A 144,179-nucleotide genomic window follows, 5' to 3' on the forward strand; every position below is an offset into this window, starting at 1 on the left:
GCAGCTATCCCACTGCCCTGCCATCTCGCAGCATTCCTCCGACCAAACACACAGAGGCCTATTGTGTGTGCTGGAAGAAGGCAGAGGAGGGTATACAGTCAGAGCACCAGAGAAAACTGATGTGTGAGGATGAAATGGACTCAGTATTCAGGCTGGATGCTGACACAGACCTATAGTGAGGTTGTGTTCAGATATATTGGACGTATTGCACAGCCGAGGTATTTTGGTTGGGGGTTTGCACTCAATGGCTAAGATAATCTTGATTGGCTAAAACACCAGTGTTAAAGTAGATATTTGCAAACATTGACCCTCATTTAGTGATCAATGCATCAAAAAGACCAGCACTGATTTAAATGGAACTCAAACATATATGCAGAAATGTGCTACCTTTTTCTTTAGTAGCAACTGTTTCACCTGCTTTATGATAATCTAACTTTGTTGCTCTTTAGTCCAGCATAACCCAAGATTTATGGAGCCTCTTCTTCTAACAAAGATCCCCTTTCATTTGGACTTATCTTCTGTAGAGTTTCTTATTAAAGATCATTTGTGTGTTTCATCTAACCTGTGGCTCAGCTTCATGATTGAGATTTTTGGTCTCTTGGTGCAATCTTGTCGAAACCCAGTATGGTCACAGAGTAATAGAAGTCTAACATTTGCTGCAGATCATCTAATAAATGTCTGATTTCCACACAGGCTGGACCTTCCTCAGTGTAGTGAGAATAAAACAAAATAGCTGACTGGTGTTCTTTAATAATTCTCTCAACTTGCATATGTTTAAGTTGCATGCAGCTTAATTAAACTTTCTCCTGCTTGTGGCTCATTGTATTTTTAATGGGAAAGTGAAGGTGCACCTCCAGCCCAGGCCCAGTGGGTCAAGTCATGAAGGAGGGCTTTGGTTAAAAAAAATTACCCTGAGTGTGTGGCCGCCAACAGATTAAGAGGGGAGGGAAAGGAGGTTCAGGTTACGGCCTGACAGGGGGTCCTGGGGGAAGGACCGGCGTTTTGGAATATACGAAGATCCATACAAGGCACAGTGGACATAAAACCGCGGTGCTTGCCCTGACGAGCTGGGTGCAGAGTGCCAGCTCGGGCCCCGCGTTGGATTCCACTTAGATTTTGGAAGGTTTCACTGCATGGTGCTGTAAGTCTCTGGGAACTTGTACTTAACACACCACCTGACTGTAAAGCCTGGTCTCCGGCGTCTCTTTCATTTCTCATCCAAGCTCCTGCATGTCTAATATTTAGACATGTTGCGCTTTGTGGACTCAAGGACTGTTCTGCTACTTGTAGCATCCCAAGTTGTTTTACTATCCGTGGTCAGATGTCAGGAAGAGGAAGATCGTAAGTTCCATTGAAAAAAAGAGATGTTTTACTGGTTTGAAAATTTAAAAAAAATTTTTCCAAGTGCTGCATTGGTTTTGTCAACTGAATCTGTTAAATAACTTTGCTGTGCTTTGCTTTCTTGAATGTCATTTACTAAACAAGATTCAAATGTCTCTCTCAGACAGCTTGTTCATCAATCTAGGTGAGAGTATGATGGTTAAGGTGTTAGATGGAGAAGCAGGTCTGTTCTCACCTGTCCAGCCTTTCTGCTATGTGTGATCCCTCTAAGACACTTTAAAAGTATTTCAAAGTTTTTTGTAAGATTGCATTTATAGTCTGACAACAGCAAACATGAAGTCAGACACACTCTGACCTTATACTTTAGGGTTTAATGTGCAAAAAGGAAATTAGGGTATGGATAAAGAGGAGTCTGCACAGCAGGTGATCAACAGGTTTAGATGTAGGGGTGTTTTTACCAAGTTGGAGGAATGCTGTACTTCCTTGCAACTATTTGAAGGTTTTTTGTGTGCATGAAGCTAAGCTGTGTGTTCAGTAATTTGATGGAGATAAGTAACCAATTCTTGCAAAGTTCATACAAAACAAGTCCCCTATTCTTACTTTATGTGTGTGAGTTTACACTAGTGCTTAACACAACAACGTTACCCAGACGGAGAACTTTAGAAGGAGCCTATGTTTATTCACAGCACCAGTCTGTCAATTGGGCCCAGTATCCCCATAATAGAGGTTCATTCATACAAGCAGTGCAGCAGGTTAAATACACTCTGTGAAATACCTCAGCTTAGTCTCTAGCAGGGACCGTTTGAGCTGACATTCAGGAAGATGTAGCCAATGAGTTTCTCTTAAGCTGAAGAGTAGCACTTTTTTTTTTTTTTGTCATTCATGTATATAATAGTTTATTCATTCCTACTGTAAAACACAAATAAGCGTTATTTGTGGTTTATAGTGTATTTATGGCTGGATATTCATCATCATAAACAAAGACAAAATATTTGTAATCTATATATGCAGATGAAAGAGTCATTTTTGCTATTACTTAATGTAGGATTTTTTACCATGTATTTTTTGATAAATGGTGATTTTTTTATGCCCCTCCTGTGAAACCATTAACTCCTCCCACTTCCTCACTTTCCTCCTTTGACCCCTTTTTCTCACTTTCGACTCCTAATCCAACATGATCTCCTCTTTCAACTCATCACACTGAACTCATCTCTCTATCTTTCTGTTTAACCAACCACTGCTGTCCCTCTCCTGACATCCGCCTCCTGCTGGCCACCACAGAGGAGGCAGGTGGCTGTGTCCAGGAAGCCCAGCAGTATAATGATAAGGAGGTGTGGAAGCCAGAGCCGTGCCGCATCTGTGTGTGTGACAGTGGAGCGGTTCTGTGCGATGAGATACTCTGCGAGGAGGTCAAAGAGTCATGCACCAACCCTATCATCCCACCTGGAGAATGCTGCCCCATCTGCCCTGCTGATGCCACTGCCCCTTTTGGTTGTAATTTATTTATTCACACACATATAAATAAATTACATTTCTCGCTTGCATTTAAATCCATAACAAGCTGAGACTTTTGAATCTGGAAGACACTTTGGAGCCTATTGCTCATTGCTGATGAGGTCAGAGGAACTCACTGATTACGGTGCATACGTGCATATGTTGCTTCGACTGAATCATGTTTTAGTCGGTCATGCTCCAGTTTTCCCTATTCTAAAGTCTCTGTCTGCTTCTGATTTATAGAGACAAGATGAGCAAGAGCAACATTACTGTGATTTAATCACTCCCTTTCAAAGTGTGTGATTTTAATCTTAGAATATGATGCCTTTTGTCTTCATCTAAATCTTATCTTCTCAATTTGTCATAAAGCAAAACCTGTCATTGAACTCAGTATCAAAAACCTGATTCACTTTCTTCCCTAAAAATCTTTCCAAAGCACTGATTTTAACTATACTGTGCAAGGAGTTTAAGTAAAAACAATAGATTTTTTATATTAATATTGCATCTTTGACAATTTATCGACAAATAACTGCTAAAAATTGGTGTTTATGTAACAAAGCATGGTTTAAAATTAGCAAATTATGCATAATTTTACCCCATCATGTTTTAGTGAAAGTATAGCAATTAGTTTTCTAAACCATTCAAATAAGAAAATTGTTTGCTTGTCAAAATTTATTTTGAAATAAAATAAAGTCAGCTTCACGTTCGTAGATGCAAAACATGTAACGCTTTATATTAAAAATTAAATGTGCCTTCCATTTAAGGTTTTGCATTAATGGATAACGCTTGCCATATTCTCTTAGCTCACACCTGCTTCTGCTGCTTTATTTGCATCTCTAATATATGTGTTTAATCTCTTTAGTATAATTATAGAAATTATAGGTTAGATAAATCATGTGTTTGGACATTTTTGCTTGAAGTTATCGTCTTTAATGAGCTTCTTCCTTTTCTGTCATTGATCCATCTGCAGAGGCGTTTGGTGCTAAGGTGAGACAGCGACCATCATCTAAAACATCATCATATGTTTAAAAAAAGACCAATTATGTATGGACTCTGCTTTTTTTGGTTTTTAACTTCACCTGATAAAATGTGTCTTTTGTGTTTTAGGGTCAGAAGGGAGAACCAGGAGAGATTGCAGATGTAAGTATGGTTCCTCACAATAAGTCTCTACCCACTGTAATGGTTGAAATATCCTATGATTATTCTGCTACTTTAACTTGAACTTTTATACTGATTATTCATAAACAAACAACTTTTTTACAGAATTTATTTCTAGACCTTCCTTTCTGTAAGGATAAAAAAAATTTTACATCATAAAACTAGCTGTAATGACCCAAAAGGTATTAGTGAAGAAAAACCCTGCATTCCAGGAGCATAATGAAGCCTGGAAAATCCTTTTAGATCTTCCAGTAGCTCCCCTGGAAGTTCACCTCTAAAGAAAAACAGGTCAGCCAAATTAGAGGTCAAAGGAGGTGATTGGATTGGATTAAAAGAAAAAATCACATCTTGTCAAATGAAATCACCGTTGAATTTTGCTAAACTTTTGGTTTATCGACCTCCTACGAACTTTTGGTTTATTGACCTCCTACTAAGATAAAGGTACCGGAGACATGTCTGTTTAAATGATGGATGAAAGTCGTCAACAAAATACTTTTATTTTCCTGTCCAGGTTGTAGGACCTAGAGGACCACCTGGCCCTATGGTAAATATTTATGCTTCCTCTACATAAGTTTGGGGTTCTAAATAAGTGATCCGTGCAATACTAAATAACACCTTTTGTTTTTAATAGGGGATTTAGTCTTAATATGCTTGTTCTTGCAGGGCCCTTCTGGTGAACAGGGACCACGTGGAGAAGCTGGCGCAAAGGGCGACAAGGTAACAAAGTACTTCCTACTTTTGCAGACAGAAAGCTTTAAGAGTTTTTGATGCAGGTCATATTAGGCTTCCAAATACCTTACCATAAAATGCTGAAAACTTTAAGAATATATAATGCTAAACTAACTGAACTTTCATATGTGGCTTATAACCGAAAATACAGTGTGATTATAGAAATGTGGTATTAAAAATGGTTCCTTATAAATTACATAGCAGCTTACAATTGATTACCTGAAAGTTGTAAAGGGAATTTGATAAAAAAAAATCCCTTTGACTTTTACATAGGGAAGTCCCGGACCAAGAGGAAGAGATGGCGAACCTGGCGTACCTGGCAACCCTGGACCCCCTGGACCACCTGGACCACCAGGTCTCGGAGGAGTAAGTAGGAAGAAACAGACTTCACATCAGATTTCTACTCAGATGACACAGTATTACCTCCTTGATGCACATTATTCAGCAGACAGCTGACAAACACTAAGAGACATCACAGAAGAAACAGAGTAAATGAATAATAACTGGCCTATTTTATTATTTGTCCAAAAGCACAAGAAAAGCAAAACATGGAAACTTAAGAAGCAACACAAACCATGCTCTAATTCTAAAGTAGCAGTTATGAAAAAAACAGCACATGAACTAAAATATAATATTTCAAACAGCGCATTTTTGTTTTATCAGGTAGATGGAATGTCTTTAGAATAAAATAACACTCTTATACAGCAAAGGCTGATAAAGTTGATGAATTTCTTAAACTTTTTCTGTTTTATTGTTTTCTTTTGTTTTTGTAGAACTTTGCTGCTCAGATGGCCGGAGGTTTTGATGAAAAGGCCGGAGGTGCTCAGATGGGTGTGATGCAAGGGCCAATGGTAAGCAGGGCCTTTCATTTTTACTTTTATTGGATCTAAATATGAAAGATGGAAGCAGCACTTCTATCTTCATTGATAGAGGTGTTTTTGCAACCTTTTAGGTCATTGATTTTTCTCCACGTCAGAGAGTTCCTTTTTTAAATCCCTAATTATCGGCTTGATTTAGAATAATAATTTCACCAATATATTTTTTTATATTTTATGTATACATATCAAATAATAACCTTATAAAACAATATAATAAATTAAATTATTAGATTCTGGGTTAAAAATACGTGTATGTCATGTGTCATCACAGGGTCCCATGGGTCCACGTGGTCCCCCTGGACCTACCGGAGCTCCTGTAAGTTCAATCATTTCAAATAATCACTCACTGTATGATTTTATTCTGGGTTACATGCTAAATGTCATCTGTTTTGTATTCTTTTGTTTTTAACCAACAGGGGCCACAGGGTTTCCAAGGTGCACCAGGAGAGACTGGAGAACCAGGCCCTGCTGTAAGTTCTATAAATGGATCCCAGGATGTACTGTACCTGGATACCTAAAGAACTGATTTCAGTGATTTGGTAGCAACAACACCGACTTTCATAAACACATTCTGGTTATATCCTGTATCTTTTTGTTCTCAGTCTACTGCAATACTCTTTTTAAGTTTATTTTTTTTAAGCCAAAGTTACATTTGGCTTAAAATGCTTTCTTAAATCGTCATTGTGTGACATACAAACATAGATCATGACTGTAAGTGATGTCTTATTTTGCTTTCTGACAGGGACCAATTGGACCTCGTGGACCGCCTGGACCATCTGGAAAACCAGGAAGTGATGTAAGTCTGGACATTTCCTCTCTACCTGGAATCTTTAGTTCACTAAACTAAAACCTCTAAATCAACTTAAAGTTTTGCAGCTAAACTATATTATTTAAATAAAAAAAAAACACTTTTTTAATAAGCATATGTAAAATAAAAACTGAGCAGTTCTATCCAAATCTTAAGTTAAATAAGAAAACCAGCAGAACCTAGTTATCAAGTAGTATTTCAGTACAGCCTGTTAGGCTGCTGGTAGAGACAACCTGTTTACCAGCAGAGGGCAGTGTTTGTCTCCTAACGCTGAGAACTTTATCCAGTGGTTCCTCTCATTTCAGGAAAGCATGGGACTTCATGTTTACCTGTATATCTTAAATAATAATAAACCCATTTCTCTTTTTTAGGGGGACCCCGGCAAACCTGGTAAAGCTGGTGAACGTGGACCTGCAGGGCCTCAGGTGGGTTATTATTAATCATTTTTAATTCAATGTTTAATTTGTCCCAACCCTAACTTCATCACTTCAGAATTATTAAAGGTCCTGCCTAGAAATTTGGGGATAAAAATGTTATTCTGTTTTTTTTTTTTTAGGGAGCTCGTGGATTTCCTGGAACACCCGGACTTCCTGGAATAAAAGGACACAGAGTAAGTATTGCAGCCTTTGGTGACTGACAGGAAGGGGTGAATAAGTAACTGATTACTTTTGTGAGGTTCATATCAGGTTTATCTTCTGATGCCATCATGTCATGCTCCCTGTAGGGTCACCCTGGTCTGGATGGAGCTAAAGGAGAGACTGGTGCTGCAGGAGCCAAGGTACAGTTAACTAAAATGAATCATCAGTTTTCCAAAAGCTTAGTTTTAGTTGCTTTTGGCTTGCATCTTTTCATTTTCTCCACCCTTCTTTACAGGGTGAAGCTGGTGCAGCTGGAGAAAATGGTTCCCCTGGACCAATGGTGAACTTTCTCAACCTGCTTCCCCAAACAATCAACATTACATGTGTATATGCGAGAGGTAAAAGCTTTAAATAATATAAGCTGATCATTTATCTCCTCTATCATAGGGCCCACGGGGTCTGCCTGGTGAGAGGGGACGCCCTGGTGCTTCCGGAGCTGCAGTGAGTAACTTTTTTTAACACACCGAGTTTACTTTAATTTTGCTGATTTTATTCAACAAGTAAAAAGCCTTTATTTTGATGCTGAAAGATAATTGTCCTTTCTCTGCTCTCTCCAGGGTGCCCGTGGAAATGATGGCTTGCCTGGTCCTGCTGGTCCCCCTGTAGGTATCACTATTTTCTAGCCGGCTCATCTATTTTATCACCTTCATTATAACAGAAAGAAAGCTCTTGCTTTAATCAAGACAATTGTTTTTTTTTTTTTTTCAATTTTGTAGGGCCCAGTTGGTCCTGCTGGAGCTCCCGGTTTCCCAGGATCCCCAGGAGCAAAGGTTTGTCCTGATAACAAATATATTCACAAATATGTAAAATTTGCTTTAGATTTACTAAAAAAAAAAAACTTGAAAAGTGTGGGACTGCAATTTCAATTCACCTGTTTTAATTCTTTTTAATGCAAATACATCCCGAAAATAATTTTCTGGTTTTTGTTAGTAGGTTTAACACATAGCAATGCCGTGTTTAACGGACTTCTCTGCAAAGCTACTGTCATACTTAGCTTTTTACTTTAAAAATAAAGTATATAATTTATTCTGCCGAAAATTCAACTGTGAGAACATTGTGGTGAAAAATTTTATTTAGATTAAATAAGTGCAGAGTACATTAGTAATTTAAGGGAAATGAAAAACACCTGTTGTTTCCTGTCAGGGTGAAGCTGGTCCTACTGGTGCCCGGGGAGCTGAAGGACAACAGGGACCACGTGGAGAGGCTGGTACTCCAGGATCTCCAGGACCAGCTGGGGCATCGGTTTGTTTCTTATGATTCTTTATCAATAACCGGTTCAATGTTTTAACATACTACTAGTTTATGTAGATGTAGAGTAATTTAATGCTTCTGTGTCTCTGCAGGGTAACCCTGGCACTGATGGTATTCCTGGAGCTAAAGGTTCTGCTGTAAGTCCACTTGTTCTCCACTATGGTTTAGCAATTTCTTATTCTTTACCATTAAATAATTCGAAATACATTCTTGTGGATAAAACACGATCCTCTACTTTAAATTGCACTGTATCTTTCTCTATGAAGGGTGCTCCTGGTATTGCTGGTGCCCCTGGATTCCCCGGTCCCAGGGGTCCACCAGGACCACAGGGAGCAACTGGACCTCTTGGGCCCAAAGGACAATCTGTAAGCCATCTAGGATTGATGATAAACCATAGAAATACGGTTAATGAGGTAACTCTCACCTGATTCTCTCTTTATTACTTTGATGTTTAGGGAGACCCTGGTCTTCCAGGGTTGAAGGGTGAAACTGGACCAAAGGGAGAGCTTGTAAGTTGCTTTGTTTTGACCGTATAAAACATAAAGATACAACAAGAGACTCTAGGTGATATTAGAAGATCAGATATCAAAATATCTTCATATCTTTAGGGCCCTGCTGGTCCTCAAGGGGCTCCTGGCCCTGCTGGAGAAGAAGGGAAGAGGGGTGCAAGGGGTGAGCCAGGAGGTGCTGGACCAATCGGACCTCCTGGAGAAAGAGTAAGAAACCAATATCTTCATGTTACCATGAACAGGTTGATGGATGTTTTAATACTGATGTAATTGATTTAGACCCACACACACACCCTGATCTAATATCTGCCTATTTTGTGCTCTTTCCAGGGAGCTCCTGGTAACCGTGGTTTCCCAGGTCAGGATGGTCTTGCTGGTGCTAAGGTTGGTGCTGCCTAAACAGATAACTGTTCATTTTGAATATGTTTCACCCATTTGACGTAAACTTAGCGATTTTATTTGCAGCTTTAAAAATGCAGGACAGATTTGCCAAAGCTGATTGGTGTGACACATAATTCACTTTCTTCAGGGTGCCCCCGGTGACCGTGGTGTCCCTGGTGCCGCTGGGCCTAAAGGAGCGACTGGAGATCCTGGTCGTACAGGCGAGCCCGGCCTTCCAGGAGCCAGAGTAAGTTTTGCATCCCAAAGATTATAAAGGCAGATCAAATCCAATTGGTTTCCCTTAATGTAAAATGAATTTGATTCAGTGTCTAAATTTAGCTGCCTTCTTTAACATTCATTGACTTTTCCCAGGGTCTTACTGGTCGTCCTGGAGATGCTGGTCCCCAAGGCAAAGTCGGAGCTTCTGTGAGTAAAATGTTGATAAATTTTTTTAGTATATTACCTTGGACATAACTAATGTTTTTCTGCACACAAAAAAGCTTCAAGCCTAAAATGAATTTTAGGCCTTTTTGAGTTTAGGTTTCACACCTACAATAATTGCCATAAAATATTTTCTTTGAAACAAGCTCATTGCGACTTTGAGCAATTTTAAAATCAAACCCTCATTCCATTAACCTACACTAAACAATAAACATCATTAATGTGATAATAAATTGGTTTACAATTGGTATATAGTGAAGTGTTACCATTAGAAGTCTTAGAAATTGTTCCTGATCTGCCTTCTGTTTCTTGTTGCCTTTAACAGGGTGCTCCTGGTGAGGACGGTCGTCCTGGTCCTCCTGGCCCTCAGGGAGCCCGTGGACAGCCTGGAGTGATGGGATTCCCTGGACCAAAAGGAGCTAATGTACGTACCTAAACGTGTTAAATACAAAACCTCCTTTACAAATGCAAGAGTTGAATACAACAAAAAATCATAGATGCAGATAATGAAACCATTTTAAGTGTTTGACAGGGGTAATTATAATAATTGTCTCTTCAATAGGGTGAACCTGGAAAGGCGGGAGAGAAGGGACTTGTTGGTCGACCTGGTCTAAGAGTGAGTAGACCTTCACCATAAATACTCATTTACTAAAAAACTAAGAGGAACAAAATTAACCACTATATAATGCTTTCTTAACTTAAATATTCCTCTTTGAACAGGGTCTACCTGGAAAAGATGGTGAAACTGGTCCATCTGGACCTCCTGGACCTGCTGTGAGTAGTATAGTATCATATTAGTATAAATTTTATATTGAACTGTCATCTAGAATGATGTCCACATTTATCAACTCAGGGACCTGCTGGGGAGAGAGGAGAGCAAGGACAGCCTGGACCTCCTGGCTTCCAGGTGAGCATCTATTCACATCAAACTGCTAAAACAACCATACATGAATCTGCTTTAAAAATTCACCAACTGCCTTATTGCTTTTGGACAGGGTCTGCCTGGACCAGCTGGTTCCCCAGGAGAGTCTGGAAAACCTGGAGATCAGGTAAGAGAAAAGAGCAAATATCAACATAACAGATTAGTTGCGTCTGTTGGTTTCTCTGTTGTCAACATGCTTCTCCAATCTCTGTGAAAAAAAACACAAACATTTGGTAGCAGCCTGAAACACTGGAGAAAAAAGCTTAGACTACAGTAAAAACTAACCTCTACTCTACCTAATAATAATAGCTTACTTCCTTTTTATCCATAAAGGAAGGAATCAAGTGGTATAGTGTCTCTGGTAAATGTCAATGTGATCATTGTAAAGATATTGGAGATTTTCCAGTACTGACCATAAATGCTAATCATCTTTTCCTATCAGTTCTGTATTTTAAAGACTTTGAATTTTGTTTTTCATTTAAAACCTCTATCATTTCTGTAATAATGCAAATACCCATCAGGTGCATTTGTTGGTGAATAATAATGCAGCACTGTGATAAGCTTATGCTTGTACTTCACAGGGTGTTCCTGGAGAAGGTGGAGCTCCAGGTGCTGTTGGACCCAGAGTGAGTCAACATGTTTCTTATTGTCAGAGTCATCATTGCAAAGCAGACTTGGTTTCACACCTAAAGATCTTTATTCTAATTTAATGTTAGCATTTTTTATGTTCTACTAGTTAATTGTCTTTGTATTCTTTTTTTTTTTTTTTTTTTACAGGGTGAGCGTGGTTTCCCTGGTGAGAGGGGTGGTGCTGGGCCTCAGGGTCTTCAAGGACCCCGTGGACTTCCTGGAACACCTGGAAGTGATGGACCCAAGGTCAGTGGCTGATTTCTACACAAACTTAAATTGTTGCTAAGCTCAGTATCTTAGGGACTGATAGACATTCACTAAGCGTGACCTTGAAAAAGGGATTCAGTGGACGTGGTTTTACATATTCATGTCAGTTCAAGTAATCTAAAGCTTTGAGGTGCATTAACATCTCAGTGAAGATGTGTTACTGAATCCAAGGTCATTATGCAACTATGATTATGAAACAAACAAATGCCAGTTTGATTGTGTTAAACCTGTTGGGTCTGGAAACTATAACTGTTTCAGAACTTTCATCTGGGCAGAAGGCAATCACCACCCTGACTGGGTCCAAAAAAGCTTTCTAAAGACAGATGAGTTTACCTATGAAAACTTATTGTAACCTATTTTGATTTGAAATATCTTTTGGGGAAATGTAATTAAAATTTGTCCAAATTGAACTAGCTTAGCTCTACAACAAACATTTGAGATAATCTATGATAATTACTGGAAAAATAACTTTCCTATACAGTCTATACAGATTTGATCTTTTGCCTCACACCAATACTACTCAAACTAATTTTATAGTCAAAGAAAGAATGGAACAAATGATTAAATGCAATTCATAACAGATAAATTAACCTTTTGAGGAAAAGAGCTTTGCAAATCTGCCTGGATCGATCTGGTAAATACTATAGCCGGTCACATCCTAAACTGTCTTGTTTCAAAATTACTTCAAGTTGACTCAACCAGGAGCTTACAGAAGAAAATAAGTTCAACGTCCAAAGCATAGCAGACATAATTTGTGTTAGTTAGGGTATGAGTTTATGAATAAGGAGGAAAGAGGCTGAGTAACAGGAGAATTGCTTTTCATGGGTGAAAGACACTTCTAGTCAAAAGGAAACACAGATCACACAACTTCTTAGAGGATGTATGTCCATGTTGGTGAAGAACTCAAAAAGAAGGTTTTACCAACATCTTTAATGGCGCTGCTGTGATGGACTGCAGCTTCTTTGCTGCTTTCCATAATAGATTAACCCCAGAATAAAGCTCTTCAAAAAGGCCAGTTTGTGACCTTAAGGTGAAGAATACTTTATGTGTGAGGAAAATTATCCAAATTACACCAACAACACCTCTTAATGGCTCAAAATGGGTCATATTGGTTTTTATATCTGGACTTGATTCAATTCAGATCCTGTTACATGGCCTCAAAGAGGCTGTTGTGGAGTTGAATCAAGTAGATTCTGCCAAAAAGAGTGAGCCTTTGTTTCTTTAGGAGCAAGTAACACACTGACTGCCCGCCGACTCAATTCCAAAAAGCAACTTTCTTTTAGTTTATTCAAATAATGATATTTTGTATTTAAGTGTTATTGATAAAAAAAAAATGTATTTGATGATCTGAAACATTTACCTTTCCCCCAACACTGCTTTACTCAGGTTGCAGTGAGTCTTTAAAGATTCATCTTTAAAGGAGCTGGGTTCATAATATAAGGCCTTTTCTAACATGGCACTACAGCTTTTTTCAACTTCTCTAGCCAATATATTTTTGAAGAGGATGTTTTTTATTTAAAACATAATTTTTCTCTTGATATTAAATCTTCTGAACTAATAGAAATTCTTAGTTTTTTCTAATCTAGAGAGGAGCAGGAAAACCTTTGCTTAAGATCAACTGCTTCAAATACAACATGACTAATTACATACCTTCCTTGTCTTTGTCAGGGTGCTATTGGACCAGCCGGTGCCCCTGGAGCTCAGGGACCCCCAGGTCTGCAGGGTATGCCTGGAGAGCGAGGAGCCGGTGGTATCCCAGGAGCCAAGGGAGATAGAGTAAGAAACATATAGTTGGTGTTTGAAAAACCTTAGCTTTGTAGATTATGAAACAGTGTAGTTCTAATTCATTGGAATGAGAAGGAAAGGATTACCTTCATTTTTCATGGGTTTTTTTTTGTCTGACAGGGTGACAACGGACAGAAGGGGCCTGAAGGTGCTCCAGGAAAAGATGGTGCTAGGGTGAGTTCAAAAGAAATCTTTAAACTCTTATGACTGGCTTTATAACTCTCTTTTCTTTAACATATTACGTCTTAATTCTTTATCGTGTTCCTCTCTGGTGCAGGGTTTGACTGGTCCCATAGGTCCTCCTGGCCCATCTGGACCAAACGGTGCCAAGGTAAGAATCCCAATGTTGCTCAATTGATTGGTAACAAGTTTTAAGATTGGATTTAAATGGAATTCATAATCAGTTTTTTAACCAGTATTTCTTTCAACTTCCAGGGTGAAACTGGACCTACTGGTCCTACTGGTGCTCCTGGGGTCCGTGGTGCTCCTGTAAGTACTTCCTGTTAAACAGGAACATAACATGATAGTCAGGTTGTGTGATATATTCATGGGTGTGAGATTTCAGAGTTCTGATATTTAAAAATCAGCTTCTTGTTGATGGTCTTTTGGCCTATTTCCGCCTACAGCCCACAATCTTACTCCTGGCATAATTTCACAGAGCTTAAGGTTTTCTTGTGCTTTCCCAGGAGAGTTCTAACATAGTCAACTGATAATGTCATCACAGGATCAAGTACTTATTTCCTCAACTCGATAAAAAAAAAGGATGTGTGAAACAGAACAGTAATAAATATTATGTCATATTTTTTTCTTCTCTGTCCATATTTATTAGCATATTTTTGGTTTGGTTAATATGACTGACCTGTGCCAGTCTCTATATTTCTCTTAATGAGCTTCTACTGACAACCTCTGTACTTTGTTCTTGCAGGGTGACCGTGGTGAGGTTGGTCCTCCTGGACCTGCTGGCTTTGCTGGACCTCCTGTGAGTAAATAAGCCATTGTTGTTTGTGTTCATTTCAAGGCACTTTCCAACAATTCAACCAGATCATACAGTCAGATTAGTTCAAAGTGTTTTATCTAAGGAAAACCAACTGGTTGCATCAACTCATTGACTCTTCAGCAATACCTCACACTAGGCATGCATGCAGTCACAGTGAAGAACAAATCTTTCTTTTAACAGGAAGAAACCTGATAAAAACAGTAACAATCCTGTTAACAAGGAGTTTAAATAAAACTTGTGCATTGACATTCCATTCATTGTACTGTTCAGGGTGCAGATGGTCAGCCAGGTGCCAAGGGAGAGCTCGGAGAGTCTGGGCAGAAGGGAGAAGCTGGTGCTCCTGGGCCTCAGGGACCATCTGGAGCTCCAGGACCAGTAGTGAGTATTTGGGACAAAAGCTTAGTCCTAGAACTGAATGCTTTGTGTCTTGTAGCCATTTTAAACCATGAATGGAAACATGCAATAGAAAGTAGAAAGTATATTTTTTTCTACTTTTGAGTCACCATGACCAATTGCTTTTTCTGCTCTTTTTAGGGCCCTACTGGTGTAGCGGGACCTAAGGGAGCACGTGGTGCTCAAGGAGCTCCTGTGAGTAACATGTACTCAAAAAACCTAAAGAAAATCCCAAAAATCTAAATCACAAGCATTTAAACATGTCTGATACTGTATGAATACTGATAGGTCACCTGACACCCACTTTGTTTGATAAAAAATCATTCATTTCTGATCAGAAGTTTAATATTTATAAGTGGCCCCAGCGCCTAACAGGAGTCAGCATCACATTGTAGGGAAGGCATTCAGGAAGCTTTACTGCGGTCAGACTAAGAAATAAAGATGGTTATATTCAGCATCTTTTCTAAAATGTATTTTAAGGCTAAAATTGACATCCATGTTTATACAGATGCATTAATGTCACAAAGTTAAATATGTTCAAACTCTCAATTCAGAATTTGTTAATGCTAGCAAATACACTATAAAACCACAATACTCTGTCTAAACTGAATAAACAACTATAACAATACCTACAACCATTTTACATTATTTTCTAATGAGCTTCAAACAATAGTGAGCTCTATATATCTATCTAATACTTTAGCTGTATAGCATCAGGCAAATGTTCAGGATCTGAGAAGGTGAATAAAGGAAGGTGATGAGTTCAACAATACACCACATATTATGCCTCACATAGCTTTTCAGACTAACATCAGGCGCAGTCATCTAAAGATGGCCTTATGTCTATAAATGGAATCCAGCCAGCATTAATTATAGAACAAGAACTAGGATCAGGCCTGCACTGCTTGTAGCATAAAAAAAACTTTTTTTTTTGAGTAGGAACATTTTACATTCAGGGAAGAAATGGCATTGATGTAAGCCTCTATAATACTCCAGCAAAAACTGGATTATTACGAAACTACGGTACAGATCAGTGTAATCCCAGCCAGCCATTATCCAGCTCTCATTTGATTTAGGAAGCTTTTGAACAGCTAAAGAAAAAACAAACAGTTGTTTCTCAAAAGCAAAAAGGGATTTTTTTATAATAAGTTGTTATAATATAGAGATGTGAAAGGCTCTACAGTCATGAGGTGAATGATAATTTTACTGCTGCGCAGCTTTCAGTCACTGACACACTGCTTTAGTAGGGTAAACCAAACAAGAACACCACTATGCATTGAATGGTTGAATAGAATAGAATAGAATAGAATATCCCTTTATTGTCCCATACAGGAATATTAATGGAAAGTTGAGTTGAAACAAAATGGGGAACAACCAACAGGTATAACAGCAATCTTATAAGAATCATAAAGCCAATCCCAGGTTCACAGGGTATGGACTCTTGATGAGGTCAGTGCTAGAGGTCGTTTTTGAAGTTCCCACAGTTAGAAAATCAGTTTATCTGCTGTTGACGACCCACTATTTTATTCGGCCTCAAGTCAATTAATCTGCTAAGCACAAAAGCTGAAGAAGCTTCATCTTTCATTTTGCTATGTTTTATAAGGGTGCTTTTTTATTTTGAAGCAGGAGATAGCACCTTCCCTATCTGCCAAAATAACTGACACCTGGTTTGATATCAACAGCATACATGTGTGTGTTTGGTCAACAAATTTATCCAACCTATTGTCAAAAAGAAGAGGAAGAATCCAGACCTAACAGTGCAGATAAACTGAAGGATGCTTTTAAAGTAAACTGGGCTTCATCAGCACCTCAGCAGAACCACAGGCTATACATTTATAAATATATGAATATGTATTGTGTACATGGACATACTTTTCAGCAGGCTGAGATTGTTTCATTTACTGAGAAAAATGTTGTTTTTAACTGTAAGACATAATAATCAAAATCAGCAGAAATAAACACAAAATATATCAGTGTGTGATTTAAAAAAATGCAGATAGACAAAACATTAAAGAAAAAATGTGAAAGCTCTTTCTGCACTTCAAGAAACATTTCAATGCCCACATTATTGCAAAACCTGCCACTCTGTCACACAGACATTAATCAGATATATTTATTGATTGAATTATTAAAATAAAATAACTCTTTGAGGATTGATAGTTAAGGATTTATGGAGACACAGCTATGGATCTCGCTCATAAGCTTGTTTAAATTCTAAAACTAATTTGCTTCTTTATGCATATCTCATTTTTCTCTAAAAAAAGGTGTGTTTTTAATTAAAAGCTGCAACAATGAAACAAACAATATATTAAAGTTTTCTTTTTTTGACAGGGTGCTACAGGTTTCCCTGGTGCTGCTGGCAGAGTTGGACCTCCCGGTGCTAATGTGAGTGTCTCACATAAAAACAAAATTAAAATCTTATTTAGGTACTGAATTTTTCCTTTCTCACCTTTTGCAATTCTTTGCCTTTCCATCGCAGGGTAACCCTGGCCCTCCTGGTCCTGCTGGTCCTTCTGGTAAAGATGGTCCAAAAGGTGTCCGTGGTGATGCCGGCCCTCCAGGAAGACCAGGAGATGCTGGGCTCCGTGGACCCGCAGGGCCTCCAGGAGAGAAAGGAGAGCCTGGAGAGGATGGACCTCCTGTGAGTTACCTAGTTTTGGCTCGTAGTAAAATCTGTGACTTATCCTGAGAGTGTTAACCCTGGTGTCAATCATCAGTTATTTTAGTTATATTTTCTTAGATGGCAAATTTCTAATTGATTAATCCAGATACAGCTTTACATGAACATCTGTGATCTCTGTCTTTCCTCTACAGGGTGCTGATGGTCCTTCAGGTCCTCAGGGTTTGGCTGGATCCCGTGGTATTGTTGGTTTGCCTGGTCAGCGTGGTGAGAGAGGCTTCCCTGGTCTCCCTGGACCTTCTGTAAGCAATTTTATCTATGAACTGTTGTCTGCTAGATATCACCAGTGTAAAACCTGATTATATAAACTCAGCTTAGCTGAGTTAGAGTTTGTCTCTATTAGTCATATTGTTCAATAGATTAGAGTTTTTTTTCTGAATTTAGAATGATTATAGTCCTTTCTCAAAGGTGCTGACAACATTTTGTCTATGTTTAGGGAGAACCTGGTAAACAGGGATCCCCTGGTGGTGCTGGTGACCGTGGACCACCTGGACCTGTCGGGCCTCCTGGACTCACTGGGCCTGCTGGAGAGCCTGGCAGAGAGGTAAAAGAGGAGCAACAATAACAACCAAACAGCTGCATTTATAACAATGAAAATATATATAGCAATATATCATAACAGGGAATACCATAGCATGAAAGATATGCTATTGTTTTTTAGGGAACCCCTGGATCAGATGGACCTCCTGGAAGAGATGGAGCTGCTGGAGTTAAGGTGAGGAGTTTTGGCTTCATAGACAGAAGGGAAAGTAAGCATTGAGCATCTGAACATGACTTGAATTCACCTCATATTGTTAAAAAACCCATATAATCCACCAAACAAACACAAAAAACAGCACAGCTTTAGCAATTTCATTGCATGGTTCTACATGCTGTTATGGACTAGTGACCTGTGCAGGGTGTATGCCATCTCTGACCCGGTGACCTTTAGAGATAGGCACCAGCATGTTAGGTTAGGAATCTCTCAAAGTGGGGTTCACTTCCTGATAATCTGAGCTCCTAAAGTGGAATGTCTGACTTGCCCATTATCTATCATCTTAGAAACCAGCTGTGTGTTTGGCACTATTGTCCAGCAGAAAGTGATCAAGAATATCCCCATCCAAACTATGTTCAATGAAATGAACTCTGCCAGTATCACATACTGAAAGACAATCTCACATCATAGTGTTCTGCCTCCAGACTTCACTGTATGGTGTTCTTCCAGCTCTGCTTCGGCTTTTTCTGTTACTCTGCAGCAAACTCTAAGCAAGTGTAACATGCTTTCTCAGGGGTAGACTCCTTTGCTGTGAGCATGCTCGGGGACCATATCCGTTAATTAGGTTTTTACTAAAACTGGACCTACTAATCCCAGGTTTATCCTCTGTGAGAAATCTTGTGAGGAGCTTCTGATTGGATCTGGTTAAAAAAGTCTGACTTTCAGCTGACATTCCTGATGGCGTTCACTGGAACATTCAGAACAGTTCAGCAACATAGGCCATTGATTAAGACAATATTAGCTGATATTAATTTGCCTGAATAGGTTTCAGTGATTCTTGTAGCATTTTTGTTTGTTGTTATTTTTTTTGTTTGTTTGTTATGGCTGCTTATATTGTTGTTTTAACTTTTATTTCCTTTACCATTCTATTTTATTACCTTTTCCTATTGTATAGATTAATCTGTACTTTATCCTAATCTGTGAATTATTTGGGTTGTTACTAATAATTTGCTGCGAATTTTACATCAGTGAGGCCATTATTAATTTGTTCTTCTTCTTCTTTGCTGTAAAAAACGTAAATCATCCAGATCTGGAATTTATTGCAAAGACATATATAATCCTGCATTAAAACATTGTATCCTCCTGTAGGGAGAGCGAGGTAACACAGGTCCTGCAGGCGCCCCCGGAGCTCCTGGAGCCCCTGGTTCTCCTGGGCCAGTTGGACCCCTCGGCAAGCAGGGAGACAGAGGAGAGCCTGTATGTAACACCATACTCTGTTAATGCCACAGAAATACCTTTTAACATCTTACGATATTTTATATGAATATGAGGATCTATCTTGAATTATTTTAGGGTTCTCAAGGACCTGCAGGTCCACCAGGATCAGCTGGTGCTAGAGGAATTGCTGTAAGTATCATAAACCGTAAGATATAAAATATGATTTTAACTCTGAACTAGATTAACAGGCTATAGATACATGAGCTTAAATCTCACAAGTTGGCGAAACTCTTTTAAAGGGACCCCAAGGACCACGTGGAGATAAGGGAGAGGCGGGCGAGCCTGGAGAGAGAGGACAGAAGGGTCATCGTGGCTTCACCGGTCTGCAGGGTCTTCCTGGACCTCCAGTGAGTGTTTTAAAAGCTCCTGTCCTCAGTCTTATTATTTGTCTGTAATTTCATTTGATAATCTGCTGTTTTTGATCCAATAGGGTCCTGCTGGTGATGCCGGAGCCGCCGGACCTGCTGGACCAAGCGGAGCTAAGGTGAGGAAACACAGAGATGAAGGGGAGAAATAAATCAAAGCAGTTCTCCTGCAGAACCCTATGTAATAGTAACATATTGCACAAATCAGTCTTTTTATAAGTTTCCAGTGAAAAGGTGAAGACGAGAGGATATAGCTGCATGTTTTAAATACCCGTCACTGTGATAAGACTCTAGCGGAGGCATTTTATAATTACTGTATGTCAGAAATGTGGTGAACAAGCAGCCAGGTTTCTGCTTCATGATACATCCAAGATTGGAAATGGATTTTGGTGTCCAATAAAGATAAGCTCAGAACTGTGCATGATAAGAAAAACACTGCACAGCTTATCATCATACATATTAGTGAAAGCTTTGAAAGTTAAAAGTTATCCTCTAAACTTCTGTTTGAGATTTAGACTGACAGGCAGAAACTTAATGGAGTTTAACTCCTGAGCCAAATTATAGATAACTTTCTCTGACTGTCACTTTGACACTTGGTTCTATAGGGACCCCCTGGTCCAGTTGGACCTGCTGGTAAAGACGGATCTAATGGACAGCCTGGCCCCATTGGACCTCCTGGACCTCGAGGACGTTCTGGAGAAACGGGCCCTGCTGTACGTGAACGTTTCATACAATCCTCATCTCTTTGTATTCTGTTCATTTTCATTCAGATAACATTTTTCCTGTTTTCTTTCAGGGTCCTCCTGGTAACCCTGGGCCCCCTGGTCCTCCTGGTCCTCCAGGCCCAGGTATTGATATCTCTGCCTTTGCTGGTTTGGGTCAGACTGAGAAAGGCCCTGATCCTCTCAGGTACATGAGGGCTGATGAGGCCTCCAGCTCCCTGAGGCAGCATGATATTGAAGTCGATTCAACTCTCAAGTCCCTCAACAACCAGATTGAGAATTTGCGCAGCCCCGACGGCACCAAGAAGAACCCTGCTCGCTCTTGCAGAGACCTCAAGCTGTGCCACCCTGGCTGGAAGAGCGGTAGGTGGATCTAACATCAAGATATGACCTGTTGCAACATACTAAATAAGCTTTATTTAAAGACTCTTGAGAAAGTGCCAATAAAGTCTACTGACTAACAGTAAAAACAGAAAGGTTGAATGAAATGGCTGCATTTGGTTATTTTCAAAGCCTTTCTTAAGGTTTTGTCACAATACAACCATAAATGTCTATCCCATTGAACTGATACACGGTTTTCAAAAATAGCAAAGCAACAACTGCAACAACCATTTGTTTTCAGCCTCTTTAACTCTGATACCGCTGAATAAAATGTTGCTTAGCCAAATACCTTCAGAAGACACCCTCAGTATAATGTCGGCTGTTCTGTGCAGGCCTAAGCAGTTTATTTAATAATTAGCTGAAGATTTCCCACACAAGTTTTCACTGATAACCTGTTCTTATTCTGAGTAGATTTGAGCTGGTTTGAGAGAAAAGGTGTCAGTCTCTATGTGCAGAACTGAAAGTACACACTCTAAGTATTGGTAGCAGTAATTGCTCTAAGATCCTTTAACTCAGGGAAATGCACTCGATTTTATGCACACTTATATGCTCTACCTACTATGTGCTGGTTTTCAATAAACTGTGAAAATGACCGTGTGAACTTGTAGCTTAAACAAAGGTGACGAAGTTCAAATTTAATCTTGCCCCTACCCTACCTGACCTAGGCTGGAGAAAAGGCTTCATGAAAGATTCCCATAAATTAAATGCAGGGCTTAGTGAATTAAATACCAAACACTTCCTCCTGTTAACAGCATCATTATTATCTCTTCAGGTGATTATTGGGTTGATCCTAACCTGGGCTCCACAGCCGACTCAATCAAGGTCTTCTGTAACATGGAGACTGGAGAGACCTGTGTCTACCCAACCATTCCTAATGTACCAAAGAAGAATTGGTGGACCAGCAAGAGCAAGGAACGCAAACATGTCTGGTTCGGGGAGACAATGAATGGTGGCTTCCATGTAAATATAAAAAAGAAACAAAACAAAGTTATTTTTCGGATCATGTGATCATATTCAGTGAAGAATGCTAACCTGCTACTTGTTTTTTGTTTACAGTTCAGCTATGGCCAGGATGGTCCTGCTGCCAACATACAGCTAACCTTCTTGAGGCTTTTGTCCACTGAGGCATCCCAGAACATCACTTATCACTGCAAAAACAGCATTGCATACATGGATCAGGCCTCAGGAAACCTTAAGAAGGCAGTGCTACTGCAGGGCTTCAATGATGTGGAGATCCGCGCAGAGGGCAACAGTCGATTCACATACAGTGTGCTGGAGGATGGTTGCAAGGTGGGTGCAGAACAACGTTTGAGGCAGTAGTGTCTGTGTGTATTTTGATACTAAAGTCTCTCCTGTCATCTAACAGAGTCACTCAGGCCGGTGGAGCAAGACTGTCTTCGAGTACAAAACACAGAAAACCTCCCGTCTGCCAATCGTAGACATTGCTCCAATGGACATCGGAGGAGCAAATCAAGAATTTGGAGTGGATGTAGGCGCCGTCTGCTTCTTGTAAAGTGGAGTACCCCAATGGCCACCCCCCAAAACACAGGAAATGACAACCATTAAGAAACTGAAAACATTCCACACATTTTCACAATAAAGGAGACTGGAAATTAACAAAAAAAAAAAAAAAAGAAATGTTATAATTTTTTTTCACAACAAAGTGCTCTCCAGGTTGTACTTCCTGGATGTGAGCACTGAAGGGCACCGGCAATATCTGTACACCAAACCAGCATTCTCTGTCAACCCACTTCCTGAGATACAGTCATGTTTCCGTGGCCCAACCGTTGATGGAAATTAGTCTGAGCCAGGAAGGAGGAAAGAGTGGGACCAAGAAACCAAGTTATGGAGAAGAGAAACATGACTTGATGTCACTTATTTATTGTCTAATCTAAGTGGGCAGAGTTGGGATAGGACGGGACGGGCTCACTTTTGTACGTAACAGATGCCTCCCCAGTTTCCACTACAGAACAGCTGCACAACTTCTGCCCCAGTCCTACGCCACCTCCCTCATTGTTTTCCTCATAAATACGGCATTTTGAATCAGTATAGACCTAACAAAAATGTACGTCTTTTTTATTTAATTCCCAGCAAGCTAAATTTATTCTTCTATGGACCAGACAATTATGAGCATAAAATAAAAAATTTTTTTACTGTGTATAATAAATATTTGGTTCTAATGTTGTAAAAGTATGTGTTTATAAACAACCAGTTGGTTTTATATATACATATATAGATATATCTCCACATAATATGTTCCTATATGCACACCACTTTTTGTGGAAAGTGAGGTGTCATGTGGGTTGTATGATTTCATGCCCCGCACCTCTTAGCTACCCGTCAGAAGAAGCTCCAGCTTTCCTCCAAAATGAAGATTGGCTCTGTAGAACTGCTAGTGAAATAAGTTCTGCCTGTTTCTCATGTAGTCACCCAAATTCTTTGAAGCTACCTCACAGTCCAAGACAAAAAAAAATGTGGAGCAGAAATCTTAGATGCCAACAACTTTTAGCTTTCAGGTGCTGAACAGCCGTCTTTGTTTTGGGTGGCTCTTTTTTCAGAAGGTGCTACGAGTCTCCCCTCTCCAACCCTCCCGTCCACTCAACTTTTTATTGATTCCCACTAGCCTCACAGCACACACTCACACTCCACCCTGAACAGAGTTGAGAAAGGATGGACTCCCTGTGGACTCCAAAGCCTAACGGGACGCTGAGGACAGTAGCTTGCAAACAACAAACAACCAGGGTGGGCTGTCTCTATGTGTGTGAGAGCATGTACATTTTTTTTCTTTTGAATAAATTTTATTGTCTTTTGTTTGTTACGCTAATTAATGTAAATTGGAAAATAAAAGGAAAACCAAATTCTGAATAAAGCTGATTTTTTTTTCATTTTACTTGAGTTTTGAATAAAAGAGAAATGGTGAGTTGATGTTACTTCTAACAGCAGCAGTCATGGGTCCTTTTTTTTGTCCTTGGTGAACTTGTATCTCTTGACATCAGATGGGATGTGTGTGTGTGTGTGTGTGTGTGTGTGTGTGTGTGTGTGCAAGTTTTTGTGTAAGCTGTACAGTGTGTGATATCTTAAAGAATCTCATAAAAAGAAATAAAAGTACTGTATTGATATTTGGGATTCTCCTCTTTGAGCTGATATGTAAATGACTTATTTTACAATCTAATGTTTTATAAAACAGCTCTGCAGCAAAAAACATTATTACGTAATTTAAAATAGCGTAAGGCATACAATTAATAATAATGTTAGCCCCAAGACATAAGAGGAGCATTGAAGTTATCCAAATTATTCTATAATTAGTTATGCTGATTCCTAATGACTTAACCACCTAAAAAATCTACATGCCATCCAAATAAGTACCAAATGGAACACTTCATTTCTATTCAGGTTTTCCATTCATCCATCATCACCTGTTTGTCTGAGATCAAGTTGACAACAGGTCCAGACATCCCATCCCTCTCCTCACTGACATCCTCCAGCTCCCTCTTGAGGACCTGATGGTTCCTCATCCCAATGGATCAGGACTGGAGATCCTCCTAATGAAGTCACAAAGAGGGCCTCCTAGTCAGATGTCCAAACCTCCTTAACCGACTCCCCATGGGTGACGCTCATCACCTTCTCTCTAAGGCTAATTCCAGCCACCCTCTTTAGAAGCCAAAATTGAGCTCTTTGGTTTAGATGCAAAACTTAATGTTTTGCATGTAAACATTTCAAATAAGCATGAGCCTCACAATAAATCTGCTGATGATGATATTTTGTGGGGAACCTGTCCAAAGTTAGAATACAGTTTGGAGATAAATGCATGGCAGCAGTGGAAAAAAGGCCAGAAAGTCAGTAAAGACAGACAAATGTTCATCTTCCAACAAGACACCAATCCTAAAAATACAGCCAGAGCTACAGTAGAGTGTTTAGATCAAACTTATTGATGTGTTAGATTGAATGACTCTGATCACTTTTAATGTCATTTACAGAGTATACAAAATGAAATTTCATTTTGTTCAGCTTTCAGACAGTAAATAAGCAGCTTAGCAGTGAAATGAACATTTTCATCCCATAAAGTGCAGCTGTGATCAAATGTATCAGATCTGAATCCAAGGACTGTTTTATAGAGGGACCAGAATGGGAGAAGGAGACTCTCTAGATCAGGCATGCCCAACTTCGGTCCTCAAGGCCCGCTGTCCTGCAGGTTTTAGAGGTTTCCCTGCTTTAGCACAGCTGATTATAATGATTGCAGAAGACCAAAAGCCTGTTAATCAGCTTTCAATTAAAATCAGCTGTGCTGGAGCAAGGAAACCTCTTAAACCTGCAGGACAGTAGATTTGGAGGACCAGCATTGGAGACCCCTCAAGCTGGAAAAGACATTATCCAAAATAATGATGCAGATGAAATGTTCAAGTATTTGATGCGAATGAATACTAGGCCTCCAGGCTTCGTTAAAAATGTGTTAATAAATTTACCAATATATAATTCTTTATATATATATACTTGATTTTAACTTACCTAATCCTAACCCAAAGTTATTAGAAAATGGCAACTAAAAAGTAATTTCATAAATGGCTTGCTGATTTGTTTCAACAGGTTGACTGTTACTCATTTAAAACGCATTTTTGAAAAAAGTTGTAGAAATTTCTTAATCTATATTAAAAACATTTTTCTAAAACATGCTACCTCAGAATACCTACAAACTGATGCCATGGATGTAAAAAAAAAAACGAATTAGCCCCTATTCAAATACGTTATATGAACTGTATTAAAGTTACTGCTAGACAGAAGTGTTGGTAAAAGGATAAAGCAAAATTATCTTTGCTGATCCAACAACCAATCCCTATTTGGAAATTTTATGCATATTTCTAGCAAAGCTCGTTTTGTGTTTATGTCATAAAATAAACTTGCTAACATCCTAGTGCAGGGGTCTTCAACGTTTTCAAAGCCATGGACCCCCAAACTGATTATGAGATGGAGCGGGGACCCCCTAATTATATATATTGTATGAAATTGTGTTATATCAAACTGGTCCTACAGTCAATCTATTACATATGGAGTCATGTAACGAAAGTAATTTCTCCCTGGGATTATTAAAGTATTTCTGAATCTGATTCCTGGTTGATGGCACAGGTGTTGTGAATGAAACGGTGCCCAGGTTTGAAAGAGCTCCTGTGTCGCTGAATGTGTGCATTGATGACTGAAAGACATCTTCTGCTTTCATTTATCTGTTTACTACAGTGTGTTGAATTTATGTTAATGTGTATTTAAAGACATTTTAATTAGTGCAAAAAATTGCAGGAGGGAATATTTAAAAAAGTAATCAACCAAGACTTTCGCGACCCCCATGCAGTACCTCCGCGGTCCCCCTAGGGGTCGCGGACCCCCTGTTGAAGACCTCTGTCCTAGTGTATATATATATATCTTAAAACTGCTTAATATAGAAAACATGTTTCCATAAGCAGATTTATTGAGTGTGTAATGTTCTAAAAAAAACTGAAATACTTAAAAATGTCTAAGTGGCTCTGAAAGTTTTAAAAAGAATGAAGCCAAATATGTGGAAATAGATTTTTGCACAATTTTATTAACAATCCAAAGACAAAGATTAGCTTGTTGGCAGATGTGTCAGGAGAGCAGCTCTGTGAAGAGGGACTGGTTAGCAAAGTCAGCAGGCCTTTCCTGTGGCTGAGGCTTTGGTGGACTCCCGCTGAGGCCGACGTGGGAAACGCCAGAGCTCAGGAAGTAGAAAGGGATGTGAGTAATTTTTCCACTGGACCAACACTGAGAACAAAGACAGAAGCCACACTCTGTATCAGGTAGGAAAACTTATCCATTGTTCAGGGATTCTGCAGACTAACAAATACATTGCTGTAAAATGAACTGATAAATTAGTGAATAAATTAATTTACTAATGAAAGAAAAACTGATTTATGATGATTGGATTGTAGAAAAATGGGAGGATGACTGAACAGTTTTAATGGTTTAAACTTGAAATGTGTAAATCAAATATTTCTGTTTTCCTCCGTCTATACCTATCCAGACTTTAAAAAATAGAAATTTCATTGAAGGACTTTTTCCCATCTCTAGTGCTTACCTTTAGCTAAAAACAAAATAAAATAAAAAAGATAACACAATTAACTGACACTTAACCAAAACAAAAAAAAAGGAAGTGAATTATTAGGTAGCACTAACCACAGTGAGCAGAGCCCCATGCTGGAAATGTGGGTGAAACTGCATCAGTCTTGGTTCTGCTCCTGGTTCACCTTGAACAAATCCACTAAATGAAAACAAAGAGTACAATTAATGACGTTTTTTTTTTTTTTATAAGCAACGTCAACACATAAAATAATTATAAACAGGTTTATAAACCAACCAAGGCAGCAGCTCAAAGATGGGGTTGGCTCTTGTTTTGAAGACAGCAATGATTGCTGGACGGTTTGCTGATTGAGGATCACCTAACCAGGAAGATGAGACTCAGTCATTAAATGTAAAAACTTAGGCTGCGTGAGGACAAACAATATGTGGGACCTTTTAGAAGCACAGCGAGTCGCTCTCCTCTTGGATCCCAGGACAAAGACTGAATCTCTCCACCAACACTGGTAAACAGAAAGGTCAGAGGATCATCCATGCTTGGTGACTTTAATGTCTATAAAATACAGTGCCATGCAGACGTCTCCATATTGCTCAAATTCTTTACATTCATAATTTGTCGCATGTTGTGAAATAGAAAGAAAAAGATATTCATTTTGCCCAAATTAAAATCTAAAATGTGAATTTAAATGTTCTGTGTCCAGTCTTTAACTTTCCCTTCAGTTTCCAGGGTAACCGCGTATCTCTATACATATTTTCCCTACATCTCTGATCAACTCCTCTGTTCCTACCTTACAAAAGCATCCCCACAGCATGCCACTGCCACCCTCATGTTTTACTGTGGGGATGCCATCTTCATTTTTGCTTTACCACTAAACTCTAAGACTTGCCTGTAGGCCAGAAGGAGCTGTTTGTGTCTCATCTGATCATAATCCCACCCTCTACAACTTAACCCTGACATTTTCTCTTGTGATGCCGTTTGTTTACTATTAAACAAACAGTAAGGCATTATTAAAACATGTTGCAATATAAAAAAGGTTGGCCTTAGTAAAGCTCTCTTACATGATGTCTCCATCCGGACTGTTGAAAGTCGTCTCTGATAGGTCAGCCACAACAACTGCAGTCTGTGGCCCTTTGACCATGCTTGTAGGAACACCTGTCAAAAAAAGGACGTCATGTTTTTTTGCCACATACCCTTTATTTCAACAGATTAACAACATTTATAAAAAAGATACCAAATGATGTAAATATAGTAGGTTAACATTGTTAAACTTCCATCTATTGTGTAGATTATTTTGTGAAGACAGGGAGGGCTGACCTGGTGATCCAGAGAAGGTCAGAGCGTAGATGACCATTTCTCCTTGAACTGCGAACAGAAGCCGACTTCCATCTGGACTCCAACAACCAGACTAACAAGCAAAGAGTTCAACATATATTAAGATTACCTTGTGTCCTGAATCAACTGCTGTGCTTTAAGTAGAGGAATGGCTTTTTACCTGGCAGCGACCTTTGACACAAGGCCAACGCTCACAGGTCCACATCCTGGTCTCCCACACCCTGAAGAAAGAGGTTTATTATGTTATCCATAGTGGATCAAGGGTTTGGATTAAATGGTCTAAGAAAACTAGTAATAATTGAGACCATCTTGGAAAAAACTTCATTTAAAGGTTTTTGCTGCTGCTACATAAAGTCATGATGCTGCCACCACCATGCTTCACAGTGGCTTTATTTGCTGTAAGCATGCTGTTCATGTTATGTCTTGGGTTATTTTTGTGTCAAACACACCATTTTAAGGTTGATTTTATCAGGCCATGAGTTACTTCAGCTTTGGGAAATTTTAGAAAGGCTTTGGTGTTTTCTTTAGAAGAAAAGGCTTATGGCATTTTTCAGCTAGACCTATGACAACCCAGGAGGCTTCTGTCACACATAAAACCCAAGCCAGCAAGTTATGCGGCTCTTTTTAGGGTAACTGTTAGCTTCTTAGCAAACCTGGACATTTTATCTCCAAATAGAAATATGTAAACTCTGTGATCAGATTTGCATGGAAAAGTTTTTAAATGGGACCAATTACTTTTTTAAAAGCAGCTAACTGCTGAACTGAAATTAAAAGCATTCATGAAATATGCAACTAGCACAAAATATACAAAAAAAACATTAAAGGTCAACGGAAGATGCAAAATTATAACTAAAGTTTAGATTTTAAACTTTACTTATATTAATATTATATATAATTAGGAAAGTCTGGGTATATTTAAAGCTTGCAAAGACTTAAAATTAAGGTTATCACTATTGTATGACTTCAAAAGATATTACAGAAAGCTTTTTTTCCAGTTTAAGAAAACTAAAGGCTGAAACAAAGAAAAATTTAAGTTTAAGGTTGTGGACATTTTTGCAACCAAGTATTTATACAGGCCCCCTTAAATATGTGTTTATCCAGTGGGGCTGGTTGAAATAATACCTGAATAATACCTCTTTCCACTGGCTAAAAAACCTGTTTAAACCTCGGAAAAATCGGCTTTAGTGGTGGGGGAACGGCTCACTAGCCCATGTCGATCCAGTTCCTACGACTCGCTAAGCGATTCGATCGGCATACAGTGGGAACATAGAGTCTAAACAGGTTTTTCAGCCAGTGGAAAAGAGGTATAAAACTGAACTGCCTTCCAACAGCTCACTCATTTGTTCATATGCTGGAGGATAATTTCTTTGACCACATAGACTGATCTCTACACAGATTTTAAATTAAAGCATGTCTCAGCTAATTTAAAATACTGGAAACTGACATTCTGCCCAACCTGAACAAGGCTGATGGAGTGGAGGCCAAGATGTGACTGCCAGCAGGGGACCAGGACAGGAAGGTGACCCCCCCTCCTCCAACCCGCTGAAGGGGAACACAGCTCTCTACAGCGACATCCCAAACCTGATATAATCATTCATATCAAAGGAACAGCTATAAAAACAGGAAACGACAGATTCTAATTAAGGTTTAAAGGAGAAAAAGCAGCCTTTAACCATCATGGCCGTGTCCAGGGGGGAGGCAGACACCAGGAGGGACCCACTGGGAGACCAGGCAATGGATGTGACCGGAGAATGACCAGGGTGGGACAAAACTTGAGCACAGCCGGAAGAAGGCCTACGGAGGAGATCAAAAGGGAGAGATGGTTATATAAAAACCTCAGCCTGAGAAAACATTTGAAAGTCCTGGCAGCGTTAAAGAAATTTACAAAAAGATCCTCTCTCTATTATTCCAGTCCATAAAAAGGTTTAGATCAACATGGACAACAGAACAAAGATCCCAGACAGACTTCCAACCTCACACAACTGCTGCCACAAAATATTCAAGATTGTGCAAATAGTATATTAGTTTCCTGTTTTTTTTTTCCCCCCACAATACCTCTCAGCCTGAAGGATGTCCTTTTTCATGACATACCTTGTTGAGAGTGAGCAGGGATCAACGTTCCAAACCAGCAAACAGTTCTGACACGCCACCGCCAGCCCCGATGCACACAGAGGCTTCCACTGTACGGCCGCTACGTTCCTTTGCAGACGGTGCTTCAGTGTGGGAGATATGGCACTGAGGAAGAGTTGTTCTTTGTTTAATGACATATCTAACAGAAACATGTTCTAGAATGAATAAATAGAGGGATGAGCTCCAGATTTGACTCTACGACTGTTGCAGGTAAATATTACACACATAGGTCAGAGTCCTGGTGGAATTTATACATATTTCTTGGAAAACAATACTCTTTTGGAGTTATTGATTTAATTAAAAAGTTTACATTTGGATGTAGCTCTGATTATAGATTTAGAGCCAAACTGGTATCTGTTGGTTGAAAGGAATGAAAACCTGGAAGTTTTCCCTTCAAAACTTCTATCTGGAGGAAAAATAAAAAATAAAAGGCTTTTGCTGAACTGCAATCATCAGAATCAGCTGTGCTAAAGCAGAGAAACGGGGATGCCTGCCTTATAGGAAGGTTCCCAAGTTACCTTTGAGGGTTGTAGATCTTGATGGAGTCGTCCAACAAGGCGACAGCATATTTATCAGCGTGGGGATGCCAAGCGAAGGCTCGCACCACACAATCAGGCCTGGTAACACAGAAAGGGAATCAATCGTTTCAAAATAGCATTGAAACATATTTACTGTTTTTATAGGCAACATGTTATACCACATAACTCCAGATAAAACATCAAATCTTACCAGTTAAGCACCTGTGAAAACTCAGCAATCAGGTCCTCGCTGCTTAGCTTTACATGAAAAATTAGCACAAAAAAGCTTCAGCTTTACTTAACATTCTTGTTATATTTAATATGACATAATTTATCAGAGATGGCTTACTGTGACATGAGGATACAAGGAGCCGTGAAATGAGGAGACCCATCGGAGCAGAGCCAGAATACATCCAGACGTCACTGACAACCACTTTGGCACTGTGAGGAGGGAGAGTTAGCAGCTCACATGCTGCACAGCAACGGGACTTAATGGCTCTATAAAACATGAGATCTTGGAGCCTTACGTACCCTCTGCATGTGAGGTGGTGATTTCATTGAGCAGCCCTGTGAAGCCACCATCCCGCCTGGAAAAAAACAAAACAGAAGCTTAATTAACCATCTTTTAGAGCAGCAAGTTAAATTCAGAAATGCCTGAAAGGGTAGGAAATATTCTAAAAGCTGCCTGGCTGGGCTGATTTGCATGACTATGAGGTGCAGCTGTATTCTTTCAATTCACTGTGGAGATTTCCAGTTTAATGGAATCTGAAGTCCTCTTTACATGCCAGCTTTTAGACTGATCATCTGGCATGGGGGTATTTGGGGGATTTTAAATAAAAACTGTCGACTAAAACATTAGATAATGCTAAAAATATATGAAGCTGGGGATTTTGTGCATTAGAAATTCCCCAAAAGGTTAAAAAAAGAAAGAAAAAAAAATCCACTACTTTTTTTTTTTACTTCTTTGGAATGACTATGGCCTGGATGACTGAGAATCTTCACCAGTATATGTATTAAAAATGTATTTTTATATATATTTTTTTATTATATTTTATAATATATATATATTTATGGATGATGCAAGGATAGTTACAGATAATCTGAATAAATATAAAGAAACCACTTCTTAATAATGATTCCATTCAATAAGAGAAAGATTTCTCCAAAGCAAACTTTCAGAACCCGCACAAGAGAGAAAGTTATCCACTTCCTTCCTAAATGATGAATTAAATAAGATTAGGCTACCTCTATTCTAGAAACTAGGGCCATATTCACAAGCCAAACATAGGCTTGGTTATTATCTGATCTACAAATGCAATAATACTTTATTTAGATTAGGGCTGCAACTAACAATAGTTTGCTAATAGATTAATTTGGCAATTATTTTTTTGATTAATCGAATAATAACCAGAAAGCAAAAGTTTCATTAAAGGAGACTTTTTACGAAATTAAACAGGGTGAAATAAAAACCTTTCCACATGATGAGTTCTGGATAGAACATATTGACTGACGAAAACGTTTTTTTTTGTTTTTTTTTATCTTAAATGCAAAATGTTTACATATTTATTTACAATTTTGGTATAATTGCTGCTCAAAGTGGGTTGCTCTGGCAGCTAAAGGCATTTTTTAGAGTCTCTATACTCCAGTTAATGATCAAACGATCACTAAATTAGTTGACGATTATTTCAATTATCGATTAATCACAATAATCTGATTAATTGTTTCAGACCAAATTTATAAGTAATTGCTGTGATGACCGAAATATCTAAAAATGCAAAACATTATCTAAAACAAATTCTGTAACAAATAACTTACGTCAATAAGTCTGAAAAGGTTATCAAAACCACTTAATTAATAGAAACTCCATCCAGTCTAAAACCAGCACAGCATTTTTGTCATACAAAGGTCTGTTTATATAAGGACTGCTTTGCTTACTGAACACCTGAACAACTTCTCTACTCTGATAGGATTATGAATATAGCTCTGCAACAGAAAATCACACAGGCTAAAGTCCAGCCACCATCAGTGCAGGAAGTTTATACAGAGCAGAATAAACAAAGAACACAGAAGAACAAAATACTACTAAAAATAAAAACCTCTTGATGCCAGTTGATGCTGCTAAGATTAGTAAAACTAAAAATATGACATTTAAGGGCAATTACCAGGATTCATTATATTAGAGGCAACAGTAAGAGACTGTAGTGTACTCTACCAGCAGAAAAGTAAAAAGCAAAAGGAGGCATGCAGGCACATATAAGGATTAAAAAATAGCACATTTCCTAATGATGATTCTTTAAAAAAGAAATTAGGATAGTTCTGACCTAGTGGTTAGAGCAGTGTGTTTGTGTTTAGAGACGGTTGCAAGTATCTGGTTCGATCCCCACAGCCTGCACTTTGGGTCTCTGAGCAAGACCCTTAACCCCACACTTCCTTCCGGCTGCCGCACAATAGTAGCCCACTGCTCCCCAAGGGCATGGGTTAAATGCATAGATAAATTTCTCCAGTGTGAGATCAATTAAATTAAATTATTATTTATTATTAAATCCAAAGGAAAAAAAAAAAACATTTAAAAAAACTTCAACTATAAGAATCAGCGGCAAAAAGATAATCTTTTTTTATCTTGTGGTTTTTATTGCCGATTGGAAAAACAAATTTTAATGTGCGTTATCGCCACCTTCCAAAATGGAGTGTGGGACGGGAAGACCCCAGCACCTCTATCTCTAAATTCTACCAAATAATCCTGTAGATCTTTAAAGCTACAGTGTGTAATTTTCAGCGACATCTAACGTCCAGACTGCAGACCGCAGCAACATGAACGTCTCCCCCCCACCGCTTCTCCCCCCCCAACAGTACGGCGAGCGTTACGGGACAAGATGTCTTCCACAACGTCCGCATCACCTACCTTCTCAAGTGATGAGGTTTGTTTACATAGATAATTTTACAGATAGTATTTCATTAGTCTGTTTGTTCAGTACCGTCTCAGTTCATCTCTCTCAACTTGCCGTAGTTACTTTCGAGCGTAATGGGCGATCTCGCAATCGCTAATTTGTTGGCTCTACGCTGCCGTAGCGCAAAGATGTCTCCATGGCTGCGAGACCCGCTCCTATGTAATTATAAATAACGAATTCTAAGGCAACGCAAATATTAAGGTTAAAGCTGCTGTCTGTAACATTGAGAAGAGAGCAGACTTCGACTGAAAATTTGAAGAAAAACAGGTTTCACGCCACTCCCCCACCCTCTGTGCTTCACTCATGCCCCACCTCCAAGCTCCACCCCTCTCACAGCATCTGCACGGCTACCGCATGCGACCAGAAGCGTCCAAGCAGCGTACGCGGCATGGAGTGTGAACCGGTAAGAGCGATAACAGTCACCTCCAAGCAGCTAGATATAAGATGCTGGTTATACCGAAGTTTGCCGTGTAAGCAGTTGTCGGCAGGGGCAGTAAGGGCAGTTTCTCTTTCGCTGGTGGCTGTTGCTCCGCCATAACTTCCACGCGCATCCTCCTGACTGCGGCAGCCGGGCGGCAGCGGCAGGTTAAGCGGTGAGAGGGGGGGGCGGGATTCAGCGTGTATGAGCTGTGATTGACACTCAATCAGACGCTCCTCTGGCTGTGATTGGTTGTTTTGACTCGTCCCGAATTATTCTTTCCAGATTGAAATACAGGCAGTAGGCGGGACCAATTGAAGCAGTTTTTTTCACAGGTTACATATCACATGTACTGCTGTCTGGGCATAGGGACAGTTTTAGCCAATATGACAAAAAAGTGATTTTTAAAAACTTACAGACCTCAGCTTTAAGAGGCTGAGCTCGTAGATGATGATAAATAACATAGTTATGTATAATATATTACATTTCTGACTGTATATCCCTGTAATTATTACACACTGTAGCTTTAAAATACAAATAAAGTCTGAACAACAAAGTCTGACCCTTTGTCTGCTAATATTTCCATGTTTAAGAAATAAATGTTTTGTTCTGGGAGTTCAGCTTTAAATAATCTCCTCCAGTTTCTATATTTAGGACAATAAATAATGACATGATCTACAGTGTCTTTAATGGCATCTAGCTTTTACTCTGCCCTTTGCACTCTACATAAACTATCGGAAACTGAATTTCATTGATGGAGTAATCCCAAAGGATAAATAAAGTTGAGTCTAGGTCTAAGTTTCTAATTCTCCACAATCTCCCCACCAATAATTTCTGCTGTTTTCCACCCTTTCCGCTGATTTACTGCGTACAGAGTAGCTACATGGTTGGAGGAGAGACACACAGCAGCATTTAGTGAATTTTAACTGGCAGCTACTTCGATATATATTTAAGTAAAATTTAGGGGACGGATTGGTTAAAAGAATTAGAGATGCACCGAAAAATCTGTTTGTTACACAAACTGAGCTTTTTCATCTAAAAATGACAACAGGCTGTACATTTATACAAGTTTTAAAAAGCTGGGCTTCTCAGAGGACCATTACTCAGAGTTACCTATTAAAATTAACACATATCTGTTATTTTCTTATTGAACAGAGAATCAGATTGCAGAGCTTCTATATATCTTGAAAATGTGTTTCTCTGGTATCATTATATTAGTAGACAGGTGCATCAATCTGTATTTAAGCAGAGCAGAGACATAATTGGGGACAGCTGCTAATTTAAAGGTGAAACAGATTTACTGGGATATGCAACATTCAATAAAATATATCCCCATGTTTACAAGAAAACATACGCTATGCTATAATAAAATTCAACAGCAAGACTCAGAAATAGCTGTGCCAGCCAAGGCAGAGAGAGCCAGACACACAGGAAACAGACTGAAAATTAAAATATAAGAAACCTGCAAGAATTAAAACACAAATAATAAAAATCAGTGTATAAATAATTTTTGAAATATAAGGTTCAATACATTGACTTTGGGACACATTTCTAAATTTGATTTTGCTGCTTGTGAAGGAGGATAATCACTGATGCAGCTTAAAGGGAAGCCATGCATGGATGGATGGATGGAACTAAAGTTGTGTCTATTTCAGGGATGCATAATATATCGATGTTGGCATCGGTAACAGCTGCTATTCGTCATTTTTTATACATTAATGTTTATGAGCCCTTTATAAGTAATGCACTAAAGGCAGACATCTGTCTGTAGCTATACACATCCAGAGGTGTCAAGTAATGAAGTACATATACTTTGTTACTGTACTTAAGTACACTTTTTAGGTATCTATACTTTACTCCATTACTTATATTTCTTCCTACTTCTGACTTCTACTCATTACATTTTCAAACAAGTATCTGTACTTTCTATTCCTTACACTTTTAAAAGAAACGTTAGTCTTTACTCTTGGCTTTGGTTTAATGTTTATAAATATTTATTTCACGTCATGTGCGCCATCCGATGCAGATCATTGGCACAATCATCTAGTGAAAACTAGTGTAATTGGATGGGTCATATAACGCAAACACTCATTGGTTAGCTGAAGGAAATAATCAGAAGCAAGCAGGTGTTCTTCAAACTGCAAACATGAATTGTCTATGCCTCAATGTCACTCAATGTCAGATTCAGAAAAAGATGTTGAAATGTCTAAAAGTTCGGACACAGGCGAGAGCGTATCGGGAGATGGAGACGGAGACTAACAAGACCTCCTTCATCCTTGGCCCTATATCAAAGAATTAATCATATAGTGGCATCTGGCTTTTTTTTTAAGGTTACTTTATACTTTTATACTTCAAGTAGTTTAGAGAAGATTCGCTTTTTCACTTTTATTTGAGTAAAGAGGTCAAGTTGATACTTAATTAATTAATTAATTAATTAATCAATTAATCTATACTTCCACCTAAGTAACAAATGTGTGTACTTTTGACACCACTGTATATATCAGTGTACTGTGGTTCTCTGTGTTCTCAACAATAGGAAAGTATTCAATAAATATATGTTTGAGCTCATTTTTAGAAAGTATAAACCCTATTGAAAGCGTTGTGGTTGGGGTACACATATCCTTTATTCTTCCCAGGGTAAAAAGCTGCCTACCAGGCCGCAGCGCTCCTCATCCATAGAGTTTCCGAGTGGTCCAGGAAGGCAGCTTTGCTGCTGCTCTCTGTGCGGCTGTGCAGCTTCAGGGACTCTCTGGGGAAATGCAGACTCAAAAGACTTGAGTCCTGCGCGGAAAACACACAACATGAGTCATTTAGACGGGGAAAGGTTAAAAACCGATCAAAACCAGCTAAATGTCTCAGACCTGTCTGTCATCGGAGCTGTTGGCTCCAGAAAGCAGCTCGTTGTTAGATTCGCATAAGGTGGACTGTCCAGCTGGCAGCGGAGGAGGAAACAGAGCCAGCGAGCACATCTCCACTGCGGTTAAAACCTCCTTCCAGACCGCCAAGATAAACTGTCAACCATTAGGGGAGGCAAACACACATTGTTTAAGCTTACGCGTCTGGTAACAGTATAATAAACATGCTAACGCGAGCTAGCTAAATAAGTTCGCTAAATGACAATTTCAAATATAATCTAAAACATAACCATTCAGCACATAGTTAGCTATGTGCTCTAAAACTACCCTTGCTGTCAGTGTCACTTACCGTTTAATTGTTATTAATGTAGTGGATTTTATAAACAGACTTACAGCACATGCTAAATAGTTATACTTTTAGTTAATCCCGCCGTGCTTAGCTACGGCAAGCCTAAAGGGAAAAAGCGCTTCGGTTTTCCAAAGCGCTGTGAGGAAAGAAAACCGGGTATACCGCCCTCCTCGGGATGTGGTGGGGTACTGCAGAAAAACTTCAGTAGGGGGAAAAGTTGTTTAGAGGGTTTGTAGCGACTCCATAGCAAACCTCGTCGCCGTCTGGATCAGAAATGCACCCGAAAGCAATAAAAAATAAAAAGCTACACAAACCAGAATAAAAATCAAAGATAATTAGGAAAAGATGTTTGGTTATATTATTTGCCAGAAAGATCCACAGCTGGTGTGTTCTGGATTTCAAGGTGGCGTTTGGAATATTAAGTGCTGGCTAAATTACTATTATTACCGAAAATTACAAATTACTACAAATTACTAAATTACTTAAGGTTCCAGGATGTCAAATTTTTTGACATCCTGGAACCTTAATTTTACAAACATTTCTGCATATGTCCCCAAATTCTTCTTTATTACATAAGTCTGTGGCACTAAATGATGTTTCCAGCATTTATTAACTTTACCTATACATATAAAGCTGTGATGTAATCCTTTAATGGAAAGGAAAATGTATTCTGGTCTTATCCTATTTGTATTTTGTGGCTGTAATGGTGAAGGCATACTTAAACATACTTTTGAGCTAAAAATAAAAACAATAATCTAAGAATTTGAAACCTTTGCTTCATCTTCTGAAACCAAATGTGTATGTAGTTTTATGTTATTATCTTACACTGCACTATGGTCACCTTTTGCATTAAAATAATAACAATAAAAATGTTGTTGATGTTTTCTGTTTAACATCCAGCTGTGTTATTTTGTACTTTACAATCGATTTTGCTTTATATTCTTTCTTATACTTTATGGAATGTTTGTTGGAAAAGTATTATTATATTAGTATATAGTATATATAAATATGGTATAATTATTCCTTCCTTTTTAGCTTTTTTTCCCTTCAATTTTTTATGATAAGGTTTTTAGGGCTGACTCTATTCACTTTCTTTTCATAGTTTGTCATAGATTTCTACTTTTGATATAATGTAGTATTTTTCCTCCTCATCGATGGAGGCAAAAATGACTGTGGGTGCAACACCGTGTATTGCTGAAGGGAACGTCAGCAGATAGAGAGGATGAGGCATTAATGCGCACTATGCTGATCTAAAACAATAAACAGAAGCTTAAACATAAAATAAATAAAAAAAAAAATCATTGAATATGCTACCTTTCTGATACATTCCTCAAAAAGTAGCGCCCCCTTGTGGCGCAGCTCTCACTTCCGTGACGTCAATTCAGCACTGGGAAGGAGACAGCTCCCTCTCCTCCTCCTCCTCCCCCCCTCCCCCCAAAAAACCCAGCGCGCCTCACGTTGCATGGGTCCCCGGTTATTGATAACACCGTTTACCGCTGGGATCTGTCCTAGTAACGTGAGAAAAATAAAAATAAAAATAAAAACTCGTGGGAATAACTCGCTGGGAACCCAAAAGGCTGCGTGGAACGGAGGAAAACAACAAGCAGCTCAGTGAGGCGGACAAATACAAAGCCGAGCCCACCCTCTCACTTGACAACGCGACATCAACCGAGGCAGAAAGGTATGGGAATGTCATGCGTTCTGGTTAAATGCTGATTTCATGAGTTATCGGTTCATGCGGGTTTAAATGGTGCTGTGGCTTCAAGCCGCTCACACTGCACCACGGTGCCTCAGAGAAACCAATGATGCTCGATGAGAGCTTCAAAGATTATACTTGTGCACTCAGGAAAAAAGGCACATTGTGAGATACACTAATAGTGTTATAGTGCCAACGCTGGGTCCGCGTACAGCCTACAGCCGCTGCGGCAGTTTCACTTGGCATGGATCATAGTAGGCTTGCAATTCATGCGCGTCGGCTATGATGCTGCTGAGTGTCATCATCACATCCTCGGTTATTTAAAGATTGATCTTCCTGCGTGAGTGCGTGCGTGTGCGTGCGTGTGTATCCCAGCCTTGCACAGGCCCGTTGGATGTTTTTTACCCGTTAGATTGGTTTTCGCGCCCTCGTTTCCCTCTCACGAAGCGGCTCTACCTGTGCAGTGGTGCAGTACAGGGCTGTTGGACGGTATGTGCTTTCTGCTACATGTGCTCTCGTTTCTTCTCACACATGCCCCTCTTGCACTGCTGTACGTGCATGCATACGCAATGTGGCGGTTATGCAATTCTTCAGCACACACAATGGGTCTTCACTGGGGTGCATTGCTCTTGGTGGTGTCTCACGCACTGATGCTGCTCAAAGGGGCAGGTGACTAGCAGGTGTGTTGAAGAGAGAAAGAAACTGACCGTCCACGGGTGGCTTCATTCATAAAGCCCATTTCCTCTGGTGATGACTCCTCTGGGTCGTTCTGGGTTCCCATTCACAGAGACAGACATGTGGATATACTACACCTCCTTGAAAAAGTGCTTATACCAATAAAAAAAATAATAAAGCCACACATTTGAATATATTTGATTGGGATTTGTTGTAATAAACCAGCACAAATAGAAAGAACAATAATATTCTGTAGGTGTTTTGGGGATATGTTTCTAGGTTGACATATCTAGAGACTTCTTTATTTGTTTTTTTTCTTCACTGCAAATGTGCAGTGAGATTAAAGGTGAACATCTGGGAAACTTGAATTTCAAGTGTCGCATCAGATTCCCAGTTAGATTTAGGCTGGACCTTTTTAACAGATGCACATTTTGATATCATCCACTTGATTTGTCTCTTAAACACCATGTCTATGCAAAAAAAAAAAAAAAAGAAATATGTGGCACATTGTAGCCCCAGCTGCTCTGGGATTCACTGACATAAGCAAGGCTGCAGTACTTAGGTGCCTTAAGACCATTTGCAGGCAATGGGGGAGAAGTGTCTTGCTCAAAGACACAACAGCAGAGATTGACGGAGCTGGGGTTTAAACAGCGACCTAACATACTTTTCAGTACATCATTTTTGATGCATTTTGTCACCTATAGAGCATTATGTTGTTTGCAGCTTTTGTTACTGTTTGGCTACATTTAAAATTGTTTCTTTGATTAAAACAGTTGTATTATTTCTTGCTGTTTACCATGAAAACAACTGTCAATAATGTTCAGAGGGGTTTCTGCTTTATAGTCCTTCTCTGGTAGTGGTTCCACTGGGCCATTTATTTTTTCGGATGAGACCGAATTTGGTTGTGTAGGTACTCAGATCAAGAATTCAGCACTTTCAAGAAGAAAACAGAAAATGCGATAATGGCACTCATTTCAGCACTGGACAGCTCCAAAATGTAAATATTAAAGATACTGGCCAGTAGCTCACTTTAGACATAGTTTGTCATTTAACTGACATTATTAGTTAGTGATGGTTGTCTTTGAAATTTTAGTTTATTTTATTTTTTCATTTTTTGTGTTGTTAACCATAAAATCCATCCTTTATGAACACTGTATGGATTTCAATAACATGTCCATGCAGTAAAGTGTGTGGGAGTGATTTATAAAGAGGATCAGGCCTAACTAGTATTGATATCTTTGTCAGCAGATCATGAGAAATCGTTTCACAACAAGTTGCTATAAGAAGTCTATTATATGGCTACATTCAATTAATAATTTTTATTAAGAAAACAAGTTGTTAAGCTTAAATGGTGGAAAAGATACTGTGAAATAACATACTAAAGGAGAAATTTGAAAAATGTCCAATGCATTCAGTTTATGAGTGGTTAAACAGAAACAGAATTGTACCACTAATTTTGAAGAATAAAATAAACTAAACAATAAATGAATAAAATAAACTAAACAATCTTCCTTTCTTATCCAAAATTCTTGAGAAAGTAGTTGCCAAACAAGTTTGCGATCACTTCCACCATAATGAACTTTTTGAAGAGTTTCAGTCTGGCTTTAGAGCTCATCATAGCACTGAAACAGCTCTGGTGAAAGTCACTAATGATATTCTCATGGCCTCAGATAATGGACTTGTATCTGTGCTCGTCCTGTTGGATCTTAGTGCTGCATTTGATACAGTTGACCATAATATTCTTTTAGAAAGACTTGAATATTTTGTTGGAATTAAAGGAACAGCACTAGACTGGTTTAAATCTTATCTATCTGATCGAATTCAGTTTGTTCATGTTAATGATAGATCTTCAACACGCTCAAAGGTTACCTGTGGAGTACCACAGGGATCAGTGCTAGGACCAATTCTCTTTACTTTATACATGCTCCCAATTGGTAGAATTATTAGACAGCATGGGATTAATTTCCACTGTTATGCTGATGATACCCAGCTATATCTGTCTATAAATCCAGATGAAGCTAACCCATTACATAGATTACAGGCATGTCTTGAAGACATAAAAACCTGAATGACTCTTAATTTTCTGCTTCTGAATGCAGACAAAACAGAAGTTATAGTCTTTGGACCAGAGTCTCTGAAAAAGAAACTGATTAGCCAGTCACTTCATTTGGATGGGATTAAACTGATTTCAGATAATAAAGTAAAAAATATTGGTGTTATTTTTGATCAGGACCTGTCATTTAAATCCCATATCAAAGAGGTTTCTAGAATTTCCTTCTTTCATCTGAGGAACATTGCAAAAATTAGAAATATCCTGTCCAGGGGTGATGCTGAGAAACTAGTCCATGCATTTGTTACTTCAAGGCTGGACTATTGTAATTCTTTACTATCAGGAAGTCCACAAACTGTAGTTAAAAGCCTTCAGCTGATCCAAAATGCTGCAGCCAGAGTTCTAATGAAAATGAAAAAGAGAGATCATATCTCTCCTATCCTGGCTTCTCTTCATTGGCTTCCTGTTAAATCAAGAATAGAATTTAAAATCCTCCTTCTCACATATAAAGCCTTAAATGGCCAAGCTCCATCTTATATCAGAGATCTGATTGTTCCTTATGTTCCTAACAGAGCACTTCACTCTCAATCTGCAGGTTTACTAGTGGTTCCTAGAATTTCTAAAAGTAGAATGGGAGGCAGATCTTTTAGTTATCAGGCTCCTCTCCTGTGGAACCAACTACCAGTTTTAGTCCGTGAGGCAGACACCCTGTCTACTTTTAAGGCTAGGCTTAAAACTTTCATTTTTGATAAAGCTTATAGTTAGGGTGGCTCAGGTTATCCTGAGCTATCTCTATAGTTATGCTGCTATAGGCTTAGACTTTTGGAGGACATAGGGACCCCCATTTCATCATTCTGCTTCATTCTCTCTCTGTTCTCCTATTCTGCAGAATCTGTTAGTTCAATCTCTAACCTTCTGCTCTCTCTGCTTTTCCTCAGAGTAGCTTTGCCTCGTCTGTTCCTGTTTGGCTGTGACGTCATCCTGGAAAAAAACATCAGCTGTGCTGCTTCTATCAACACCCTTGTTAATAGATGTTGGAGATCGGCCTGTTTTCCAGTGTGGTCCTGTTTCTCTGACCGTGACTGAGTGGATGTGCTCTCTTCGTCCTCTGGCATGGGAGCTGCCTTGGAGCTCGTCTGCCTGGCTGTGTGTTTCCTGGACGGGGCCGCCTTTTACAGCTGCTTTTTGTATCTCTGCTTCTGTCTCCTTGAACCCCAGTCGGCCTCGGCAGATGGCCGCTCACACTGAGCCTGGTTCTGCTGGAGGTTTCTTCCTGTTAAAAGGGAGTTTTTCCTCTCCACTGTCGCTACAAGCATGCTTAGTGTGGGGGATTGTATTTGAGTCAATGAGTCAATGCAATCAACTGGTTTTCCTTAGATAGAAAACTTTGTATCAATTTGACTGTATGATCTGGTTGAACTGTAAAGTGCCTTGAGATGACATGTGTTGTGAATTTGGCGCTATATAAATAAACTGAATTGAATTGAATTGAATTGAAGATGATTCTTTTAATCTTGACTCCATAAAATCTGTTCTAAAAAGTTTGTCTAGCAGAATGCTTACCATAGCAGCTGAAAAACTCAGTTTCTGTTCTAGTTTCGGTTTCAGCAGCCAAAATATACACTAAACCGTGTTTTTTCAGTGCAAAATATATTCCATTGTGGAATTCACTGAATAACCATACTTCAGTATCCAGCAGCGTAGTGTTGTTGTTTTTTTCTGGCAGTTTGTTTACTAATTTTCTTTTTGTCAGTTGAAAGTATGTAACTGGACAGGTTTCTTTACTTTTTTTGGTAGATTAATGTTTCTGGAGGAAAAAAACAAGATAAACTAAACAGTATATTTTTGGCTGATGGTAAATTTAAGCTTGGAACTCATTCTGATATATTTCTTTTCTTTCCCTCCAGGATTTTTTTTCGCACCTGTTGTTCATCCATCCTCCCTAACCTGCTGTGTTGGGGAAACCCCTGATGAGTGGGACCTGTATCCATGAGCCCCGCGCCCCTTCCCCTTCCCTGTCAGGCTTCAGCACCCCAATCTCAGAACCCCCTTATCGGAGACTCGATGGAGACACCCCTGCCTGCACCCCTGAAACGGACCTGACCCCCACACAGTGTGTGCTTCGTAACGTACTGTCCATTGAACCTACCGTACACGGAGCCCCGAGCGGCAGCAGCCCAAGTCCAAGTGATGGGTGCACAGCTCACTTTGACAACAGCGTGCTAAAACTTCATGAACATGAGGCCTGCCAGTGTGGTGGCAGTGGCGGGGCGGAAGCGGGCCACAGTCAAGAAGCTGGAGCTGTTAGGAGCCAGTCAGAGAACATTAGGCTCCAGTCAGGCAGTGGAGGATTTTTGGAGGGACTTTTTGGCTGCCTGAAACCAGTCTGGACCATGATCGGAAAAGCTTACTCCACTGAACACAAACATAATCATGAAGGTATGATTCACCTGTGCTCTGTCAGCATCTGTGCAGGGCATCAGAAATTTATAGTACATTATATTTATAAATATAATCAAGTCTTAAAATCTAAAAAGCAATCTGAAGGATTGATTCTTTCCTTCCAATTGCACCATCTCAAATTCCAAGAATTCCAAGAATTCCAAGAATTATGACCTTATTTTTCTGGATTAAAAGATAAACCCTCAACCGAAATGTGAAGAGAAAACCAATAGGAACTTATAACTGAGGTAAACAAATATGAAATAAAAAGTTTAATAAACTAAGGTCTATTTATCAAAGCAGGTAAAATATATATATATATATATATATATATATATATATATATATATATATATATATATATATATATATAGAACAAATGCTATTTTTACAAATTACTGTAAAGGGGAAATTTATTGTTTAATTTCAATTTTCCAACTCTAAATAAATCTGAACTAAACAGAGTTAACTGGCCCTTAGGTCAAACAAACTGAGCTTAGTGGCCTAATTTCAAGTTAGAAGCTTTATTACTGTGAGAATGAAAGGAAAATCAAGGAGTTAAAAACCAGGCGTAGGGCTTTTTACTTTGGATCAGACAAGTTTTTTATTATCAAGGAACCAACTGGTCTTTCATCTTAGTTTTTTCTGTTTGAACAGTGTAGACGTCTGCCCTCGCGTCACACCTGAACCAACAGCTGTCAGTAATGGTGCAGGCCTTTAAGATTCCTTGAGGTTCTCCAGTTAGGATTCAGAGTTGGGAGATACACAAAATAAAAAAAAACTGTCTAAAAAAGTAATGGTGAGCAATTGGACTCTTGCACAGTTTTACAACAAAATAGAGAAATTTTGCCTTAATTCCAATTAAAGCTTATTGGTGATCACGCCTCTGTTCTGAATCAGACAGGCAGAGTTTCTTGAGTTATGAGTTTTAAATCTCTCTGAACTCAGTGGAGTTACGTTTAGGACATATTAACATAATTGACACATCATATTGCCAAGCAAAACTGTAGCTAAAGCATTTTCTAAGGTAGTTTCCGCTTATTAGAGAGAGACCAAACATGTTAGTGAACCACCATGACTTAAGACAAAATGCTACGATTACTAGGGCTTTTTTTACATTTCTTCCTCAATATGGAAGTCCCTATTTAATATTCATTATTTTGGAAATTGGTTCGGTACCAGCCAAATAACAACTATAGGGATATATCAACCTACATCTAAAACTTATCAACAAACTTATAAAAGTACTCTGCTTCCATCTGCTTAAATTTTATGTTGTTTATGATTTATTATGTTAATAATAAATCGGTCAGTTGTTCTGTTGTTGTTGACTATTGTTCTCTGTTTGACTAAATGTCACTTGATCAAGACCTCTTTAACATTCCACACTAAAAATGGGTGAAAAAGAATATATGATTAATGCTTATATTGTATCGCAATAATCTTGTTATCGGTCCGTACTGAAAGCTGTGATATCGGTTTTATAAAGAAAATATCAAATCAGGACATCCCTTTTATAACTAGAAATGTCTACATTCAAGGTTAAACATATTAAAAGATCTTTAAATTTTGATTTATAATAGAGTATTTCAAATATGTCTGAAGTTCTATATTGGCAAAATTACAACTTCCACATAAGAAAACACTTTAATTCTAATTTTTCAGGAATTTAGCAAAAGGTTCCCTTTTCGCCTACTTCTTTTCAAATATTTAAACTAAAATATTATAAAAAAAAGTAAATCTAATATTTACGAAATCTAAAAATGAACCTGTTGTTATCAGATCTTCAATGATTTACAGCTGAGAAATCAAAGTCATTGAAATTTACCAGTCAGAAAAGCTTTATACAGTCATTTATATTACTTCGGTAGTTCAGTGAACCACAATGATATTTATTATTCATAAATAAAGGGATCAAGGACCAATGGTGTATCTTCTCTGGTTTGAACCCTTTTCAAAAATCACTTAGAAAGATAAATCCTGGAGATCACAAATAAACCAAAATCACACATCTTAAACAATGCCGGGCTTGTTTCAAGAGAGGCTGGTTTCAATATGTAGAAAGATAGTGAGCAATATTTGAATCCATAGCAGAAATCCCCTAAAACTCTGCAAACAGTTACCATCAAACCTGTTGTTTATCTCTAAAACGTATGGTCAAATATTATGTTGACTGTTCAAAGAAAGTGAACATTGTGATGCCTGCCTGAGGACCTGGATGACGTGCTTTAAATCGTGAAACCTTGAATTTTACTACTAAGCAGGAAGAATGAAGTCTGAACTTAAAAAAAAAACAAACAAAGTGTGAGTTAGTTTATCTTTCACTTATTGAAAGCAGTTAAATAAAGCCACTTACAGCGGTGACTACTTTTTTTTCTATATTGAAGGATTTGATGTGGGGTTTATTTTTTCTTGTATTTTATCAGCCACGGCTGAGTGAAATATTGTAAAGCTAAAATGTGGAATATGTAGCCCTGAAATGTATAGATAAAGTAAAAATGCTGAGTAGAAAAGATAGCTACTGAAATTAGAAAATTAGAACACTACTTGATTATCTTCACCGTATTAGAAAACTAACATCGCTCAGTGCTTACGAGTTTTACTTCATCCATCTGGAGGGGTATCTGTGTTTTTGGTGCCCGTCAGCCAGCTCAGTGAACGTCACAGCTGGTCAGGTGAAGAGGGGGAACTGGGGGCACCATGTGCATCATCACCCTCTGCAGCTGCTGCTCCCAAGAGATCTCAGCCATTCAGTGGACCTCATGAAGAATTGATTGCATGTCTCCTTTGCTCTCCCAGGCTTGTCTGTCTTTACCGACTGAGCCTTCACAGTCATTTAAGCAATGTCAGTTTGACAGATGACAGACAGATTAAACTATGAGTGAATTGTTGGGTTTCTTTCCCCCATTTTTTCCTGACATAAACGCAATTGCTTGCTTCATAAACTGCTGATGATCAATTTTTTTATCCTTAAATCTGCTTGTTGTGATACAGTTTGTCCTGAGGTATTTAGATGTGTAATTTTCTTACTTATCCACCCTACTTAGTTCACTTTCTCCATGCTGACAAGTGCTTATGCTCTCTGCAATGGCTTGCTCCATGCTGACAAGTGCTTATGCTCTCTGCAATGGCTTGCTCCATGCTGACAAGTGCTTATGCTCTCTGCAATGGCTTGCACAGGTGTCCAGACCTCTTTAATCATATCACATCGTGTCATGTTTCAACCACAAATCTCAGTGTATTGTACTGGACATTTATCTGATATACCATATCTGAAAATTGTAAAGTGTAAATTGTAAAGTATAAAAAAGATTACTAATGCTTTTTAAAATTTAAAGTGAATGAAAAAAATCCTCAAAATCTGTGGTATAATTTAAACTAGCCTGATTTTTATCCAAGGGTATCAAAGCAAACAGGCCTGAACAAACATTCACACCATACTCTTAAGATTTAATTAGCAAAAGATAAAAATAATAATAATAAAAAAACATTACACATTCTCCATCCACATTACAAGTTTGTGCTATCTTGTACTGAGGTTTAAAATAGAATACCAGAAAATATATTTTTCTAGATTCGGTTTTTTATCTTGATAAAATTGGAAAAGTTTTATGTTGTATGAGTATGTTTTGAAGGCACTATTAGGAGGTATATCAAGAACACTACTAAAAATATAGCATTGTATAATTGTGCTCTTTTGTTTGTTGGTATTTAGAGTCCTGGGAGGTTCCCTTTGAGGAAATTTCTGACCTGCAGTGGGTGGGCAGCGGGGCACAAGGGGCTGTCTTCCTTGGAAAGCTGCATGGAGAAGAGGTAGCTGTAAAGAAAGTACGGGACATCAAGGAGACTGAGATCAAACACCTGCGCAAACTGAAGCACCCAAATATCATCACTTTCAAGTAAGGAAACTGCCGCTGTGACAGCCTTTAAGTCATCTACCCTGATTGTTCCTCCTTTTTATGTCCATCTGTATTTTTGTCTGAATGGCATCCTTCCTTCCAGAGGTGTGTGCACCCAGGCTCCGTGCTACTGTATCCTGATGGAATACTGTGCCCAAGGCCAACTGTATGAGGTGCTGAGGGCGGGCCGTAAAATCACCCCTTGCCTCCTGGTTGAATGGTCCATGGGCATCGCAGGGGGCATGAACTATTTACACCTCCACAAAATCATCCACCGAGACCTCAAATCCCCAAAGTAAGACCGGGCTCTGTCCGCTTGGAAAAGATGGCTTACGGAGATACGTTTTGCTAATTATTTCCGCTTTTTATTTCTAGCATGCTGATCACACATGATGACATGGTGAAGATTTCTGACTTTGGGACCTCTAAGGAGCTCAGTGACAAGAGCACTAAGATGTCGTTTGCCGGCACGGTGGCCTGGATGGCTCCTGAAGTCATTCGGAATGAACCAGTGTCAGAAAAAGTGGATATCTGGTACTTTTTCTTTCTATTAATACTAAAATAGCAAATTATTATCACTATTATTATTATTATTATTATTATTATTATTATACTCATGGATATATTTCACTCAAACTTTAAGATTTATGTATAGACATCATATAACGAATTCCCATTTTTTTTTTTTTCAGATAATTTTAACTCAAATCTATTAAATAAACCTTACATGATCCATATGCAATTGTATAATATCGTTTATGTTTTAGATACATACATTTTTTGGTTAATTTAGATTTAATTAATTATTCTTTTTTTAAATAAATACAAATTTGTACATTTAGTGCAAATACCTGAAGTTTATTGTTTGAATTGCACAAAAGTAACCTGATTATTATTCAGTTAAGACTATTAAACTCTCTACATTTAAAATAAATACAATAATTATTATTCATTTCGAGTAAGTAAACCTTTTTCATTTTCATTTCATTTCATATATAAATATGACAATTATTTATTCTAAATAAAAAAAAGTATGCATTGGGTAAGGTTTATTTAATAGGTTTGTATTAAAATTATGTAATAAAGTTACTTAAATCTTGTAAGTGTATTTACTTCTGCAGTTTACTTCTATCTTGGTTCAACTTAAAGGAATAGTACACCCAAAACATGATTAGCCTTCATTTTCTACTCACCCCCATGCTGAACAACACTCTGGAGTACTTTTTTGATATCTCAAATGCATCTGGAGATCTGAGAAGCTTCTTGCTGTCTGCTGACATTCAAATAATGGAGGTGCCCAGCGCCCGAGGCAGAAAGGTCCATAAAAGCCCACAAAAAACGTGTCAATATTCCTCCATACTGCTCGTCCAATGTATTCCAAGTGTCCTGAGTGGGTAGCATCCAGAATTTACTCGAAACGAAGTTATTTAGAATGTTTTTAGAGCATAAACAGTAGTGTATAGGATTTCCTGAAAGCGTGCACCTTTCTGTCTCGGGCACCATAGACCTCCATGCATTTGAGATATCAAAAAAGTACTCCAGAGTATTGTTCAGCATGGGGGTGAGTAGAAAATGAAGGCTAATCATGTTTTGGGTGTACTATTCCTTTAAAGGTCCTTTGGTGTGGTACTGTGGGAGATGCTTACTGGGGAGATTCCATACAAAGATGTAGATTCTTCTGCCATCATCTGGGGCGTGGGAAATAACAGCCTGCAGCTGCCCATCCCTGAGAGCTGCCCGGATGGCTTCAAGATCCTCCTCAGACAGTGCTGGTGAGTAGAGCCTGCAGACGAAAAGCAGTGCAGAGGATTTTAATGATGAGAGTTGTGGAGACAGTTTCTGAGAGTGGCTGCACAGGGAGGTGTTAGTGTGTAGTTTTGAAGACTTTATTGATTTTACTTTGTATGGTGAGTGTACACAGCTGTGTTTCCTGTTTTGGATTTTCAGGAACTGTAAGCCCAGAAATAGGCCTTCTTTCCGACAGATCCTCCTTCATCTGGATATAGCCTCAGCTGATGTACTCTCCACCCCACAGGAGACATACTTTAAATCTCAGGTATGGCTGCTTTAATGCTAATTGTGTTTATAATTGCTTTTAATTATGCATGAAAGTTGTTGTTGTTGTTCCGGCTGAAAGTTTATATACACCGAATAATGAACCATCAATGCTATATTAATCTTTGATATTTTAAGGATTTTGTTTTATAGTTTCTGTAGGGACACAGCTTCCATTTGTGATTTTATTCATTAAACAGATAACCAAAAGTATATGTTTTAAAGCTATACAAATATGTAATGGCAGTTATTTTTTGCACAGCATTTAAGTACATTAGCTGACTGAGTCCTCAGTTGTTTGAAATAAATCTTATTTCTACTCATAGGGAAGAAAAATGGATAGCAGCTGTGGCATCTTTGGCCTATAAGTAAAAAAATGAATAAAAAAACAAAACAATGAGGATGTGAATTGACCTATTAATGAGTTTAGTTTAAATTTAAGCCAAAGGCAGCATAGTTACTTTTAGAGCAAGGGGATAAATATAGCATCAATGTAGATCCTCACAGAGACGGCTGAGTCATGGCCACATACACTCATTAAGATACACACATGCTCAGATGAACATGGACACTGCATTGCTAGATGAACTGATCACCATGAGCTAAGTTTCTATCATTTTCATTTACATTAAAAAAATAAAATCAAAGTTGGCTTAGTTAAAATTTCTTAAAACTGTGTGTCCTCATGGACAGGTTTCAAAATATAGGCACCATATTTAGTCAAGTCTGTTTTAAGATGAAAAAATTTTATATTCTTAGGGATTTCTGGCAAGAGAAGAGGTCAAATTGTATCCAAATGATAGTGGGAGTGTGGGCATATTGATATTGAACCTATATTTATAAAATTACTCTTTTTTTTTAATGGAAGGTTCCAGTTCATCATTACAAGCCTAAATGTTTGCTATTCCTGCACAATGTGTCTATTATTGTCATATGAAATAAGATTTATGAATAACTAACTAACATGACAATGTAAACTTCTGATCAAAACTATATCAGATGGGATGGAAATAACTACATGTTCAATATGTTGTTACATTATACCACCAGAAGAAGATTCTGTACTGATAAAAATGATGTTTCTTCTTAGGAGCTATAATGGGACATTTTCTGTTTCGTACATGTAGTTAAATACATTTGCAAATATATAAGCTTCTTGATGTTATTTGAGTAAGTAAGGAGCTTGTAACTCTCATACTGTATTCCTTGACTTGTTCATAATAATATGTGGCAAATTACATTTCTATTATCACTCTACCTATCACTCTCTATAATGTAAATAGAAAAAGTTAAAACAAATGCTTTCCTTTCTCCTTAAATCAGAGTTCAGTTTTCAATAAGATTACAAACTAATTAGAAAATTGGAGTTAAGCACCTAAAAGTTAATCTATCCATCCATCCCTCTTAACATCCATCCATCCATCCATCCATCCATCCATCCATCCATCCATCCATCCATCCATCCATCCATCCATCCATCCATCCATCCATCCATCCATCCATCCATCCATCCATCCATCCATCCCAATCTTTCTCCTGTATTTTCTATTCTTGACAAAATTATTTACAAAGGCAAGACATATTGTTTTGCACAATATTTTGATTACTGTCAATTAATTAAAAATACACCGTATGTTCATGTACAACAGTAGGCAAAGGCACACACTTAAGCTCACAAAGTAATCAGTTAAATGAAATGCCACACATCAGAGGGAGTGTGAGCATAGAGTTGGTGCAGAGTTGGTGAACAGAAATGTGCTCTCATCAGGCTGAATGGAGAGAGGAGGTGAAACAGCACTTTGAGAAGATTAAATCCGAGGGAACTTGTCTCCATCGGCTCGACGAGGAACTGATTAACCGCCGCAGGGAGGAGCTGAGGTTAGTTTGTTACAAGTGTATTTATAGTTGTCAAATTAATACAGCAGGCTCTGCCAAAATGCTGGTAAACTTACAGTCATCATCATCCTCTAGCATGTGTCTGTGAGGTTCATGGGAGGCTGGTGTACATCTCAGCCTGTGCACCCAGACTGCCTCACACCTTCTACAATGGGATACCAGTCAGGAAGGGAGGAGGTTAAGCCCTATCTGATGAGACCAACAAATTCAGTGAAAACAGTTTAAAACTAATCAGATAACAAAGTAATTGATGCAAAAACATATTTTTTTAAAAGAAAAGTTTTGACAGCAGCCCACTGTTAAGATTTTTAATGATATAACTCTTTTGGACATAATAAAGGGCATCATTAAAACATTTCTCATTTGCAGCTTCAATCTTGACTGTTATGAATACAGAAAAACTATGTTGCATTATGGGGCTACCTACCACACTCCTATTGGTCCAGTCTCTTTAAAACAGACTATTGAGCCTAACCAGACTGATTTAGATGGGGCAAAAGCCAGTCTCGTATGGAGGGTCTGCAAGGTAACAGTGCTGCAAACTGCACCGCCATACAGTTCCTAAGGCATACAGTTGGGTATGCGTTTTAGAGCAGGTTTAGGATATCAAACAGTGCCCTAAGCTTAGAACATGTGATATCTAGCATAGCCCTCTTTGATTCAACCATCACCTACTAGAAACTACTATGAAATGGCTGTCTTACCAAACATTGGAGAGGAAAGTTTTAATCAGAAATCAGTTGTTTTAAGAGGACAACTGTTAAAAGAGATTGAAGATGTAGGTTTTATATAAGAAGAAATCAGTTGTTAAAAAAGCCACAAAAGAATAGATTTGATTAAGGGACGCAGCAATATGTGCAAGAAGGTGCTCCAGTCACATAGGAAAAAGGGATAGACAAATGATGCTACGTCAACTACTGCACCTTATCCCACGGTGATATGTGGTGGTAGTAGTATCTTGGTGTAGGGATCTTTTTAATCAGCAAGAACACTAAGGCTGGTTAAAGTGGACAGGAAGGAGGATGACGCTAAATGAAGTACAGTTATGGAAGAAAATCTGCAAGAAACTGAAAAAGCCTGGGAGCGAGGTTTACTTCCCTTGAAGACAAAATTAATTTGATTGAATAATATTCGTGTCTTAGTAAGGCTCGATCAAAGACATGGCCATCCAGCTAAACTTGAAAATTGATCCTCACATAGACCTTTCTTTCAGTCTGACAGAGCTTCCACTATTTTACAAAAAGAGGAATGGGCAAAATGATTCAAACATGCATACCTGCTACCTACCTACACCAGAAGATTTTTACCTGTGACTGCAGCAAGATTGTTCTCACACCACATATAGAATGGTGCACAGCGCACCGTCTTGCCTTTCAGCAAGAAGGTTCTGGGTTAAATTCCCAGCCCGGATTCTTTCTGCATAGAGTTTTCATGTTCTCCCTATGCAAGCATGTGTTCTCTCCAGGTACTCAGGCCTTCTCCCACAGTCCAAAAACATGACTGTTAGGTTAAATGTGTCTCTGTGTCGTTGGCATCCTGGGTGTACCCCGCCTCTCGCCTATAGACTGCCAGCGGCCCCCTGGCGGAATAAGCGGGAGAAGATGGATGAATGTTGACACAGAGGGCCTGAATGCCAATCAAAATCCCACTTTTCAGATTAGAAGATTAGAAAAACATTAAAATGCAGAATTTTCTGCTTACAACTTGACAAAATTAAAACAAATTCAAGCGGTAATAATACTTTTAAAATCACTGTAAAATATGAATGCGTGAAGCCTCTACCTTCCATTTCAATTTTTGTTACCCTTCCTTTTTTTGCCCCAGCAGATAAAATAAGTGCCTTCATTGCATGTCTCTTAAAGAGGGTCTGGATTCTTTCATAGGGATTTACAATGACATTAACAACTTCTTTCTTTTTTCAGGCATGCCTTGGACATCCGTGAACACTATGAGAGGAAACTGGAGAGGGCCAATAACCTTTACATGGAGCTCAGTGCTGTGATGCTGCAGCTGGAGCTGAAAGAGAAAGAGTTGCAGAGGTATAAATAAGGTCTTTAAAGCATGTTCAAAAGTGGAGCATATTACAAGATTATGGGTTTCAGCCTTTTGGAGTTATATTGTTTCTTTTTCTTTCTTTTAGGAGAGAGCAGTCTTTGGATAAAAAGTATCCCGGTTTGTTCAAGCACCACAGCTCCAGACAAAGCAGCTCTTCCAACTCTATGGACAAGCTAATCAAAAAAAGAAATGTCCCACAAAAACTGCCCTCCAGCAAGAGGTACAAGGTTTAACTCCTGTCCGTATTAAATGACAGATTAATTCTGAAGTAAATAAATGTTCATTTGGCAAATGGAGAACAGGTGGTGACTATTAAATTCCCCTTTTCTAGGCCAGACATCCTGAAGTCAGAGGTAATTCTTCCTAAAATGGATTCTTCTGTGATGCAAGTCACTATCCCAGCCTGCCCAAACAGGAGCTCCACTTCTCCCAGCCGGTCTCGGAGAGTAAAAACCCGCCATCGCAAGCCTGGTAAAGGCAGCAGTGGAGACCTAGCTGGTCTTAAGGCAAACCAGTCCTCTTCTAACAGGGAAACAGCAGCGCAGGCTAAAAATGCCACCAACAACTCTAAGCAGCTCCTGGAACCAGCAGCAGCGCTGCGGGGTCTCAGCCACGAGCAGCAGCAGAGGCAGCTGTCCTCCTCCAGCCCTGACCTCATCTGCACCACACTGGAGGCGGAGAGCCTGGGGAAAAGGGAATCCTCAGTGAGTGGGCTGGAAAGAGGGGGCAGCCTCAGCGCCTCTGCTGGGTTAGGGGGGTCCGAGGGAGGGGCAACAGGTCTGGATGATCTCACAGAAACCCCCCCACGAAGTGACACTCCCAGCGAGGATGCTGCATCATTCCCATTCTCCAGTAGCCCAGACTCACCATGTGGGAGAGGAGCGGCAGCTGGAAGAGGATCCCTGGGATCTCCTCGGCTTCCTCATGACGGGGAGGATAAGGATGAGGGAGCCAGCTCTGTAAGGATACCTCGGGGGGCTTCAGGGGGGATTGGGACCCAGCACCTCACACCTTCAGCCATTCTGTATAGGGCAGCTATCACACGCAAGCAGGTACAGGACTGAGTAACCGTTCATGTCCCTCAACAGCCGCCTGAGCTTTTTCTCATTTGTGCACTTTCCATTTTTCTTTTTTTTTTTTCCTACAGAGGCGTGGGGTGTCATCAGAAGAGGAGGAGGGTGAAGTTGACAGTGAGGTTGAGTTGCCACGGAGACGGTGAGTAACTTGCTGTCATATGTTACTGGAAAAAGTGACGTTTCTTGATCAAATCTACTGGGGGACCAGGGTGGGGCAAGGGTTACTTTCATGGTGGCACAGAATAAAAAAAAAAAAAAAAAAGAGCAAAGGTTAATAAATTAGTATATTAAGTTAGCCAAAAAGCCGATGAGATATAGCAGAGGGAAACTGGGATCCTGTCTGAATTCAGCTGAAACTAAAAAAGCAACAGCTTAATTTTTAAATATTGTTAAAATAAAACTGTAAAGGTAGAAAGCTCTGACCCCATGCTCAGAGATGCCAATGAGTGGAACATTTTTCTAAAACCTTCCTCCATGTCTTCATAGATTTATTTAAAGAATAAGAATAATTTTCCACTTTTGCTTCACTACAGCCGTCCAACTAGCATCACCAAGTGCCAGTCGGTTTCTACCTTCAGCTCAGAAAACCTCTCGGTATCAGACGGTGAGGAGGGCCACACCACTGACCACTCTCACAGCGGCACGCCTGACGTGGTCAGCACAAACACAGACGACAGGTTGGACGACCGTAGTGATGACCTCCTCTCCCAGGGGTCGGAGATCCCAGCAGACAACACTGATCCTGCACAGACGTCTGACGGTCTGTCGGAGAGGGATGGTGCTCCGGGCCAAAGCAAACCTCAGCTGGACGCCGGGCAGAATCCTAATAAGGTAAAAGAAAACCCACAGTGGTTTGAATATGTCATTTTGTATTGTTCTTTCAGAAAGAAGAAAAAACAACACAACCAACTGAAAATAGAAAGCAAAAAATAAAAACAACTTTATGTCGTCAACAATGACACAAATCAGTCGGATTTATACCTTGTTGCAGCAAAGGCCTTAGTGTAGTTCTATAGGGATTCTATTAGATAGACAAACAAAAAAATAGCAAATTGCTTCGAAAAGGAAGTAATATTACACACAGGGCCAGACCTACTAAGATCCCAATATAGAAGTGCTAAACTGCTTGTGAAAATAAATATTTGCTTGTGCAATTAGCTGATGTCTTGCAGGTTATCTAAGGTACCATGCCGGTTTAATAAGAGGAGCAAAAGTGGTGCAGACTGCTCTATTTAAAGCCTCAACAAAATGTTACTTATTTAGCACTTTAAGATGCATATCAGCAGGTAAAAGTGCTTTACACATGCAAGAGCTAATAATTTTAAACTTAACAGAGTACAGACTAGAAAAAATAATACATAAAAATATCAAATATAGAGCAGGGAGATTTAGAAAAAAATATAAAACTACAAAGGTCATCGTCTAAACCTGGGTTAAAAGCCTTAAAGGTAAACAGTGTTTTAAAAGAAGATTTAATTACAGTAAGTGATTCCAGTTGTTCAATTTTTAAATGTCATTTGTTCCAGAGTTTTGGTGCTATATCAAAGGAAGAGTGGTCACCTCTTTGTTCTCTATGCTTTGGAACGATCAAAAAAAATGTATCTACTGGCCTGAGCAAAACAGAATGGATTTATTTTTCTCAGTTCCAATGGCAGTTAAATATCAGGGTTAATGGAAAAGATGCAGACAGAAAAGCAGAGAAATGACTTTCTCTGCTTTCTTTGTTGAAATTAAAATAATCAGGCGACTTGGAGGCACAAACACTAACTTCATGTATATGGGTAATTCAAATTCTCAAAACCATTCATGGTCATGATGGTAATGGGTTAATACCTTGTTAGTCAGAAATCTTTGTTACCTTATTTCTCCAGAAACCCCAGACGCATACAGTAATACTCTTTTTTTAATGAATGGAGAACATATTCTTTTCCTTTTCTTAATTACAGACAATGTTACACATAAAGAAAGGGAAAAAACTGTTGGTTGGTCAGAGAACAAAATTTTTCTATTTTTTTTTTTTTTTACAAATGATCATCATTCGCAATGCTTAATTTTACCAACAAACAACGTGAGAAGAAGCTGCTGTAGATTGTGAGTTTTCACCAACTTAATGCCACTTCTATCAAAGAGTACATTTATATTTACAAATGCTCAGTTCAGTTCAGTTCAGTAGCTCTTATTTGTCCCAGTATGGGCAATGTTTGTGCAGTAGTAGTACACCTTTCACACACACATTCATATTTCACAAATAAAAACACAAGAAACACATCAAATATTTTAAAAAGATAAAATTAAGGTGGATAAAAAAATCATTGCAATTCATTATACCCTTCTCAAAATTAAAGACTTATTGCAAACTACTTTTCCTTTTTGATCTGACAATTACGATTAGAAGGATATAGGGACAGGTGCAAGGCGATACAACAACCCCCTGTCCTCCAACCTCTAAAATGAATCCAGTCGTATTGGACAGCACACCAGAAAGAATTTATGGGAGATGCCAAAGCTAACTTGTTGGTTTTCTGGAAAGATGCTTCCAGATGCAAAGCAATGCAGGGGTGCAATGAGTTAAACATGTAATAATCTTGCATAGTCTTCTCCTTTACTCTGATGCACTGGGGTATCTGAGTAAAAAGTGAAGTGGAACCAACTGCCTTTATAAAATTATTTCATCATAAATCCAGCTGTTCTGTGGAGACTTCTGGGATTTGTTTGTGATCATTAGAGAATGAACGGGTTCAGGAAGAATAGGAAACAGAGCAGACAGGTCAGGGAAAAGGTTATGGAGAATATTAAAGCAACATTGGGTATAAAAAAACAAAGAGCCAAGCTTTAAACATCTCACAAGTGAAGGGAGCTAAAAGACCAACATTCTTCCAAATATGAAAGAAAAAGTCCATATTCACCTTGTTCAGATTATTCTCCAAGTAAAGGCAATGTGTGGCAGAAAAATCTTTTCTAGGAGAAAGCAGTTTCTCCTTAAAAGGGTTTTCAAAGCCTGAACACACCATCCACATCATGTAACATGGTGGTGGCAGCATCATGCTCTCAGGATGCTTTCTTTCACAAAGGACATGAAGTGATGAGTTGATGGGATGAGGAATGGAACAAAACACAGGGACAGGTGTAAAGAAAACTTTAAGGCCATATTAGACTATAGACCACAGCAAAAGTTAATCTTCCTGCAGAATAGCAACCTGAAACTTACCAACAGAGTCCCAATGGAATGGCTAAGGAGAACGCATTAGAACAGCATAAGTCAAACTCTTCAGGGAAATTTGAAGAAGTTTGAGAGGTAAAAATAGTTTAGAAAGTTTCCAGTTTAAGAAGAAATGCCTGTGGTCTAAGCACATGCAAGAGAAGCAAAAGATAAAGCTACTGGACTGTTTCTAGAATTGAGAAATGACCTACACCATGAAGTTTAGCCGAAAACTCTTCCCTGCAGAACATGTTCCTGTGTGGTTGCAATTGGAGTACATCATATTCTAAATATTGCATTGCCTTTATATTTACTTTAACATGATTACAAAACGGGCTGCTCAGTGGAACAGTGGGTTGCACTGCTGCCTTGCAGGAAGGTTCTGTGTTAGATTTTCGGGCTGGGGTCTTTCTGCATGAAGATTGCATGTTCTCCCTGTGCATGCGTGGGTTCTCTCCGGTTACTCTGGCTTTTTCCCACAGTCCAAAAACATGACTGTTAGGTTAACTGGCCTCTCTAAATTCTACTTAGGAGTGAGTGTGTGCGTGAATGGTTGTTTGTCCTGTTTGTCTCTGTGTTGCCCTGCGATGGATTGGCGAGCTTTCCAGGGTGTAGCAGACCTCTCCCACGTGGACTGCTGTAGATAGGCACCAGCACCCCTCGCGACCCCAGCTGCCCAGCTGGGATAAAGCATGATGGAAAATGGATGGATGGATGATTACAAAACATATTTAACAGAATCCTTTTTCAAATAATTGTTATGTCTATTTATCAAGGTTAAATAGGTGAAATTAGTCATATTTACTTTCATTTGTGTTCATTTCAAGATACAAACGTCAATAATTACTCCATAAAAGCATGCATTTATTTAACATGGTAAATAATTCACTTTGACTCTGTTTTTTGTATTTTTTATTTTAGAGTCTTGAAACAGATAACTAAAGTTAGTGTGTCAATATCTGATGATGTGATGTTATAATTTCCATAAAGTCTTTTATAGGGAGCTTTTCTACAAGAATTAAGCTATTCAATTGCATTGCTCTTTCTTGTGCAGTGCCAAATAAGAAGAAGAGTTTGCTAAAGTCATTCATTTAAATTGGGATAATCCAGACAAAAAAAAAAAAACTCATAATAGAAAATAGCACAAAAAATAATATGTAAATCTATATACCTTTTTGTTCCCAGAAGTGTACAGATATCTGCAGAGGTGGACATTATGGGTCAAGCATGTAAAAGCCCTTTTCCTCATGTTGTTCACTTAACTAGGTGATTGGTCCCTGGGTTTGGCCCTTAAATTGCTAATTGGTAAAAACTCTTAAACCAAAGTGAAAGTGTGTCAGTGGTAACCATGATGCATACTGTCCAAGTAGTGCTGGCAGTGAGGAAGATGGTGGAAAAAAGGGAGCAGCATACTTCCAACAATAGTTAACTTAGCATGGGTACCTCTTGAGGCTCACATCTGGTCTTTTGGAGCTATATTGATTCCCACAGTTCTTTATGTGACAGGAGATATAAGCACAGCCCACCTCATGGAATTTGACAAAAAAAAATAGATTTACTTATGTGTACTCCGTGTGTCACATGCAAATCTACACACCTTTATATGTTTTAGATTTAATAATGAGAACTACAGCCATTGGTGTTACTAAAGTTTTATTTCTGGTCAGCTGTAGTCCCAGATTTGACAAAGATCATCCACATACGGTAAAGTCCTGTTATGACGTCCGTCAGGCTGTAGGATGTTTTGATTCATCCTTTTTCAACCACGATAGTGTTTTTACTGTTGATCTCGCAAAAGGAAGAAGAATTAGAGGCTACAACTGGGTATATTCAGTTGGACCCCCTGTTTATATTAGGAAGCTGAAAATGCAAATGGTTTGAACTAATCTCTGTCTAAAGTTTTTACTTTCTGGAATTGCATTTCCCACATTGTCATCTCTGGAATAATGTCTTTTGTTCATAATTTTAAGATACTTTTCTTATAACACTTTCACACCAATTCTGTATGTGACACATTTTCTGCCCTCTTTTTCGTCAGAGCCGCGTCTTGTGCGACGATTCTGACTGTGACAGTGCTGAACTGGATCAGTCAGGCAGTGGAGAGCCAAGTCGACCCCCTAGTGCCGGAGCGTGGGTGTCGCCATCCCAACCCTATCAGGTGTCTCCACAGACGCCCAACACTGGACATCCACTCTAGATCGTCAGTCCTAAACAAAGACCTTCAGCCAGCTTACAACGAGCAACCATCACAGGCGTACACCAATCTGTCAGTGCAGTACATTACTGTTGCCATGAAGGACCACAACTAATAAAACACTCAGACAATGACAAGTAGGCTTATGGTGTCTCATAAGTGTTGGCAGGCAAACCTGTATTGGATTGTATAGGACATTTGACATAACATTACAGATATAATCAGATACTGTATTTTGGCAGCTTGTGACCTCAGTTAAATGTAATTTATGTTAAGTAGGGTCGTTTTAAGGGAAAAAAATTACCACGTTAACCTTAGGCACTATGCCAGTTCAGCAAAAACCCATCGTTAGATGTGCACACACGCACAAGAAGATACTACACTCTCTGAAGTAGTCCTTAAAACACTTTAACCCTCACTCTGGGAGCATCCTCCATGATTCTCCACACTCTAATGCATCAAATACTAATGAGAAATAATGTAAATATACAGTATGTACCACAAGAAATGTTTAACTTTATTTTATATGTAAGATAAAATGTAAGACTAAACTGTATGCAGCCCAGTGAACAAATGCATGACTACATGTGTATAATTTATGTTTGAATGTGTCTGTTTTCTATTTTGTGAAAGTTTACACTTTTTTAATCCTGAAAGTCTTAATTTAGTTACCTAACCTAACTTTTTGTTTAATAAATGTCAGCATCACAAATGACTAAAAAAAACCTGAACCTGAATTAAAAAAAACCTGAATTAAATATCATGAAAACACTGATCATGATGGATAAAATGGAATTTGAGTAGGTGACACATAATTATTGAACTCTTATTGAGTTTTAAACTCATTTATGACACATAATGTTTTTATAAGTAAATCAGCAAGAAAAAGGAAGAATTTAGGGATCACTTATATTGCACCTCTACCTTTTTTAACTTGACCTGGTTGACTAGTTAGGCACTACAAGTATAAAATGACTGCACAGAATCTGGTGTTCCCGATTTCAATACGGTAACTTTAAGTCAAAATTCTCTAGCAAAAAACATTCTCTTCTACTTAAGAAATTTGCAAAAGAATTATTGTATTTTTCTGCCCTAAAACATGGTAGCAGATATATCTTTATTTTCCAACGAATGTTCTTGTAATGCAATCACACCTGTGCTAGCTGCTTATGCTAACTAAAGTTTGTTTAGCCTACTGAGCATCATAAAATATATCATATTCAGGGAAATGGAAGTTTCATTTAATTTTTTTAAATCTTATTAAAGTTTTATTTTAAATTCCCCCTACAAAAATGTCTCCCCATTCTAATAAAAACACACTTGGTGCTATCTGCCAATGCTAACTGAATTAGCTTTTTATAAACCTATACCTTTATATAATAAAATGTGTCCATAAATGAATAATTGAAACTTGATATGTTAAAACAAGAAATATGAACTTTTTTCAATTTCCTCCGTTGCTCAAATCTGGCTGTAACATTTACTACATCACAAAATGTGGCAATTATTAATGCTATTAATCTTTATTGAAGTGCTTTTGGGCTAAATCCTAAACCTTTTAGTTCTGCACTTTGACCATACTCTCCACATTCATAAATTAAATTTTTTTCTTTTTGAGTGAGGAATAATTATTGAATTTATACCAATATTCATTACAATGCATTTTCTGCAAACTAAAGTCTTTGGTTCGTGGTCTGAAGACAAACGAAACAAGTCAAGCCTTTTCAGCACTGCACTTTGTTCTTGCTAATCAATAATGCAATGAAATCTAAGGGATCATTCACAGTTTACATCCTCTTTACAAGTGTATAAAACATACACTTGGGGGGATAATATTAAGCTAGTATTATCGCACAATTTACCATTTGCACGTTGACACTGATTCATTTTGAAAATATAACCTTTGGAGTTTGTAAGTGATTATTATACAATAACTTTACCATAAAATAGCTGCATATGTTCTTTAATACTTAGTCCCAGCTACAATAAAATAGAAAAATAGGGAAAATCCTCAAATTTTGGTATGGTTTTAGGGGTAGAGATGGTCCTAAAAAGGTAGGTGTTGAACACTTGTTAAAATGTTGAAAATTGTGAATGAACCTTTACTTTATTCATGCAATATTATATTTAAAAAATATTTATTTAAACAATTTTCAACAGTTATTCCTCATTGGTAAAATCCATTTGCATCTATTATAATCCATAGTGTTAGCTGGTAATGCTAACTAATGCGTATGGTTCTGATAAACAGATTTTGTTGCAAAGTGAACTAAATTAAACAAACACTGTTTACAGAGTTAGTGACAATAGTCTCCAACTCCATATGTTCATATATTGTTTCTTTTTTTTTAACTGAACTGCACCAGGACTGAAATTTTCACTAGAGGCACCTTTTGCTTTTTTAATCTTGCTCAAATTGTGTTACTTTTTGTAGTTCTGTGCAGCCAATTGTTAATGTATGAAAACCCCTCCGAGGTTTTATTTTAATAAAATTGGGTTTTGTATTTATTTGCGACTACAGGGTAAGCAAAGGGCTTATCACCTTGGCAGGGTGCACAAACACTTCCAAGCCTGAACGTTTCCCTTTATTTGCAGGTTTCATGAAAGCAACATTAAAAGACGTCACAGTTTTACTCAGTAAAATCTTTATAAAGATCATTGTGAGGTAAATTTAGAGGTGATTCTTTTTTGTAATGAATCAAAGGCCTCCTTAGACTTAAACTCAACCGTTCCTTTGACCCTTTAAGATAAATACAGGAGTAGCTAAATAAAGAGTAGAGCACTTCCTAATAGTGGTTTCTAGAAAAAGTAAGTATCTGTTGGGTTTAAGTATTTATCTTGTTTTATACAGCATTGCACATTGTACCTGTACCATAGAAATTATATCAAAAATGGAATTTAATGAGCAAGAGTAAATAACGTATTGGTTGAAAACAAATGTGTGAACTTTAAAAATAAGGGGACATATTATAGCTACAGTTTGTGCTGTTGCTGTGTCACGTGAGACAGCTGAACGAGAAATAAATTATTTTCAATGACTTTAAGCATGTCATAAATGTTGCAGTGTCTTTTCTTGTATTGTGAATTTACCTTTCAGAAAAAACATAGATTGCATGTTGAAAACTTTATTTATTTCAGTGATTTAGTTCAACAATCTAACTCAATTATAAAATAATTACACACACAGTTTTTATTAAGCATTTATTTCATTTCATTCTCATGATGGGTTTCATACTGTGGCCACTCTAGTTACAGCTAAGATTTTCAATTGATATTCAATTTCTCACAAACTTGAAATGTAAAATAAGAATAATGGGGGGAAAGTGTTTTGTGATGTAAGCTATTGTCCTTTAAAGGAGCTTTGAATTTTTTTTTTTTTTTTGCCTAGAGCAATAAATATTTATATCATAGTGATTATATTATAGTAAACAACTGTTAAACAGGTCTTGAATCTAAACATAATTTAAATATAGCAATAATGAAAATAATGTTAATAAGACATTTTATAGCACTTTCTAAAAACTCAGACACTTTACAAGAATCAAGCAAGATTATAAAAAGAACACCTGACTGCACCAAGTAAAAGGAAAGAAAAAAAAGTAGCACTTAAATACATAGCTGAAGAGATTCAAATAGCATGTGGGTATAAAACAAAACAGCCATACAAGGCAAGACAAATTTATTTGTATAGCACAATTCAGTACAATTACAATTCAAAGTGCTTTACGTAAATTAAACAGTAAAATGTAAAGAAAATAAAGATAAAAACATGATAGAAGCAGGTTATAAAAGCAAATAAAAGAGTTGGACCAAAAGCTAAGTTAAAAAAAACTCATGAAAATTAACTAAAACTAACTAATGATACCTCAATTAAGATTTTAAAATCAACAAAGGCTGTTCAGAACAAATTAACTCAGACATTCTGCACTTTTACAGTATTTCTTGGAGTCATTTCCAGATAAGTTGAGCAAAGGAACTAAAAGCTGCTTCTCCATGCTTGGTTCTAGTTCTGGGTGAACAGAGTAGGCTTGAACTAGAAGACTTGAGGTGTCTGGGAGGTTGATACATTAACAACAGATCTTTTATATATTTAGGAGTATACCTTAAAAGCTGCTGTGTATCCTTCATCAAGCCAGGCCCTTAAGAAGAGCAACTGCATTATTATTATTACCTATATAGGACATTATATATTTATGGGCAGCCCTGCATCTTCCCATTATTTTCTCCAAACCCTTTGACTCAGCAATACAAATAATTTCTTATATCCTGACAAAAGGGATCTGTTCTTCAACTGATCTGACTTCTAAGGGAGACGAAATAAACAATAAAATGATATATACTATATTATGAATAGGAAAAATTACCTCTGATTAATTAATTAACTAATGCAAAAGTAGACATGTCTATTATATTTAACACCTATGTATTTTAGGGTCTAACAACTCTTTCTATAGATATTAAAGAGTTCCTAACAACTCATCCGATAATTCAATTCAAAAACACTTTATTAATCTCAAAGGTAAATTAAATGTTGCAGTAGCTTTTTTCAATGAGTTTTTGTAGGTAAATAGCTGTAGAGGAAGGATCTTGTGTAACAGTCTGTCTTGCACCTGATCTGGAGAAGCTTCTTACTGAAGATAATTTGTTTAAAAATCTTCTGAAGAGGATGCTCACTGTTGTCCACAATGTTCTTCACTTTATGAAGACTTCTTCTTTATAAAATAATCCCCAGAAGTTCTTGAGGAGTTCCTAGAACAGAGACGGGCGTCTTTAATAGCTTGCTGAGCTTATAAGTCATTAGCTCTGATACTGTTACCCCAGCAGATGATGGGAGAAAAGATCACACTCTCCACAACAAACAATAGAAGACATGTAGCATATTATTGCAAATGATGAAGGACCTAAACTTCCTTAGGAAGTACAATCTGCTCTGTCCCTTCTTGCAGACGGCTCCATAGCTGCGTCTCCAGTCTATTTTTCTTTCAAGGTGAACAACAAGGTATTTATACTCCTTCACTTCTTTTCCCATGATGTTAACAGGATTTGACTTGTTCCCGTTTACAGCTTGTTTTTTTTTTTTATCATTTGATGTGGAAGAGTTTATCTTCTGCCTGATATTAATATTTTGCACTGATTTTTTATGTTTTTTTTTGTCTTTAAAATTTTGTCTAAATGTTTTATAATATTAAATAATACATTATCCTCTTTTTCTTAAGAATAAGGTCGCCTTTTACACAAAATATTATTTTACTATGAGTAATTATTTGGGGATTCTACCTCACCTTCCTCTTCATAAGTCTCCCTATGGATAAAATACATGTGAGGTTGCTGGCCGAAAGAGCCCCTTTGTCATATCATGGTATTAAACTACAATATGAACTTTTGACCACACGGTTAATGCTTTGCCTTAAAATGAAATCAATACCGCCATAAAATCAACAAAGATGCAGGAATCATTCATATATTTGCAGGTACATAAACAAAAAGGACCAATGTATTCTAAAGACATGGCTCCAGAAATTCTGTTGCATGTGCCACCTCTTCTTTCCACTTGTATGACTGAGTACAGAACAATGAACAGCCAGTTATTTGTAATCATTTAAAACCTAATCTCCCAGTTGAAGGTATCAGTAACTCTGCTGGACAGCTGAGACCAGCAGTGTTAATCATTACGGTGCAGGGCACAACAGTTTCTGTACTACAAATATAATAGAAGCTAAATGCTTCGTTTTTTTTTTTTTGTTATAAACATTTAATGAATGCATGATACATTTTTCTGTCTAAATCCAAAATATATGATTCAATGAGCTGAATTATTGATATATTGATGTTCTAAATTTATTGTGATCCACACAATAAGAATGACCAAGCATTGTTTAAGCATTTCACATCTTTTATTTTTGCATTTCAATTCTTCAACAATTTAATTGCACCCAGATCTACAATAGTTTGAAAACGTGCACAAAAACGTGAGTTTCTTCATCCTGCAAAGAATAAAAAAAATAAAATCTGACCCAGGCAAAAAAGGATAGCAGGAAACTAGTGTTAATTCTATAGCTCTCCTTCTAGTTAATTATAATTTAATACTTCAGCTTAATATACTTATAAAGACAATTATGTCTTTAGTTTTGCCCCTTGCAGCATTCCCCAGCCCAGCAGTTAAAAAAAATATTTTCTCTATTTAAAACAAATATTTCAATGTTATCGACACCACAACTATGGTCTTAGTTATTTCTGAGAAAAGAAAAACTTTGTGTCCAGGATGACTCCTGGGGATCAAGGTCCACCAACCTTATATCAAATCAATGTAATGCTCCAAAAGTCCAGATTAACAAAAGAAAAAAAAAAATATACAAAACCAGATGATAACACAGGAATGACACAAAAAACGATTACTGAGCAAGTTAGAAGTGAGACATGATATAGCTTAATAAGATCCGTTAACCCGCACTAAACAAATCACCTTCAGACTTAAAAATTGTATTGTTTTTCCTGCATACATATTCAGCTCCTTATTACACACCAAAACCCGTTAAACCCACAATGCCTCATTCAGGAAGTACAGCTTCAAACAGCAAATGCCAAATATTAATGAATTCTACTTATACAAGGAACTGTATAATAAATAAAAATAAATATTTAAAAAGAGGGGAAAGAACAGTCCATCTATTATGTTATTGTGTTTTTTTTCTATTTTTTTTATTTTCTAAGAAAAATCTGATGTAAGAAAAATCTTATTTATGCTTTTCAGATTTTTCTAAAACATGATACTTACAGTTTATCAAGAAGATCTTACAGATATACAGCAAAACAAGAGGAAAAATACAACAGAAGAAGATCTTTGAAAACTATATGCAAACAGAATTTAAAACATAATAAATAAATAAAATACCAATAGCATTATGGTGTAATTACAACTGAAGTAGATGTCTAACCAATGCAGGAGAAAGCTGTTGATTTATAGTACTTGGTTTTTGCATTAAGTTCAATAAGGGACCTCTTGGTAAAAAGTCGGGGCAGGGGTTAAAGTAGATGCTGATGAAAATCCTCCATGTCAGTTGGCTGCAAGGCCAGTAGCTTCAGAAGAAAGCCTGGAAAGAGAAAAATGACATTTAAAGCCAACTACAAAGTAAAATAAAAGAAAACAAAGGATAAATGCTACAGTTGTCCAAGTATCTATATGCAATAATAACCAATGAAAATGTCCAATTTATTGTATCTGATAAACAGCAGTATAAGTAAAGTATAAGGACAGATGAGGAATCTGACCTGCTGAACGAGGATGAGATAAATGAACATATTTTTCCATTACATCTTTTCTCAAATGTGACATCAAATAACAGGGTTCCAACATATTTTATATTTTAAACTGTCATAAGTTTTTATATCCAAATGTGTTTTGTTTGTTTTTTTAACACATCTACTGTCTCATGGTATTGCATTCATAAAATCTGATTACAACATTTAGTAACATTTAAAAAAGTAATGGAACAAACTGGCATCCAAAAAACAAAAAAAAAATTTCTGAACCGCTTGTCCAAGATACATCTTTGATTTGAGAAAGCTTTTAAACTAAACAGGATACTGTAATAATTATAATATAAACAATAGTTTTTTTATTAATCGAATCAATTTCAGTTAACAGATTATTTAAATAATTGTCAACTAATCTAGTAATCGAACTGAACTTGAGCTGACAAAGCCACTTAGAACAGTAATTAAACAAAAAAAAAAATGTATATACATACACACGTGTGTGTGTGTATATATATATATATATATATATATATATATATATATATATATACATATATATATATATATATATATATATATATATATATATATATATACATACATATACATATATATATATACATACATACATACATACATACATACATACATACATATATACATACATACATACATATATATACACTTTGTATTTCAGATAAAAAATTAAATAAAAAAACACCTCTGTCAATATGCTATCCAGAACTCCTCAAGTGGAAACGTTTTAGTTTCACCTGCTTCAATTTTGTAAAGTTTTCATTTAGGGAACCTCTGGCTATCCGATTCATAAGTAATTTAAAAATGTCATGGGATAGTCTCCTCTCCATCTTAATTTCTCAGAATCCATGTTTGCAGGCAACAAACAAAGAAAACAAGATAGCAAAACAAAAAACAACATCACTATGTTCAAGTTTGGGATCCATTTTTGTATATAAATCATAAAAAAATATACCAACTAAAGAAGTTAACAGGATTCTGTAGCTATAAAGACAGTGCTGGCAGTAGCTGCACCAAAATATTAAGTTCACACTAGATTAAGGCCAGAGTTATTTTTAATAAACCTTGTGTTTTCCTTAGCTTGTCTCAGATTCCTGACTAACATGAACAGGAAAATGAAACCCAATAAAATTAGATTAAATGGTTATAAATTCAGCGGAATGAATCCATTCCTGCTACAGTAACAGACATGCTCCAATAGCTTGGAGCTTCTCCCTTACCGAGCGTTGATCAGGTACTCCGCCAGGCTGATGCTGGCATGGGAACCAGTGATGGTGACCTGTCTGTCAGTCGAGCCCTCCACTGGGTTGGCAATTTTTATCTGGGCCCCTGACATCTGACGGATCTCGTTGATCTTTGCACCCTGACGGCCTATAATGCAGCCGATAAGCTGACAATGAAAAAACAGAATGTTTTACTTCCATAAAGAAATGCCTTTGTTCAAAAATGGGAGATGAGTTCTGCAGGTGAAACAGACAAAATAAAGAAAATTTAGGACTTAGCGTTAAGAGCGACTTACATCATTTGGAATGGTCAGCTCATGAGAGCCAGTTTGTGCAGAGGCATCCATCCCAGCTTTAAGAGAGAGCAAACGGAATAAGAGGAAATGTGGGAGGAAAAAAAAAAAAAAAGGTAGAAAACCGATCCACCTACCCTGGAAGCCCTGGTTTCCATGTGCAATGGGGAAGGGGGTCTGCTGCATGGCCAGCTGGTGAAGTTTAGTGAGCTGTTAAAAGAATTGCAAAACAAAACCAGAAACGGAGAAAAACAGACCATAAGCAAAAAGTTAAATAATCATTGTATGAAATCTTGCATGTACTTAAAAATGACAATGACCAGAAATTGTGAAATGAATCCATGATCAATTCTAGCTCTAAAAATAACTGATTTGTATCCCATCGTCTTAGAACTTACAGTTTCTTACAAAAGTATTCACACCTTTAAACAGCTTCACATTTTGTCACAGCACACCACAATCCTTGTTGATTCATGGGAGTTTTATGATAACTAAACACATGGTAGGTAGGAGGACAGCAAGGTTTTTAATACCTTTTCCAAACTAAACTCTAAAATATATACTGTGGATTTCCATTCAATGCACTTTCCTTTAAAAAGCCACCTATTTAGTAAGTTTAGCTGATCTGTAGTTAACAAAATAAGATGATGGACAGGGCAGGAGGAAAGTTGAAAGGAAATTAAAAGCCATTTCTCAAAACACTACTCCATATTACAGCTACAAATCTACAAAAACAAAGCTGCAAAGAGCCAGGTTACAGCCTGAGATATGTGCCTCTACCAGTGACTTTCATATTTTGTGAGCAGTGTGCTCTTCAGGTGCGTTGCTATATTCAAACTGGTGCCCAACCAAAGGTCACTCTAGGTCAAGCTGTGTGAAAACATTTAATAAAAACTCAGGGAGAAAGTCTGGTCGTCTATGATGGTTGAGAAACTGCACAGGTAAATTCATTAGATCAATAGAGCACAAATACAAACAAATATTAGAGAAACCTTTTTTTAGAAAGCACTAAAATATTTTACATAAAAAAAAAAAAAATCAATAAATAAAGACAGAGTGGAGTTTCATTTCCATTTCCACTCGGATTCAAAGTGTTGGTACTATAGTTCTGTCACCCAAAGTAAGAATTATCGAAGTTTGTGGTTTTTAAGTGACTGAATGTAGAAAGTTTTGAGGATATGAACACTTTTGCAGGCCAGTGTTTATGGAGATGTTGATCCAGAATGGGTGGCAAAAAAAGAAATGGAAGAGGGTGGCATGGCTTCCCAGGAGCAAAGTTTTTAAATACATTGGATCACTTACAGAGGGCCCTTCACTTACATCAGGCTGTGGAATGGCGTGCTGCCCTTGGACAGCGTATGCCTGCAAGCAGAGAACAGCAGTTAGGAAGGAGGGAGTGGTGCCTATTTCCATCAGCACCCAGTTCTTAGTGTACTATGAGAACAAAGCAAGGCCTGCCACACCCACCACAGCAGATACTAAGGGTTAGACCAGCTACATTTCAAAGAATCACCATTAAAACAATGCTGCTCACCTGACCACCTGCAAATATGACAGGAGAGCCTGAGGGTTTGGGCCTGTATGGGATGGTTACTCCTTTCGGTGGAGACTGAGGAAACAAAAACATCTCTTGATTTTTCCAAAGTCATTAACAGCATCAGCCTGACAATCAAGATTTATACCTCGAGCATGACGACGCAGATCTGCTTGACACACTCGATGATGGACTGTGGAGTCCCCGCAATGGTGATGGCACGTTCTGTTGAGTTGGGCAGCATGTCCCCTGCTACTTGTACCTGAGCTCCTGCCGACTGCAGGAACACAAACCAGTCAGGAAATGTCCGGCACGAGGCGGCGCCCCAAATCAAACATTTTAGATGATGGCGGATTAAGAGAAACCAACCTCCCGGATTTCTTTGATCTTACAGCCACCCTTGCCGATGAGTGAGCCACACTGACTGGCAGGCACGACGAGGCGCATGGTTACTGGCGGTTTGCTGGTGGCCGTGCTGTTTGTCATGGAGGTGCTGATGTCCTGCAGGGAAAGTGGCACGAAATTAATTGGAAAACCTCAAAGCTTCAGTGTCGTTACTTTTGTAGAGTTAAAGACTTGTGCTGTAAAAATTCTTCAATTGCAAATAGAGTTCATCGTTTTTTCTTTGGCCTCACCGTCGGAATTTCTACCTCTCCTGGAAACCTAGGGAATTATTTTGTCATTATATAGGAAAGGTTTTGCTGAGTTTACACTAGAATAGAAATAAGCTAAATGTATTGATTTTTACTAGAGTTGATACTTGTGGTCTTTTCAGGTGCTTCATATGCCCTATAAACGTAGAACGATCTGCCAACCATTTAGATTTTTGTTATTCAGAAACAAAAAAAAAATTATAAAAAAAAAATCTAGATTTAAGAAGCTGGTGAATGATCTGATGTAATCAGTTTCTCAGTTTCTCTAGCCTCAGAATTTTAAATTAAGATTTTCTTTTACATTAGTTACACGTAGGTGGGCATTTATTGTATCTTTCATTGTTTGTTTTTTTTATACATTTCTATTCATGATAACAATTTGGCTTTCTCGACTTAATAAATTACAATTAGTGATGAAGAATTGGTTTTAAACAAAAAATGGGTGAATTTAGATTTTTTTTTTTTTTCCAATGGGACATTGTTAAAAATTATAAAATGTGGTTAAGATGGGATGTTTAGTGTTATACATCACACCTTTTTATGTGACCGTATCCTTAAGAAGCCCGTTTCTAATTTGGATATTCTTTCAAGAGTAGTGTTTTAATTTGGGGCTATGATTGCTGTGGCATGCATATCAAAAAAATAAGTGTTTTTATCATTAAAATGATGGTTAGGCTAAATAATGTGATAAAGTTTTAAGGCCACACGGTCCAGTCCTAGTTAAAGGTCAGCATGTGGCACAGTAATGGATCCTACACCTCACATGTGGAGGCTGTCTCTGTACAGCCATTCAGGCCTGCTGCGGTCAAATCCTAAACACGGAAAACTTTTCTGCTTGTTCCTCGTCTGTGGAAAAAAAAAAACAATGTATAAAGCACTGATAAGCAGAAAAGCCTATATTTGATAGAAGTTAAAAGAGAAATTAGGAGTTGTATTCTGAAACAACGCTCGGACAAAATAGGTGGAATCCATATTTTTAAAGCAATTTCTAAAATAATATTTGATTTCAAGGCAACATGGGGTACCAACTTCAAAAGTTGCTGCTAATGTTTGAAACTACCCATCTCTAACACATCACCTTATAGTTTATCACACAGACCCTCATGCAAGAAGCATCCATATGCTTTAATTTGTTCTTAAATTGTTCCAGCTTTTTTAAATCACATTTGAAATCTGTTTTACATGATGCATTCTGCAGCAACAACAAAAAACAAGCGAAAAGCTCTGATGGACTGAGAAGGGTGGCTTTTTGTTTTCAGCAAATGCAGACACTTGTAACACAAGGTACATATTGTTTTTGTTCATCCAGAAAGGACCACAGAGAGGTTTAATTTCTGCTTGAGAGCTCAATTGAGTTCAAGCAGATGTGATTATCCATCTGGCAAATGTCCTCGGTCTTTTAAAAGAATCCAGTAACACGGGATAGCGAGTGTTACATTTTCAGTTTTGAGGGGGGGTTGATTGGATTTGATCTCTCCCTGATGAATGCGTGCATGTGACGCAGTGGACACACACCTACAGCAGTGTTATTCCTAGCATGTAGCTAGTGGTTAGTGTAAATAAAAAAAGATTAACGTGTTGTGCTAAATTGGTAGCCAGTGCCTGCGTGAATCACTTTTCATGTAGCGGAAGAGTGCAGATCCTCCCGTTGCGAAAAGACGAATCTCTTCTCTGCATACTTTGCAGTTTTTGCTCCATGTTTGAGCCACGGTCTATATTTCATATTTTACAGCTACAGTTGATTAAAACAACATCTTCCAAACATAGTCGTGTGACGTTCTGTCCGCCTGGGAGCTACGTCGTCATGACAACAGACAAGCATGGCACTAAAGTGAAAACTCCCTCTCTTTAATAAGCAGTATATTAAGTGAGCTTTCCATTTGTTGCAAAACAATTAGAAGTACCACACTCCAAATTGGTCAATTTTTAAACCTTAAAAACAATATCAAAATTCATACGTTTAAGGATTTTAAGCACCTATACAAACCATGGTTCAAGGAAGTTTAGCTCTTCTTTTTAAGTTCATTTAAGCTCAACCTTTCTGCTTACAACACTTAAGTAAACGTAAGCTGCATCAACTTTTACGAGATGCAATGAGCAGTTTTTACCTCCTCCAGTTTCTCAATTATCATAGAAAAGGCTTTAAAAATGGAGGTGGTGGGTCCTGCGAGGGTTATGATCCTCTCTGGACAGTTTCCCTCTGAGATATTGATGCGAGCACCACTCTGAAGACAAAAAAGTTCAGACACACACAAAAAAAATTATTTTATGTCATGTGATGCATGGAACAACTGCAAAGGGGTCATTAGCATGTTTCTTTTTTCGGGGAAGATTAAAGTTTTTACCTCTTCTCTCATTTTCTTCACCGACTCTCCTTTCTGTAGAGAAACAACAGATTTGAGTATTTACAAAACACACCCAGGGAACAGAAGCAGATAACATCTTTCCAACAACAGAAACATCTTACCTTGCCAATTATGCTTCCAACCTCCTGCAAAAAATGAACAAAATTCAAGAAAACAGATTAGAATTGTTTTGCATGTAGCTTTTAGTAGCAGACTGAGCTTCAGGGGAAGGAGGTTTCTATAAAACCATAATAATTGAGCTTCACAGAATACGTAAACAGTAGCATGTAAACTTCAAAGCTTGATGAGATGGATACAAAAAAAGAGATACTCCAGAATATAGCTGCTGAACATCTTGGAATACTAATATTTAAAACATATTTCAAATTTGAACTGTTCTTAAGAGAGATGAAGGGTCTGTACATGCACTGTAAAAATGACATAGAAAAAAAAAGGTTTTTGCAAGAAAAGCAGACTGCAGATTGAGTTAATTTATCCTTCCAAATAATGCAAAGCTTCACGTTCACTTAGACTCTGGAGTTGAGAGTAGCGCCTGACTGCTTGTGTAGGAGTCCTCGTAGCCCTTCTGTCAGGCCCACCTGTTCCTTCCCTCCTACAGCACAAGGCAAAGGGCATTTTGGTCTGTACTTTTTCCTCTGTGGACAAGGGATCGATATGTATGGTGGGAGCCCTGCTCCAGCCTTTCCTTGTCTGCTTTTAAAGTCCAAATAATAAGAGCTACAGTTAGACTCCAAATTTAACTGTCAACTCTTGCCTAGCCAAGTTGAATAAACGTATTTACCGCACACATTGAATTGTCTTAGATATTAAGTTTCTTTCAAGGATTTCGATAAATGAAAATTTCAAGTAATTTCACTAAAACTGTTTGTGAAGGACGAATTAGATGACAGAAAATTAAACTGAGTCTTGAAAGCACAGAACAGTTTTCTATGATTGGGTTTGTCTGGATGTGTACATGGACTGTTTATGTACTACAGGAACTGCCGGTTTCAAATATTGTTGTTGCAAATTCCACCTTCTTTGAAGTCGTCATGTTTAATAAGCAGAGCTTGTAGTTCTTGTTTATAAATTACACCTGCTGCATGTGATCAAACAGGATCTATAAGGAAACAACCAGAGAAAGGATTTCCATTTAAATCTTTTCTTTCAAAAGTAAGGTCAGAAGTGTGGTTTAAGTCTGGGAATATTTGCTTTGCCCTCACTTCTTAACCAAGGTTACCTTTTCTAATTTTTGTTTGTATTCTCAAATAGAGTTTTCAGCAATCAGTTCAAACAGCACAATATCAGGATCTCTTTGATAGAAGTTGATTATTTTCCTAAATTATGGGAAGCAGATAAAAAAAAAAAAAGTTGAATTCTCAGGAATAGGCCAACCAACTCCAAAACAACACTTACTGGTATCGTTCATTAGAAGGGCTGCTTAGATCAGACCTAGCAGAAGGAGTTTACTTTCAATTTAATGAAATTAACGCCCTGTTCATGCAAATGGTTCTTTAGAAGACCGCTCAAACTCCTAATAAAACTTCAGGTCAAAGCACTCTACAGTACTTAAGGGTAATGTTAGGATAGTTATCACTGAAGATGTGTGAGTTTATTACACCCTGGTAGGGGCTGCCTGTTGCGCATCAGAACTGACGTTTTAAAGAGTTTGTTAAAGATAGGCTCGTTGTTTGCACCCTGATGCTCTCTCTCCGGTTCTTTTCCCTGAAAATAGATCACTCGGGACAAACTCTTTTAATAACACTTCATAACAAATGTATTAAATAACCAGGAGACATGACGACAGATTCTGAGAGAAATTGCAGTCTTACTCAGATCGGAGAAATTGCTTAGAATATACAAAAGGCAGCTTCTCACCTCCGGGCTCACCTCTCAGTGGCCCAGATTCACGTTACAGAATCCTTTTATACAATTTCAGTCTGCCACTTCATCTTATTTTACATCATACACGTTAGCAGATAATTAGACATCCGTGGCTCCAGTCTTATCAAAATATAACACTTAGTTCTAAGCTGAAGGACACCGCTCCCATTCCTTATCCAAATCTTTGCCACATACAAAATGAAGATTATATCTATAAATGTATATTGAGACAGAGGAACTGTCCTAATTAGTTTAAAACGTCAGTTCTGACACGCAACAGGCAGCCCATACCAAGTTGTAATAAACTCACATCTTCAATGATAATTATCTTAAAGGTAAAATGCCATAGATGTGAGATGGAAGCACTTACTACAGGATGTAAAAGCCTCATTTATTTTCTTCTTCAATTTCTGATAAATCGCAACAACAGAAATGTTTAAATAAAACAGAGGAAGAGCTCAATGTATTTAGAAAGGGAAAAGCAGTTAAAGAAACGAGTGAAGAGTGCGATTAATGGATGGATGCAGGGATGGGTAGTTAAAGGAATTGTTAAGTGGCTGGTTAAACAGACAGGGGGGTGTAAACATAGCTAAACAAACAGAGGGGGAATGGATAGTATTGCCGTTTACAGCTGCCAGATTGATGGAGAAACAGACAGATAAATGGCAGAGGTGCATAAAAGAATTGTAGGCAAGAAATATTATTGTTTTGATTAATGAAGACAGCCATTAAGTGCATTAAGATTAAACACAATCAGATGAGATCTGCAAAGTATTCACACTAAAATCCATATAATTTATGTTAATGTGTGATTGGAGGGATCAGTCTCACTCACCTTCCCATGCATGAGTAACCTGATGGTTAAGGTAACATTTAGTCCTCCTTCTACCAGACTGGAGTCCATTGCAGTCGTTTAATCCAAACACACCACACTTGGCAACAAAGTAGGTTTTTGGGGATTTGCTGAAAGTCTACAGAAGGGATGAAGATGAAGAGAGAGAAGTGTGGTTACTGAAACAGTGAGAACACCTGATTATGAAGCAGTGGTTTCAGGAAAGCTGCTGTTACAGCAGATCAATGGACTGAAACAAGCAGTTCACATTTTACCAGGCGATTGTTCCACTTCGGATAAACAGTGATTCATGTCGGACTGGCCAGTGTCCACTCATTCTCACTGACACAATGACCCCCTGTGTCCCTGGGGCCGCGTCTATTTCCTGACACTGACCTGCTGTGACGATTTAACTTTTACATTTACTATTATCTACATATATGCAGTATATAAAACATAACCCAGACCTGCAGCTACTCATAGAAAGCGAACAAGTATAAAGTGAAGGAATGTGTTAATAACCTCCGTGTTGCGAACAGGCATCGCGCAAAGTGATACAGGAAGGCTAAATTAGCGCCGAAGCGGGTCTATCCTGACTTGCTGAAAATATTGCCTACTAACAACACAATTACGCTACACGAATTGAAAAAATAAATCCATACATGCTTAAGATATTCCGGAAAAGTAGCAAGTTTGCACCAACTCTTCGGAAACCATCAATTTTGACACACAGTTCGGTAATTTTCCATGCTCAGCATGCTAGCATTAGCATAGTCCGATCCGGGATGTAGCCGTATCCCGCGGCCTGCGGATCGCGTTGGGTTCTCGCTGCCCTTCAATCCGAAAGGAAAGAAAACACAAAGTCTTACCCGAACCGTCCCTTGAAGTGTGTCCAGGGGGTGGATAGGGTGACAAGGGTGGAAGGGGAGAGGTTTGGGAGGGAGTTTTAAGAGGACTCGGGGAAGAGGGAAGAGACGCCGCTGTTTGATCGGACTCCACTCTTCTCTTCTGCTGTGCACAAAAGACAAAACAACTTTGACCCCGCCACCGTCCCGCCCCTCTGCTGGGTCACCACCGCCCACAGGAGGGTCTGCCCCATCATCCACTGAGCGATGGATGGACAAAACTATTTAGACTGAATCAGAGCATCCTGCTAGAAACGGTTTGTTAGAAAGATACAAAAGGTGTGATTTTAAAAACACTGCAAAACGCATCTATGGGCCGATGATGTCATTCATTCAGCTTGTTAATGTAAATGATTTACATGACTTCAAATGACGCGAGCTCAATCACAATAAAAACGTAACATTTTTTATTGTTATTATTGTTTTTAGGACTGATCAATGAAGCGCTGAGATTAAATATCAGTAAAATGTATAGAGTTCAAAGTAGGATTTCTGTATGTTACTGACAATGACATGTTAGGGTGTGAATCTGCTGCCATTTCCTGAATCTTAACCTGCATTGCCTGCTGATTGTGGTCAGAGGGCATGGTGGAGCCTATGGCAGCCTATGGCTTTTGGCAGTGTTCCCCAGGGCAGCAGTGGTTACATGCTAGCTTGCCACCAACAGCGTATGAATGCCTGGGTAAATGACAATGTATTGTAAATGCTTTAGAGGCCTCTGACTTGAAAAGCCGCTTTATAAAAACAGGCCATTTATACAGAACATTTATACGATTAGGGCCACTGAGAAAATAAAAACTGATTTGAATAACTGATTTTTAGATTTTATTTCGGTATAATATGAGAAAAAGGTCAGAATTGTCTCAGAATTCTGAGTGTTTTCTCAGAATTCTGACTTTAATCTGAGGATTCTAACTTTTTTCTCAGAATTCAAACTTTTTTTCTCAGAATTCTGACCTTAATCTCAGAATTCCGACTTTAATCTCAGAATTCTGACTTTAATCTCAGGATTCTAACTTTTTTCTCAGAATTCTAACTTTTATCTCAGAATTCTGACCTTAATCTCAGAATTCTGACTTTAATCTCAGGATTCTGACTTTAATCTCATAATTCTAACTTTGATCTTAGAGTTCTGATTTTAATCTCAGAATTCGGAGTTTTTTCTCAGAATTCTGATTTTAATCTCAGAATTCTGACTCCCCCCCCCCCCCCCCCCCCCCCCCCCCCCCCCCCCCAGAATTTTAAAGTTAATTTCAGAATTCTGACTTTTTTCTCAGAATTCTGACTTTTTTTCCCATATTAAACTGCAATAAAGTGTAAAAATCACTCAACTTTTTTTAAAAAAATTTTAGTGGCCTTAATCCTCTTCTGTACATTTACCATATTTACTGTATATACTTAATTTTAAAGTACAGCTGACCTTATATAATATTTTGCATATTTATTCATCTAGGCCAGGGGTGTCCAAGTTCAGTCCTCTAGCCATCATCATGCAACCTTTAGATGCATCACCATTTAAACACACCCAAATCAAATGAGACGCTCATTACCAGGCCTCTGATGAGCTGAATAATATACTGAAGAAATTTAGCGATTAGATTCAGCTCTGTGGGGGAAGAGATTAATCTAAAAGTTGCAGGATGGTAGCTCTCATGCACTTATTCCAAACAGGTATTTTAGTTTATTAATGCCCGAATAATTGAATTAAACAGTTCTTTTCCTACTTCCTAAAATTCCTATAGTACAAATAACATCAGTGAATTTTTAATGAATGAAGCATATATAGACATGTCCCTTCAAATACTTTGTCAAATGTGATAACATGCATGTACAGTTTATGTAGCCCCCAACAAGGATCTACATTGAACTAGATAGTTCAGGGACAGTCCAGTGATAGGGTTAGGGTTAAAGCTTTGCGAAAATGATTCCAGCTGATTGATTTTAGTATCCTTTTCATTTACTTACAACATTCCACTATTATTTTCCAATTTTGCATTATTTGTTACTTGAACTTTCAACTTTATGTCTTCTCTACTTTTATTTGTCTCTTATGGTGCTTTCATTTGTCTACCAGATGATGAAGCTCTTATAAGTAAAGACATATCAAGGTTTAAAAACAAAAAGGCAACTAAAAACATTTTAACTAACAAATCACCAGCAGCTATGGCATGACCTCAAAACTTGATTCATTACTTTCTTGTCTGACATTTCTTTTTTCAGTACACAATAAATCCATTGACAATGACCAATCAAATATTGCAATAAAACATACATCTTATCACTTATATTCCCAAACTACAAAAATACCACTTCACGGTAGAAAATTAGTGTGGATTCACACTTTGAAATATTAGAAAATAGTTTAAATACTGTAATATATAAATCTTGAAATAAATCCATACCTAGATGCAACATGTCTCATACAGTACATCAGATAAGTGCTGAACCTGGTAAACTACAGAGATCCAATTATTCTCTTCTTAGATTATCGGAAGGCTTTAGATATAGGAAGTCACAACGTTAGTCAGTCTATGATCTAAATTTGTAGCTTTTCAAGTTTGAAACTTGATTTTTAAAAATGTTGAATCCTCCCCTTATAAACTGCAGTCTGTTACATTTCTAGAATCCATGTAAAACACACTGTAACTTCTCTAGGTGTCTAAATGAATCCAATAAAATAAATTTAACAGTAGATTTTTATTTATCTGTTTATTGTAGAATGCTATCAAGAAAATCTTATGTTTTTATTTTTATAACTAGAGGTAATTGAAGAGCTTTATTCTGAGTTTGATAAGATGTTGTTCAAGTTTCTATGAAAAAATAAGGTACCATACATAGAATACAGAAAAATCTGTTCTTTATATTTATCAGCCTAAGGAGGTTTGGATGTTTTTACACTTACTATTATATTATTTATTGCTGCACTGCCCTTTCTCAGCTGAAAACATATAGTCTAATTAACTAAGTTAAGCTCAGAGCCAGTGCTTATGAGCTTTACCCATTCCAATTACATGGGACTTTTAGAAACCCGTATTATTTCTTTATTTGATCATAAAAAAATCCGACATAGTGACAGTTGCAAAGGTGGTTTGAGTTAAGAATATTATTTTTTGTCTTAGCTTTTTCAAGGGAACAAAAGTTTGCATTTAGAACTAACAAGAGGGAAGTTATTCATGATTTATTTTAGTTGTGTATTTTCAGATGGAAATTGCTCATTAAATCCTCTGAACTTCAAAGGTTAAAACAGAAAAGACTCATGGAAAAAACATCAGGGTCAATGCTCTTTGAATTTATTTAAACTACGCAGAGTAATGGATTTATTTCGGGAAGAAATAGTACTTTTTAGTAATTGTTGATTGAAAAAGTTTGAGTAGTTACTGTCAAAAGTTTGCATGAATTGCAAAACTTCATGCAAGTTTAATTTTCTATATTGCAACATGTGCTCAAAAATTGCACTGCAGGTTTTTACATACATGGGACTGTAAACATGTTCTCAGTTCTTTCTTATTTGTTTTCCATCTAATGTTGTCACCACAAAATATTTAGTAACTCTTTATCTAACTAAGATATATTTCTGTCTGGGTGGAAATGGCAGTTTTTCATTCTTATATGTTGTTAACATTGTTCATTCATGAAATAAGCTTGAAAAGCTGGCTCCTTTAAAATAAGTATTAACATCAGATATTAACTGACCAAATAGTGCATGTAGAGAATAGAACATTAGAACCTTGTGCATAAACCTTGAGGTGCAGCTATGATATACAAAGAGACATAGCTTGTAGGTGAGTCTGAGCATCATTTTATAAACCAAATTTTTTATGTAAAATTTCTTTTACAGATTTTTTTTCATATAATTTTAGTATATAGCCTACACCAGGGGTCACCAAACTTTTTAAGGCCGAGGGCTACTTCATGAGTCATATAAGGATGACCAATACTGACCTATGAATTGGAGGGATCAGCGTTCATCCTAACTTCATACATAATAAACACGTTTTTATTGGGAAGGAAGGAAGGAAGGAAGGAAGGAAGGAAGGAAGGAAGGAAGGAAGGAAGGAAGGAAGGAAGGAAGGAAGGAAGGAAGGAAGGAAGGAAGGATCAGCATTCACCCCCATACACAATAAGCATATTTTTGTTTTGTTTTTTTAACTCCTAATTTCCCTAATTATATTGTCCTTTTGAAATCTCTATAAATGCCTAAATGCTCTGTATGATTAAAGTGATGAATTGCTCTATAAATGATTAAAAAAGAAGAGAACAGAAAAAATTAAAATTTCAATCTAAGCCCACTGGTGAGTTGTGCTTTTTTTTTCAGAAGATGCTGTGGCCACCCCATGAGGCCCCTCAGGGCCCCTTGGGATCAGTGGACGTTTTGCTGACCCTCTTGTGTCGTTCCCTGCATTTTTACAAATAACCAGCAGATGGCTCTATAACACAGTGAGAGGCTTTGCTAAGCATCTTCTGTCGCAGTGTTTTCTCAATGTGATGTCTGTGGATATTTTATAAAAAGTGAAAATGTTATATCTCTTCTAAATGTTAATAATGATAAAACAAATAATAATAACAACAATGATAATCAGAGCATAAGAAGTAAAATGTTATGTTAGACAATAAAAAAAATCAAGGGGATCAGCAAAGAGGAGAAAATTAAGTTTTTACTTCCGAAGATATTTTATTGAATCAATTATATCCCAGAGATTAAATGTTAAAAGACTTTTAGCAAATCAATATTTTGGCAAAAATCAACAGATTTCTTTGAAGTCACTGGTACATTATAAAACTAAAACACAATAGTATTTTTATTTAATAAAGACCCTAACCTCATTATGCATGGACAACAATAAGCTCAAAAGTTTCTCAGAATTTTTAGCTGCGATGATAACATTGTTTGCAAAGCATGTTATGCAAATATAAAGAACAAGAAAGGCAATAACCAGATAGTTACAGAAGCATTTTTTTTTCTTGTACACATAACAAAATTGTGACTGCACATCTTTGAAAAGATTCCCCTTAATATTTCCTGTGACATTCAGACTAAGTTCAAATAAAACCAGACCATATCAATGTAAAAAATAAAACAAAATTAAAGAAACACTTTGTGATAATGTTTTAAGGGCCTTCAAGTTAGAGAGATTTAGGATAGTTCCACAGATGTTTGTGAAATTGAAAATGCAGTCTGCTTACACTTGGGCCTATGTTCTTTAATTTGATACACACCAAGAATGCCCCAATTTAAAGTGAAAGTACTCAATAGCCTTCTACTGTTAGTACTCGATCCTTAATAGTTTTCTAAATGTTTGATCTTATATAAATCATATCTTTAACGGAACTAATGGCCTTGATATTGGATATTTTTCCATTCCCCCTGGCTCATAGATCTTGTGTGGTCAATTTTCATCTACTGAAAATTACTTCCTTCCGAAGAAGGAAGTAATTTTTTTTTTCTGACACCCTGAAACTTCCTGTTTTTCTCTTTTCTTCTCTTCTATGAAACAAATACACACAGTAGATATGGAATCTTGCTTTATAAGCCATTTGCATTTTTTCCAGATTCACAAAGCATACATTTTGTTTAGATTGGATTTTTATCTTCAAAGAGCAACAGCTGAACAAGTTTGCTGTAAGGTTTAGCATGCTTTACTCATGTGGTATTCATAGAAAATGTTAGATTTGGCTTTTTTTTACTTTGGTTAAAGTGAATCCGCCAAGTTGCCAAAGTGAAAAACAAGCACAACTTGTGGTTTGGTACCTGACATAAAAAGTTTAACCGAAGTAAATCTCTGATGTCTTTAATGCGCAGTCACTGAAAATTAAGTCATACAGAAGAGAAAAGGTGCAAGCTCTTCAACTTCCCCTGGCTGCACATTCACCTTTTTTCACTATCTCTCTGTAAAGTATTTCCTTAAATACACCAAATGAGCCCTTGCCCTACTTTCTGCTATATTTACAGACATATTACTGTTTATTTTTTAGCATTCTTTTATTCCCAGTTTCTCACATATTCATTAAACGCAACCACAAGAGCCGCAGTCTCTCTCTCTCTCATCCGTTTCTCCCATTTGTGAGTGGCCATTGATTACAATTCACGAACTGTATCAAATGTCAATCGCCCACCTAACATGCACCTGTCAGCTGCCCCTCAACCCCCACTACCTCTGTGTATTGCAAACAATCATTACTGGGATTGAAGGTTCATATGGAAAATATGGAAAATACAAAAATAAGAAAAGAAAAAAACCAACTCATCTCTCCTTGTATCTCCAGTGTGGAATATATCAAACAAACTATGTGCTTGTTGTGCCATCCAGGGCAGACGAAGCTTGCATTCATGTTGTCAGGGCTCTGGGCAATATGCACAGATCTGTAAATTCTCAAAAATAGAGACACAGGGTTGCACAGCGGGACTGAGTTGTCCCAACAGGGGTGTGAACGGATCCAAACGCCTGCGCTTGTATGGCGACTGCAACGTCACTATCTTGCCATAGCCACAGTTAGATGGCCCTGCGGGGTAACAGCAAGAGGTGACACGTGCTTGCGTAAACTGCCCATTCAGGAAGCAGAAAGATCTGGAGTGGCTGTGACTCCCCACTCTTATTTTCAGAGGATCTTCTACAAATAGTTTTCCCCCACAGAGACGAATAATTGGCATGATATCTCCGGGGCATGAGCAGTTTGCAGTTTTATGCCAGTCCTCCCCATGAAGGACCCAGTCACGCAAGTTGCGGTTTATTATCTCCTTGAAATAAGGTAACAGGGTTCAGGTGATGCATAGTTTATATAATAGGAACAGATAAAGTTTGTATTAAAATGTGTTATTAAATATATAATATAAACTATGTTATTGGGCATACAGAGTAGGCCTGAACTATATGACCTGAGTGGTCTGGGAGGTTCAACAATTCAACACAGCTACTAAGGACACTGCATAAAGGACACATATTTTTGCTTAATTTGACTTTCTTTATATATGTATTTGAAGCTATGCTGTCTTTCTGTTTTTATTCTCTGTACAGCATTTTTGTATTACATCAGTAGAGTGATCAGATCTAAAAAACAAACAAATGTGGGACAACTAGGTTGCTTATGAGGGACAATGCAGAACAGGTGCTGCTTTTATGGTGTGTATTTCTTCAGTGACTTACTCTGTCAGTGTTGCTTTACGTCGTGCTACACTTTTATCAAATTGAAGAATAACTTTGATAAAACATCACATAAAGATCTCTGAGAATTACCATTCACTCTCGTCTCTCTGTTACAAACCATTCCACGGTCTTTCTTAAATTCTTTACCTATTCTCTTTTAAGACAATCTTGTGCAGGTTGGTCATGAAGTGGGGTGCTGGTGCAGCTAAGAACATGCAAACCATTCACACACACACATATATATACATATATATATATATATATATATATATATATATATATATATATATATATATATATATATATATATATATATATATATATATATATATATATATATATATATATATATATATATATATATATGGGTGGACAGATGGGGCCACTAAAAATCTTGGGGTGGCACACTGAAACTGAAAACCATAATTTCAGAGTTTGAAGCTACTATTGTGGCAAATCTTTGTTTATTGTGTGATTTTTAATGTTACGTCGCTGGCTTTGCATAATGGGATGAAATGCTAAACAGATGCTACTACAATTTTACAATTTACATCGGCCAGTGGGGTGGCCAGGCCATTCCACAGGGTGGCCGTGCCCCCCCCCCTCGCGGCGCCACTGACCTTAGTCGCTGTTAAACAAGCTGTAAAATAGATGTAGCTGTAGGCCACACTGACATTTTGTTTTAGAATTGAAGATTAAATGATCAGACGAACTCAAATTACATCACAAATAAGTAATACAGCCAGATTTAATTATTCTCCCATCCAGACTATGATCAACAGACACATTTTAATGAAAAACTTGTTCCAAACACTTACTAGGTCATGATGATATTCTCATTACAAACTGGAGAGTACTTAGAGAAAGGTTGGATTACAATCAGTGATTCATTTTGCTTGCTGCAGAGCTTTTTCTTTAGCTAAAACCCTACAATTTGAAGAGCTTATCATACATTTTACTGAAAGGTCTGCATCTGATTTTCAGCTGTGACTAAAGCTGCAAAAGCAAAGTGAGATGGTAGCAGGACTACTAAATAAGTCATAACCTAATTTTGTGTTTAATAGGCTGTGATTACTGGTCCATCTTATTCTATTTACCCGTATTTTCATGACCATAAGGCGCACCGGACTAAAAGGCGCAGTCTCAGTTATGTGTGCCATTTCTGTATTTAACACACACATAAGGCGCACCGGACTATAGGGCGCGTTTTTTATATACAGGTACATGTCCTCTCAGGTGGATTTTCCCACTTAAAAACATATTAAAACTACTTTGTTCCCACTGATCACAGCAAATAAAGCTGCAAGGTGTATTTATTACAAAGTATTATTCAAACCTGGGAACCGGCCGGGAGAGACACATCGCTGATGACACAGGGCTGTGATTACTCCTCTGATACAGTTTATTGACGCATAAATTAACTTAAAACATAGGCAGGATAATAATCTGGATGAACTGACTGCAATGATTAAATTTTCAGGTGGACTTTCTCACTTAAAAAGATTTAGATTATTTAGATGAAAAAACACCTGCGGAGGTGAGCCCGGATGCGCCGCGGCCCAGAGGCTGCTGTTGAATTAAGTTTTCAGGTAGAAAAATAGAGCGGGAGCAAAACTGAGTATGATTGTGCTTTATTCAAGTATTTATTACAGAGTATTAATCAAACCCCTCAAAGTCCTCATCCTCTGTTTCTGAATTAAACAGCTGCGCTAAATCCGACATGCCAGTTTCCCCTTCTTCTTCGCTGTCAGAGTCACTTTCCGTGCCGGGCGGCTCCTTGGAAAGGATGCCGGCTTTTGCGAAAGCTCGAACAACAGTCACAGCAGAAACGTTAGTCCAAGCATCTACAATCCATCCGCAAACGGTGGCGTAACTTGCCCGGCGCTGCCTTCCACTTTTAGTGAAACTGTGCTCTCCGTCTGTCATCCATCGCTCCCACGCCGCTCGCAGCCTTACTTTGAACGGCCGGTTCACACCGATGTCGAGCGGTTGAAGTTCCTTTGTCAGACCTCCCGGAATAACAGCAAGCACAGCGTTCATTTCTTTGACCTTTTTTTTCACATCGGCTGTGAGATGGGCACGCATGGAGTCACAAATTAACAGAGATGGTGATGCGTGGAAAAAACCACCTGGTCTCCTTACATACACCTCCCTCAGCCAAGCTTTCATCATCTCCTCGTCCATCCAGCCTTTTTCATTCGCCTTAATAACAACTCCAGCTGGAAAAGTCTCTTTAGGCAAAGTCTTTCTTTTAAAAATCACCATAGGCGGCAGTTTCTGTCCATTTGCGTGGCAGCCAAGCACAACAGTAAACGACGCCTTTTCATACCCCGTTGTGTGTATCGCTACAGTGCTGGTCCCCTTCTTCTCCACGGTGTGATTCACCGGGATGTCGAAAGTGAGCGGCACCTCGTCCATGTTGGTGATGTGGCTTGGCTGGATGACTTTGTCAGCGATGTGTTTGCTGCAGAAAGAGTGGAAGCTCGCCAGCTTTTCATCATAATCCGCCGGACGTCGCTGAGCAACTGTAGTCCTGGTCCGGATGGAAAAATTGTTCTGTTCTTTTATACACAAGCCACGCCCACACTTCCCCCTTTAAGGTTCTCACATACTCATGGTGGTCTCAACAACGTCCGCAGATAGGGCGCACCGCACCATAGGGCGCACCCCACATTTTGAGGGAAAAAAAAGACGTTTAGGTGCGCCTTATAGTCGTGAAAATACGGTACTTGCTCTCAAGAGCACATGTGAACAAAGGCTGCTGTTCGTTGTCCTGACTGTATAATTTCTATCATTTAATTATAGAAAGTAGCCCATTTTAATCTTATCTGTCTAGTCGGTTACATATGTCCTGTTGCTGGGAAAGAAAAAGATGTTACAGTTTTATCTAGACTCAAACTCACTGCGGATCCAGACATTTGAATTGAGAAAGCTTCCTGGAGAGGTGGCGAAACGTCTTCAAATCTTGAAAACCAAGTCCAGTGGATATTTTTTGAATTTTTTTGAATTTTTACGGAATGACTATGACCTGGATGACTGAGAACCTTCATCAGCAGTTTTATCTAGTATCCTAAAAACACAGGATGTAAGATTTGACCAAACAGTGTGGGATTTATTTCAAATGCATGCAGCTGGGTGGGATCACTAATGTAAAAATTATCAGTGATAATAGTGTCAGGTTGTGTGGAGGTTTGAAGAGGACCCAAATGCAGAGACTGAAGCTGAGGTGGTTTCTTGCAGGTTTAATAACAAAATGATGGCAAAATGAATCAAAAATCCAAAAATAAAATACAGAAAAAACAAAATCTAGGGGATGTCAGGGAAACACATATGAGGAGCAGAGAAGTGACGAGGAATGGGCAAAGAGTGACTGAACAGGAGGTGTATATATGGAAGACAGAAACAATGGGAGGACTAATTAGCAGATGAGGAACAGGTGTGGGCAGAAGAGTCTAGAAGGGAGCTAGGACAAGGAGACTGACACAAGAGGGCAACAGATGATAAACACAAAATACATAAGTCAAGATATACATTACCCAAGTACAAGCAAGCAACAACTAGAATAACACAAAATGGAAATCAAATAAATCAAAACTCAAAAAGAAAACTTAAACCAAAACCATGACAAATAGTTAGCTTGAGTATGTTCCCTGTCAATTAGTTTATAAAAGATGTGAGATTAGAGCCTCATTATTACCTTATTGACCAAGTTTAAATTTTATTATGATTATTCTACTGCACCACGTTATAAGTCAGGCTCAAATGTGATAATGCAGGTTATAAGCTGTATTGTAATGATGTGGCAGTAATGAAGTATAGTATCAAAGGAAGACTTTCATCTTTATCGTAGCAACAAACTATAGACCTCTTTACTGTCCAAAAAGTTTACTGCGGCTGAAAGCAAAGTACATTCAAATTTGGGAGAAGAAAAACAGGCATAGATAAATCAGACAGATAATCAAATGAATAATCATGACAAGATTTATTCTTATTAAATCAAATCAAAATTAATCAAATTAAAGCTGACAGCAAAATTCTGTCATTTTCCACCTCAAGGTACGATATGCAGTTGATGTAAAATATATAGCCAGCTTTGGAGAACTGCATCAATCTTTATTGATATACTAATTGTTTGCCAGAGCTGCATAGGGAAATTGTTGTATAAAAAAGATTTTCACCGATGGAATGAACTGATCTGATTGAACTTGCATCAAAACCTTCCATTTAAGGATTACTCTGAACACAAATGGAAAGAAGGGACAAGGTTTCTGTACAGTTTATGTAAAGTTTGCTCTACTGATTTTTTTTTTCAAAGCATAATATATCATGATTCATTTTATCTTTGAAAGATGCAATCCAACAAAAAATTTGATGGAATTCTTCATATGGTGTATGTATACTGTTTTTTATGCCCGGTACAAATATATTTGGACACCACTGGTGCAATGCCTTCTGATCCATCTGAACCTGCAGCCAACAATCTTAACAAGTCACCTAATTATAAATAGTACATCTATGTGAAAGGCATTCTCAGTAAAACATATAGCTCTTTTATAAAGGACTCAAACGTTAGGCATGTTAAGGATTAGGTTATCATTAATCTGGTATATAAAGCTGCAATGATGCTTTCAGAGATGAAATGGTGGTTAGTGATACATTTAGATCAAAACTGGAAGAAAATCTTTTTCAGGCTGCAACATGTATGAGATGGACATGTTGAAGGCTTAGATGAAGACAATAGTTTTGCTAACTCTGAAAGTTCAACCCGGTTCAGATTCTACCTGAACTGGGTGTACCTCAGATGCTGCTTCACTTTCCAGAGATAAACCAATCATAGTTAGAGGAGTGATCATGCTCTTATTTTTAATAAGATCAATCTTATTTCTAAAGAATCCCATAAAATCATTACTGCTAAGAGCAGGTGGGATGGACGGTTCAACTGAGCTATGGCTCTGGCTGAGTTTGGCAATTTTATTAAAAGATATCTAGAATTATTTTCATATTCTAATCTATTAATGAGGAGAAATATGCTGTTCTTACTTTAGGAAAGGTCCTCTTATACAGCAGTAAACTATTTTCCATATTACCATATGCATGTAGAGTGTGATCTTCTATCCAATTTCCCAGCATTTTGCTTCAGAGTGCAAAGCTCTACACTGCTCAGCGACACAGGAGAGAGAGAATGTGAAACAGATTCTTAAAATTTTTTAATAATTTGTGAAATTAAGTGAAGAGCTGGTACCGGTATATGCATTCCCTCTCGACTCAGCCAACTTTGTTGAAAGAGATGTCATGAAAGATTGACAGTTTTCTAGAGTCTAAGCCATATTTGTCTTAATTTTTAAAGTAAAAGAAGATTTTTGTCATCAAGCAAAGGGCATCAGGACAATGGTAGTAATCAGGTACTTGTGGTCACATACAAGTACATTGTGCAAAGAAATATTTTGTAGGGCTGCCCTATAAAGTATTAGCCACATCAAGGAACCAACAATGTAGTAAGCGTTGGAGAGATACTGTAAATACCTCACTTTCTTTCAGTTGAAAAAGACATTCAATCATAAAAAATAATAATAAAATAAATACAGTGGTGGCTGCTGCTCTCTGAAATAGGGGAGCCTCAATAGTGTTAAAAAAATCCTTTTAACCCTTCAGGCCGGTGGTTCACGGCCTGTCGAGGACTGCTTTGTTATGTCATCCCAAACTGTTCCTCAGACCTGCAAAAAACTCAATATCAGTTAGTTACGGATCAGGAGAAAATTGAAGTTAATTTCTTCGTGCAACACTTACTCCGATAAAACTTTCAACGTTAAGCAATTATTAATTCCACAGATAGGATGGATTAGACAGACTTTGGCCAAATAGAAGTTTGTTTAAACTGTAATTACCAATTTTCATCGATTTAAATAGTGGAACCTAAACAGGTTTTAAGAGAAAAATGTGTTGCTGCACCACATATTTTGTCAGCAGTGTTGTAATGCTTTTATCGTGTTCAAACTTAGGATACTTATTAAAACTAAGTGTGCACAACTTCAGAGAGTGGAACCACTTTTGACCCTCTTGAGATTTTAAAATAATTATAATCATTTCTGAAGCTCATTATTTCAGTGCACATCATAATAGCAGTCACACTTTGTACACACAACATTGTAAACAAAGTACAAAATCCCACTGCTATTGCACCGTTTGCATCCTGTGAAAGTTTGTTCATTCGTATCTTTTAGGTTAAAAATAGGAATGTCTTTATGTTAAAGTCATGTTTGAACTGATGCAGCTTGGTCTGTGTTCTACTCACCCAATTTACTCTAGTTTTATGTATTCAGAAACTAGAGGGTGTTAGCTTTTAAATAAAGTATCACACATGTATTTTGGGCTTACATATCCTATGTTATTTGCTTTTACATTTGGGTATGCAAAATAGGCAAGAATTTAGCAAAATAAGGTGGATGTTAAGAAGTTAAATGTGTGATCCCCAGCATTATTTATTAAATCAGGAGTTGTCTTTATGCCAACATGTCTCAAAACCCTGAGACAGGCATTCTTTTTCATGTGATCTTGGCTTTACACAGTTTCTCTGTCACTGACTCCTTCATAAGAAACTAGTATATGTCCAACCTGAATATAGACAAAAACACAGAAAGCTGAAAGTCAATGTTACCAAATCACTATAATATGGTACAGTGAGGAAAATAACTATTTGAACACCCTGATATTTTGCATGTTTTCCGACTACGAATCATGGAGTGTTTTGTTCTTATTTGTTCTTATACAAATACAATAGTATCGTCTATTGTTGTATAATGAACCTTTAATATATCTTCCCCATAGCAGCTGGAAGCCCAACAAAGTGGCAAGAAAGATGCCTAAAAAATTGGTTGAACTGAGGACACACATTGATATGCTCAAAGGACCTTGAAAAGAAAATTAACAATAGATCCAGGCACACTTTAATGACATGAGTATATTGAAGGCTTGGATGTATGAGTGTGATATGCGCTGCTTGAGTAAGCTCTGAAAAGACTAAATGGTGCTCTTTTTCTTTTTTTTACTTTTTGGGTCCTGTGAGCTCGCTGTTTGTTTTGTTTCTGACGAGAAGTTGTGTTGGATTAACTAATGGATGTTTTGGGATAGACAAGTTTTGTTTTTTTCTCTTTGTTTTTCCCTAATATCTGACTTAATTATGTGTTTGGATGCTCACAGATTTTGAAAAAAGAATCTTGGCTTGTGTCTGGAAAATGATATTTCTTATAAATCCTTGACAGAGTAAAATTGGATCGAAATTCAAATAGTACCGGTCGTTCTGCTGTAAGTTTCTAATTAAATGACATAGTACAAGAATTAGCCACCAAAATTTAGAATACTGAAGTGGTCAAAACTGGTGCGTGTTTGTCGTATGTCTGAGGTGTTTGCCTTTATTTCTTTTTCAGTGTTTCCATAATTTTTTTTGTCTGACTAGCCTCTCAGCTTGAGAGAAAATAAGAAAACAACAACAAAAAAAATTATGATAATACTAGGCTAGACTACAAAATGGGTGATGGCTGGATTGGGATATTGGTAATTATTGGTTACAATGATCATATGTTTTACGAGCCTCAATGTACACGCACCTTCAGGGGGCCCTTACTTTATTTATTACAAGTCTTTCCATGATTTTGTCTAAATAATATATATGTGTCATCTAAAGGGTTAAATGAAATTCAACGGTTTCAGTTGTATCATAAGAACATGAGAAGCTTCAAAGGATTACAGCTAAAAGAGGGAAAGATGTTGTTAAAATGTTGTTTCATGTGATTGAAATTTACCTCCAAAATAATAGTGTAGTGTCTTCGATTTACATCAACAAATTTTTGCATGGAGAAAATTGTAGCATCTTCTGGTGGATTTATTATATAACTGTGTTACCATCACTGCTGAGCTTGCTCAATAATGGCAGCAGGTTGGATGTGAGTGTTTCAGGAGAAGACGCATGGTGATGGCGTTGAGAAGACATGGCCAGCAAATACCCAACTTTAGTTAAAAAGAACAAAAAAACACATCAAGAAAAAGTTTCCTGCAAGATGGACAACAGAGGCCTCCTACAAAGTTCTATCTTTATGCAATTTCCTTTAAACTTTTATTCATGTTTAAGATCTGAATATCCACATACCGTGCCCTGAGCATCTTTTATCAGTTTTCAAAGGCCAAGTGGGGGAAACAGAATCCAATCAGTTGCAATTAATCCAAAGCAAAGTAATGAAATGTGTTTGGAAGTTATTGGGTTTTTGTCTTCTCTTTTCTGAGCACTTTTAATTTTATAAAACACATGATTGATATCCAGTATCCCAAAGTAAAGCTAAGAAAGCTAAGCTTAATTTGTCATCTTATTCCGCGACAACTTGTGTGGACATTTATGCCAGATACCTTTCATCTACTCTATGAAAAAGGCTACTGAATTACTTTTTTTTTCTTTCACTATTGGCTGCCTCTGTCCCTTCTTTGGATATTGAGCTTCAGATCAGATGATGAGATTCGGCATGCTCTTATCCAATCAGGCATTCTTAATGCTTGTGCTCACAGGCATTACTGTGGGGAGGATAGATTGTGTTTTAGTGTCAGCTTGATTTCATCCTGGGGATTAGTCATATTCATTCTACTGCTGGAGGCAGAGACCTCATGGTTGTGTAAAATGACTTTCATATGTGTTATCACTCCTTTTTAAGTGGCCTTTATTTGAAGGAACAGTGGACAAAAATATTCTTTATACAAGATACCTGCTCAAGCAATCCAGCAACACAAAGTCACTTAATGATGGGTAAATTCAGGCATTTGATTGGCTGATTTTATTTTTTTTATTGAACAAACTGATACTTATAGTCCAACACAGCTTTAAAAAAAAAAAAAAAATCTGTTTAAAGAATTTCTTTGAACAAACAGATTTCCTTTGATGATAATAAAAAGTGTTATGTGTTTATACTGTTGTGGTCTCAGAGCGCATTTGCAAACTGTAATCTGCCATTTTATGTGCCTTTCGGACTAATAGATTCTTCCTTGCTGAGTTGCCTTCAAGCTCATGCTGGTGCAGGATTTTCATTGTGGATGATTCTGCGCTCCAAACAGCATAAAAACATGGCAAAAAAAAAAATAACTTGAATCTGACGAGAGTAATAATAAATAAAAATTGTATGAAAATAAACAAATGAAAGTCAGACATTGCTTTTCAGTTGCTTTTAGTCGTGTTTTAACAGAACTGTTTTAAAACATAAAGTCCTTAAACAAGCCTTGACAAAATTGATGCTACCCTTAAAGCTACAGTATGTTATTTTCAGTGACATCTAATGGTCAGATTGGAGCGACATGAACTGCTCCCTCCATCACCTCTCCACCTCCAACAATACGGGGGCCATCAAGGTACAAAATGGCTCCTGTAACGTCCGCATTACAATTCCTGCCAAGTGATGAAGAGGTTCTTTTACATAGCTACTTTTATAAATAAGATTTTATTTGTCTGTGTAGGATGTAGATTTTATATAGGCCTAAGATAGATAATATACCCGGTTTTTGTTCCACATTATCTCTGCTGCAGTTTGACTGTAGCAGAGGAAGCAGAAGAAGCAGCAGAGGAAGCAAAATTTTAAGCTCTCCAAAGGAGCCTTTTTGTGTACACCTACATGGTCTGTGTGATATAAATAATCGAAATTCAAAATGGATTTTACAACTCTAAGAGCTAATCATAGGTAACTTACTGATGTTAGTAGTTTGAGGAGTAATCTCTGAGTAACGTCAATCCTCATTACTTGTGAAATGTCAGGGACGTTGCTGAATAAGTAATAATGGTGGAAAGTAACAGCATTCTTTGGCTTGTTGCTGCCATCTGTTGTTCACTACCCTCTCAGTTCAACCTTCTATACTCGCTGCAGTCACATTTGAGCGTAACGTTGATCTTTGCAGTCACTAGTGTGTCAGATCTGTGGTGCCATAGCGCAAAGATGTCTTCCTCCATCTACACGGTGTGTACTGCTCCCTTCAGAGGACAGCACAAACAGGCTCTAACCAGAGTAGAAAAAGAAGTGGGAGGCCGCGTTGCACAACTGAGTAAGAAGATAAGTACATTAGAATCTCTAGTTTGAGAAACAGATGCCTCACAGGTCCCCAACTGGCATCTTCATTAAATAGTACCCACAGTAGCCTGTTTGTGCTGTCCTCTGAAGGGAGTAGTACACACCATTCTGGGAAATCTTCAATTTCTTTGCAATTTCTCACATGGAATAGCCTTCATTTCTAAGAACAAGAATAGACTGTCGAGTTTCAGATGAAAGTTCTCTTTTTCTGGCCATTTTAGCGTTTAATTGACCCCACAAATGTGATGCTCCAGAAACTCAATCTGCTCAAAGGAAGGTCAGTTTTGTAGCTTCTGTAACGAGCTAAACTGTTTTCAGATGTGTGAACATGATTGCACAATGGTTTTCTAATCATCAATTAGCCTTCTTAGCCAATGAGTAAACACATTGTACCATTAGAACCACTGGAGTGATAGTTGCTGGAAATGGGCCTCTATACACCTATGTAGATATTGCGCCAAAAACCAGACATTTGCAGCTAGAATAGTCATTTACCACATTAGCAACGTATAGAGTGTATTTCTTTAAAGTTAAGACTAGTTTAAAGTTATCTTCATTGAAAAGTACAGTGCTTTTCCATCAAAAATAAGGACATTTCAATGTGACCCTAAACTTTTGAACAGCAGTGTAGATCTTTAGCCAACTCTGTGGGGCCATTTGGTGGCAAGGGAAGTTCAATGAGGTATTAACCAAAAAAACACTAGCAATCATCACATACCTTAAATAAACTCAGTTGAAATTTTAGTTCTAAACCTAACCCACCACAAGAACAGACCTATAAGGACCAGTTGTTGGTCCTCAAATGTACCCCAAAAATCCCCACTATATAGCATATTACTAGGAAATCATCTCCACAAGGTAACACAGATTTATGTATGTTTCTATCCATATTAAGATTTTACATTGACATTAATTTTAGTTATTGCATTTATTCCTAACCTTAACCATTATCAGAAAATTTCCAACCTTAACCTAAAGTTAATTTACACCATACCTATAAACATATTATCTAACAATAAAAATAGGGATCTTAAATTCTTGGTGGTGACATCCTTTTTTTTTTTACTTTTCAGAGATTTTATTCTATATATGGGTGTGTGTATGTACATGTATGTGTGCCATATTTACACTGGCCACCATTATTTTTTTTGTGTTTGGGGGAGAGTGGGAGAAAAAAAAAATAGGAGTCTGCCACATTAGGACCAGCCTTTGGTACTTACAAGATGTGGGTCATCAAAAGAATAACATACCAAAAACTGTTCTGAATAGGTAACATTAAAAAGTACAAAAACATTGTGTTTCCATGTTTTATGGAGACTTTTCACTGCCTTCCATTCATTTATGTGACCTAACCAAGACCTCTAACCCAGATGATTTTGCAGAGAGAGCCCAGTAATCCAAGCTGAAACAGTATGACGTTATAAAGCTTTATTGACAAGGATGAGGAAGTGACAAACAGCAACAGGCTAGGCCTGAACCAGTAGGAAACAACTGACATGACCTGAAGCTGCCCATAAGGTAACAAATAGCTTGAAGCTGCACAGAGGATAGGTCATAGCCAGAAGCTGCTGCTTTCCATTGAGGCTGAATCAACAGGTCGAGCAACAAACTTCTGGGAACACAGGCAAGCAGAGTGATTAGATTAACGTTCTGGCATCAAGTGGAGAGTGATGCATATAAGGCAGTAAAACAGGTGGAATGACTTGGAGATAATTACTGGCAGCAGCTGGAGCTGATTATGGTACTGACTGGTGGCTGTGAAGAAATTGAAAGAAATGCAGCATGGAACGGGAGTAATTATTCCAAACTAAAACCGAAGCAGAACGTTACCAATATATACCTAATCCTATCCTAAACTCAATTAATTTTAGACCTAACCCCAAACCCAAGAAGAAAATATTTCCTCATGGGGACCAGTTGAATAATCCGAACAAGAGTCCACAAAGAGTAAGATAGTTAAGAAAATATTTTAAATATGCTATCATACACTGCCCCTGTAAGGCAATAAAAACAAGTCCACACACACATGCTTGTGACAGATACAAAGTTAGGACCTTGCATACTCTTCCATTGACTTCCATTCATTTTCTACCGTTTTTACAGCCAGACCCTTACACTTAGCCTAAACATAACCATTATTGTTACATATCTCCCTAGATGACACCTTAGTTCTAAACCTAAGCTAACAAAGTGAGTACCGGTAAAAGGTCCCCCACTTTGGGTAAAATGTGCCAAAAATTTCCTTATTTAGCAGCAAGTAAAAGTAGCACCCACACACTTAACCACACAGTTTATGTTAAAGCGAGATTTTTTTTTGTGCAATTGTGTTTTTCTGTTTGCATAATTGGGTCACCTGATTCTTTGAATGTAGGCACCATGTACCTGCTCTACAAAGCCTTTCCAACTCTACAAGCCAAAAAAATTTAACATAGGCCTCCACAGATTATAGGCTCCCCATTCTTATTCTGCTCTAGCCTAGTGCGTTTCAAACTCTGCCCCTGCATACACATCCAGGCTGACTGCCTGGAATTAATGGAGGTGGTCTACTTTCTTTAACTTCTCTGTGCTGTGTGACCCAAATAAACTGGACCTAATGGGATTAAAAGTGGACCCTTTAACGTAGAAGGTGATCTTAGATTTACAGAAGAGGATTAGGGCCACTGAAAAAAATAAAAAGAAAGTTAACTGATTTTTAAACTTTATTTCAGTTTAATAGAATTCTGAGATTAAAGTCAGAATTCTGAGAAAAAAAGTCATAAATCTGAGATTAAAGTTAGAATTCTGAGATTAAAGTCAGAATTCTGAGGAAAAACTCAGAATTCTGAGATAAAATTCAGAATTCTGAGATTAAAATCAGAATTCTGAGATCAAAGTCAAAATTCTTTGAACAAAGTCAGAATTCTGAGATTAAAGTCGGAATTTTGAGGAAAAAAGTCAGAATTCTCAGAAAAAGTCAAAATTTTAAGATTAAAGAAAGAATTCTGAGAAAAAAAATTTTTTTCTTTGTGATATTATACTGAAATAAAGTCTAAAAATCTGTTTACTTTTTTTATTTTTTAGTTGGCCCTTATCCTCTTCCGTATAGATTACTTTTTTTATAGGGTAAAAACTTTATTCAGAATGTTTTGCCACTTTTCCCTGATCATCTTAAAAGATAAAAAAAAAAAAACATGATGACCTTAGAATTGAATAGGCAGTCGTGTTCATTAATGAAGCAACATATTTTAATTGGACAAGTACCAAGATAAAAAAATGATCCACCAATCCAAACTCAAGATTTTTTTTTTCTTTTCATTTTTTTTTTGCGTAAAGTACTTGAGCTCTCTCTCACTCTCTCTTCCCTTGAATCAGCAATGAGCAGGATCACTCCTGACACACGGGAAGAATAAATAACACGCTCACGCGCCCCAGTCGCCTCCCTCTCTGATGATGCTCACTCACAATGATTCATCAACAGAGATCTGGGCTCCGATGAGTTCATTTTCGGAGCCGAGTGTTCTGTCGTGGGCCCTCGGATGCCCCCACCCCCATCCCGCGTCTCCACGGACGTGAAGGCTGCCGTGCCGCAGCAGCAGCAGTAACATCCCCGGTGGAAGCCTCCAAGCTGCGTTTTCCTCACCGCGACAGATCCCCGTGGAAACCGGTAAACAGCTGGACTGTGGAAAACCCACCGGCTCGCAATGACAGAGGAATAAGAAGAAGAGCACTAGGTTGGGGATCCAGCTTGTTTATCAGACTGATAGAAATAAACATCTGGTTTGACGCTGGTATGCTGGAGCTGGATAACTATTGCTGTGTGACCGACACCCATCTGCAGTTGATTACAGCACAATGAAAAAGGTAAGACCGCGGCTGAATGCATGATTTTCATCGGGACGCTGCAGTTTCCATCTATTAAACAGAGTGACGTCTAGGATGGAGCTGATCAGGATGCATTGTTGCATCGCAGTCAATCTCCTGACTTAACATTTATGATTTCCTCTCTTTCACCTGTCGAGTGGAGTGTGGCTGCTGGATGTCCATATTTAACTTATGTCATGTCAAAAGCCAAATTTGCCTTTAGTTGGACGGCCCAGTCACTCAATGGCACCTGAAATATTTCATTCATTTTTCCCCCCATCATATAATGAATGACCTGTAGATGTTTAATGACTGTAACTGATCCTGCCACTCATGGAAAAAAAACAAAAAGTAAAAAATCATCAGAGTAGCAATTTGTGTTTTTATTCAACACAAAATGCAAGTTTCATTTGTGCACTTTTTAATTTTGTAAGGATTTAATCTTTGGTACTGTCTGACATTGATACCCCCCCCCCCCCCCCCCCACACACACACATCGTTTTATGAACAAGAAAAAACTGACTTTATAAGATAAGCCTACATCCAGTTTTTTGTGTGTGTCTTTTTTGAAGTCATGTCACGGTCTTGGTTCTGTTATGTTTAACTTTACTCCAAGTTTTCTAGTTTTATTGTTTTTTTTTTCCTATTTTGTTACATTTTCTGAATATATTTAAGTTCTTATGTTTTTATTTGTTGCCCTTGTGTTGGTCTTCTTTTCCCTAGCTCCTTTCTTGACTCCTCTCTTCACACCTGCTCCCAATCAGCACATTAGTCCTCTCTTTGTTCAGTCTTTCATAAATTCTCTCCTTGTGCATCCTTGTCTCTCCTCACCTTTCCCTGGCTCCACATGCTCTTTTCCCCTGATGTCTCCATGGTTCTGGTTAAGTTTTACATTTGAAGTTGGATTTTGGATTCCTGCCTCTGTTAACTGTTATCACTAATTCAAATTGCAAGAAGACACCTCTGCCTCCCTGCCTCTGCATTTGGGTTCTCAAACCTCAACCAAACCCTGACAGTATCCTGCTCACTGCAACTGGTGCTGCAGTGCTTGTTTTCCCAAAGAAAACCAAAGTCTACCTCTGGTTCCTCATAATCTACCATTAGTTTGCAAATAAACCTTAAAAGCAGAACTTTATTAGATGCGCCAGCATACTTTTATTGGGTTATACTGTTTGCATATTCCCATTTACAGTTCTTAGTGTCTCTGCTTCTGTCTCCTTGAACCCCAGTCGGCCTCAGCAGATGGCCGCTCACACTGAGCCTTGTTCTGCTGGAGGTTTCTTCCTGTTCAAAGGGAGTTTTTCCTCTCCACTATCGCTACAAGCACGCTTAGTGTGAGGGACTGAATCCCAGTCAATGAGTCAACTGGGTTTCCCTAGATAGAAAACTTTGAATCAATTTGACTGTATGATCTGGTGAACTGTAAAGTCCCTTGAGATGACATGTAGGAATTGGCGCTGTATAAATAAACTGAATTAAATTAAAATGAATTAGAGTTGGGGGGGATTTAACATCTTTAGCATCAAAATCTTCATATGTTAACATATTTCAAATGGTGCTATTAAGATTAAATTAATTATTCTAGATACAGGGATTCTTTGAAAAACACCCAAATAAAAACAAGTTGCCTCACAAATTCAGTTGAATGTCAAGCATGAAGTTATATATAATTTGTTATAAGAATAGACTGTCACAGGAAAGAAGTATTGAATGCATAAAGGAAAGGGAGTTGGTTTTAAAAATTTAAAGCTAAGAAAACTGCTAAAATATTGTATAATTTAGATAGCAACCCTGCTTTTTTAAATGGAATTTGAAATGATCCAAATTAGTCCTTTATGGGGTTTTTTCAAAGGGGTTGCACAAGAAGCATCCCATGATTGGTTAAAGTAAAGAGACCTCCTCTGCTGTTTATTGCTACTAAACATACTGATGGCATGAATTTTAAGCATACTGTACTCTTCTGAATTTTTCAGTAAACACAGTTAGGGTCCTAACCCAGAAGGGGTCGGATCACAAGTCACCTCTAAACTGGACAAAACCAGTAACCACCTATGCAGAGTTTAAATATATCAGTATTCAGCAGTTTTCAATTAAAACAAGGATTAATTAGCTCACTGCACAAGACACCCCAAAGCAGAAAAATAATATTTTATCTTACTAAAAGTTTGCCGCAGGATATCTGGACAAGCTACTAACCGCTGTGGGAACATAGTCTGGTTAGAAAAGAGGAATACTGAACTTTTTGCGCACATCATGTTTGGAGGATGAATAATACTGACAAAATACCCCCAAATGCTGCAAACTGGGATATTTGCTAGTAAGATCATCAAGGAGGGTTTTCTTTCAGCATATTAGACAGGAGGAATGTGTTCAGCTTAAGGAAAGATGAGCTTAATAAAGAACTAGCAAATTCCTAATGAAAACCTGATGATAAAAAAGTATCTCATACATACAGTCAAATAAATATTCAATTGGTTTGAAATTAAAAGAAAGTATAGGTACTAAAGTGGTTGAGTCAATTCCCAGACTTCAACTATTTAATAATTGTTATAAAAGAAGATTACACAAAAGAACCACAGAAGCTTTAAGACTTGAAAACGATTAGAAAAAAATCCCACCTGTGGCAAACATGCAACAAGTTTTTCAATACAAAACAATGCTGCACTATTAAGCATTAAATAGATTTCAGTAAGCCTGTGCAATACTGTTTTTCCCTTATACTTTTCAATCCATAACTTGTGTACTAATTGATTTTGATATCTCTGTTGGGAATTGCCCTCCGTGCCAAAATCATGTGTTATCGTCTTGTTAATAACCCATTAAGAAATGTATTTTCTTTAGAAAGGATGTGTATGTACATATTTTTATCCATATGTTCCTTTGTGAGATTTTTTTCAAACTCAGAAAGTACTAGCCAACATCTTTTTCTTTTTTTTGATAACATGGTCCCATTGTGGTTTGGAGAGCTGTTGCAAAGCATTCTGTGATATATCTGCTCGTCTTGTGACCATCGATGCGTGCTACTTTTCAAGGTGTATTATGGGAAACTTTCCACCACCTTTTCAACCACTAGACATTCGGGCACTCATATAAAATGCCATAACACCTATAAACTGCACTATAAAGCGGTTAAAGCTTACTGTACATTCAACAGAACCTTAATTTAAATAAAAATAGTTTATTAACAAATCAAAGAAAACATATTACAAATTAGGGATGAAACAATTAATTGGATTAATCATGATTAATCGATTATTTGAAAAATCGAAAACAAATTTAATAATCGATTAATCCTTAACTGGAGTAGAGACTTCAAACATGCCTTTAACTGAAAGAGTGACCCCTGTAGAGCAGTAATTATACCAAACTTTTAAAATGATATATAAGCATTTAGCAATTAAAATAAAAAAAAAGACTTTTTGTCTGTCAAAATGCTCTATCTAGAACTCCTCAAGTGAAAACATTTTAGTTTCACCTGGATTGATTTAATAAAAAGCCTTTAAGGAACCTTTGGCTATCCGATTATTCATCGAAACAATAATCGACAGATTAATCAATTTAAAAAATAATTTTTAGTTGCAGCTCTATTAGCAATAGATATCTTATGGAAATAGTTCAAATGCATATGCCTTTCATGACCTCAAGACATGGCTGCCGAATGCACAAGTGAATTGGCCCACTTATGCATATACTGGACTATACTAATACATAAAAAAAAGTAAATTGGTGTTATGACTTGGCATCAGTTTGAATAGCAGTATCTTAACACTTCCAGCACTGTTGAAAATGTCATAAAGGAGTAATTTTGTTGTTTTGGTCTCCTGTATGGAGGACCAACTCTGCCATATTTAAAAATAAATACAGAAATAAATAAATGCTCAATAAATATATAAGCATACAATTAATTGCCAACAAAAATACAATAAACAAATAAATGTAAGTAGAAATTAAATTATACATTTCTGTATGCATTTCTGCCTCATTATGCAAATGAGGAGGGTGTGTGTCCTAGAGAGTCAACTTCTGCTCTTTGGTTGGCGGCCCATCTTCTTAACTCACAGAGCTCTGAGTACTAAGTTAAATGTTCTCTTTTCTGTTGCTGTTGTTCAATAAAAAAGTACGTTTTAAGATTATTTGAGTCGAGAACATTATACTTTTAAGCAGAAATGCATAGAGAAATGTAAAAAGGGCAGGCAGATATGTAAAATGGGCAGACAGAAATAAATAGCAGCGAAGAAATAACTAAGGTAAAAAAATACAAAGGAAGAATAAACAGACAAAAATATTATAACATGCACATAAATAAATACTTAAAAATATAAGTAATTAAAAAATAAAGTTGAAGATTATAAAGGACAAAAAAATAAATAAGGTAAATATTTCAAAGGCAAATAAATAAAGAAGCTAATTAAAAGAGTTATATACATTTATGTCTCACTGTATAATTTAATTTCTACTTACATTTATTTGTTTATTGTATTTTTGGTGGCAATTAATTGTATGCTTATTTATTTGTCGAGCATTTATTTATTTCTGTATTTATTTTTAAATATGACAGAGTTCGTCCTCCATACTCCTGTGTTGGATCAGTCATTTTAAAGAAGCCTTAAACATGGCTACCGATGGAGGGGGAGTATTGGCTATTTCACTGTCAAAAAGAGCAGAAATGTCACAATGCATTGGCCTAATAGGCATTAGATTGTACATGGACAACAGTTGACCCTTTTACTTTTTTGTCTGTTCCCTTCTTTCTCTGTTTAACAAGCCTCCTGTTTTTTTTTAGAGCCCACCACTCCAAATGTAAGACCAATACTGTGTGTAAGATTAGATGAATTATCATACAGCAGCTTAATACACCTTTCCTGCTACTTGTTATTCATACTAAACTGAATTATGCAGTTCTACAACCAAAATCAATGTGGATTACCAAATATTCTGTGCGGTGCTTCTTTCTTGTTCTTTCTTCATTAGCAAAATATCTAACTAACTCCCCTAACCTAACTGTAAAACTACCTTATGATACAAGGGCTCAACTAGAAATATAAGGTTCTCTTTTGTCTTCAATAAATCCACCAGCAAGCCAAGGTTTGAAAGTTGAAAAGTATTCTGCTGACCTGTAGTCTGACAATGTGTGTAGTAAGGTCCCAGAGTGATATGAGGCGGCCAGCCATTCGCCCCTCTGAAACTAAGGAACAGGAGGGAGAGATTCGAGGAAGACAGCGGTAGATCAGAGCGGTCCATCGAGCACAGAGAGTGCCATTATAGGGAAGAGGCGTTGGCTTACCAAAGTTAGCTCTTAAGGCTACCACAGTAATCTAAAAAGGACAGTGGTACATTGGAGAGCTCCGCCGAGCGAAAAGCACTAGAGCGAGGAGATATTTAATAGTCCTAGGGCTAAATTAAAATGACTTTTTAAAAAGGCACCTACAATCCACCTAAACACATTCTCTACATCATTAAGAGCACCACCAACACCAAAGGATTCTGCAACAATAGGAATAATAGCTTGAAGTGATGTGAGACTGAGCTTAGGCGTTGTCAGCATCGCCTAGTAGCAAGGTTGGTCTCATTTCTTTCCTCGTTTGTGGGTAAATATATTTTGTATATGCATACATATATGGATATACTGAATAACAATTAACTTAATGAGATAACCCTGGCTAACCCAGAAGAGGAGCTTGGATGTTAACAGGCCTTCACAGTTGTTTCTCATGCCTATCGCTGCATTTTAAACTTTGTGCACTCATGCAGCTGTAAAGTCCTGGTTTATATGTCATTAAAAATTTAGATTATTATTTTAACTGTTTTTTTTTTTTTATCTAAACTTTTAGTGGTAATCACAGTTGCTGTTCAAACTGTAACTACAGTTTTGTCTTTCAAACCAGTTATAGTATTAGCCCTAACTTTAACACTAAACACCTTCAGAATCGGCTAAGTGGCTCTCTGGAAATGTCAGCGTCTCGGTTTTGCTAATGATATTATTGATGGAGAGAACTCATCTGGCTGAGTCTCATTTATGTTTCGATAATTCTCACAGAAGTTACTCAGGTTGCGAGACAGAAATTTGAGTGTGCTCTTTTATGAATCACACCATGCTCACTGCCAGGGAAAGTGGTTTATATACACTATTTCACTACATTTACCATAGCAACAAGGCACCAGTGTAACTCCAGTTCACGCAAGAGGATGAGCTCGCTTACGCTTCCTCGCTATCACTGGTGAAATGTCTCAGTGCTCCATCTGTTCATCCATTGTCTCATCATCACCCTTTTAAATTTGTGGAGGCAGAAAACTCAGATGAAGAGCATGATTTCATTTCTGGAGAGAGTGGCTCCTCCAATCCTATATCTTCTCCACCATGAGTGATTTTATGACCTGGGTAATGCTATTCTGAGTCTATCTCATACGGGAGCCGATGAAGGTGGCTGTAGGTCATGAATGTCTTCCAGCATTAATACCTCTCAGTGCTGCTGAGTCAGTGACCTTTCTTGGCTTTAGGTCACTGTGTTCAACAAGCTTTTTTCCTCTCTTCCTGATCCCCTTTTCTTCTCTGCTTCTGCCTACCATTTTTTTTGTATTTCACGGCAAAAAGAAGCAAATACAATAAATGTAAAAAGCGAATAAATCCATAACATGTTTCAAAGATCATAAAGATTTCATGCTTATGTGGCACCTTCCTTTTTACTTTAAGCTTCTGCCAAACTGATGTCCTGTAAGCAGAGCTCAAAATAGCAGCAAAAGTTCAGTAAGCCCCCCTGACAAGTGTCTTGTTATCTCCCTGTATGTGTCGTTTTACAAAAAAGCCCCAGCCTGGGCTCCATCGCAGAATGGATCCTCTGACACATATTTGCATGTTAAGCTGAGCGCTCCACAGGGACAATTAATCAGCACGCAGTCATTAATGAGTCTAAGTCTCTTGGTGATTAATTATGTCTCGTGTGTCCAAAGAAACCCGGGAACAGCTGTTTGTTTATGTCACTGTTTTCATCTTTTTAGGCATCCGTTAGGAAATAAAACAAAACAGCAAATTTTTTTTTACTGGATATTTTGAATCCAAATTGAGTTTGCATAAACTGATTTATTTAAAACTCATAGATTAAGGATAGAGCCATTATGACCAAATATTTGCTGCATGAAGGAAAAAGATCCAGATGAGCTTGGAGAAGCCTACATATATTCTATATAGTATGATAACATTGAAGGCTTTTGGATGTTTTATTATATTACAAAAAAAACTTACAAAAAATACTTTTCTCAACCTCTGCTCTTATTTCTTGGGCAGTTTATTGGCATCTGTGGGTGTTACATAAAAATATTCTTTGGACAGAACCGCAGCTGACAGGGTTTAATGGTAATATCCACTGGCCTTGACTCATACGTTTGCTTTAATTATTTCTCTGAAGAAAAAGAAATAAGAATAAGGTGCTAAAATAAGTTGTATTTCAGAAAATCTGTTTTTCCTGCAGTGGATGCTGACCACTTTACATAAATATTATGGAGGCCAACAGGATACCAGAGAAATGCTTGTTTTAGAGAGTTAATGTGAAGTAAGGCTGCACAGTGTTGCCAGAAATCAAAATTGCAATTATTTTCTACAATAATTGCAATTATAGCCTTTATGACTTACTTTGTACTGTAGAATATTAATTTCAATTCAGGTTATTTATATAGCGCCAATTCACAAGGTATATCATCCTAAGGCACTTTACAATTCAACCAGATCATACAGTAAATTGATTCAAACTTTTCTATCTATGAAAAACCAGTTGATTGCATCGACTCATTGACTCGAGGGCAAATGTGCTTATTGTGACAGTGGAGAGGAAAACTCCTCTTTAACAGGAAGAAACCTCCAGTAGAACCAGACTCAGCCATCTGCCAATGCCGACTGGGGTTCAAGGAGACAGAAGCAGACAGGGCTACTGGAAGTAATTTTGAAAAGGGGGTGCTGTGATTTTTTTGTTGTTGTTTTTTTTGGACAAAAGACCTATGAGTCTGTAAGACTATTTAAAATACAATAACAATTAAATAAGTAAATTGAGATTTCCTACTTTATTGTCATATACACTTCAGTGCACGCAAGCATGGTCTGTAACACACAGACATCATCAGTTCTCAGGTGAAAATATTCGCTATTAGTTCAACTTCACAATAACACTAACGACATAGATTTGGTAATCTGGGATGAGTTTGAGTCACTGTGTTTATGTCACACATGACACTATTAGCTCTAAAATCTTTTTATGCAAACCACAAGGAAATAATTATATTATACAATTTAACCATTGTTGATCAGTTCTCCACATCCATTACACAACGAACCCATGATCAAAATAACACTCTAAAATACTGTGGTTACGTTAAACCGCACGAATAGATATAAAAGTGTGCGGCAGCACCGTGCTCTTACTTTGAGCTTCAGGCACGATTCCCTGCCTGATTTCTGGTGTCCAAATGTTCAGGTGCGCTCTGGGGTTATGGAGATAAAGTCTCTCATTAGCAGATGATTCTGAAATGCATTTTTGTGCCATATTTCCCCTTTACTCGGCTACCGCTAACTTGCCTGACATTGCCACGACTACGCAACCTACTTGAACTTGTGTAGATTAGGCCTTAAAATAATAAAATTAAAATCTAATGCACACAATAGTTAAATAAAAAAAGTGAAACTAATTTCCCCAAATATTCATAAGAAATGTATAAATTGTGAAAAATATTTTTTCATTCTTTTTTTTTATTTCCCTCCTGCCTCAAGGGGGTGCTGCAGCACGGCTAACACCCCTCTCCAGGATGACGTCACAACCAATTAGAACAGGCTTAATTAAGTAATACTTTATCACTATAACAGGGAAGAAAAGTCAACAACAAAATGGCTGAAACAACCGAACCATGTCAAATTAACAAATGAGTTACAGGCATTTTTTACAGCAGCAGTGTTTCTATAAGCAGGAAAATATCAGAGATTTTACATAGCGGACGATAAAATCTAATATTATTTTTTTGACCGGTATCGGACCGCTATTTATATCGGACCGGGACGTCCCTAATTCAAACACATGAATATATATATTTAATACAAACCATGCCACGGCACCCTCGGTTGTTTGGGTAAAGGTGTTGGTCTGAAGGTGAACCTCCACTCTTGTCTTTGAAGAAATACATGAAGAAATGCCTCACCATAGCATGGTGCTTCCATCAGTCTTCATATCAGCTTAAAAAGTTTCTGCCAGACTGTGTATTAAATCCTGGTCTTATCTGACCAGAGCAACTTTTTCCACAAACTCCCATTCTACAAAAGGAGTTGTTAGAACTTTATTTCAGCTAGGGATTTCATCTCATCTCACTTCCATTAAGGCCAGATTGTTTTGCATCAATAGCTTGCAATGATTTACTTTGTACGTTTTTTTCCCCTTACTTCACAGTAATGCACTATCATATACAGTCCAATAAGATAGACTGAAGTTGTTGGTTCAAAGGTTTTGTCAAAATGAAAAATGTTGGATTTTACTCAGTGACTATTTAGATATTAATCGAAGGCTCCAAACATTGCAAAGTAGATTGACAAAGGCTTGTTTAACTTATTGGATTCATCTTTTACTGCAGTCATAATCATTATGCTGAGAAATTGGATTTTGCTCGAGGGTCAGGGAGCAGATCTGAGCTCCATAAAGCTTAACATCACTGACTGGCTGCCTTCTGCCTCATGTCATCAATTACATTCACTCAAACTATGACTTGACCCTGGGGGTGTGGTGTGCTACATCTCAGCCCTGAGCACCATATGGACCCAGCATTACATGTTATCACGCCTGATGCCATCATTTGCATGGATCACAGCAGAGGATTACCAGCACATTGCTCTGTTTAATTAAGGGACATCTTTACTGTCAAGATCTAAGAGTCAATGGAAGAGAAATCTACATGTACTGTACAACCCAACCTAAAGAACAAGAATTGCTTTTTTTTTTACTTGATAGATTATCTTTCAATTACATTTATTTTCAAAGTAATCTGAGTAATCTTATAGTAAGAAGCAAAATATTTAACCATATTTCATTTTCTCTTCTGGTCTAAGTTTCCCTGTTGTTCTTTCATATTCCTTTGGACTTTGGTATTTATGTTAGAAATGCCCTGAGTAGCATTTTTTTTTTTCTTTTTCAAAAAAGGAAAGGTGCTTTCTGTTGCAATCTCATAATGCAGCCTGAGTTGGGTTTTTTTTGTTTGTTTTTTTTTTCAGAACAGGCTATATGCTTCTCCCAAAATGTTTATTCAGCCAAGAATGCTTCTAAAATGTCTTGAGTTGTATTTTTCATTATTGAAATATCATATGAAGCAGCATGGTGGAACAGTCGTTAACACTGTTGCATTGCAGAAAGGTTCAAGGTTATCTGGACTGGGGTCTGTCTGCATGGAGTATTGCATCTTTTGGTACTCTTGCTTTGTCCATTAATCCAAAGTTATTAATCTTAGGCTCATTTTTGTCTAGTTTTCCTACATGGCTGTTTGTCCTGTGTGCAGGGGCACAGTAAGGGGGGTGGGGGGTGGGGGGGTGGGGGGGGGTGGGGGGGGTAGGAAGATTCTAAGGGCCCTTGTCTGAGGGGCCCCAAAAAAAGAAGAAAATATTTGTCTCGCTATATTTTTCAAATATATAAATCAGTGAAATAAATTATATTTGTGTGTTCTCCCTTCTTCTTCGCAAAAATATAAGTAATTCACCAATAAGGATAAGATGACATCTTTGCTTTTTTACAGAATTAACATAAACTCCTTTTTTACCTTAACCTAAGCCTGTTTCTCATCTCTATGGTTTTAGACCTAAAGACAGTTTTCAGTCCTCTACTGTTTTGTTTAACTTCCAGATAAAGTAGTCAGTGCAGATACTTTGTTGATTTCCAGGCGAATGCTGTTTACTTCTGGATTCCTCATGCTTAAACTGGCCATCTGGTCCCTATGTGGGAATTGTGACTCTCACCACAACTTACTATGCACATAAATAGTTGTAAAAAAAATTATTGTATTTTCTTCATGAGAAAATCAAGTAAATTCAAGGCAACAAAAAAGAATTATGTTTTTTTAACTGAATCTAAAAAACATTTTTAAACCTGACAACTTCCAGAGATAGCATCAAATTATGTAGTTATTTAACATCTCTAATTCTTCTTGTCTGAGAATGAGGACACAGATCTTTAATTTAGAATTGTGAGTCTTCTGAAATAGCCGTAACTGAACAGTCGGCATCCAAGCAGCATTAAATTATTTACCAAAAAACACTCTGGTTGTGCTGTACATGCCTGCTGAACACACTGTTCATTGTCATGTCCTAAACATGCAGAGACAGCATGAGGATTGCAAGATGACAGAATAGCCCTCCAGGTAGCATTTATCATCCACATTAACATGTAAATGTGAACATGAACCACTCCACCCCAAAAAGTATATTTCATGAAGTGTTTAAAAAAAGAAAAACTGGCTTTTTGGCAAACTGCAGATTAAAATTAGCTCAAATTGGAGACTGGGAAATTACATCAGCTTTTGCTTCAACTTAATCCTGCATGTGCACACAGAATCCTGCACATTAAGTCACTGACGCTGCTTAAAAATAAAGGTAGACACCTCCACCAGTGCAATAACCTTGGTTATAAATGGTATGATAAATGCTATGATAAAGTTATATTAATGAATACAGGTATAATCAGTCATTCAAAATATTTTTAAAAATCAACACATTTTGCTCTTTTTCAATCTCCTCTGAAAATTATAAGGGATGTTTAAATTATTTCTATGGTTCTCCCCTTTTGGGACTTCTCTGGAGTTTTTAGTTTTCAGTTATTCTGTTTTGTTGATCTTTGGTTTATTTTCCATTATATTCAAGCAGTCTTTAGTTACTCTCTGTTGCCCCCTTGTGCTTGTTTCCTTTCCCCTTGGCTTCCTTCTTGTTAGCTCTACTCACACCTGCTCCATATTGAGGTCATTAGCCCATCCTTTGTTCTGTTCCCCTTATATACACCACCTCTGCAGTCATGCCTGAGTTTTAATTCATGGGCTACATCTTCCAAGGTCTACCTGAACTGGGTCCTTCAAAGTCCGGGAAAATGAAGAGACCCGGAAGAGTTTTGGCTGTGAAATCAAGCAGGTCTAGCCTTCTCCGCCTTCATGCTTTCACCAATAGTACGCTGTAAACAATGAATATCAAATTTTTCAAAACGGTTTCTTTTTAATTTTTTTCTTTTTTCTTATTGTAAAGTGAACAAGACTATATTCATGAGAATACAAAGTGACAACCACCAGGAGCATGAACAAATAAAAGCAAACATAATAATAAAAACCTCAGTCAGTTAAATAACAATAACCAAGGCGAGATAGGATACACCGGACCCGTCCTTCAAATCGGGCAAAAAGAAGGACGCATTTGTTGGCTGCAAAACGAGAAGTCTTGGAATCTGACCAGACCTCGGCGCCGTGCCATGACGCAATCGGCCTACGAATCTGGCATTCGGAGGACGCATCCCATGAAATCAAATGCACCCACTCATTGCTTGAATCTAAGTTGCTTTCCTCGTCTCTGGCTCCCCATGTGAGTTTTCCCTGATGTTTGCTGGTTTTATTGCTTCTCAGTGTTTTTGTGTTTTGGGAAGTTACCTCAGTTTTTCATGAAACCTACAAGAACTCATCTCTGCATTTGGGTCCCCAAGCAACCTCGACCCCCTCGTTGACAATTATAGCTTTGCGGTCGGTTTCCATTATTCCATCTTTCTAAAGCATTACCTGCAGACAATGTTTTTAACACAAGAGCAATACTAAAAATGTTTCTTCCAATTTTCTTATTATTAATGTTAGGATAACAGATAATGGTGCTGTAGTGAGCTGTTGCTGTTAGAGAAGGATTTAATATTATTAAATAAAGATAAAAGCATTACAGTTCATAATTTGAACTGCCTTTAGCATTAAAGGTTAGCATTGAAACATCAAGATAAAATAGTTAGCACTAAAATTACTCTGTGTTTTCACTAAAGAACGTTGATCCTGACCATTACTTGAGGGGGAGTGGCGGCCTAGTCGTTAGGACATTGCGCTTGGAATCCAGAGGTTCTGAGTTCGAGCCCCACCCCCACAGCCTCCACTCTGGGTCCCTGCACCAAAGACCCTTAACCCAACACTGCTCCCTGGGCGCCGCACAATGGCTGCTCAATGCTCCCCAAGGGGATGGTTTAAATGCAGAGAGTTCATTTTGTTGCTCTGTACTTGTGGCAGTGTAATGACATTAAAAACTGGTAGAAAAAAACGTACAGAAAACCATTTTAACCTACCGAATGACTCTAAAGCGTAAAGGCTGACTTGCTCCCTGTCACTCTATGCAGCCTGGTAAATAGCTTCTGTTCATCTGTGAATCCCTTGACTTTTTTGAAACTCCCTATTGATAATAAAAACATTTAACACTTCCCTGAATAGCCTTTTTCACAGAAGCGTTGGTGTTGTCACCACAGTAACCAGGTCAGTGAAATAGAAGCTTGCTGCTTTCTGTGGGGTCGTCATGTAATTTTAACACATTAGAGTCTGTCATAGGCTTGAGATCTTATCGGTTTTATACATCTCTAGTAAGCTAGATTGCAGCCTAGATCAATACCTCAGCTCATTTTCTTGGGAGACAGTGAGATATCTAATTAAACTTTTGTTTTGTTTTTCATTACCATGGTAAATGGTAAATGGCCTGTATTATGTAGCATTTTGGTGAACTCAGAGGAATGACCAAAGCGCTTTACACTACATTCAGTCATTCATCCATTCACGCAATCCCACACACTGATGGTGGGGCTCACTGACAGAAGTGAGTCTGCTGTACACTGGCGCCACCACTCACTCTGACCACCATCTGTAGGCAGTACAGATGAATTGTCTTGCCCTAGGACACAACACTGAAAGCCAGAGCCGGGGGGTTGAACTAGCACCCCTATGTTGCAGGGTGAACTCCTTCATCTGACCCCATATTATTTTAATGATCAAATAAAATCTTATTTTCACCATCCAAATCTATATTTGCATGTGTTTACCTTTAACACTTGGAGAGCCATTCAAAAGATTATGCAGCTCTTATTAAAAATACACAAAAACTTAACATTTCAGATGCAGTATTGCATTTCTAGTGCAGAAAGAGGAGTAGCCCTTTTTCAATTTTTTTTAGATTTTTTTACTTTTTGTGACACCAAAATGGTTCATTTGGTGACCATCAAAACTTAAATAAAAAGAAAGATAATCTGGGTGAACACAGAGCTTTTAAACATGTAAACTTTCAAAATAACCTTAAGTATTGTTATTTTGATATAGGACAAAACATGCTTACTATGCTCGGCCTGCTATTAAAGGTATTGTGGAGGAAAGACCCGCCTCTCCGCTGTTCTCATAGCTCATACAAGCTAACTGTGCCCAAATGTTCACTCTAACCTCTAACCTCTAAATTCCACAATCACTATATAGATCGGGGGCCATATAGTGGACTTTATAGTGAACTCAATTAACTGACAATTCGGATAGATGATTAATCCTTTTTGCTCCGTAGGTCACGTAACTCCACCTCCACCGCACAAGGCCTGTACCATCTTTGTTTTTAATTACTGCTGTCTGGTAGCAACAGCCTATGGCGGCAGTGGGCCGCTGTGATAGAAAATCCTATAATGCTTTGCGAGGAGAGCCTCCCGCGCAAAGCATTCTGGGATATATCTGCCTCTTCTGAAGCCTTTCTTTTCCTCTTATACAATTCATACACTCTTTTCCTCTAACTACCCTTTGCCATTTTCATTCTGTTCACACTGCCCAGGTTCTGTCTGGTTATTGTAATGATGAAGAATAGAACTTTTGTGATTGAGCAAACTGTACACTTGAAAACAAAACAAAAAAATCACAAAAAATCTCACATATTGGGGTTTATTTTATTTTTTTTTATTTTTATTTTTTACAATTTTTCTGAGTAGAGCAGCACATTAGCAAAAATGTGCACAAGAAACTACTTTTCATCCATTCTTATCTGCGTAAGTAAGCAGCCTACTGCTTACTTCAAACCACTGAGCTTATATGTGCCCAAATGCTATATGCAATTTTGGTCCATAAATGACGTTTTATTACATCATAGGCTACACATTTTCTTTTATAGTAACTACTTTTTATGGAGTGACACAGGAAAGTGCGTTCCACTTCACTGCGTCTCCCACAGTGTGAAGGGTTGGTTATACTCCCCCAGCAGTGTGTCGCAGTGAGCTTGTCGCAGGTATGACGCAGATATATTTAATTTATGCCCAGTTTTCAAGCGTGGTCTGCGCTGTTATTCCACGCCACAATGCAAGAGGGACAATCACGAACCAGCTGTGGGTCTAGATACGGCCGGGGCGGTGAGGAAGTGGAAAAACAAAAGGTGATAGTTTGTGCGACGACGGAGGGACATGAGGGTGAAAAAGAGCGGGGTTCCAGGTGGAAAAAGGGTCGTACCTCAGTCTTCTGGCTGGTCCATCTTCATGAGTTGTTTTCCACAATGGCGGTCATACAAACAAAACAAGCCAACAAGGTAACAAACAGGAAATACGCATAGTGTAGAACGGATATAGGTTTAACCAATCAGATGCCTCCTGTCTGCGGCACTGTCTGCAGTCCCCTACAATCTTGGGGAGGTGCACCAGAGTGTCTGCGGAAGGGTCTGGGGCATATCTGCATTAACTGCAACACACACTGGTTTTTGAGCATAAATCAGCCTTAAACCGATATCCCTAAATGAAGTGGCTCTCTTACCTTACACACGACAACAAAAGGCAGAGGATCAATTCCCACCATAGGCTCGGCCCATCAGTTTAAATCAGATCTCATTGGCTTCCACCGCATGTCAATAATTTTTTGAACATATCGAGCTATTATGATAGTATGTAGTGTTATTTGACTGGTATGATAGTTCCAAATTTTCAAAGCAGTTAGCCTACAAGCAGCACACAGGATCTATAATGGTCAAAGTGACACAGTGTTTGCAAAAGGCTCTAAACCTGCCAACCGACAGGTGATATGATTGGAATTTTGCCTTCATACAACACAACTTGCAAACAAGTGTATGAGTTCTTCCAATCAGTCGTTACAGAGGGGTCAATAAAATACAGCTCTGAGTGAGACTGGGTGCTTTCACTAAGGGAAAAATATTATTTCATATCTCCTTCAATGGTAACATCACTACTTCTTGGGCAGTACAAGTCATTGCATCAGCAAAGACATGTGTTCAGTGGGATGGCTGTCATAAACCGTCTACCTCCCAGCGCTGGATCCTCTATGGGATTTTCACAGGAACTGTAACACTGACCGTGTTCATTCATAGTCCTCTTATTTTGCAGAGGCTGAAACTGTCTTCATCAACTAAATAAATACATAATGTTCCACTCAATGGAGGTTAGGCTCTCGTTGTTTTTCCTAAATCTGAAATCACTGTTGCCCTGATTTCTTACAGCCTACATGGGTAGTTTGCCATAGCCTAATTCAGAATGGCTACCTCCTGCACTGCACTAAGGTTTGTTTTCCGTTCCTGCAAGAGAATGGCAGCTCTCGGATTCAATAAAGAATATGTGAAATAGGAAACAGAAAACAATCAAATAAAAAAAATTACTGTAAATATTTCAATTGCATGGTCTTACTTGTCTTGTCACAGTTTTTTTCCACACAGAAGTAATGGTATTATACAGTCCAGTTGTCTTTTTTTTGTTTGTTTTTTCTGGAATAGGATAACTTTTGTTTGTTTCAAATTAGATATATTTTTTTGTAAAATACTTGAAAACAAGTATGCAGTGAACTTGAAACATGAGTTTTCATCTTCATGCAAAAATATCAAGTTCTAAAATATTTAATTTGTTTTATTTCAATCTGGAGCAGATAAGTATACAACGTTTTGAGAAATCTAGTCTTTTTAATCAATTATTATTATTATTAAATTCTTTAATGACATCAAACATTGAATACTTCATAATTGAACTTCTAATTGCATTTAAATTTCTGATAACAAGAAAGTTATCTGAATTCATCAGTAGTTTAGGCTATAAAAAGTAACTACATAATAGCACTTTCATTGTGCACTAAGTGAGTTACTGACTCAGTCACATTTTTTGGAAAAATAACTAGTAACTAAAGTTAATTTTTTTTAAGTAATGCTCCCAACATTGGTGAACCACAATATTACCTGTTCTCCAGTTGGAAAATTCTCAAATAGAATGCAATAATGATTGTGTTCAGATTGTTTTCTGTTCCGTTGCTGTAAGTGACTGATAACTCGATTATTTGCCATTTCACAAATGGATTTTAAAACTTGAGTCTTTCCAACTATTGCTCCAATTTCACTACCCTTCTGAAACCAACCCATGCCGAGTTAAGACAGCTTGGATCAGTTAAACGTGTCGCGGCCTTCTGTTCCAACAAAAATAAAGTACCAAAGTTTCCAATGAAGGCCGTGGGTGGTAACAGGTGGTTTTGTTTTTGTACACACTTCCAGCTTGGCTTAAAAGGCAAGAATAAAAAATATATATAAAAAAAAAAGAAAAAATACTTCAAGTGTCTTGGAACTTAGTAGAAACGAAATTTAATGTTTTTAAACTTCCAAAAAAGTGGTCAAAAAATCATTTTTCAAAACCTCCCATCCACACTAGACATTTTACCAAACATCCTCCCACCTGGTGTGCTCCTAATCACTCAAATTAATGGGAGGGACAAACAATTAAGAACTTACTCCAAACTACTCCAAATGTAAAAAATAAATAACACATTTTGGTCCTAAATTAACTTAAATATATTCTATATACCAAAAGACAAAAAATAAATTTGTAGAAATAACAAATTACAAGAATTTAACATAAATGGCCACAACATCCCGGCCCCTAATTCATGTCAAAGAATTATAACCAACATTTGTTTAAGTGGCCATTAAAAATAGAAAATGAATAACATTAGACATAACTTTTCAATATTTTTCTGTTAACAAAAATACTTCATTTAAACATTAACTTATGCAGTAGTCAATATTATACAATTTTTTTTTTTTTGAGTACATATGTCCTTTTAGAAAATAAAAAAGGCAAAAACAGTCAGTGTTCCATGATTTCCAAGTTCTTCGTTTCTTCATGTGCAAGGTCTGTGTGTGTGTAAAAAGTAAATGTAGCAGAATGAAATGTTTAGCATGTCAGTAAATGAGTATCAGTGTAAATGTAGAGCCAGAGGTTCCAGAACTTAGCTCAGTTGGAGACAAACATTTTTCCTTGTCTCTACACAGCCTCCAACAGGAGACATATTTTGTTGATTGGCTTTTCCAGCTCATTTGTTCTCGTCTTGACTCGAACACGTCGAACCAATCCATTTGCATCTGCCATGGTTTCTGTAATGCGTCCAATAGGCCAAGAATTTCTTGGTGCAGTCTCATCAACAACAAGCACTACATCATCAATGGCAAAGTTCCTGCGAGTCTTGTTCCATTTCCGTCGTTCTTGCAACATAAGAAGATATTCTTTCACCCACCGTTTCCAGAACAGGTCCACAATGTATTGGACTTGCCTCCAACGTCTTCGCATGTAAAGGTCCTCCTTTTTGAACAAACCTGGCGGCAGCACAGGCTTTCCTTTTAACTGGAGCAAATGATTTGGAGTAAGAGCCTCCAAATCATTGGGATCTTCAGAAGAAGGTGTAATCGGGCGATCATTTAATATAGCCTCCACTTCACATAAAACTGTGTGTAAACTTTCATCATCTAGTACTTGCTGGTTTGTGATGGAGTGCAGTACCTTTTTTATTTCCTGCACCAGGCGCTCCCATACACCACCATGATGGGCTCCATAAGGAGGGTTGAAAGTCCACTTTATTCCATCTTGTGCTAAGCATTTTTGAATTTTGCTTTGCTTTAGCTCTAACATGGCTTGCTTTAACTCACGATTTGAGCTGACGAAGTTGGTTCCGTTGTCCGCCGGATTTCCTTGACTTGTCCCGGCGGAAAAATGTTTCCCCTGATGGCGTTTATACGGAAATCTGTGTTGAGAAATTTGTCCCACCTCAAGGTGAACTCCCGAAGGTTAGGCATGTGAAGGAACTCCATATTTTTCAATGTTCTTCCTCTTTTCCCTTTCTTTTGGGTCCAAAAAGAAATCAGCACCAACATAGGTAAATGGGGGAAAGATCATTTGAGATTCTGTCAAGGGAAGTCTGACATCTTTTGCTCCCCTGGGCTTCTGTCGTTTTTTTCGACAACCATACAGTTTCTTGATTTTTTTGGGCTAATGAATTAGCATGGGGGATCCAGTATGTGTCGAAGGGCAGAAAAAGCAGTGATTTTTTCCTCGTGTCCAACCTTTTCATGAATATGTTGAAATGAGCTTTGAAACATGGTTTCCTTTGGGCCCGTATTGCAGGATGTTTGTTTCTTCGGGTAATGTGTTTGTCAGTCTGCCACCCACTCTCAAACACCATCAAAATAACAACAGGTCAAGCTTGTACGATACTTGACTTCTTCCTTCCCCGAGTTTTGGGATCCATTTCATTCCCATATGTTTTCGTGCACAATGCCCAATATGGCTTCCTACCCTTTGGGACAGATCATCAGTTGTGAGCTGATTGATTTTTTGCCCTTTTATACACATTTGTTTTCCCACGTGTGCAATTAGCAACTTTTTGTAGCTTTTTTTTAGTTTCAGGACCCATGTTTTAAACTTTTTTGCTTTGTCCAACTAAAAAGTACATCAAAGTTTGGGGTGATTGGACAACTTCTTCCAGCACAGCTGCACATGTCAAGTTGGATCTTTAACTCTGGATCAGTTCCAAATGGAAAGGAAAATTCTTTAACCATGCGGCATTGGTCTCAGATTTTGTGAGGAATTCGGGCCCACTGACCCAGTTGGAAGATTTTAAAAAAAGAGCAACCTTCGCCTCTAGGGGCCTGCATCAGTGGATTCAACTTTGAGTGATGTATCTCCACTGAAAAACTTTTGAAAAGCTCACGAATGATGGACACTCTATTAGCTACATTGTTTTTGAAACCGTGTCTTGTTTTTGAAATGTACTGCAGGGGGGTTGTCTGTAGCCCAGAAGGGGACTGATTCACCAGTTTGAGCCCAAGTTGAATGACAGCATTTTGTCCAGTCGCCAGCAAAAAACTGCAGCAGAAAGTTAAACGTGGTTTAGTGATTTGTTTTAATGGTGCTCCCTTGCTTTACCAATAAAAAAGGAAACACACACTTCCTGTTTGCTTTTAGATACCCTAAGATAAGACACGCCCCAAATCCAGTTTCACGGGCATCACAAAAGTGATGCAGTTGTCATTTCTATTTCCCCAAATCCTTGGGTTTGTAATGCATTTCTGCCCACAAAAAGCTATCAAGAAGAACTATGTTTTTGCCCATTGGCACCAAACTTGTCCCATTTCTATTGGAACTGTCTCATCCCAAACCAAAAACTTGATTTTGCCAAATTTTGAAGAATCTGTTTAGCAGGGAGAACAATGGAGCTAAAACCTAAAGGGTCAAATAGAGCTGACAAGGCAAAATCCCAGTTTTGTTAGGGGTTTTGTGCTTGTTTGCAATGCAAAAAGGTGAAAACACCCCATGTCAACACCCCATTGCCCCCCCCAAGGCTCTTTCAGGGGGAAGTGATCCGGGTTTAAGATCTAGATCCTGACACCTGTTGCTTGTTTTCCTCAGGGATCTAAAAGAGGACAGAACGCTCGCTCCACCCCCCATTTATTGGTCTAAATCCCCCCTTGGCACACCCCTCAGTGATTTTGCTGTAAAGAGAAATAGCCTGCTCAACGTCCTAAAACAAAACCCCTAAGACAGTCATCTACATAGAAGCTGTGTTGATTTATTAATAACCTTTTGGGTACGATGTTGGTTATCTCACAGCTTTAAAGTGATATGTGGCCAACTAGGTAAAGAGACTGCACCAAAAACATGGCCCAAAATTCTGTGTAACAAGCTTTTTGTGATGTCACCATGGGGCCACCAAGAAAACGCAGGTATTTTTCATGTTCCCGAGCAAATTGACCCGGTGGAAATCCCTTTATGTCTGTATAAGGGTATTGGACCTTCCCGAAAACGAATGAGCACACCCAACGGGGTGTAGTCAAATTGGTCCTGTAAGCTTTTGTTCATGTGTTCCAGCAAACATTGCGAAAATCATAAAAAACCCCCAGTGTTTTCTTCGGGGGGGGTGGGAGCACCATGATGAGGTAGTACCCCAAAATTTTCCCCCCTCATGTTGATTTGTCTTGTGGTTGTTTTTGAATGGCCTTCAATCACATTTTTTCATAAATTCTTTGTACTCTTTAAAGAATAATTTCCTTTGAAACCGTTTTAACAGACATTGCCCCTTGCTGGGCCCCCTGTTTGTTATTGGGGGTTTTTACTTAGGTTACGAAAAGGAACTTCAAGTGTAATGACCATCTTTTAGCATTGCTGACTTTGACATGATGTCTTGAAATCTTTGTCTTCTACAGACATTTCAATAAAACCTTCACTTGTGCTCTACAAAAAATTTTGGGTTTTATGATTGACCCGCTTTCTTCCAAATGTTATAGGATACGATTCCCTGGATAGAACCTGCAAAAACTCCATTTTTTCATACCCCGATTGAGTGGACATTAAAAAACCCCCGCCAAGGGTGTCAGCACGCATAAGGCCCATACCTCTACTGTTAAAATATTTTCCAAGGTTCCAAAACTTTGGGGGAATTTACACCAATGAGCAGCCCAATGCAGCATTATTTGGGGTTATTCAACAATTTTAGTTAAAACCCTTTTTTAAGTCTTCCTCTTTTTGGGGGGTTTTCTTTAGTCACAGGAATGGACTGTTGTGATAAACATCGGCAACTTCGTACTTTTTCTTTTAAAAAAAAAAACTACTTCCAAACCCGATACTTTTAGTACTTTCAGGTTTTTCCCGGCCCATGGTTTTTGCATGATTTCAACCTTTTTTTCCCGGTGCATTTAAATGCATAAAAAAAAAAAAAAAAAAAAAAAAAAAAAACAAAGTCTCCCCCCCAATCGTCCCTTTTTCCCAACTTTACTTTTACTGGGAGATGACAGAACACACTCACTAGGGGCCCGGCCCCGGTAAAAACCAACATTCAAAGATAATAGAGCATTTTTTAGATGGTGACCCTTTACTCTCAGCCTTAAAATGCTTTATACCGTTTCTCTGTTGGTTCAATATGCAGAAAAGTAGGGGGACTTTTATTGCAGGTGAGGATGTTAGCGTTGTGAACAGTTCTTGCTCATGTGCCCCTTCTGTAAGCAGCCAAAACAAAACCCTTTTCTTTTAAAGGAATTCCCCTTTTCCTTGTTGGTTTTTTGCTTGAATGAGTCACATTTTTCCCCGAATGATTTTATAAAATAAGCACGGTTGAGCTACCTTTGTAACCTCATGGTTTGTGCCTGTTTCTGTTTGTCGACACTACATCAAACAGAAGTGGCAAAACTCTGCTTTTAGTTTTAAAAGGAAGTTTTGAGGTTTAAAGCCATTTTTCTTTTTGGGTTTGACCTTCTCCAAAACGGATCTAATGAGTTTTGTTTGTTTTTCTAAAAAAAACAAGAAGATCTTTAACTTTGTCTGGATATACTTTTCTGCTATGTCAACCCAATTAGTGCCCTTTTTCACGAAGTCTAAAAAGGGGAAAATTTGAAACAAAAAATTCTATATTTTTTTTTGGTTTAGTTTCAAGCTCATCATAAAAACCAGCTTCATCCATTGTGTTGAAAAAAACCCCTTAAAAGAATTTTTAAGCTCTTAAGTGCAGTCATCAGATTTTAAAAAAGACCAATTTAGAGCTTTATTATAAATGCAGATGTTATTTTTGCTTGTTACCAAGTTCACTCAAGCTGTTTTTTGCTTCCAAGTAAGCGTTTGTGGACTCATGGCATACAACTTCTCACTAGGGGGCTAGGGGTGGCCCGTGGTAACTGTTCTAAGTAATACAGCCTGTCTTGCATGTTATCCGTCTTAGTTTCTATTCCTTGCTCAAATGCCTTAAGAAAGGACCTAAAATGCAAAGGATCTCCACTAAAAACAGGGATTTCTACAGATGGCAGAAGTGACAGTCTTTGCTGTTTAACAAGCATCTCAGTGATTTCATTTTGCTTCTTCATAATCTCTGTTAATGCACTACTATCAGTCTGAGAAGATATTTGTCTGGGGCTTTCCCCTTCTGGTTTCACTTTTAAAGTTTCATTAAAAGGCGACTCCTGGGGCATTGGCAAAGATGCAAGAGTAGACAATCTTTTCTGTGTTCTTTGAGCCTTTTGAGCTGTAGCAGCAGGTATGAACTCAGTAGATGTCGCAGAAACTGCTGTATTGGCGACACCAGCGCTGGAAACATGACTTTTCTGATCTTGCATACTGTTGAAGATTTTCATCTTTGCATCTGCCTTCACCAGCTTGGTTTTTAAGGCCAATGCTTCTTTTCTTGCTTTTATCTGAAGTTCTTCCAACTCGATCGCATGTTTTTCTTGCAGCGCATCCACCTCTGCTTTCAGAGCGGCTCTTTCCACTTCAGCTTCCATCAGCGCCACTGAAGCCGCACGGGAACTCTTACTCTGCGCACTACTTTTACTCACTTTACTGGACGCCGTGCTGGTTTTCTTCATGACTGGTTTAGCTGCGGACCCAGAAAGCCTTTCAGAGTCTTTGCCGATCGTTTGCGCAGTCTGTGAGATGCTGTCATCTGGCTCAATGTCGCTGTCATTAGATGCTGCCTTTAATTCAACATCAAACATTGAACATACTTCATTCTTCTGTGCATCTGGATCGCCATCCATCCATTTTTCGATTTCATCCAAAAACTCTTTAAAACTGATCAGCTTTGGTTCGTACCAATCACCGTGATCGGTTTCTTTTTCATCATCATTAAGCAGTCTTTGAACTGAAGATTGCAAGTCCATAAACTCCGCTAAATAATTATTAAAGGTTATCATATGCTCATCTATGGAGGATTTTGATTCTCCAGCATCAATTAAAGCATGAATGTCATTTCTCTTTCTTGTCAGCACGCCAAGTTTGGCTCTACGCCTTTTAATTAAATTAAAGAGTTCTTTTTCTTTTGAAGACCTTCATCTTCTTCCATCTTCAACACAAATTTCGTTTCTCCAGATCCAAAAGAAAATTTTCCAAGACAAACTTTTCACTTTCAGTTCAGCGTCTTTGCTCTTTCCAACAAAGTATGGCATTTACTCACAAACTTTGCAGGTCTTCTCCAAGTTCTTTCCATGAAGTTTCAGTCATCCAAGTCTGATCATCCGATCTTCCAAGCTTTTCCAAAATCCAAACTTTCCAAGCAGGTCCAAAAAACCAAAAATAAATGATTTTTTTGACTTAAATGTCGCGGCCTTCTGTTCCAACAAAAATAAAGTACCAAAGTTTCCAATGAAGGCCGTGGGTGGTAACAGGTGGTTTTGTTTTTGTACACACTTCCAGCTTGGCTTAAAAGGCAAGAATAAAAAATATATATAAAAAAAAAGAAAAAATACTTCAAGTGTCTTGGAACTTAGTAGAAACGAAATTTAATGTTTTTAAACTTCCAAAAAAGTGGTCAAAAAATCATTTTTCAAAACCTCCCATCCACACTAGACATTTTACCAAACATCCTCCCACCTGGTGTGCTCCTAATCACTCAAATTAATGGGAGGGACAAACAATTAAGAACTTACTCCAAACTACTCCAAATGTAAAAAATAAATAACACATTTTGGTCCTAAATTAACTTAAATATATTCTATATACCAAAAGACAAAAAATAAATTTGTAGAAATAACAAATTACAAGAATTTAGCATAAATGGCCACAACAAACGTGCTACGCTTGGTTTCTTATCACCATTTACATAGCATGCTAGCACGGTTCCTCGCCTCCTATTGGTGGTCCACGATACTACAGCTGTCAAGGCAGGAATAACACAAAAATGGAGGAACCCATAACATTCAGGGACTTATGTGCCTGGATAGTGTCCTCCACCCAAATTTGAATGATAGCCTTGTTCTCAACATTATCCCAGGTCACACCACCCTCTTTTGATGACATTTATTGTTAATAGGCTGAGAAGAAGTTGGTGTTGTAAACGGGTGAAGAGATCTGTGCATTGCAAACCCGGACACACCGGGAAAACCCGCAAAATAAGTCAGCTGACTGTAAATAGTAGATGAGGCGGTCTGATCATGCGCTCTTTGTTATCAGTGAACCGAGCCACAACTGAACCTTTCCGAGCCCTACTGTTGAACTAATACTAGTTTTAGTGCGGTTCGTTTGTGTTTGGCATGATCTAGTTCAATTGTGTTCCATTTACACTCAACAGTTATCTTGGTTTCTGTGCTTGGACTGATCTCAACATGGTTTCAAAAGCAGAGTGTAAATGGGGTTTATGTATCGACTTTGCACACAGACTCCTCTTCCTCAGACCCCCCCCCTACACCTTACTTTCATATGCCTTAGACCTATAGTAGCATATAGTAACTATAAGGAGATAAGAGGCATAGTTTTTTTTTTTATCACAGTGCCAAGCCAACTACTGTCACTCCAGAACTTTACTTCCTCCTACATACAATATTTGCAATCCTCCTAGAAAGGAGCTGTCCTGAGGAGAGCAGAAAATACATGAAGGTTGAGGTTAGTCTTGGCTTTGATTGACAGAAGCATATTGGCCAAAGTGGCAAAGTGTTGAAATTAATAGGTATGTATACATTAAACAAGAAGCATTTGTAAAATGTGGCAAGAAAAAAAGAAGAGATTTCAGTGCATCACCTACAAGTAAACTATTTCTGGTCCAGGATGCAAACAGTTAACTTTGCCATAAAGAGGTGTTTATGTTCCAAGTTGTGACATTGGAAATACCATACACAGAAGTGTCTATTTTCTCAAATGTACTTTTTTCATAGCCAGGAGTTGTTTCAGTGTCCTTTGTTAATCTCAAAAGTGTAAATCCTCTCAAACTAAGGAGATTCAGTATCTAGTGCTCTCACACGGAAAGAGATTTGCATAACAATGTGATCACATGTTCACTCCGTTAAAATGTGTCGAGGGAATTAACTCTTATCACAGCTGTCCTCATTTTATACTTCAGTTAGCTGTCTATATATTATTCATCATGGTTTTGTGTGCATCCGCAGCCATTGCACAGAGTGGAGCTTGTATTTAAGTAGCACTCAAAGTCACATGGCTAGTAAAGAACACAATCAGAGCAATGTTTCTTTAATCTTATAAATCGTATATGTATTTTTTTTACTGGATATAAAGATGTCCCACAGAAAATTTTATTCTATTGCATTGACACAAAGTTAACAGCTTTGACTTACATTTCTCTAAAATTAAGATGCTAAGGTTACCACGTCTGCACAATTTCTTCTACAACTCAGTCCCCCCTTAGCGCTCAGGTCACCCTGAGCTGTCTTGTTGTACATTTCAGTTGTACAAGCTGTGAAACAACAAGACTCTACTATTGTGGCCTACAACCATGTCCTATAGAGGTTAAAAATCCTTGCCTGTGTTTCCACAGCCAGAGTGCCATTATTGCAAGCTCCAGTATTGCATAATTCACAACAGGGTGGGAGCCAGGCAGTTCTTGAAGATTTTTATGCAAAGGGACATAAATATAGTCCTGCGGCTTAAACAAGGCTGGAAGGCAAATCCTGGATTTTTATCCCTTTAAGGTATACTAAATTCTCAGCTCTTCCCAAAGTGACAGAATGACTGCAATGACGAAAGTATCACAAATCTGCCTTGAATACTTCCATAGTTCACTTTTCTTTTTGGTGCATAGCTATGGAAGCCTACTAATGACTAAGCTTATATTAGCCTGAAAAACACCACCTGCATAGAGAACATCTGCCCGCTATTGGAATGCAATCACTCTGGTCATCTGTAGGGTGCAAATGACTTTCCTATGGGGCGTTACTAGGTCATCCAAAGGTCATATTGACGTGCATTTATCAGCACACCACAGAGACAACAAAAACAAGTTTATTGCGTTCTTATTTTGAATAATGTAATTCTTACAGTATCAAACTTTTTTTAGTTTGTGCTGCCGCCTTTGTATTCTAGAAGTCTGCTTTGTCTTGTTCAGAACTTCAAAATGTCGAAGTTGTCCAAGCCGTCTCTAGGCATAAGGTTGGTTCTTTACTGGAGCAGAGATTTTCACACTTCAACTTCATATATGAGCAAATGTCCACAAGAAACAGTGAAAAACAAATCCCTTTTATCAAATCAGCCTGCAAATAACAAGTAAAGAATTTAATAAACTGGATGTTTGTATCCAGATTGGAAGACCAGGATAAGGGAAGATAAAGTGATGAACGAATGAGTCGTATGCTGAGCAATAAATTGATGCTACACAGGTACGTTGATCAGAAGAACAGCAAAGGGAACACAGGGGCCTATACTATGCAGCAGGATTAGTGGTTAGTCAAGCTAACTTCAGCTGCAATTCAGGATTTCCAGTATCAAAATTGTTTCCCTTCTTATCTTGAACCTTCACCATGATAACTGAGGCTGGGACCCTAACCTTAGTTTATATTGACTGAACTAACTGATAGCAGCTGAACACTAAGAGTTTCCGACTTTAGGCTAGATCAATTTAGCACATTTTTTTATATTCATAAAAAATGTGCTTTTCACTGCAGGTTTTTTACCAAAAAACTCATGATCACTGAGTGCCTACTGTAGAGCATTAGGCTGAAATTTACAATTTAATGCTGGTTTTGTTAATTCAATGCCTCTTTAAAGCTTAAACGTTTTTGTTGTAATTCTTTTACTTGTATAATTGTTAAGGATGTTTTTGTCATTTTTTGTTTTCCCTGAGATTTTAGATTTTTGTATTTTTATTCAGCAAAGGGAAATCTTGGCTTAATAGCTGCTATAATGTTGAGTAATACCGCACCTTAAACATGCCCACCTTTAATTTGAATTGTTTTAATACATTTCAGGTTTAGTATATACTGCCACCAGAAGGTACTTAATTTTACTGAGACGTCGGTAATCTAGAGTGGGATCCCCCCCAGTTATCCAGGTTGGCACCATAGGATTGGTGTGTATCGGGCAGAGTTAAATTGCATGTAGATAATGGGAAAGGTTTTGCAGTTCTATGGTAGTAGAACAAAAGGCAAGGTTCTGGGGAATTGTCAACTGCCCAAGGATAAATTTTTCATCAAATGCTATCCCAACTGTTTTTAATATTCTTTTTTGTTTCTTAATTTTTTAATTTTTTTTTAATTTTTTTTTTTCCTACTTGCTTTGATTCTGTTTTATCTTCCTGTATTTTAATCATGTAAAGCACTTTGCATTGTCTTTGTACTGAATTGTGCTATACAAATAAATTTGCCTTGCCTTGCCTTAAGTGAACATCTTACTTTTCTGTGTGTTGATAAAACAGAATCAAGTTCTTCCGCAGCTTCATAAACTATGCTTTGTTTTGAAAGTTGGAATTATAATGGTTAGCTTTATAGCACTGTACTACACTGTGTTCAGGCCTCCCACACATCTATTGATGAACCTCAGCTGAGCAAGTTGCATCATACCTACAGAGAAACAGCAGCAGTGTCAAATATGGCTTATTTAAAGCTTATCTAAGTTTAAAATCGGTGTAAAGTTTACACTGACACCTAAAACCCAAACCCAAAATTTAATTTGATTTTATTAAATCTAATTTAAACTGAGTGATCTAAAATGATCTTTAGTTAATCATAAGGCTAGCAGAGCGAATCATTACTACACCACTTAACGTATGTTTAGTATTGATGCATTAGCCAGACAAAAAATGAAAACCATAAACAGGAAGAGCATGCAGGTGCTGAAGAGAGTGCAGCATCTGCACAGACTTTGAGATAGAATTTTGACATGCCTTAACCAAAAATATAAACCGAAAAATATTTTCATAAACGTGTACTGCATGTTTATGAATGCTTCATACATTCTTTTCTACTCTATGCTCTTAGCCTGCTGCATATGCTTACCCTAACTGTCCTTCAATGGTTGCTGTAATTTCAGAATCAATTATGATGGTTTTCTCTTTAGGAGACACTTTATCGTCTGTCTCCTTGTCCCAAAGATGCGATAGAGAGATGTGCAGAGGGGAGAGCTGAGAAGCAGCATGCACAGTGGAAGCCGGATGATTGTTTCTGCCTGCATACGCTTGGTCACTGCACTGTGTAGAATCTCATTAGTATGGGTGTCAGCACCTCTCCTTCAGCTGAACCTACCATACCACTTTAGTAGTAAAGCTGCCTGCCGCATTGTCCCTGTGAGCTTGTCCTCGTCCAAATGATGACTCCATACTACATCATAGGAGACGTTTCTCATAGAATGTGAAATCATGCTTCATATGTTTGTATGAAACACAAAAACTGTCAGATTTGCATGAAAAGAAAGCTTATTTAATCAGACTAAATTAAATGGTCTGCTGCAAAATGTTTGATCTCAGGATTTAGGTAGATGTTACTTTGAGCCCTAAATACATTTTCAATGCTCCTGCAGATTGAGCATTACTCCAAGGCCATGGTACAATCTGAAAGTGACTGCTTCCCAGCAGAATGAAAAGCACTGTACCAGGCTCAGCTAGCATATACTGTAAAGGATTTTCCCATATACAGCACCCTGCCAGGTTATAAGACACTTGAAACATACTTATACTGTGTTTTGTATAGTGTCCCTCACTACACTTTGATCTACAAGAAATTTATACAATACCAGCCTAGCCTATAGATATATATCTATAGACAGATAGATATTTTTGCCCATTCTTTGCAAAATGGCTTAAAATAAATTACATTTCAGGGTGATCTGTGGAAATCAATTATTTGTTTTACCTTGCCACATACTCCTTATTTGATTATTGTCTGAATTTTGGACCACCCTATCCTTAAGTGTTCTTGTATCTAAACCATTCGACTATGGCTGTGGTCGCATATAGTTTGGGATGTTGACTGCCATTCATGTTTTTAAGATATCTCAGTATTAATCTCATTTAACTGTTTTTACTGTGATTAGGAGTTCATTACTTTGTGTTCAGTTTCTTACATGTTTCTCTACATCTTTGTTTTCTTAGATCATTGGTCTTGTCTTTGTTTGTAGTTTCTTTTCCCTCTTAGTCAGCCCCCTTTGTATTTATTATGTGACCTCCATCAGACTCCCTGTTTTTCTTGCCGCCCAGCTGTTACACATTCCACTGATCAAGATCACCTGGATCCTGCAAAAGGCTCACTGGTTTTTATCGCTTCTCATTGTTTCCTGTGGTTAGATTGTACAGTATATGCTGCATGTCCTTTTCTCCATGTGTTCATTTTATAAGACTGTTGTCTCTTTCATAAAACCTTTTGTCATGCTGATCATGAGCTCTTGTCTGCAGTTTTGGCCAACTGTAAACTCCCATTACATGAAAACAAACGTCAATTTGGGGGATTGCTTATCTACATAAGAAAATTAGTCATATCTTCAGTTCCATCAGAGAAACCATGGACTTTTTATCCTCTCCTCTGATAATACTCTTCTTATCCACTTTGTCAATTTCAGTGGACAGCCATGCCTTGGCAAGCTTGCCGCTGTGCCACACTGCAAAGACAAAAAACTTCCCCACAGCCTTGTTCCTGACATGTTGTGTCCCTTGGTCTTTCCATTTGTTTGCTGATTTTATTTTGCTCTTTGAGAACAGCTGTATTTATTCTTAAGCCAGGCGTACACTGTGAGATTTTTTCAATCGTTGCACGAACCTACTGCACACTGTACGACTAAACCCTGCGGATTTAGTCAACTAAACCCTGCGTCGTGGGTCGCCTGATCATGCGACTCACGACGTACGATCAGGCTGAAAGTCGGGCCCATCGAAAGATTCTCGCATGAATAGGAAACCCCCCCGAAAATCGCACAGTGTACGTCCGGCTTTACTGATGCGGATCCAAATTCTACTCCTGTATTGTATGTTTCATAAAGCAGTGGTTTGGTCTTCTACCTTGAACCCGCGCGTTTACACATGTGTGTTCACAGATTCACAATCGATCAAGGCTGGATTAAGTTGGTGGGTTTATAACCAGCTTGGTGGTACTGCTGCTCCTGGTTACCATTGTTGTGGATTAGTTAAACTGGATAGACTGGGAGTAATCCATCTACATTGGGTTCTCTTCGCAGTACAGACCTCTGATCGGGAGCAGGTTTTCTTTAATAAACTCTAAGTTTCCTCTGTCTCATCCTTCCTTAAAGTGAATCACACCATTTCATTTCATGATTTTGTCAGGAGAGTTTTGTTGTAGTTTATGTGAACAATAAAAATAAAATCATTCACTAGGTCCGTTAGACATATTAGTTGTTAATTCACAGACAATTACATATTCATGAGGAGAAGGTTATCAGACAATGTATAGATGTCCTTTCATATTTTTATATTAGTTATCTTTATGAACGCTATTGTTTTACCTCTCAATCCATCACATACATCCACAATCTTATCCGTCCTCACTTTTGCAGCATTTCAGACACTTATTATGTGTGATAACAGCAATAGAAAAAAGAACTGCACAGTCAAACAACCACTAAGTAATTATTGTGTGATAGAAGACTGAATCAAAATAGTAAGAAACCCCATGAGGTGATGCACAGGTCCTACAATGTTTTATACTTTATTTTCACCTGCTACCAAGTTATCGCACCTAAAGAGAATACATTAATCCACTGCCATTTAAGCAGTAAACTAGTTTTCCCCCATAAAGTTATCGTCGTTACAACAGTCTATGGCAAGCCATTTTGACATTTATTAGTTGGACTGAATATGTACTTCAGATTCCTGAAATTACTTTTAGCTGATAAATATCAAAATGACCACTTGAAAAGCAGGTTATTCTTTTTCTGTAAGATGGTGTGTAAATGTTCTTGTTTGGGATGTTATCTGTGCAATTAAGCTTCCCCCAATATATTTATTAAAGCCACCCTGATTCCTCAATATTCTAATATTCTATTCAATTGAAAAAATACAAATGATACCTAAGTGCCATTCCATAATGGCATAAGCCTAGACCAGACTTCCTAAATGAAGGTCCTCGAGGGCCAGTGTTCTGCAACTTTTTACAAGGGTCTCTGTTTGAACACATCTGAGTCAAATAATCAGATCATTAGAAGGAAGGAATAGACTCCCTGCCAAAGAGGTAATTCAGCAATTTGATTCAGATTTAAGCAGTACTTTATGCATAGCTGTGGAAATATCTGTTATGTAGAATTTTAATTGGAACTGGTTCACCTAGATTTGCATTCATACATTTTTAAGCCTTCAGTATTTTTTTTGCTCTACACTGACAGTTCTGGCAGAAAGCTTTTTCTTACAGGCTTGACAGATGGTGTTGTCTAAGAACAAACCATTTCAGTTACAGATGTTTGGGAGCCATGCTAAACAATTGGAAAAATAAAAAAAAGGAAAACTTAAATCTCTGGAGCTTAGATTTGCAGAGATAGTAGAAGAGATTTGGATATATAGAAGAAGGAGTAGAAAGAACATTCAATAATATAAGTATGAGAAAAACTATGCAAATACAGTATTTTGTATCAGTGACTTCAAGAGAATCATATAATCTTTCCTTCCTTTTCCTATTTAAATAATGTAGTTGACTTCTATTTAAAAAGGAACTGCAATGTGTTGAGTGTTTTGTTTTTATGGCTGTCTATTCTACTGATTTTCTAACATGTTTCTTTGAGCTTCTTGTTTTGGTGTGGTCTACAAAAAATGCATCATGAGGCTCTTCACACTCTACCACCTTCTGGCTGCTTAGCATTCTACTTTAGGAAATAATTAGATAACAATTAGATAGGTGCAGGGGTTTCTAAATGAATGTTATCACAAGGGTCACATGATGGGCCAGTAAAAATCTTTAGCAGTACACATAAGCCAGAAACCATAACAGGTATTTGTTTTGCTATGATAATAATAAAGCCTAATCTGATTAAAAATGTGTATTGGTCGAATTGCCATTATGAACAAAAAAAATACTTGCTGGCAGAATAATTACATTAACTTTGTAGCTCATTATAGTTTTTACTGTCAGATTGTCTGTCTATTGAGCTGTTGTATATGAGTCGATCTATTAGGTTCCATCCATCAAAGTTAAGTTCTTTGATAAATAAATAACCTTAGGCTACATATTAGATAAAATCTGATTTTCTAAAGCTGTTAATTTTTTTTAAAACATGCTAGGCTCCTCGGACAGAAATGCATCATAATGTTTACTAACTGTAAAAATTAAGCATCTGCAGGATGCCCTGCATGACACTGAAGGAATGGCAATCTCAAATTTAAGAATGGAACATAAAGGTAACATTCAGGACTGTTAAGGTGGACAGCTGAATTGAAAACATCAGTATTAGTCATGCCGCCATATTGTTTTGCCTAGCTGATGTACAGGTGCTGGTCATAAAATTAGAATATCATGAAAAAGTAGATTGATTTCAGTAATTCCATTTAAAAAGTGAAACTTGTATATTATATTCATACATTACATACAAACTCATATATTTCAGATGTTTATTTTGTTTAATTTTGATGATTACAAATGACAACAAATGAAAATCTCAAATTCATCATATCAGAAAATTAGAATATTGTGAAAAGGTTCAAAATTGATGGCCCCTGGTGCCACACTCTAATCAGCTAATTAACTCAAACCACCTGCAAAAGCCTTTAAATGGTCTTTCAGTCTAGTTCTATAGACTACACAATCATGGGGAAGACTGCTGACTTGACAGTTGTCCAAAAGACGACCATCGACACCTTGCACAAGGAGGGCAAGACACAAAAGGTCATCGCTAAAGAGGCTGGCTGTTCACAGAGCTCAGTGTCCAAGCACATTAATAGAGAGGCGAAGGGAAGGAAAAGATGTGGTCGAAAAAAGTGTACAAGCAAGAGAGATAACCGCACCCTGGAGAGGATTGTGAAACAAAACCCATTCAAAAATGTGGGGGAGATTCACAAAGAGTGGACTGCAGCTGGAGTGAGTGCTTCAAGAACCACCACACACAGACGTATGAAAGACATGGGTTTCTGCTGTCGCATTCCTTGTGTCAAGCCACTCTTGAACCACAGACAGCGTCAGAAGCGTCTTGCCTGGGCTAAAGAGAAACAGGACTGGACTGCTGGTGAGTGGTCCAAAGTCATGTTCTCTGATGAAAGTAAATTTTGCATTTCCTTTGGAAATCAAGGTCCCAGAGTCTGGGACCACGTTGCTTGAAGTCCAGTGTAAAGTTTCCACAGTCAGTGATGGTTTGGGGTGCCATGTCATCTGCTGGTGTTGGTCCATTGTGTTTTCTGAGGTCCAGGGTCAACGCAGCCACATACCAGGAAGTTTTAGAGCACTTCATGCTTCCTGCAGCTGACCAACTTTTTGGAGATGCAGATTTCATTTTCCAACAGGACTTGGCACCTGCACACAGTGCCAAAGCTACCAGTACCTGGTTGAAGGACCATGGTATCCCTGTTCTTAATTGGCCAGCAAACTCTCCTGACCTTAACCCCATAGAAAATCTATGGGGTATTGTGAAGAAGAAGATGCAATACACCAGACCCAACAATTCAGAAGAGCTAAAAGCCACTATTAGAGCAACCTGGGCTATCATAACACCTGAGCAGTGCCACAGACTGATCGACTCCATGCCACGCCGCATTGCTGCAGTAATACAGGCCAAAGGAGGCCCAACAAAATACTGAGTGCTGTACATGCTCATACTTTTCATGTTCATACTTTTCAGTTGGCCAACATTTCTATAAATCCTTTGTTTTTATTGGTCTTCAGTAATATTCTAATTTTCTGATATGATGAATTTGAGATTTTCATTTGTTGTCATTTGTAATCATCAAAATTAAACAAAATGAACATCTGAAATATATGAGTTTGTATGTAATGTATGAATATAATATACAAGTTTCACTTTTTAAATGGAATTACTGAAATCAATCTACTTTTTCATGATATTCTAATTTTATGACCAGCACCTGTATAGTTTCCTTTGAGTTTTTGTAAAGGTGAACTCATATTTTGTTAATTAAAGCCAAATAAAGCATTATTTCACTTACGGTAGTTTTGTTTTAGAAAGCACTCTTAAATCCAATGAAAGTCAATGGTTATTGTGTCATTTTTACTGCTCAGTTATTTATAAGACACCAAAGTGCCCGTTTTGTTTAAGATTTCTTTTAAAAGAACTTTTTCACTTAAGAGTGTTTGAAATTGAGGAGAATAGAGTGAGGCAGCCTATTTTGGCTCAAAGCTGTTTATATGCAGAAGAATAACATGCCAGCATTGTGTTTTGTTGGTTGGGCTGCTGTGACTTTAGGGTAAGACACTCAAGAAATACATTAATCAAAATTTAAATGAATGCGCCCCATTTAACAGATCCACTTTCTGTAAGTTACTATTCAGCTGAGAAAAACTAAAATCCTGCTCCCGTTTGTCCTTTAAAAGATTTCTTTTCTTCCTGTTTTTTTAAACATCAAAGCAAATTGAGTTTTTTTTTCTCTATGACTGACAGAAACAGATGGAAGTGTAAGTATGTAAAAGACCTGAGCTAATATATTCTCCGTCTGTTTTATTGTCCTTTGTCCCACCTTGAGGCTGGAGGAAAAACTCTCCTCATCCTCTGTGCCACTCTACTCAGTCACCACTCCTAGATTTCGTTCAATCAGGGTGACAATAAGATAAAACTGCACTTGCAAAGTCACCTGATTATGCAATATTCTGTTTTTAGCTTTTACAGCATCGGCTCAACTATTAATTTGCTCTGTACTTCACAACATGGAAAATAATTATTAGAGAAAAAGCTCCCTATTATTAGAGCTCTGCTCAGAAATCAGGTAACAAATTGGTAGACAATGTGTGGCTTGTTTAGGTTTTAAAGCCAGGCAGCAGGCCAGCACTGTGTACTTTTTTCAAAGATTTCAATCTATTTTGAGATGGTGCATTTTCCTCATAGTTGTTCTCTAGACTTAGCTTACACCTGCTGTAAATTAATACTAGCAGGAAGAGGGAGTTTTTCTACGCATGACTCAGAGCTGCGAAAACCCAACACTTTTGTACCTCATGCTTTCGTGGTGAGACATTAATATTTGTTTCACCATGCATTTGGACCTTCCAGAAAAGGGTTCCATACATGAAGCAGAGAGGGGTCTGTTTAGCAGCAGTCCTATCTTATCATACATTTATTCTATCATTAATTCTCTATGGACAGTGGTCCACTTTTCTTCCTTACTGTGTTTCTGGTCTATATTTATGTTTTATTATTTTCTGGCAATGCTCATCTTCTGATGGTTCGCATTTTCGTCAATTTTCAAAGTATTAATAACCACCCTTTGCTGCATTTTTTTCTTTTATTTAACCTGTGCACTGTATTGTTGAGCTTGTTAGAAAGAAAACAACATATGTTGGGATCGATTAAGGCTTGTAAACTGAAGTAAAACAAAAGACCCTTGAACCAACCATCAAAACCTTTGATATATGTAAAGGGTTATATCTGCATTTATCCCTTGGAAGTGTACTCAAAACCATGTAGGTTTCAGAAATGGAAAAAAAATTAAAAAAAATAAAAGGAAAGAAATTTTGCATGATTTCAATTTTTCTGCCCTTTGGTGATTGTACATTTTGGGCCTTATTATTAAAATTTACATTTCTTTTTTTTTTTACTCTGGCATGTGCAATAAACCTGTTTGTCACAGGTTATCTACAAACATTCCATTACAAATGTTAAGACATTTAAATCAGTTTGGTCCTGCCTCCAAAATTGAACAGCTTTCATGTGCTACAAAAGATGAAGATAAGGAAAGAGTAAGATTTCATCCATGTAGTAGGAGTTAATAATGATAATACATTGTTATATAATAACAAAGATCATTCTAAATATTAATTATAGTTCACTTCTCATAGGAAGCCTTTCTCAAAGTGCTACAAAAATGAGTTAAAAATAACCTCCAGTCACATTTACAGCAGATTATGCACTAAACAGCTGGATTTACCTCCATTAACTCCTCTCAACAGCTGCCTGAATAAGTATACCACAAAATAAGGTAAGGAAAATTCAATTATTTTTGACTGTAAAGGAAAGGTCTGTGTTCACACATTTGAGCTTTCCCTCCACGATTCTTTCCTGAGAAGAGATCACTCTCGACCAACTCCTTAAGTAACGCTTCATAATGTATATGTATTAAATAACCATGATGCAGAAAAGCGGATTTTGACAGAAATTGTTATTAATTACTCAGACAGGAGAAGTTGCTCAGGGTTACAGAATGCAGCTCTTACCAACCGGGCTTGCTTCTTCAGGAAGTTGACCCTGAATCACAGTTAAAGAAGAATTTTATATACCCAGTCTGCTACACAATCTCATCATTACCTCATACACGTTTGTAATGAAGAGACATCCCTGGCTCAAGCCATTTCAAAATATTGTTTTTTATATCAGGGACACTATGAATGCACCTTTAGAGATAGCTTGCTGTTAAGAGTTATCCACTCTGTCTGTATACTCTCATTTTATTTCCAAATCTCTGTCATGTACAAAATTAACATGATAACCGAGAAGACATTCGTTTTGACACGTAAAAGGCAGGTATTATTAGGGTGTAACAGACTCATATATAAAATATAAATAATAAAAATAATCCTAACAGAAATTTCAAAAATGTTTACATTAGTTTCACTTTAGTTTATTTATATAGTACCAATTCACTACACATGTCATCTCAAGGCACTTTACAGAGGCTATTCAACCAGATCGTTCAGTCACATTGGTTGAAAGTTTTTCTATCTAAGGAAAACCAGCTGATTGCCTCGACTCATTGACTAAAAAGCAATCCCTCACACCAAGCATGCTTGTGACGACAGTAGAGAGGAAAACTACCTTTTAACAGGAATAAACCTCCAGCAGAACCAGGCTCAGTGTGAGCGGCATTCTGCTGAGGCCGACTGGAATTCAAGGAGACAGAAGCAGACACAGAAAATTAAGCAGAGATACAAAAGGCAACTGTCAACTAGCTTCCAGGAAACACAGAGTCAAGCAGACGAGCTCCAAGCCAGATCCTATGTCAGAGTTTACATGTGACCAGAATCTTTTTCATTTTATTAATGTGCTAATGCATTTTTTTTTGGCCACAATTACCTTTGGAAACATTTCTGTGAGTTTGCACCTGATCTTTAGAATTGCTAAATAGGATTTCATTCTTATTTTGTGCATGCATAATGGACCTCTGTCTCTGTACTGGGATTTGCATCTACAGGCAATTATTACCACAAGGATTAAATATGGATAGAAAACAAATGCGTTGATAAATTAGCAAGGCAAAGAGTTGTGAATTAACCTTTTTTCAGTTGATATAACGGCTAATTAAATAAAGCTATTCCTAATCGGATTAAATTAGATGACTTGACATGGCGATTGAAAGTTACAATAATATTTGATATATTATTAACCATCTGAAATGGGAGCAGATTTAATAGAAGCTATAATATCCCCAAAACAGAACCTGTTGGCATACCAAAGGCATGAGAAGCAGAAGAGGGAACCAGCTTAAAAGCAGTCACAAAGAAAAATAGAAAAATGTGAAAAGTTTATAAATGCAAAAACAACTTTGAAATTTCAACAAATTATCGTAGCCTACTGTGCATTATACGATTTCCAGAAAGTACAAAAGTTTTAGTAGCAATTGAAAAGAACACTAACTTTTCTAATTAATGTTTAAAAAGTTATTTTAGATCTATATATTTCTATATCTGCCCACACAACACTGTCTATTACATGTGGTTTCATCTAAATAATACATTAATTGGTTGTCAATCTTTTTTTTAGTGGGTGTTCTTTATCAAGCAGCATTCACCTTGAACTATGTACATATGTGATGAGTTATTGCTAAAGCAATTTAGAATAACAAGCATAGTTCACTTGTGAAAAAAAGGAAAATAGCCTTTAGATTAGCTGAGAGAAGAAACTATTGATTAATTTATTCAAGAGAGTCTAGTAAAAAATGCAAAAACTCCATCAGCAGTCCAAAACAGTGTTAGAGTTTTCATGGGAGTCCTCCTTGATTGAGGCCACTTTGTTCTGAGATCAAGGCGTTCCCCCTCTGCCCAGCATGTGGTCAGGTTTTGCATTTAGCATCTCGTTATCAGAGCCTTCTTCGAGTACTCTGGCACCCAAAGTGCTGATCTCTTGCTCTGTGTGACGTATCCTTGGATAAAGAAAGTATAACCTTTGCATTATTTATGTGCCTGGTGTTTGGTATGGAAATACTGAACGCTGTTATTTTTCTCCCCCACATGACCTGCTCTCATACTGGCATAATATACTCCCAACTGACTTAGACCATTGGTGACACAGTCAATGCAGAAAGGGCAACTTATCTTCTTTGCTGAAAGCAAAACTTTCCCACTCTACTTAAATACAATAAAAAAAAGGTACAAAAGGAGAAGGTCTTTCAGACTGACATTCTGAAAAATACTTCAAATGATTATTTGGTATATATATATATATATATATATATATATATATATATATATATATATATATATATATATATATATATATAATCATGCTTCAGTAACAAAAGCATTATTGTTTTCACTTGGTTCGTGTACTTATTAGTTTGTTTTGGTTCTTTGCCAATATCTATATAGGTTTGTTTTTTATTTGAGTCATGACGGCTTAATATTGTATTCACGCCATCAAATCAAGGTTGAGTGAAATAAATTAGCTTTACTCACCCAACTTCCTGTTTGTTTCCATTTTTGGTTCACAAACCTTTTCATACTGAAACCATCTAAAACAACTTGTTGAAGAAACCCACATAGGTTACAATATAATTTAATTTCATTAGGTATTTTTTTTAAATGAACCATATCCCAATCAAACTGTGTAGCATGGAATAACACCATCATCATAAGACTTAAGAAGGAGACACATTCGGTCTTAAAAAATACAAAATATGTAAGAAAAATGTCTAATCAAATGCCAGATTACTTAGATGGCGTCAAAGGGAAATAAAATTGCATGTGGATAATATGAGCTAGGGTGTAAAACATGGGTAATAGGGCCAGCAAATAGATAATGGCCCCAAGCATATTTTGTAATAAAATGACTTTTCAACACAGACAATCAAGATAATAAAGGACCAATCACAAAGATGTCTGAACTCCAAATCTGTAGATTTAATTGAAATTGTGTGTGGACCCTAACACATGCATTAAACATTGCCTGGTCACTCCAGTTACTACATTTAGAAATATATTAGACTTTCATCTGAAAAGCTGTCCATTCTGAAATGCCGTTCCCCATTTACACACATAAATGAACAAATGTTGAATGCATAAACCTAACAGGAAAGCACATTCATGCGTTAGCATTTGGGCTGGAGCATAGTAGGATAACAACAGAGATGCCTAAACCAAATCTGTTACTGATCAAACATGAACAGATTTAACCACTGGAGGCAAATAAATGAGCACATTTTCCAATGTGTGTCGAAAAGGGGTTGGAAACATGGCCAATGCCCAAAGCTAGAACAGCAGCTGTCAGACTATTAATTTATAACATTAGAGAATTGACCACAAAGCTTGATCCTTTTCTGTTAATTTCAGTATTAGTTATAAAATGGTGCCTCGTAATTCTTTATATTGCAATTCTTTTGTAGAAAAAAAACATCCTCATGTGGCCTTATTAACAGACAACAATACTAAATCCCATATCAGAAATTCAATAACACTTCGATAAATCTTACCCAGAAATAAGTTTATTACACCATCGGAAGTCATTTATGAATAACGGACAAGAGGAAATATTTACAACCCAAAGGAGATTGCAGAGCAGATCTCAGGAAGCAAATTTGACTTTGAATCAATTCTTAAAAGACACTATTCAGGGAATTGTTCAGTCTCTGATGAGAAAGGTTATTCTAAAACAATATTATTTAAGGTATGAAAAACATCCTAACAAGTAATTTGTTGTTGATTTATTAACAGTATGTCAAACAAAGGAACATGAAAGCATTTTCCTTCTCAGAAGTATGTAGGAGAATTAATATCTTCTTTCAGATGTTGGAGATCTAAAAGATGTTTGAAAGCAAGCAGCATGTGTCAGGAATGTGGATGCTCAAAAAGCAGGGGAAAATGTCAGAAATGTTGTTTTTTTTCTGATAGCCTTCTTTTTTAGGGTCTTGAGTTTTAGCTGTGATATACAACACAGCATCAGAGCTTATATAGCATTCTTCGCCAGACCGTTACTGTCTACAGCAGTAGCTTAATCAAGCAGTAAAAAAAACAGTGTTTTACATAGAGGTCAGTTCTAAACCATACCTGGGTTAGACACCATACGGTACTGCTGTCCAGTCAGTCTCCATATATCTCGTCTCTTTGCTTTTCAGTGGTTCTTGGAACACGTCCTGAATAACGACCCATTATTTATCTTTTGTACATCCTTGAATGTTATTCTAATCAAACCATGCTTGGACAAACTAGGTACTGACAGCAGCATCATCATAACTATTGAAGTAATAAGCTGCGTCTTAATTCACAGGCCGCGTCCTTAGAAGGATGCATTTTAAGGTCGGTTGCGTCAAAGCTGCGCGGAGGCTGTCCCATTTGGCAAAAATTATGAGGATGCTTAAAATGCAGCCTTCGAATGTGTCCTCCTTTTCGCCGAATTCTGAGGATGCACTGCTACCATCCTTAGTGGTCTCGCCTGCCATAGTGTGCCGCCTCAAACTCATGATTGTGCATTTTGCAAGCCTTAATTTTTTCTGGAGAGACCTGAAAATGGCTGTCCACCAACACTCACCATTCAACCTTACAGAATTGGAGAGGATCTGCAAGGAAGAATGGCAGAGGATCCCGAAATCCAGGTGTGAAAAATTTGTTGCATCATTTCCAAGAAGACTCATGGCTGTACTAGCTCAAAAGGCTGCTTCTACTCAATACTCAGCAAAGGGTCTGAATACTTATGACCATTTGATATTTCAGTTTTCATTTTTAATAAGTTTGCAAAAATTTCTACATTTTTTTCTGTCAAGATGGGTGCTAGGTGTACATTAATGAGAAGAAAAATTAACTTTATTGATTTTAGTAAATGGCTGCAATGAAACAAAGAGTAAACAATTTAAAGGGGTCTGAATACTTTCCGTACCCACTGTATATTATGATATCAGATTTTTCTTCATATCACCCAGCCATATGTTGCCTATCCCTGATCTAGAGTATGCTACCATTTAAAAATACCTTGCTAGAATATCATTACATCCTTATTATTATTACGAGGATGATTATTTTGCTACAGCATCGATTACTGTCCACTCAAAGCTTATTCTTCCTTCTTGATGCTATAGACACCAGTCTATTAAAGCAGTGACTTTGCAGAAGCTATGCATCAGAATCACATTTTAGATTTTCTCCGGTGATGTATTTGAGCGCCACTGATGCAGCAGATCTCAGCCCTGACAGCAGTCTTCGGTCTGGTGATAACCTCTCACCAAATGCTACTTGTGTGGGGGTGTGTGTGTGTGTGTGCTTGCATGTTATAGTACAGTTGGCCTGACAGCAGTGGGATGGCCATGTGTGATGGAGTGCCCACAGTAGACTGACCAGAGTAATGAAAAAGTGCATGATGGCAGCTGATACCCAGTGGCCTGGCTCACCTGAGTGGGTGTCGACATACACCAAAAGCAATGAATACATTTCCAATCTGATTGATGGTTGATACCAACAAGGTTTGAAAGATCTAAGCATGTATAGAGCTTGTCAGTGATACTGACCAAAATTTCATAGATTATACTGTTGACAACTGACCAGCTGAAGCCAACTGGGCCCAACAGTATTGGTATTTCTAATGCTCCCCCCCTCCTTTCTTGTAGGTAAAGGCGGTGGTGGGGGATTCAACTTAAGACACTATGTCACTGCCAGATCAATAAGATGTGTAGAGCTGTCTCCTGGGTGTTGTCCTCTGTAAAGCCTTTGGCAGACATTTGATCAGAGAGGGTTTGTCGTTTGTACAAGGGCACATAGAGGGGTGAGTGTGGCAGATTGACAAAGTGATGCAAGTGTGCAGCATTGTCAGCATGGTTGCTGTTAACCGGAAGGGAAATGTCAAAGAAGACACAAAGAAAAATGTTTGCCTCGGCTGTATACCAAGGCAAGAAAAGAGATGGTTTGAAAAATAATCTTTGCAAGTGGAAAGTATTGATGAAATTAATCTTAACTTTATTTTGAAACTTCTTAACAGTAATGACAAAACATCATATTTGATTTAGAAAAGCAACAAACCAATACATTTACAGTTATCCACAAATAGAGATGAATATACAGTATAAGCCGTGAAAAAATACAAGGCTTAAATATCATCATATATAAGAAATCTAGCCCAATTTAAACCAAAATCTATTGATCTCTTAGGCCATAAATCTAAAGAAAAACATTTTCTACCCATATGGCCATCCTAAGACAGGAAACATTAGTCTTTAGATGCAAAACCCCATCATGCATCGCAACATATTTTTGCCAAATATTCGAACATGAATTCCCTAAATGTAAGAGGAACATCGTAGTTTGGTTTAAAGAAAGCATTTTATTTTTATTATAATTTAGTTACATTACTTTAGTTGCATTACTTTTCACTGGTCCATCTCAGATAGTCCAATAAGACACACTGAAATGTTTCTTTGCAACGTGAAAAGTTAGGATGTTTTTGAATGGTAGGAATGGCAAGTCACTGAGAAAGGCCTTTTTTGCAGAACAAAACATTAAGTTACATTTTGAAACAATTCTCTTTAGTATGGCATGCCAAAAGTTTGCAGAAGTGATGCTTTGTCTTTGTCTTCAAATAAGGCATGATGTTTTTGATGTTGTGACATCAGTCATTAAAAAAAATCACAACTGTATAATAAAATTTAGCAGACTACTGTTTGATTTTTTTCTTTAATTTTAAGTAAATAAGCCATATATAATTACTAAATAAAAGCTAAATCAATTAATAACAATTTTATTAGGCTATATAAGATCTTGAGTGTTCCCATTTTACAGTGTTGAATAAATGTGGTGGCTAGTTCCAATACAAATATTGCACTGCTTCAAAATTATACAAAACAGTCTGTAAAGCTCCACACTAGTACATTTTTCTTTCTGAATGTGCTGTAATTGTTCTGTTAATCTGTTTTTATTGCTTGTTTGTTTTGCAGCAGAATGATTGGGATTACTTATTTATCAGTTTATCTTTGTTCCTGTTGTTACTGATCAGCATGACGTCTGTACGCTGCCTTGATTGTTGTCAGAAATTTACAGTCTTTGTCTTTCTGTGTCTTCTGCAGTCTTTTCTCAGGTGGCAGCTTGCAGAGTCTGCTGTCACTGACACAATCCACACATGTTTTGAGAGAAATGTATAAACAGATTAATTGGTTAGAATATAACTGTAAATTTGTTTTTGCTGTCTAATTATTTGAGAATTTAAAGCAATGAATTTATCCTATGAACTTTTATACTCGAAAGCATCCATCTGGGACTGAGGTTGTTTGTATCTATTTTGGCTTTTACACCTCTACAGTATTTCTATGTGCTTTACAACAATAATTTTTCGACTGTTTTGTCACAGTGCCACAGAAGTAGATACTGTTTTTATTAAGGAACATCTGAAGCTTTCATATATGTATGACATGATGGATTTTGAGATATGATATATAATATATAAATTATATATATAATATGATGCAAAACAGTATAATAATGTGATCATAGATAAGATGTAAACTACATTCCTATTAGATGAGAATTTTGTTGCAATTTATGTGTAGGTTAAATTATGTGTTTTTAAAAAAAATACAAACAAGTACAAAATGTTTCATACAAGGTACACATTTAGATTTATTTTCCTTATACAATGCAACAATCTATATGTAAGACTAATTTGAGATTCACCTTCCAAGTAATTATTTTGTTTCTGCAGCTGGTCCCATATGAGTTAGTGGACAACCCCCCAAACACCCATGGTCACTTCGGTTATGCAGAGATGGTTTGCAGGTTCCTTAAGCCGGACATACACTGTAAGGTTTTTTTAATTGTTGCACGCAGCTACAGCTCACACTGTACGATAAAACTGCAGGGTTTCGTTAAACAGTGTGAGTTCACAGCTCATGATGTATTTTCTCAAACTGTGCAAACCGATGCTCTGATGCAATCTACCTGCTCACACTGTACGTCTAAAAACCACGTCGGACTCTGCTCTGCAGTGAGATGGGGCTACTCCGATTTATCTATCCGGAAGCCAAACCAGTAGAAGAGGAATATAAAGCTCATTAGAGTGAAATGCGCTGCCTTGGCTATTTGTGCAATTTTGTGTGCTAAAAGCCCTAAAAAGAAAAGGTGACGACATATTTGGACCAAGATACGGCTGAGCAAATGTGCACTGCATGAAAAGTGGGATTTTCGTCAATATACGGCACTGTAGATTGTCGTGGAACTTCAGGTTAGCGGCAGTTTACGGCAATTTGCAGGCTTCGCCGAAAACTCCCGTAAATTGTCAGAA

At 37.6% G+C, this 144,179-nt stretch overlaps 4 protein-coding genes across 7 annotated transcripts; 2 read left to right on the top strand and 2 right to left on the bottom strand.

Moving 5' to 3' along the window:
• The first annotated feature begins 1,026 nt into the window (after window positions 1-1,026).
• On the top strand, window positions 1,027-23,600 carry col2a1a (collagen, type II, alpha 1a). 2 transcript variants are annotated; one of them, XM_038308973.1, is made up of 54 exons: window positions 1,027-1,341; window positions 2,623-2,832; window positions 3,806-3,822; window positions 3,943-3,975; window positions 4,505-4,537; window positions 4,657-4,710; window positions 4,996-5,088; window positions 5,496-5,573; window positions 5,872-5,916; window positions 6,017-6,070; window positions 6,343-6,396; window positions 6,780-6,833; window positions 6,965-7,018; window positions 7,133-7,186; window positions 7,282-7,326; window positions 7,434-7,487; window positions 7,604-7,648; window positions 7,763-7,816; window positions 8,190-8,288; window positions 8,390-8,434; window positions 8,564-8,662; window positions 8,753-8,806; window positions 8,906-9,013; window positions 9,137-9,190; window positions 9,336-9,434; window positions 9,560-9,613; window positions 9,954-10,052; window positions 10,191-10,244; window positions 10,349-10,402; window positions 10,482-10,535; window positions 10,624-10,677; window positions 11,132-11,176; window positions 11,328-11,426; window positions 13,116-13,223; window positions 13,353-13,406; window positions 13,510-13,563; window positions 13,668-13,721; window positions 14,158-14,211; window positions 14,500-14,607; window positions 14,764-14,817; window positions 16,954-17,007; window positions 17,102-17,263; window positions 17,437-17,544; window positions 17,739-17,846; window positions 17,964-18,017; window positions 19,146-19,253; window positions 19,350-19,403; window positions 19,514-19,621; window positions 19,705-19,758; window positions 20,245-20,352; window positions 20,436-20,724; window positions 21,515-21,702; window positions 21,799-22,032; window positions 22,109-23,600. In XM_038308973.1, exons 1-54 carry the CDS (start codon window positions 1,248-1,250, stop codon window positions 22,253-22,255), a joined length of 4,458 nt encoding a protein of 1,485 aa, XP_038164901.1. In that variant the 5' UTR covers window positions 1,027-1,247; the 3' UTR covers window positions 22,256-23,600. The 2 variants fall into 2 exon arrangements, with proteins under 2 accessions (XP_038164901.1, XP_038164902.1); XM_038308974.1 differs by lacking the exon at window positions 2,623-2,832 and having other exon boundaries at window positions 1,028-1,341.
• Window positions 23,601-26,294: 2,694 nt separating this feature from the next.
• aaas (achalasia, adrenocortical insufficiency, alacrimia) lies at window positions 26,295-37,508 on the bottom strand. The gene is made up of 17 exons (XM_038308958.1): window positions 37,375-37,508; window positions 37,032-37,181; window positions 36,824-36,951; window positions 31,336-31,391; window positions 31,154-31,245; window positions 31,016-31,062; window positions 30,805-30,903; window positions 30,248-30,391; window positions 29,830-29,950; window positions 29,613-29,737; window positions 28,317-28,377; window positions 28,139-28,229; window positions 27,883-27,976; window positions 27,259-27,326; window positions 27,104-27,185; window positions 26,923-27,007; window positions 26,295-26,511 (listed from the first exon to the last, which is right to left on the bottom strand). The coding sequence occupies exons 2-17, from the start codon at window positions 37,137-37,139 to the stop codon at window positions 26,356-26,358; spliced, it is 1,557 nt and encodes a 518-aa protein (XP_038164886.1). The 5' UTR covers window positions 37,140-37,181; window positions 37,375-37,508; the 3' UTR covers window positions 26,295-26,355.
• Window positions 37,509-38,778: 1,270 nt separating this feature from the next.
• Window positions 38,779-61,336, top strand: map3k12 (mitogen-activated protein kinase kinase kinase 12). Its single transcript, XM_038308975.1, has 14 exons — window positions 38,779-39,055; window positions 43,703-44,234; window positions 47,953-48,136; window positions 48,240-48,431; window positions 48,512-48,670; window positions 49,750-49,908; window positions 50,084-50,192; window positions 51,960-52,069; window positions 54,010-54,126; window positions 54,228-54,362; window positions 54,474-55,194; window positions 55,290-55,357; window positions 55,752-56,049; window positions 60,456-61,336. The coding sequence occupies exons 2-14, from the start codon at window positions 43,766-43,768 to the stop codon at window positions 60,612-60,614; spliced, it is 2,880 nt and encodes a 959-aa protein (XP_038164903.1). The 5' UTR covers window positions 38,779-39,055; window positions 43,703-43,765; the 3' UTR covers window positions 60,615-61,336.
• Window positions 61,337-66,486: 5,150 nt separating this feature from the next.
• LOC119799169 (poly(rC)-binding protein 2-like) lies at window positions 66,487-77,716 on the bottom strand. 3 transcript variants are annotated; one of them, XM_038308969.1, is made up of 13 exons: window positions 77,538-77,714; window positions 76,672-76,807; window positions 74,075-74,098; window positions 73,953-73,985; window positions 73,716-73,832; window positions 71,324-71,455; window positions 71,103-71,231; window positions 70,955-71,029; window positions 70,723-70,782; window positions 69,558-69,630; window positions 69,424-69,479; window positions 69,125-69,294; window positions 66,487-67,702 (listed from the first exon to the last, which is right to left on the bottom strand). In XM_038308969.1, exons 2-13 carry the CDS (start codon window positions 76,738-76,740, stop codon window positions 67,666-67,668), a joined length of 975 nt encoding a protein of 324 aa, XP_038164897.1. In that variant the 5' UTR covers window positions 76,741-76,807; window positions 77,538-77,714; the 3' UTR covers window positions 66,487-67,665. The 3 variants fall into 3 exon arrangements, with proteins under 3 accessions (XP_038164897.1, XP_038164898.1, XP_038164896.1); XM_038308970.1 differs by having other exon boundaries at window positions 70,741-70,782; window positions 77,538-77,713; XM_038308968.1 differs by having other exon boundaries at window positions 69,424-69,630; window positions 70,741-70,782; window positions 77,538-77,716.
• Between the last annotated feature and the right edge of the window lie 66,463 nt (window positions 77,717-144,179).

This window comes from Cyprinodon tularosa, unplaced genomic scaffold (assembly GCF_016077235.1).
Source record: "Cyprinodon tularosa strain WSP-4 unplaced genomic scaffold, ASM1607723v1 ctg651, whole genome shotgun sequence".
Lineage (NCBI taxonomy): Eukaryota > Metazoa > Chordata > Actinopteri > Cyprinodontiformes > Cyprinodontidae > Cyprinodon > Cyprinodon tularosa.

Coding starts and splice junctions, on each gene's coding strand:
- col2a1a (XM_038308973.1), top strand. CDS start 1,248: ATGTTGCGCTTTGTGGACTCAAGGACTGTTCTGCTACTTGTAGCATCC. Junction 7,327..7,433: donor ATGGTTCCCCTGGACCAATG/GTGAACTTTCTC, acceptor CCTCTATCATAG/GGCCCACGGGGTCTGCCTGG. Junction 9,191..9,335: donor ATGGTCTTGCTGGTGCTAAG/GTTGGTGCTGCC, acceptor CACTTTCTTCAG/GGTGCCCCCGGTGACCGTGG.
- aaas (XM_038308958.1), bottom strand. CDS start 37,139: ATGTGCTCGCTGGCTCTGTTTCCTCCTCCGCTGCCAGCTGGACAGTCC. Junction 31,246..31,335: donor CACCACCTCACATGCAGAGG/GTACGTAAGGCT, acceptor CCCTCCTCACAG/TGCCAAAGTGGTTGTCAGTG. Junction 29,951..30,247: donor CCCTGCTCACTCTCAACAAG/GTATGTCATGAA, acceptor TCTCCTCCGTAG/GCCTTCTTCCGGCTGTGCTC.
- map3k12 (XM_038308975.1), top strand. CDS start 43,766: ATGAGTGGGACCTGTATCCATGAGCCCCGCGCCCCTTCCCCTTCCCTG. Junction 54,127..54,227: donor AAAGAGAAAGAGTTGCAGAG/GTATAAATAAGG, acceptor TCTTTCTTTTAG/GAGAGAGCAGTCTTTGGATA. Junction 56,050..60,455: donor CCGGGCAGAATCCTAATAAG/GTAAAAGAAAAC, acceptor CTTTTTCGTCAG/AGCCGCGTCTTGTGCGACGA.
- LOC119799169 (XM_038308968.1), bottom strand. CDS start 76,740: ATGGACTCCAGTCTGGTAGAAGGAGGACTAAATGTTACCTTAACCATC. Junction 71,456..73,715: donor TAATTGAGAAACTGGAGGAG/GTAAAAACTGCT, acceptor CTTTCCCTGCAG/GACATCAGCACCTCCATGAC. Junction 67,703..69,124: donor GAGTACCTGATCAACGCTCG/GTAAGGGAGAAG, acceptor TTCTCTTTCCAG/GCTTTCTTCTGAAGCTACTG.